This window comes from Sinohyriopsis cumingii, chromosome 7 (genome assembly GCF_028554795.1).
Source record: "Sinohyriopsis cumingii isolate HCF-2022 chromosome 7, ASM2855479v2, whole genome shotgun sequence".
NCBI lineage: Eukaryota > Metazoa > Mollusca > Bivalvia > Unionida > Unionidae > Sinohyriopsis > Sinohyriopsis cumingii.
Window position 1 is genome coordinate 93,151,935 of NC_142967.1, and position 137,934 is coordinate 93,289,868.

The window sequence follows — 137,934 nt, forward strand, 5'->3', positions numbered from 1 at the left end:
ATGAAATAAATAAAACACATTTACTTTCAGTCCCTTTTAAACACTGTGGACAAAGCGATTCTCGTTACATGGTAATATTCATTGATAATGCTAGAGCTGAAATTAAAGAAACATGGAGACAAAGTTTTCAAAATCTTTATTAACAAAGTTTGGGACAAACTTGGAGCAAGTTAATAAATCGGGAGACATCGAAACTTCACCAAATCCAAATATGTTTGAAGTATATTTTATTAGTCTAACTCATTAAATACCACTATTCTATTCGATTTCAATAAATAACTGTCTTTATGCAGTATCCATTGTAATATTTACATAAGTTTTCATTGCAAAAATATTTAGTCCACTTAACTATCGTGAAGCATTTAAGAGGGATTTTTGGAAGTTCACTATAAACTGCGAGATCTGATATATATATATATATATATATATATATATATATATATATATATATATATATATATATATATATATATATATATTAAATTTAACTTATTGATTAATAGCCTTCGTTGAACACTCTCAACGTCAGTCAGTATCGTGATGTTAGCCCGTACCTATCTCATGTTAACCCGTTTTCAAGCATCTTATCCCAAAGAGAAACCATTTAATCTTTATGCTGAGGCGTTTGATGCCAGGCAAGCATAAATATGATTATATATAATGTCTTGAACCCATCTCGCAAGCTATGGTTTGTAGGGGATATCATCCAACAAAGTGTATATTATTAAAACACGTTATGTCCACACTGTACACCAAAACGTATATATCCCAAAAATTGGAAATGTGTGTGTGTGTGTGTGTGTGTGTGTAATTTGGATTTTTAACGTAGCTTTAACAATTTTTCAGTCATTTTGCTACGATGTCTACAGTGTGGCAGTTTATAGTGATGTCCAGCACTGGGGCATCATGCCACAGGCATGTAGCACGATGTCCCACCCAGTCACATTATCCTGACACCAGGCCGACCAGTCCTAACACTAACTTCTTAATGCTGAGCGCCAAGCGAAGCAGCTGTTTGTACCATTTTTGTAAGTCTTTGGTATGACTCGGCCGGGGATCGAACCCACGACCTCCAGCACCCGAGGCGGACGCACTAACCACCGGGCCGCCGGAGCGGTAAAAATTGGAAATAATAGAAACATCTAAATATTGCGTGAAGTCATTGACATGTCCGTTCAAAATATGTTTAATAAATTTCATATGCCTACCAAACAATTTTTTTTGTAGAATGCTTATAAAAGTTCCGCTCTAAAATGTCTAAGTCGCAAAGATTTCAAAATTTGAAAAGATATAATTTTTTCTAATATAGCCTGAAAATCTAATCATGTTATCTAAATATAAATATAAATATGTCTACCAAGTTCTTTATCTAGCTCAAGTTATTTTGATTTTTATGCTAATAGTGTGTCAAAATAAGCCTGTAATATTTGAAAAATGTACGTATTAAAAGAAACACTATACAATTTCATTTGCCTGCCTAAAACGGATTGTTTTAACGGCGCTATGGAGCTCTCGGAATCATTATTGGGTGGGATGGGGTATGGATGGGTGGATAAAGACAAAATCAAAGATATTTATTGTTAGACTAACAACTTCTCTGTATGTTTGTGCTGTTTTGACAGGTTCTTTGATGAAATTAAAAGTTCTACATAACTGATGTGTATTGTTTAATATATCAGAATACAACTATTAAAGATTTAAATCTTTAATATTTTTTAATCATTTTACAACAAACACAGGTAAAATTAACAAAAAGCAGCTTTATTTCTCAGGAAAATATGTATAAAAAGAAACTATAGCTTATTACTTTAAAGTTTAAAAAAAATGAATAAACCAACAATACATATCACTTGATCACATCAATGCTGGATTGAAATATATGCTCATATTTATGTAAAATAAAATGCTGAATCTTGATGATTAATGCATGCTATGTCTTATAGAGGTGATGGAAGGGCAGGGGTGGGCTGGGCCGGGCTGGACCGGGGTGGGCCTAGTATAAGTCCATCCCTACTTCATACGATAGAAAACACAACAAATGTACAATCTCTATTAGTAAATCATACCATTACAAAGCAAATGGGATGAAAAAAAGTTAAAACTTTAATTATGTCTGCACATATTATACAGTAATTGACACAAGTTATTTAACTTCACTTTTCTGCAAAAGTTGACATCGTCTATTTTCATTGAAAATACATACGAGTTACAAAGGAGAGATTAGATTTTCATTGTAATTCATCATCTCTCCGAGAAAGCAAGAAATAAAGTTGCTTTCCTTGTATATATTTTTGTATATATCACTGAAAAATGTGAGCAGAACAACCATAACATTTCACAAAGTAAGATTTATTGTTTTGTTAAACTTAGATTCCAGGTGTTTTGCCTCCCATGGGCTTCCACCAGGGGTTCTATCCCACAGACTTCTTGTCTACTTGCAAACACTTCTCCAGACATCATTCCCAGAACCCCAGACATCATTCCCAGAGCCCCAGACATCATTCCTAGAGCTGTTCCTGCTTATTCTTTGTTGAAGAACAAAAGTTATATTAAATATCCAATGTAAGGTCGTAACACAAAACACAAGTCATATAATAGCATTGGAAGGAAATGATATTGGCCTCCATTTTGGATGACAATATGTTATTATGAGAAATATTCCAATTCAAGTACATCTAATATTACACATCTCTGTATTTTTCTTCTTAAAAATATTAACAAATGGGTTAATTTACACTACTTGAATTGCTGTTTTCATATCACTCACACGCTCCAACATTTTGTTTTACTGTCCTTTATCTAAAAGCTATTTACTAAAGTCTAAGTGAAATTTAAAAAACATTTAGACCACGTAAGTTTGAAGGTTAAATTTATGGCTGACTCAGAAAAGCAAGAAATACATTTTGGTATTGCTGACATTGGTAGTAAATACATTTGGAGCAAACAACAGTGTGTGTGTGTGTGTGTGTGTGTGTGAGAGAGAGAGAGAGAGAGAGAGAGAGAGGATATTCTCCAGGTTTCGTGAAAGGAATAAACACCAAGCTAGTGACAAATATAATGTCAGAAATGGAGAGTAAATATAAAATACCAGTGATTTAGGTTAGGATATCTTTAAATAAAGGTTGATTTGATGTACATGAATTTTAAAGTGACATAACAATATTATAATGATAGCTGTGTATAAAGTTATTATAGCACCATAAGCAAAGATTTGAGTGATGTAACTTGGCTTAATGAGAAAGGGACACTAGTTATCCAATTGGAAATTTTCTACCACACAAATGTCTGGCTGCTATAATTCTTTGATGGATCAAATAATGCAATAATTTGGTAATGGGAGAAAAAAAGTTGACTACAAAATTGAAAGAAAGAAGTCGCAACGTGTGTGTGTGTGTGTGTGTCTGTGCATTTGTAAATGCGTGTCCAAGATGATGTTCATTTAGATGAGTTGATGCATAGACAAGCTTGTGTACTTTATTTAACTGAGTAAAACTTGTCGAATGACATGAAGAGTTTAACTAACAAAATGTTGATTTGAGATGATATTTCTATTTGATGAGATTTCTATTAGATGATATTTCTTCTATGTTGCTGATGGTTTTATATATGGACTAGCAACAATGGGTTCCTGCGTCAGATAAGTCAACTCAGACATTTCATCTTTCTGTTGTTGTTTCTTCTTCTTCTTTTTCCTTCTTTTCTTCTCTTCCATCACTGAATTTGATTGTGCAAAGAGGCTGATTCCAGGCAAGACTTTCTTAGATGTAACGCTATATGATAGAAAAATAAAAGATAAGACATTGTACAGTCTATCAATAGAAATGATAATGATATATGTTTAAAATAAATGATCTGTATTCTTATAAAATAAGTTCAGATTTAGTTTTGCTTTCACGTACATGCACACCCACAATCATAGTGAAAACTAGTTTAAATTGTTTCTTGTCAAATATGCGCATTACCAAATTTTGCTCTTTTTTGGGGGTTGGTGCCATTTCTCAGTGCAAGATTGATTATAAATGACAGCAAGTAGAACTGGTGGAAAATCTTGGGAAAACCCCGAGAAGAATCACTTACACACTGGAAGCTACTGGCAAGCTTTTCCACATGCTCACATTAGCCGAGCCCGAGACTGTAACCAAAGGACACAGAGGTGAGATGGCAGTCGTCTGTGGAGGTAATTATTTTTATTTCCTTAGTTATATATTTATTTTGTTGGTTTGGAGGGGGGAATAAAACAAATCTTAATAATGTAAAGCTTACCTGTCACTACTGCCTTACTCACCTAATGAGTAGCGACATTTAATCCATGCGTGCAAAATAAATACCACCGAAGTAAATACTAAATGAAAATTCACAACTGTCACTCCGGAGGAATTACTTGCCTTAACATTGGGTATGGGAATGGAAAAGGAATGTGAAGAGAAAAGCCAATAGATGACATGGCGCAATAAAGTTCCATAATCTAATAGGAGATCGAATTTTGCAATCAAATAATGCAAGGACTTCAATTATAATCACTTAGTCAATAGTGAATTTTTTTAAAAATAATCTGCAGACAAACAAACTTGGGCACAAAAACGATGGCAATTTTCCAAGAGAGCATGACAAATAAAATTATTCTGCATGAGTTGATGACTTGGTAGTCAAACTAATTCTGAGTTCTCTTTTTCCAGATTTCTAGAATGTTCTGTATAATTGGATGTTGGAATTATAAGCTCAGAGGAGGGGACTTTGCGTCCTTTAAGATAAACAAAGGAAATAGTGTCAATGTATTACAGCTAATAAACTATAAATTAAACTCATTTAAGGTATTGTCAGTATAAATGTGCCTACACAATTTGTAAGAAATCCGACTATCCATTAAACAATGCTGAAAAATAAAAGTCAGGAATACAGGGCAATCAGGGTACATAACTCATGCAAATAATGTTGTGGAACACTGAAAAGTGAAATCATTCAACGTCTCATCATTATAAAGTCACCGACCAATGTACACATACCTGACTCGTGCATACATCCTGAAGGGTGAACCTTGAAAAGAATGCATACCACGCCAGTGTCCACTGACAGCTGAACACATTTTTGATGTGAACTCCATGAAACTATATTATAACGTGCCACCTGATAAAATGTTTGACTTTTTTGTGGGAATGTGGCTTTTACGTTTCAAAACTTTAACCATATGTTGTAAGGATATTAACTATGGAAATTTTACCTTTTATTTATGTTTTACAGAATTGTAGAATCTGTATGTTTTTTATGTAGTTTTGTTCTAGGTCATCTTTACATTTGGAAGGATTGATTTTTGGTGCAATTCCTCATTTTATGTTTCAACTTTATAGTTTGTTGGCACCATATAGTCACTATTGCGCTGAGGTTGCGTAAATACACAAAACTGCCTACGTGTTTTGTTCTGAGTCAGCTGAAAGAATGATGTTGATAGGACGTAGGGATTCGGCAAGGCCATCAGGCCGAGAAATATTCATAAGCCATATCAGATGAGTTCTTTCACCTGACTCAGTATAAAATACGATGCAGTTTTGCATGCACTGTATGCCCCTTTTCTACGCTTTCCAAACGTTTTTAGCTTTACTATATGTCGATTCACTGTGTCTTAAAGGATGTTAAAGAAGTACCTTTAGTTCAAATCTGGGTGTGTAATGTGATGTTTAAATATGAACTGAACAGCTGCAGCAAGTTCCAGATTAAACTAGTATATAAAATACTATTACTACATACATACTAAATTTGGTTGTAATCGAACACTCCTTGATTAATTATGCTATGGAGAAAGAAAGAATGGAGGATGGATAATCAAGGGATATAACTTCTGCAGATGTTGTTGCAGAACATTGGAAATAAATCTTCCTCAGGTCCGCTTCAGTATAAACTTTATAATAAAGTATTGTACTAAACTTGATTGGAATCCAATGAACCTAAGTTAAGTTATGCTATGGAAACAAAAGTGAACAGTACGGGAAACCAGTTGGCATAAATCCTGTAAATTACGTCATGGAACTCAAGCATTAAACTCAGTAATACATTTTTTAAAAAAATCAAGTAAGCATTTGTAAGGTTCTGCTATGGAATATAAGGTCATGATCATGGGCTATCATGGATTACGACTCTAGTAAATTGTTTCGAAATGCTGGAAATCAGTTGTCCAAAGCCTCAGCAATATTAAGCAGAACAAAACATTTGGTTGAAATACAATAAGCAGTGGTAATATTGTGATGTGGAAGACATAGTAGGACGGGCAATCAGGAGGCATTACTCCTGCAAATAATTCCGTGGAATGCTGGAATTCAAACTCTTTCAAGGTCTCATTACTGTAAAGATGCATACAGTATTGGTACAAATCCAATAAACATCACTGAAATTATTCTGCGGAAGCCAATATCAGATGGACGATAAACAAGGGGACATAAATCTGGTAAATGATGTAATGAAACTTTGGGAATAGGACTCGTTTGAGGTCTCATCACAGTGAAGTTGCGTGTCAAAATTGTTTAAAGTCCACCAGTCCTTGGGAAGGTAAACCTGCATACATGAAAGTTGGGGAGGGGAAATAGCAAACAGGGACGATAACTCCTTCAAATGGTGACAGAGAAAACTGAAAATAAAACTCTTCCGAGGTCTCTTCAATTCGGAGTCAACTAAATAATTTGCTCAAATGCCCAACAATTCATGGAACAATTATCTTGAAAAAACCAAACTGATTTTGGATAAACAGATGAACAAATGGACAATATTATTACTAAAAGCATCTACCGACTTCTTCGAGCTGAGAGAAGTCGATAGACCATGCAAGAGGTTTTTTTAAAGCGACGGTTGGAGAATACATTTGTGTTCTTTTCTATCTTTTCTCTCAGACAGAGATAACATAAGGATGTCAGATATTGACGCTAAGAAATATAAGGATAGTATTTGGCACCTTACATATAAAAATTAAATCTTTAATAATGCAATATATCTCATTTTCTGAAAGAAGTTTATTCATCGATTTTCATCAGATTCTTCATAGACTCACATTACTAATTCAACTCCCATAAAATTTAATAGAAACACAAAATTCATGAGAGGACACCATCATAACCATGGTGGAAGTGACCAAAGCTGAACAATAATGTTTCAAAACATCCAGGTAAGAAATATCACATTGGTGACCATAATTACTATATAAATGATAAACTGTCTAAAATTTATTTATTTGGTTGCACAGATTTAACCAAAGTGGAAAACAGTCAGATCTGCACACTATACCGCTCTCATCCTTTCATGCTAATATATGATCTATCCGAATGTGCTTATTAGACATCTGATGTACACACAAGGTATTCATTCTGCTCATTATCCATAAATACAACAAACATTTAACATCGACAGTATACTGTTGTGCATCCATATGTGGAACCACTCAATGGCTATTGCTCTCTATAGGACTCATTCAGCTTCCGTAAAAACCCATGGAAAGACCATTATATCAAATATTTAATAAATTTAAATTTATGAATATTCATAATCAAACTTATATTTCACAGTATAGACTGATCCTTCTGTGAAATAAGTATTTGTTTGACACTATATGTGTTTGAAACAGGTGTTTTCAATTCCGCACCTAATGAATCAGGTACTAATTCCAGTATGGAGTGATCCAATGTCGAGTCTGAAAAAAAACTGAACTTCCACCATGGATAAATTATTGTGTTTATATTTATCAGTTACAAATTAGATTATCTAGCAACTGATTCCCTTTACTAAAATTGTACTTTTCATTATCAGCCAATTATTGCCATCCAAACACACACACACACACAGATATATATATATATATATATATATATATATATATATATATATATATATATATATATATATATATATATATATATATATTGTATTAAGTTCACCCATTATTAGACTGGTTCTCATTTTTTAATATAATTAGTAACGTGAGAGCTGAAAACATCTATACCAAGGTGACACTTTCATTGTTAAACCATGATGATATTTTTTGCAAAAGTGCATGTTTGCAACCTTTAGATTAAGCAAAGAAAATACTCACTTCTTGGGTAGATATGGTGGAGGTGTGGGTGACCCTTGGTCATCATCACTTCTCCGAGCCTCCAATCTATGTGGAAGAGTTCTGGGGCTGACTGACAGTTCTAATGGGAAGCCAGAAGAAAATGGAGTCTATTAACAAGCATCTAAAACACACCTACAGGCAAAGTTAACAATCATTAACATAGAAATACAAACACATCCTCCATTACATTTTTGGGAGCTGAATACATTTGAAAAATCGTTATTGATAGCAAGAGGTTTGGAGCCTATGCTATATTATTCGTATAGAAAGATCATATCATTATAAATTTTGATAAACTGAACTATTGCTGATTATGTGTTTTATGGCAAAGCAACAGGCGTAGGTTATTTGGTGCCATGGTAGGATTCGAACCAGCAACCTTTTGATCAATAGGCTTACTCGTGAGCGACCAGGACTCATTATAGTTTTAACCTTCTTTCTGTCGTAGTCATTGTTGTTGTTGTTATAGGGTTTAATGCTATTTTTAGCACAATATAGGCTATTTATGGCAGCCAGTATAAATGGTGAAGGAAGAGCCCAGGAAAACCACTGAAAGAATCTACTGGCAAGCTTTCTCATGTACCAACATTGGCGGAGCCCGAGGCTCAAACTCATGCAGAGGTGAGATGGCAGTGATCCATAGCGGTGAGCACTTTAGACCACTCGGCCACTTGGCACCTCAAACTTCGTTGTTAAGGATATGAAAGATTTAAAATATAATAAAAATCATTTATCAAATCTATTGTTCCTGACTTTTGCTAAATTTAAAATTTAATTGTTTCAGAATGTCATTAAAAAAAGTAATGCAACACTTTCTGTTGACGTTCTTTAACTCAGTGACATGTACTCATTTCGAGTATATTCACCTTTGTTTTCTATCCAGAAAATAAATCACAAATACGTCATGGCAAATTTTAAAGTTTAAAATATACATAATTTAAAAAAATAAAACCTCCGTTTTAAATACATGAAACTACTAAACAACAAGAAATAATCTGACATATCTGATTATATTTCATTGCTTAACAAAGGTTATATGCCTTCTCTTTCAGAACTGACTGCACTCAATTTCTTTTAGTATTGGATGCATCTTCTAAATCAGTGTACATTAACATTTCCCTTTTCAGTTATTTTTCTTCTCTTATTGATTTATTTTAGCCTTCCAACTTACTCTTGCTTTGAATGCATAATATTCAACAGTTCAAACATATTTCATTAACTTTGTGGAAGTGTAAATAGTAGGATCAATGTCAAATTATCCTCCATACTTTTTATGTGGTGTTGAGTCTCACGTCAAGGGACAAAACTTATACTATCTTCAAAAGCCTGGTTAAGAGGCAGATGAATGATTTAGAGTGCAGCGCACTCAGGGAGTGAGTTGGTGTGAGGAAAGCCGTCAGTCACTAAACGTACCTTCTAATGAAGAGAGAGGCGCCAAGGGGGACATTTCTCTTGATTTCTTTTCAGTCCAAGGTGTACGAGGCCCTGAAGTGGTAGTTGTATCTGAGTCAAGGGCTTGAACCGGAGACAGATGTAATGATGTTAATGGGTTCCCTGTTGTTAACGCCCTCTTTTGCGTATCGTCGTTTACCTGGGAAAATAACATATGAACTATTATTAACATAAGCGTCAAATGAAAGATTTACCTAAATACAAATGTTCTTTTTTATCAATTGTTAAGTTTGCTTGGAGCATAATTTTTCAACTGGAAAGACAGAAAATGACAAAATAAAATTGTAATTTGGTTTTAAAAAGGAAACGCAAACACGGACATGTAGACTGAGTTCAGTTTTAATGATTATGCATACAAAATACACTTTAAGAAAGTTTTATATTCTAAATTGAATATAATGTTAACAATAATTATATTCAGTATAACAGACAATAATATATAGTTCATAGGACGCAGTTTTGTGGGTCTCATGTATGAACACTATACTTCGTAAACCATGCAATATAACCATGTAATTTTGGAATTAAAAAACAAGCTTAGACAGAAACCTTTGTGTGTTCTTCAAGTGGGCCACTAAGTGCCGATTAAGTAAATCACTAAGCATGTTATTGACAGGAGTGGCAAACTGATTTCTTGATCAATAATGAAGTACACTTCTGAGTACCTATACACCTCAGTAACTACTTCAAAGAATATCGATTAGTGTGAAGATGGTCGAACACCATTACAAAAGATGTTGACAAAAGATAAGAATAATAACAGGCTAAAAGTACCTAAGTAACTGTCTATCCCATAATAAAAAGATTAAGTACTGCATTCACTACAGAAACCTAAAACTTTATCTTAAGCTTGGATCGATAGAATAATCACCTTTGACCAGAAACTACAGTAAAATCTGTAGACAGATAAGGCAACCACAAAGTCTAAAAGATATCTTTTAAATCTAACAGACAGATCTGTCATCGGGAAACATACAGAAAATGTCAGATAATCAGTGTAAGGATTTATAACAGAAGTATGAAAACTACTTATATATATATATATATATATATATATATATATATATATATATATATATATATATATATATATATATATATATATATATATATATATATATATATATTATACGGAACCCTTATCTTGATTAGTTTGATAAAAAAGAGAATAAAATAATCTATAAAATCAAAAGAGAATTCACTGTATCAGACGATAGCAAGTGGTAATACGAAGCTGTAGTGTAAAAGAGATTCACTTAGCATCAGTGCTTAGACATAAAAAGAATATACATTACTATAAGATCAATGACAACCCAACCGGTTATTTATTCATCAAGAATATAGAGTAGTATGAGATCAATGACAATCCACCAGGTAAAATATTCAACAAGAATATACAGTACTATGAGATCAATGACAACTCAACAGGTTATATATTCAACAAGAACATTGAGTACTATCAGATCTATGGCAACCCAACAGGTAATATATTAAACAAGACTATATAGTGCTATGAGACCAATGACAATCCAACAGGTTATATAATCAACAAGAATATAGAGAATTATGAGATCAAAGACAACCGAAGCGGTTATATATTAAACAAGAATATAGAGTACTATGAGACCTATGACAACCCAACAGGTTATATATTCAAAAAGAATATACAGTACCATGAGACCAATGACAACTCAGCAGGTTACATAATCAACAAGAATATAGCGAAATATGAGATTAAAGAAAACCCAACAGGTTATATATTCAACAAGAAAATAGAGTACTATGAGATAAATGAAAACTCAGCAGGTTATATAATCAAAAAGAATATAGACAAGAATGAGATCAAAGACAACCCATCAGGTTATATATTCAACAAGAATATACACTACTATCAGATCAATGACAACCCTACAGGTCATATATTCAACAAGAATATTGAGTACTACGAGACCAATGACAATCCAACATGTTATAAATTCAAAACAATATAGAGAACTATGATACCAATGACAACCCAACAGATTATACATTCAACAAGAATATAGAGTACTATGAGATCAATGAGAACTCAGCAGGTTATATATTTTAAAAAAAATAGAGAACTACGAGATCAATGACAACCAATGAGATTATATATTCAACAAGAATATAGAGTACTATGAGATCAATGACAACTCAGCAGGTTATATATTTTAAAAAAATATATAGAACTACGAGATCAATGACAACCCATGAGATTATATATTCAACAAGAATATAGAGTACTATGAGATCAATGACAACTCAACAGGTTATATATCCAACAAAAATTTACAGTATTAAGAGACCATTGACAACAAAACAGGTCATATATAATGTCAACACTACGAGATCAATGACAACCCATCAGATTATATAATCAACAAGACTATACAGTGCTATGTGATCAATGACAACTCAACAGGTTATATAATCAACAAGAATATACAGTATTATGAGATCAATGACAACATAACACGTTATATATTCAACAAGAATATACATTACTATGAGATCAATGACAATCCAACAGGTTACATATTCAACAACAATATACAGTACTATGAGATCAATGACAATCCAACAGGCTATATATTCAACAAGAATATATAGTACAATCAGACCAATGACAAACCATCAGGTTATAGATTCAACAAGAATATACAGTGCTATGAGACCAATGACAACCCAACAGGTTATACATTCACCAAGATTATAAAGTAATATGAAATCTATGACAACCCAATAGGTTATATATTCATGAAGAATATACAGTACTATGAGATCAATGACAACTCAACAGATTATATATTCATCAAGAATATAAAGTACTAGGAGAACAATGACAACCCTACAGGTTATAGATTCAACAAGAATATACAGTACTATGAGACCAATGACCACCCAACAGGCTATATATTCATGAAGAATATACAGTACTATGAAATCAATGACAACAGGTTAAATATTCATGAAGAATATAGAGTACTATGAGACCAATGACAAGACAACAGGTTATAGATTCAACAAGAATATACAGTACTATGAGATCAACAACAACTCAACAGGTTATATCTTCATGAAGAATAGACAGTACTATGAGATCAATGACAACCCAAGAGGTCATATATTCAACAAGAATATACAGTACTACAAGATCAATGACAACCCGACAGGTCATATATTCAACAAGAATACAGAGTACTATCAGACCAATGACAACCAAAAAAGATATACATTCAACAAGAATATACAGTACTATCAGACCAATGACAACCCAACAGTTTATATATTCATGAAGAATATACAGTACTATGAGATCAATCACAACCCAAGAGGTTATATATATTCAACAAGAAAATACAGTACTATGAGATCAATGACAACCCAATAGGTCATATATTCAACAAGAATATAGAGTACTATCAGACCAATGACAACCCAACAGGTTAAATATTCAACAAGAATAGAAAGCACGAGGAGACCAATGACAAACAAACATGATTGAACAAGAATATACAGTAATATGAGACCAATGACAACCCAACAGGTGATATATTCAACAAAAATATAAAGTACTATGAGACTAATGACAACCCAACAGGTTCTATATTCAACAGGAATATACAGTAATATGAGACCAATGACAACGAAATAGGTTATATATATTCAAAAACAATATAGAGTAAAATGAGATCAATGGCAACCCAACAGGTTATATATTCAACAATAATACACAAAAATATCAGATCAAAGAAATCCCAACAGGTTATATATTCAACAAGAATTTACAGTAATATGAGACCTATGACAACACAACAGGTTATATATAATAACATCAACAGGTTATATATTCAACAAAATATACAGCATTAGCAGACCAATGACAACCAAGCAGGTTATATATTCAACTAGAATATAGAGAACTGTGAGATCAATGTCATCCGACCAGGTAATATATTCAACAAGAATATAGAGTACTATGAGATCAATGACAACTCGAATGGTTATATAATCAACGAGAATATAGAGAATTATTAGATCAATGACAACCGAACAGGTTATAAATTCAACAAGAATATACACTACTATGAGATCAAGGACAATCCAACTGGTTATATATTCAACAAGAATACAGAGTACCATGAGATCAATGACAACTCAACAGGTTTCATAATCAACAAGACTATTCAGTACTATGAGATCAGTGACAAATCAACAGGTTATATAATCAATAAGACTATACATTACCATGAGATCAATGACAACTCGAATGGTTATATAATCAACAAGAATATAGAGAACTATTAGATCAATGACAGCCCAACAGGTTATATATTCAACAAGAAATTACAGTACTATGAGATCAAGGACAATCCAACTGGTTATATATTCAACAAGAATACAGAGTGCTGTGAGATCAATGACAACTCAACATGTTATATAATCAACAAGACTATACAGTACTATGAGATCAATGACAACTCAACAGGTTATATATAATGAACAAGAGTATACTGTAAGATGAGATCAATGACAATCCAACATGTCATATATTCAACAAGAATATACATTACTATGAGATCAAGGACAACTCAACAGGTTATATATTCAACAAGAATATCGAGTACTATGAGATCAATGACAACTCAACAGGTTATATAATCAACAAGAATATACAATACTATGAGACCAATGAGAACCCAACAGGTTATATATTCATGAAGAATATACAGTATTCTAAGATCAATTATAATCGAACGGATTATATATTCAGCAAGAATAAACAGTATTATGAGACCAATGACAAACAAACAGGTTATTTATAATGACAACACAACAGGTCATATATTCAACAATAATATAAAGTGCTATGAGACGTATGACGAATCAACAGGTTATATATTCAACAAGAATTTACAGTCGTGTGAGACCAATGACAACCAAACAGATTATATATAATGACAACACAACAAGTTATATATTCAACCAATATACGGTATTATGAGACCAATGACAAACCGACAGGTGATGCATTCAACAAGAATGTAGAGTACTATGAGACCTACGACAACTCAACAGGTTGTATATTCTACAAGAATTTACAGTATTATGAGACCATTGACAACCAAACAGGTTATATATAATGACAACACAACATGTTATATATTCAACAAAATATACAGTATTATGAGACCAATAATAACACAACAGGATATATTCAACAACAATACACAGTATTGTGAGATCAATGACAACCCAACAGGTTATATATTAAACAAGAATATACAGTACTATGAGATCAATGAGAACTCAACCGGTTATATCATCAACAAGAATGTAGAGTACTATGAGATCAATGACAATCCAACAGGGTATATATTAAACAAGAATATAGAGTACTATGAGATCAATGACAAACCAACAGGTCATATATTCAACAAGAATATAGAGTACTATGAGATCAATGACAACTCAACAGGTTAAGTATTCAACAAGAATATGCAATAATATGAGACCAATGACAACCCAACAGGTTATATATTCAACAAGAATATACAATATTATGAGATCAATGAGAATCCAACAAGTTATATATTCAACATGAATATACAGTACTATGAGATCAATGCCAACTCAACATGTTATATAATCAACAACAATATAGAGAACTATCAGATCAATGACATCCCAACTGGTTATATATTCAACAAGAATATAGAGTACTATTAAATCAATGACAACCCAACAGGTTATATATTCAACCACAATATAGAGAACTGTGAGATCAATGACATCCCAACAAGTTACATATTGAACAAAAATATAGAGTACTATGAGATCAATGACTACTCGATTGGTTATATATTCAACAAGAATATAGAGAACTATGAGATGAATGACAACCCAACAGGTTTTATATTCAACAAATAATGTTGAGTACTATCAGATCAATGACAAACTCAGCAGGTTATATAATCAACAAGACTATACAGTACTAGGAGATCAATGACAACTCAACAGGTTTTATAATCAACAAGATTATACAGTACTATGAGACCAATGACAATCCAAGATGTTATATATTCAACAAGAATATACAATACTATGAGAAGAAGGACAACCCAACAGGTTATATATTCATCAAGAATTTACAGTATTATGAGACCACTGATAACCAAACTGGTTATATATAATGACAACACAACAGGTTATACATTCAACAAAATATACAGTATTATAAGACCAATGACAACACAACAGGTTATATATTCAACATGAATATACAGTATTGTGAGATGAATGACAAACCAACAGGTTATATATTGGACAAAAATATAGACAACTATGAAACCAATGACATCCCAACAGGTCATATATTCGACAAGAATATAGAGTACAATGAGATTACTGACAACTCAATAGGTTATATAATCAACAAGAATATAGAGTACTATGAGATCAATGACAATCCCAACAGGGGATATATTCAACAAGAATATACATAACTATGAGATCAATGACAACTCGGTTAGTTATATAATCAACAAGAATATAGAGAACAATGAGATCAATGACAACCCAACAGGTTATATATTCAGCAAGAATATACAGTACTATGAGATCAAAGACAATTCAACCGGTTACTTATTCAACAAGAATATAAAATACTATGAGACCAATGACACCCCAACAGGTTATATATTCAACAAGAATATACAATACCATGAGATCAATGACAATCCAACAAGTTATATCTACAAAATGAATATTGAGTACTATGAGATCAATGACAACTCAACATGTTATATAAACAACAAGAATAGACAGAACTATGAGATCAATGACATCCTAACAGGTTATATATTCAATAAAAATATAGAGTACTTTGAGATCAATGACAACTCGGTTGGTTATATAATCAACAAGAATATTGAGAACTGTGAGATCAATGACAACCCAACAGGTTATATATTCAGCAAGAATGTACAGTACTATGAGATCAAAGACAATCTAACAGGTTATATATTCAACAAGAATACAAAGTACTATGAGATTAATGACAATTCAACAGGTTTTATAATCAAAAAGACTATGCAGTAATATGAGATTAATGACAATTCAACAGGTTTTATAATCAACAAGTCTATACAGTACTATGAGATCAATGACAATCCAAAATGTTATATATTCAACAAGAATATACACTACTATGAGATCAAGGACAACTCAACAGGTTATGTATTGAACAAGAATATAGAGAACTATGAGATCAATGACAACTCAACAGGTTATATATTCAACAAGAATTGACAGTATTATGAGACCATTTACAACGAAAAAGGTTATATATAATGACAACACAAGAGGTTATATATTCAACAAAATATACAGTATTATGAGACCAATGACAACACAACAGGTTATATATTCGACAAGAATATAGAGAACGGTGAGATCAACGACATCCCAACAGGTTATATATTCAACAAGAATATACAGTACTATGAGATCAATGATAATCCAACAGGGGATATAAGCAACAAGAATATAGAGTACTATGAGATCAATGACAACTCAACAGGTTATTTATTCAACAAGAATATACAATACCATGAGGCCAATGACAACCCAACAGGTTACATATTGAATAAAAATGTAGAGAACTATGAGATCAATGACAACCTAACATGTTATATATTCAACAAGAATATACAGTACTATGAGACCAATGACAACCCAACAGGTTACATTTTCAACAATAATACACAATACTATGATATCACTGACAATCCAACAAGTTATATATGCAACAAGAATTTACAGTACTATCAGATCAATGACAACTCAAGATGTTATATAATCAACAAGAATATACAATACCATGAGGCCAATGACAACCCAACAGGTTACATATTGAATAAAAATGTAGAGAACTATGAGATCAATGACAACCTAACAGGTTATATATTCAACAAGAATATACAGTACTATGAGACCAATGACAACCCAACAGGTTACATTTTCAACAATAATACACAATACTATGATATCACTGACAATCCAACAAGTTATATATGCAACAAGAATTTACAGTACTATGAGATCAATGACAACTCAAGATGTTATATAATCAACAAGAATATAGAGTACTATTAGATCAATGACAACTCAACAGCTTATATATTCAACCAGAATATAGAGAACAGTGTGATCAATGACATCCCAACAGGTTATATATTGAACAAAAATATAGAGTACTATGAGATCAATGAAAACTCGATTGGTTTTATAATCAACAAGAATATAGAGTACTATGAAATCAATGACACCCCAACAGGTTATATATTCAACAAGAATATACAGTACTATGAAATCAAAGACAATCCAACAGGCTATATATTCAACAAGAATACAAAGTACTATCAGATCAATGACAACTCAATAGGTTATATAAACAACAAGACTATACAGTACTATGAGATAAATGACAACTCAACAGGTTTTATAGTCAACAAGACTATACAGTACTATAAACTCAATGACAATCCAACATGTTATATAATCAACAAGAATATACATTACTATGAGATCAAGGACAACTCAGCAGGTTATATATTCAACAAGAATTTACAGTATTATGAGACCATTGATAATCAAACAGGTTATATATAATGACAACCTAACAGGTTATATATTCAACAAAATATACAGTATTATGAGACCAATGACAACACAACAGGTTATATTTTCAACAAGAATATGCAGTATTATGAGATCAACGGCAACCCACCAGGTTATATATTGGACAAGAATATAGACAACTGTGAAATCAATGACAACCCAAAAGGTTATATATTCAACAAGAATATAGAGTACTATGAAATTAATAACAACCCAGCAGAATATATATTCATCAAGAATATGAAGTGCTATGAGATCAATGACAATCCAACAGGGTATATATTCAACAAGAATGTAGAGTATTATGAGATCAATGGCAACCCTACAGGTTATACACTGAATAAGAATATAGAGTTCTATTAGATCAATGAGAACCCAACAGGTTATATATTCGACAAGAAGATAGAGTACAATGAGATCACTGACAACTCAACAGGTTATATAATCAACAAGAATATAGGGTACCATGAGATCAATGACAATCCCAACAGGGGATATATTCAACAAGAATATACAGTAGTATGAGATCAATGACAACTTCATTGGTTATATAATCAACAAGAATATAGAGAACTATGAGATCAATGACAACCCAACAGGTTATATATTCAGCAAGAATATACAGTACTATGAGATCAAAGACAACTCAACCGGTTATTTATTCAACAAGAATATAAAATACTATGAGACCAATGACATGCCAACAGGTTATATATTCAAAAAGAATATACAATACCATGAGATCAATGACAATCCAACAAGTTATATTTTCAACATGAATATAGAGTAGTATGAGATCAATGACAACTCAACATGTTATATAAACAACAAGAATATACAGAACTATGAGATCAATGACTTCCTAACAGGTTATATATTCAACAAAAATATAGAGTACTTTGAGATCGATGACAACTCGGTTGGTTATATAATCAAGAAGAATATAGAGAACTGTGAGATCAATGACTACCCAACAGGTTATATATTCAGCAAGAATATAGAGTACTATGAGATGAATAACAACCCAGCAGAATATATATTCATCAAGAATATGAAGTACTATGAGATCAATGGCAATCCAACAGGGTATACATTCAACAAGAATATAGAGTACTATGAGATCAATGGCAACCCTACAGCTTATACACTGAATAATAATATAGAGTTCTATTAGATAAATGAGAACCCAACAGGATCTATATTCAACAAGAATATAGTGTACTATGAGATCAATGACAACTGAACAGGTTATATTATCAACAAGAATATAGAGTACTATGTGATCAATAACAACTCAACAGGTTATATTATCAACAAGAATATAGAGTACTGTGAGATTAATGACAATCCAACAGGGTATATATTCAACAAGAATATAGAGTACTATGAGATCAATGACAACCCAACAGGTTATGTATTCAACAACAATATAGAGTACTATGAGATCAATGGCAACCCTACAGGTTATATACTGAATAAGAATATAGAGTTCTATTAGATCAATGAGAACCCAACAGGTTATATATTCAACAAGAATATAGTATACTATGAGATCAATGACAATCCAATAGGTTATATATTCATCAAGAATATAAAGTACTATGAGATCAATGACAATTCGATTGGTTATATATTCATGAAGAATATACAGTACTATGAGATCAATGACAACCCAACAGGTTATATATTCAGCAAGAATATACAGTACTATGAGATCAAAGACAATCCAACAGGTTATATATTCAAGAAGAATACAGAGTACTATGAGATCAATGACAACCCATCAGGTTATATAATCAACAAGACTATACAGTACTATGAGATCAATGACAACTCAACAGGTTTTATAATGAACAAGACTATAAAGTACTATGAGATCAATGACAATCCAACATGTTATATATTCAACAAGAATATACAGTACTATGAGATCAAGGACAACTCAACAGGTTATATATTTGACAAGAATATAGAGAACTTTGAGATCAATGACAACCCATCAGATTATATATTCAACAAGAATATAGAGAACTATGAGATCAATGACAACCCAACACATTATATAATCAACAAGAATATACAGTACTATGCGATAAATGACAACTCAGCAAGTTATATATTGATGAAGAATAAACAGTACTATGAGATCAATGAGAAGTCAACACATTATATATTCATCAAGAATATACAGTACTATGAGATCAATTATAATCGAACACATAAAATATTCAAAAATAATATAGAGTACTATGAGATCAAAGACAACTCAACAGGTTATATATTCATGAAGAATATACAGTAGTATGAGATCAATGACAATCCAACAGGTTATATATTGAACAAGAATATACAGTACTATGAGATCAAAGACAACCTGACAGGTCATATATTCAACAAGAATATGGAATACTATCAGATGAATGACAACCCAGCAGGTTATATATTCAACAAGAATATAAAGTATGTGGAGACCAATGACAAACCATCAGGTTATAGATTCAACAAGAATATAGAGTACTATGAGACCTATGACAACCCAACACGTTATATGGTATAACGGTACCAATTGCGCAAGTCCAGGTGGGCGGAGCTTAAGGTGTATGGAACATTGTATTCAGAATTAAAGAACAACACTAGCTGTGATTGGTGCATTATGTAAGAGTTGTACTTTCTGTTTGGCTTAAAAAATTGTTGAGCCTCTTGGCAACATGTGAGTTTGTGTTAATTTCTATCTAGATCATATTTTGTATTTTTTATGATTTTTTTAAAATATGGTACACATGGCTGAAAATGTGCTTGTTGTGACTAGGTAACTCTTACCCCTGTCTAGTTGCAATAGAGTTATCTCTCTTAAATGCAGTGGAGTACCTGGTTATGTCATTGTCAAATTGACAATCTAGCATTGTTCTATATGACAGTGTGTGACATGCATGCCCAAGTAGGACAGAAAGTATATCTATTTCACAAAACATTAGCATTGAGGTATATGGAAAAACAATTGGTACCGTGATACCTAAAGGAAAGAATAGCCTCACAGTGTATCCATAGAAACGCATACATGTGAGCGGCATTTATGAACTATACTAGTTTCATGTAGGAAAACAAATGTGTACTGAACAGTTTTGGTCAAATATTGAAAGTTCTTTAAGAATAAAATGTATGAAATCTTCAGAAAATAGCACAAGTTGGCTTTGGATGGGGACTTTTGATAACTATAGCTATGATAGATATAGGCTTGTGTTACCTGATGCCTCTATGTATGTGCTGTTAACTCTTAGATTGGAATGCACGCAACAAAATAAGTTATGTAAACATAATATAATTGATTTTGGCCAAATATTGGCTATTTTACCTGCAAAAGATGAAAAATCATGTGTACAAAAACAGCTATCTTGTTCTTGTAAGGCATGCCATAAACCAGGATAGAGAACACTCTAAGTACACTTGTAGATAGAGTGTTCTCTATCCTGGTTTATGGCATGCCTTACAAGAACAAGATAGCTGTTACACTTGTAGATAGATCACTTGTACCATGTGGGATGTTCTGGCATGAGTAATTTTTGGGTAATTTATTAAGGATATGGTATTTCTTCCCACTTTAATTTGAATTGTCCTGCTCTAATTGTCCTTTTTTTTACACTTTCCTGCTTTGAAATTGTTCATGTAGTTAGTTCAGTTCTCTTGCATTCCCTTTTGTTGAAGTAGCAGTGAATACCAACAGACAAGAACAGTTTCCTAAAGTCAGCATTTCCCATTGGCACTTGTATAAGCCCAATTATAATCTACTATTGACTTTCAATTAATCCTATTTCTTTGTGTCAAGCTGCTCTTGTGGAATTTCCATGTTTGGTCCAACATTACAGAATGATAACCATTTTAGTCACACAGTGCATATTCATTCCATTCAAATCCACACTGTTCTTGAAACTTTGCATCCCATCGCAAGAATCCAAATTGGCATGAAATGATATCTGCATGGTTATGGAAGGCTGCACTCTGCATGCTGGCATTGTAGAAAATATGAACTATGTGATATGAAAGAGCTGCGTCATCTTAGAAATTAAAATTACATGACTCTTGAGGTCTCCACTAAATATAGGAGTCTAAATGTTAGGTTCTCACTTTATCTGTAATGTATTTTGAGATAATTTAATTGCAATGAAGTTAATACAGGTTGTTGATGAACTCATCTATATTACATGGATACTGTATTAGAGGTTACCACACCTTATGTATATCATTCAGTTATCTCCCTTACACCAGTCATAACATTTCAAGGAAATAAAATCTCACATTTTCAGTGACTGGTTATGAAAATAAAGAGAAGATTTGTGAAGTATTATATTAGCCCTCTATCTTGATGCAAATGTAAGTAGAAGCAATTTAATAATTTCTCACAGTAAAGTTTACAAGTTTAAAAACTGATAAGGTATGTTCTGTTTGGATCTGAGATAAGTTTCTCTCTATCTTATGCCAGTTATTATTAAATTCTTATGTAGAAGAAATATACTTTATATGTATCTATATTATCTAAATTATTCACCCTTTCATATTAGATGGAAATGAACACAACTTCACTTGAAATTTGGGTACCTGTAAGGGATGTTATAGCACAGTTGCCTTTGGGCTGTTCTTGGACCTGTTGGGCCCTGCCCCATATATTTGTCCAAGGTAAGGTCATCAAACTTTCACTTCTCATTTTTCGCATTGCTGACTTTGCCTCCTTTAATTCCTTTATCATAAGTTACCTCTCCCTTTTAGATAAACACTTTCCTCCTGTTTTTAACTCCATTTGATGTGCTATACTTAGTGTTTATATTTGGCATTTTTCTGTATTTTATTCCCCTAAGTTCACCCCCCCCAATCCAACATAACCACTTATAAGCTGTGATTTACTATATTTGGTGACTGATTGGCTTATTGAAACAATTTTATTCACATTACAAAGCAGGAAAGCTTACTATTTGTGTTACAAAGAGGATGGGTAGGTGGACCTTTGTGTGAGGACTGGTGGTTAGTGACCTCTTGTATCTGCAGATAGTGTAAAGTAGTCAAAGCTTATACTTTAGAATAAGATTGGGTCATGTCCACCTGTCTCTGATGTTAAGTTCTGCACCTACCAAACAAATATAAATTCCTTTCTTTTAGGTGAATTGTACATTTTGAAATAGGACAGGTACATACTATTTGGTACATTGACCTTTGACCTAGTTATTACATAATATGACATAATGTGATTTATCCCATATCACCTATGTGAAGTCCAATAAGTGCTGATAGGAATAAGATACAAGTCATAGTTGAAAGAATTCGTTTTATTACAAAAGATGATTTTGATGGTGAAGCAAAAGTATGAAAACAATAGTTCAAACAGCTCAATGACATTTCTATACACATTCATATAAGACATAGGTTAGTACCTCATCAAATTGTTTTTCACAAGTGAGACTAAGTATATTTGTTACTTATACAGTCCCGAACTATTTCACAGATTATTGGAAAAATTAAGGTTTGCTATAGGTATAACGGTACCAATTGCGCAAGTCCAGGTGGGCGGAGCTTAAGGTGTATGGAACATTGTATTCAGAATTAAAGAACAACACTAGCTGTGATTGGTGCATTATGTAAGAGTTGTACTTTCTGTTTGGCTTAAAAAATTGTTGAGCCTCTTGGCAACATGTGAGTTTGTGTTAATTTCTATCTAGATCATATTTTGTATTTTTTATGATTTTTTTAAAATATGGTACACATGGCTGAAAATGTGCTTGTTGTGACTAGGTAACTCTTACCCCTGTCTAGTTGCAATAGAGTTATCTCTCTTAAATGCAATGGAGTACCTGGTTATGTCATTGTCAAATTGACAATCTAGCATTGTTCTATATGACAGTGTGTGACATACATGCCCAAGTAGGACAGAAAGTATATTTATTTCACAAAACATTAGCATTGAGGTATATGGAAAAACAATTGGTACCGTGATACCATATATTCAACAAGAATATAGAGTACTATGAGATCAATGACAATTCAACAGGTTATATATTCAACAAGAATTTACAGTATTTTGAGACCAATGACAACCAAACAGGCTACATATAATGACAACACAACAGGTTATATATTCAACAAGAATATACAGTATTGTGAGATCAATGACAACCCAACAGGTTATATATTCGACAAGAATATAGAGAACTGTGAGATCGATGACATCCCAACAGGTTATATATTCAACAAGAATATAGAGTACTATGAGATCTATGACAACTCAACAGGTTATATAATCAACAAGAATATAGAGAACTATGAGAACAATGACAACCCAACAGGTTTTATATTCAACAAGAATATAGAGTACTATGAGATCAATGACAATCCAATAGGTTATATATTCATCAAGAATATAAGGTACTATGAGATCAATGACAACTCGATTGGTTATATATTCATCAAGAATATACAGTACTATGAGATCAATGACAACCCGACTGGTTATATATTCATCAAGAATATCAGAGCAATGGAAAACCAACAGGGTATATATTCAACAAGAATATAAAGTACGAGGAGACCCATGACAACCCAAAAGGGGATATATTCGACAAGAATATACAGTACTATGAGACCAATGACAACCCAATAGGTTATTTATTCAAAAAGAATATAGAGTACTATGAGATCAATGATAACCCCACAGGTTATAGAGTCAACAAGAAGATAGAGAACTATGAGATCAAAGACAACCCAAAAGGTTATATATTCAACAAGAATATAGAGTACTATGAGATCAATGACAATTCAAAAGGTAATATAATCAACAAGAATATAGAGTATACAGTAATATGAGATCAATGACAACCCAATAGGCTTTATTCAACAATAATATAGAGTACTATGAGACCTGTTATAACCCAACAGGTTTTATATTCAGCAAGAATATAGAGTACTATGAGACCTATGACAACCCAACAGGTTTTATATTCTACAAGAATATACAGTAATATGAGATCAATGACAACCCAACAGATTATATATTCAACAATAATATAGAGTACTATGAGACCTATGATAACCCAACAGGTTTTATATTCAGCAAGAATATAGAGTACTATGAGACCTATGACAACCCAACAGGTCATATATTCATAAGGAGTTTAGTCAATAAGAGGGTATTTGAATTGTTAAATGATACAAGTGCATTTTTTTAGATTTATTCAATATAGAGAAGATGTTTAAGCAATCACCAAGTGACCATAATCATGACATTCTTAACACCTTTTCTGGTAATAGAGTGTCCACTGATATGAGTGTGTGTGTATATATAATGCTAGCTAGTGATGTGCTGATGTACAGCTTAACCATACTCATGCATAAATACATGCTGTGACATGGCACACAAGATAAAGCAATAAAAATTATTTTCTATGATATCACAGCTACTATGATGAGTTGATAAAAACCATCACTTCTTAATATCTGTTTCAGAATTTATTATCTTTGTTCAACCGTAGAAATCAGAATTTGCTGGTTGACAGTTAGAGACTTTGAATAAATTTGGAATGACTGTCAGTGGTACAGGCATGGATACATGTTATCCACTCACCTAATTTCTATACTCATTCATTTATACAATTCATAACTTTCCTGCTGAGGGCAACTTATCATAATATACAATGTAAAGCCATTAATATAAAACATTGATGTCGGACAAACATAATTATTCCCACTTCCAATATTCCTCCAGTCTCCAAGTTGTAGAATAGGCCCAATGCATCATTGCTTCAAGTTGTTAGAGGCAATGGTGTGGAGACAACAGTTTGCTGTCCCATGTCCTTAGAGGAGAAAATCTGGTAGTTGAAAAGAGGAGCTGTCGATTGTAACAATGCCACTCTGATGCAACACACAACTTCAGCCTCAACTGTAGCTAGACAGGTGATTAGAAGAACACTGTCTGATCAATCAGTTATTCATGCCATGCTCCAAGGGCTATGCTATTGACAGATTCAGTTTCACTAGTCTCCATATATTTAATGGCCAGCACTGTGACTAACAAGCAAGAGTCAGTCAAGTAAGATTTCTTCTTAGCTTGAGTATGTCATTCTGTGTAGCCTTGGCTTATGAAATTCAAGAAATCAGCATCAAAATATGTCTCTTTAAAAGACTTGGAGGTGAGTGGTTAGCACACAGGACTAAAGAACATTATTTACCTATGGCAAAGTTAACAAAACCAGCCATTATAATTAGTGTGAGACCTGGTCTCAGAAATAAGGAACAGTTCACCCAAAGATTTGAAAGAAAGTTGTCTGAGTCATGGAAATTGGACAATATTTCTGAGTATTTTGATAGCTAAAGCACTTCAAGGCTTGGTGTGAAGAAGTTGATCAGCATACTACTTGAAGAGTGTAGCAGAAAAGATTACCAGAGCCATTTGCTCCAATCCCTTAAGATATCCACCAAGGTATTTCCACACAAATCTCAACTCTGCTAACTTGAAAGCTTTCACACACTTGCCGTTCAATTCCAGAGCACAAGTTTTTAATTATTTTTTTGTGTTTGTTTAATAGAGAGTCTTTAAATTATTCCATTCTTGAACTTATGACAACAAAACATTTAAAATTATTAGTAACCTCATTGTCCACAAAGTGTTTGATTTCAAGGTCTGTGTGGAGTTTAGATTTTTTGCGCCATTTGGGTTTGAGTTTGACTAAGTAATCAGTAGTGTCTATCGCTGGTACCATGCCATACCTGGATACACAACCTTCATCACAAGATCTGTAATCCTTTTGAATAAATCGTTCAACATGGCATTGAATCATTTCATCGATGGAGTGAATATCTTTATATCTTTAGATGGTAGGGGTCCATATAGATGAGCCATACTGACTAGTGTTGATAGTTGATTGGACCAAAGATATATATATATATATATATATATATATATATATATATATATATATATATATATATATATATACACACACACACACAAACACAACAGATATTGTTCAATCTAGAGATTTTGATGGTTGCAGTGTAACAGAGATGCTCAAAAATCTCAGGATGTCTCACAAGTGAAACAAAGCAATATTTGCCATAAGGGCAAGATGATTTCCACAAAAACTTACAATGTCATGTTCATCTGAGCTATTACTAGTATGTTGATCAATGGCAGACCCTTATCGTTGTTACTTAGATCTCATATACTACATGGCAGAAATGTGGGAAGTTAATAATCTGTTGCTGTTGGTTCTTTCATCCCTTATTTTTTTTGTGGTGTTTCACCTTTCAGAGTATGGCCTCATGAAAATGGCTGCAAGAGGACTGCAAAAATTGCCGCTTGTGTATCCATACACAAGACATTGACGCTACTCAATAAATCTCTCCAAACACTCCAATCAATCAATCTGATCTTGACCATCATACTGAAATTAGCACATTAGGGCGTAAAGATATCAGTGGGAAAGGAACAAATATATATATATATATATATATATATATATATATATATATATATATATATATCCAAAAATGATAGTTTGGCAGGAGATATAAATTTATAAAAATGTGTGCATTTGTTTGGATTTTCTAAGAATAATCTAACAGCAACCCACATCATTGTTACTTAGATCTCATATACTAAATGGCAGAAATGTGGGAAATTAATAATTTCCTTAAATATATAGCTGAAGGCTCCGTACTGTGACATCACGATTTTTGACCATTAGACCCTTACATGACTTTGGACTAATCTATTATTTATTTTAAAACATAGATCGGGCCCTTTGTCTGTGATTATGGTATTGGTATGGATGTAGACCAAGAAGTAGGTCTCTGCTTTTTTCTTCTTCTGTCAGAAAAAAGACCTACTTGTTGGTCTAGATATGAGTGATGATTAAAACAATGATGATTTTAAAGACAATTATTTAAACCACCACAATAGTCGTGACCATTCCCATCATCATTTTCACTGCTGCAGTAATTATCATCATTTTTGTCATCATGATCGTTCATCATCATCTGCCACAGTGGCCGATTTAGAGGAAAAACAAAGTGTTGGGATAAAGAAAGGGAGGTAATCAATGAGGGCATGTTAGGGAAATGGCGGTAGGATGGTGGAGTGGGTAGGAAGGCTTAGAATCAAAATGCCGATGAAAGGAACTGAAATGATAAAATGCCAAGGGTTTTTGAAAACACTGGGGGAGGTAAAGGTTACTATTAGTGGATATATTATAATACAAACTAAATTAAGTATTCATGAAATAATGTGAGTAAAAAAGTTTCAATTGAGCATATCCTGTATCAATTTCTCAAAAATAATAAAACTATTCAAGCAAAAATTGCCTATTTCAGCCTTTACTATCAAAAAGCTTATATTATGTTATGTGTCTGAGTAAGGATATTGAAAAATCCCGGAACACAAACAAAACAGCTTCACTAATATGGACACTCTTAGGCCTGAAACAGGTGGCCTTATTAATGAAGTAAACAACAGACAGTTATTTCATCTCTTGCTAAATAAAGTATAAATTACATTCAATCTCTAAAAACATTAATTAATAAATAACTTAAAGAGGTAATATCTAAAAACTTATAAATAACATAACGTAGGAAACACACCCTAAACACCTTGACTAGTAATACCATAATAACCTTGAAAATCTCTCTTCATACATGATTTCTATTAAGAACCTCTATAAACAGCATAGAACATCACACCCTCCTTTTAGAACATTTTAAAGAAAAAAAAAAAAAATCGAAAGAAAAATAACAAAAAATTGCAAGAAACATCAGGCAAATGCAACAAGAAACCAGCGATGTAAAGCAAGCAGGACCGTTCCCGAGCTCTCATTCCCACTAATGACAGCCAACCATTCAACTGTAGGGACCTTTATGGACCCACAGATTGAGGTCAAACTATCAGGGTTCCTTGAATCCATAAAAGCCTGGGGGAGGTGGCACCATCCCATTCCCCAGGAACAACTAGCAGGCTGTGGTGCAGTCAGAAAAAAGTGGCACATGCACAATTGTGCACACGCCACTATAATTAAACTCAACAACAAAAAAAAAAGTATTAAAACAGCTTTACTGGGACCAACACACATGGCCAGTCTAAAGGTTAACAAGAGGTACAGTGAGGTCACCTGAAGCACGTTTCACTAGAGCATGATCGCAGTTGTTAGCATACTTGCAGTAAACACTAACTTGTCCTTGAAACATAATATATCATTTGATTTAGTGTTGCTTATAATAATATATAGGTGGATAAAGGTTGCATTCAGATGGACTCTGAGAAGAAGGCAGCAAGGAGGTAGAAAATTTAACTTGCAGCAAGAAATATACTGGACTGAAAAAGACAGTGTCATCAAATGGAGAGAGAAAGAGAGAGAGAGAGAATTAGCAGTGGTAATATACATTGATAGGAATTTTTCTCACCTGTGGAGGACTTTCGTCAAAGTATGACACTTTTTTACTGTTAGGACTGAGAAGCTCCTTGAATTTGTCCTGTTTGTGTTTCTTTTTCTTTTTCCCTTGCTCTGCCCCTGGGGCTAAAAGTCTCTCATCTATTTCAAGTATTGGCACAGCGCCTTGTCCATGAAATTTATTGTTTTTGTGAAGATTAATATTTACAAGATGAAACAGACCTCTATTTCCTGTACTCTTGGGGGTTTGCTTGCCAGAGTCACGTGGAATAGGACTCTGTGAGGTACCTGACCCTGATACTGTTGAGGCAATGTTATCTGATTTTAATAAACGTTTATCTCGTCTTTCCTTCGAAGAAAACAAAGAGGAGAATAATCCCCCACTGCTGGTATTATCTTTGCTAGGAACAGGCGTGTTGTTTTGCTTTTGAACTTCCTGCTTTCTTAATGCTTCTTCAAGAAGTCTTTGTATATCTGAAAGTTACAGAATCCATACTTTGAACACATGGGCAACATGGAAACAAGGCAAGAACCCCATTTCCAGCAGGTGATACCATTTGGTTTACAGGGTTTTATTATTCAGCTTGCCTTACAATTCTCAAATTCATTTATCTCAAGATTTTCAAAATGAATCTTGGAAGATCTTGTGGAAAAATGTTAACATGTTATTAGCAATAAATAGTTAGATCTAAGACAAAACTTGCAGGTTAGATGGACTTTTTTTCACTAACAAAGTCAAATGTCTAAATGGATAACAAACGAGCTGATCATCTTCCCATTATGAATATAGTGACTAGGTCAGGATGGCAAGCTACATATTTATAATGAATTCCATGCAGTATGAGGGATGGGCCTAAATAGTCTCATTCTGTCTGTGAGAATTAGATCTGTATATTCTACAGTAAGATGCATTTGATTAGCTAAACTCCCGTAATGATTTTGTGTTATAATTAAGGATTTCATTTTTCTGCCATACATAGTTCAATTCCAATTCATTTAACATAAGGATTGTGAATTAGAATTTCGATATATCTGGGTCTAGAGACAAAGTAATCTACTGTTCTGTACAACATATCTGTGCATGGTTGAACCCCAGTGAGATATTCAGAGAAATAATGAGAAAATCTATGCAGAGAGAAGAGTTTTAAAAACAAACCTAATTTTGAAATCTTGCACAATGGAAATACAACAGTAGCCTTTATTGTGACCTAAACGTAATAATGCATCATTTCTACAGGTTATATAGATGGGACAGTCACTTTTATATTTCTTTTGAATATTAATAACTTGTATTGATCATATGTCATATATCCAGTCCAGAGAATCAATCAAGTCAATTATACTAACAACATTAGAGTGACTTTATGTGTTATATAGTCTTTGAAAAGTGCACAGTATTATCCCTCAAAGCTCTTGTTTGATAAAAGGTTTTCCACAAGAACAGATACAATTTTGCAATGATAAAGTACATAGTCATTTTACGGTAATGTATTGTTGCAGTCGGATGAATGATGCATATGCATCTTGGCATTATATGTTAAATATTTTTATTGTTTGGGAAGGGATCTGAAAATTAGTAATTATACACATTCTTGTTAATGATAGAAAATAGCTTTTCCATTAATCATAAATACATTTAAAATATATTCATTTTCAGCTAGTTTGAAATTTTCCTTATTACTTCTAAAATTAAATGATGTTTGATAAGTTATCCTTAACAAATGCACTGGCAAAGAAAGTACAAAGGGAAATGACACAGGTGATGCTTTTAGAGAAACTTTTAAAGAGCAAAATCTTGAAAAGACAGTTCGATAAGGGAAAATAATTATACAACAGAAGAGTGAAGGGTCTGCTGTTATAGGAAAACAATGAATACATTTTTGCTTACTCAGACAAAAATGCATCTGTAGTGGAATAGTTTAAGAGAATATTAAAAACTTGAATAATGAAGTATTTGTCTCAGTTTGAAACAAGCAAAAGAATAGTGATATTTTATCAAATAAAATCATAAGAACAAATATTAATGAATATGATGAACAACAAATTAAACAATTTCAGATCAAGGCGAGGTAATGCATAAAGTACTTGTACTGATGAGCAGCCAATTAAGGACAACTACAATTACATTTTATGACTACAAGTATATCACAAGGGACATAATCATCTATGCAGCAGCCAGTGAAACTGTAAAAGTTTAAATGAAAATTTGATTCAACTAAAATGCCACCTATCTGGTACAATCTGTTAGCATCACTCACTATGCAATCGGGTGATCTTACGGTCAGCAGAGAATAAATTAGTCTGCTGATGAAGTCGTTGGTATGAGGATTAAAGCTCCAGGTTAGCTTTCTATATTTATTGTGTATGTGATTTAAAAGTTAAAACATTATCAAATATAACTAAAATGCATTTAAATGGTGTTTTTTTATGGTGTCTAAGAATGTGGAGAAAGTTTCCTGATTTTGCAAAACTCTGTAACTGAATGAATTTCAGTAAACATGGAAAGTTTACACAGCAAAAATCATTCTCTGATTTTCCAGCTGAAGAAATTTTGGCTACAGCATACTTCTTGGATAAGTAACAAAAACACACAGAGATTAGTAATGCAACGGTTAATAATTGTTAAACTGTTATGCTATGACAAATTGCATGGTAGTGGTCATATGGATAATGACAGATTGCATGGTAGTGGTCATGTGAATAATGACAAATTGCATGGTAGTGGTCATATGGATAATGACAGATTGCATGGTAGTGATCATGTCGATAATGACAGATTGCATGGTAGTGATCATGTGGATAATGACAGATTGCATGGTAGTGGTCATATGGATAATGACAGATTGCATGGTAGTGATCATGTCGATAATGACAGATTGCATGGTAGTGATCATGTGGATAATGACAGATTGCATGGTAGTGATCATGTGGATAATGACAGATTGCATGGTAGTGGTCATACGGATAATGACAGATTGCATGGTAGTGGTCATGTGAATAATGACAGATTGCATGGTAGTGATCATGTGGATAATGACAGATTGCATGGTAGAAAGTTCTGTATATGCCCTTAAATTAAGAAGTACGTATAATGACAGATTGCATGGTAGTTGTCATAAATTAGCTAATGTTCAGCAAAGTATCTATATACAAAACAACAGAAAAAGAAAATGTTTTAATCACAAAATATGTATGTATTTTCTTTCCAATACTCAGGTATTCAAATCAATTAGCTAAAATCAGTTATGTTATAGGTATTATTAAATGCATCAAAAGTAACTTCATAACATGATAATATATGAAGTAATCAGCTGTGGAAAGACTATGTCTACACTCAATCAGATGGAGACAAAATACATGCACTTTTTAAATTACCGTATATACTCACTTATAAATGGAGTCCATCTGCAAGCTGTACAGACACAGATCTTAAGGAGTCAGCAGATCTAGATTTATGCAGTTTGTTAGGATTATTCAGTAGAACAAACAACATAGACCCTGATTTTCATCATGCCATGGCAGATCAAGGTCTTTGTTGTTTGCAGTTTGACTCAACTTATAAGCAAGTATATACGGTATATACGGTACATTGTTATCAACAGTCCAGCATTTCTGGGTACTCAAACATGAAAATGTGGATAGTGGGTACTCAAACATGAAAATGTGGATAGTGGGTACTCAAACATGAAAATGTAAATAGTGGGTACTCAAACATGAAAATGTGGATAGTGGGTACTCGAACACAAAATTGTGGATAGTGGGTACTCAAACATGAAAATGTGGATAGTGGGTACTCAAACATGAAAATGTGGATAGTGGGTACTCAAACATGAAAATGTGGATAGTGGGTACTCAAACATTCAAATGTGGATAGTGGGTATTCAGACGTGAAAGTGTGGTTCCTATAGATCATGAGGATATATTAGATGAGTGGATAGAATTACTGGTTGATGTGTAACAAGGAATGAATACCTTATTTCAGATTGATGAATGTAGGAATTTTAAATGACATAAAAAAAGAAAGCAACTAGATATATCAAAGTAGCTTTTAGTCAAAGTCTGAAATATTTGTTTGGGTGAGTACATGTATATGAATGTACAACTCTGTGTGAGACTCTTAGGCTATGACAGGACCTGTACTTCAGTGATAAAATGTCGATGGAGAAAATGTTCAAGGAAAACAAGGTAGTATCCATTATAACGGAATGAAGATAGTTTTGTTCCAAACAAGTTTTTAAAACAACTTATAACTGAATAATCTTTAAATGAAACCCGAACATCTCTGTGTCTAATTTGTCATGTATTTATGATGTCAGTGCTGTCAATCAAAACACACATAGTGACATGTCAATGCTATCAATCAAAACACACACAGTGAGATGTCAATGCTGTCAATCAAAACACACACAGTGAGATGTCAATGCTGTCAATCAAAACACACACAGTGAGATGTCAATGCTGTCAATCAAAACACACACAGTGAGATGTCAATGCTGTCAATCAAAACACACACAGTGACATGTCAATGCTGTCAATCAAAACACACACAGTGAGACTTTATTCACATGTTTGCTGCGTGTTTTATGATTATATAATTTGACTACATGTCTCTCTTGATAACTTTTGTTTTGTTCAAAAGACAATTTTAAAACTTTTAGATTTTTTTTTGATGATGTAATTTTTTTTTGCTTTAATAAACCCTTAACCTTAAGCCAATGCAACTCTTCAGAGGTAATGCCATTTAGTTTATCCGTTAAAAGTCCACAATATGTTTTAATTATTGAGATGCCAGATAATTTGTCCTACAGTTATTTACTTGTGTCATCAATACTTCATGTCATTGTAGCAGTTTTCTGTCAATGAATCAGTAACCAACATTAACACTGTTATACTATTGTGATAATTATTTATCTGTTTGTTTGTAGCACAATTGCGTATGTCAACACTTGGACAGCTCACACATTGTAAATCCACCGTGGACTAGTTTAAGCAGTATAATCTATTTTTGTATTTTTTTCAGACCTACCAGCACTAAATCATAATCAATAAGACCACTCCAGTGTCCTAGTGATTAAAGTGTCCACTGCAGATGCAGGAGGTCATGGGTTCAATCCCTGGTTGAGTCATACCAAAGACATAAAAATGGTGCCTACAACTGCCTCGCTAAGTGCTCAGCATTAAGAGGTTAGTGTTAGGACTCTTCAGCCTGGTGTCAGGGTAATGTGACTGGGTGGGACATCATGCTACATGTCTTTAGCATGATGCCCCATTGCTAGACATCACTATAAACTGCCACAATGCAGACATCGTAGCAATATGACTGAAAAATTGTTAAAGCTATGTTAAAAATCCAAATCACATGCACTCACACAAATACACATTCCTAATCAATAACATCCTCCTGGAAAATTATAGATCTTTATGTCAAATGAAAAATCTATTTTCATCTGTACATTTTTAGCTGAATTCCTGAGATTTTATATTTGTTGATCAAATAAAGTGTTATTCATCAATTGGAAAATATTTTTCAAATTAATTTCTCGTTTTAGTCTGAAATTGTGTACTGAGTTCCATGAAAGATTTAAAAATAATTATTAACGAAATAAGATAACTGCATATTTTTCAGTTATAAACAATCTTCTGTGAAGAGCTTTGAATTTATATTATGAATTGTTCTTCACATATGAGGTATCAAAAAAATTAAATTTTGCACCTTTTTTAATCATTTATTAACTTCTGTAATATAAAGAGAAATCAATTTCATCTGCAATGATTTGTTCTTGACCTGTTGAGTTGTCTATGGAATAGCCATGCAAGTGTAATGCAATCTAAAAATGAACTTTTGAAATGCAACTGTGCGATAGACTGAACCAATTTCCTTCTATCATGCTTTTCACTGTCTTTACCATCCAGTTTTTTTTAATGGGAAGTATTGAGATATCCCGCACACATAAAAATTGGTGGCATTAGGTATATCATGAATGACCTTGACCTTTCATACTTAACATCATTTCTTACTGTACCATCTTTTTTCAGTTGGTACTCCTGATTTTTTTTTGGCATATCTATATGGCATAATGCTAATTCCACCTTTCATTCAAGCCATATTTTTCAGGAATATACGATAGCCTATAAATAAAATTCCAGTTATACACATGATATCTTTAAACTTCTATCAAGTACTACATCAGAAACACAATAATAATGTACAGGGTCTGTGTTCATTGTTGAGATCAATGGCCACGCACAAAACAATTATCCATTGTACAATGGTACCTATCACCTTTACTTGTCATTAGGATCACCAAACTGAAATATAATTAAAATGTCAGAATGTCTTTGGTTTTTTTTATTTTAGTGATATTAACATGTCTGATGTAGTTTTCCTCACCCGAACATCAAGTGCATGTTACACTTCATCTCCCTCTTTGTAACATTTTATTCAGATTTATGGATATATCAAACTCATTTTCAAATTGTTAAATAAGCTCTATTTCTACCAGACATCTATCAAACAAATGATAATATATATCTAAATTGTATTTTGATGATCTTTTTCATTGTCACTTTGTGTATATAACAGATTTAACAGCAAAAAAGAGACATCTACTTCATTTATTTTTCATTCATTCTTATTTTTAATCCATTAAGGCAGATATACAAGTTTCTTCTGGTTGGTTATTACATATTTTAATGTGTAATGCTAAAGTATAAAAATTTCAATGTCTTTTTTTCTACATATGATCATTGGGGATAATGTGACATTATGATTATTGAGATAAGAATGCAATAACTGTAAACACTATCATGCAATATTTGAGAAACAATTGCAATAACTTTACTGACATAAAGATTGCATAACATTAAGTTTACTACAGTTGATTTGTAGTTCTTCACTTCAGCAGTAACTTGTACTATGAAAAATAAAGTATTTTGATATTTGTTATAGACTTGGCTGCTTTATTAACTGCATACAAGAGGTGCTACAAGAAAATCTGCTCTCGGACATTGACCAACATTGTAGAACTATAACAGCTTGAGCGGAGCTAAGTTGATGTGTAAGCTGATCAGGGTTGACAAAAGGTGCAAAGATCAAAGCCAGACACACATTAATGAGAGCCGTACAAGAACATCACTTGCAAAGCAAAACAAAAGTATAAAATCTAAATCGTCTGTCAAACTGCCCCTGATTAACCATTATACCATAAAGTGAGCAGACAGAAAAATAATATCAGTCAACAGTCGACACTACTGTCCCTAGACTCTGGCTAGATATAAAATATTAGTTTAACCCTACAACTTGATATACTGCAAACACAGTTTCAGATTTTTTAAAAGGAAATTACTCCTTCCATATACTCTGACATTAAGGCTGACTGCGAAGAACTGAATACGTCAAAAGCAGTAAAATGTCTCAGTCATATGGGACTGAAGTACATGGTATACAAAGAAACTTCCAGGCAAGAAATGCCAGAGCTGGGTACTGGCAACAGTATTTTTCCCATGTCAGCAGTTGATTTCTTGGTTGATTCTGCCCTCATTTCTACATCCAACATTTCCGTAATAGACTTTGTTTGCCACACTTTAACAATGAGAACTTGAACCAATCTGATTTGGAAATATTTCAGTACCACAGCTGTAACATTTTGTCTTCTACATTTAATGAAGTTTTGGAAGTATAAATAGAGTGAATGCTGGAATTAGGATTAATTTTTTAATATATTCAATTGCCACATGAAAACATGATGTGCAGTCACATACAATATCATTTTGATACCTCCATTTAAATTTACCCGCACACACTCTGCCACACTCACTTGGATAAAAAGCGTTATTTGCCTATAGTTGAAATTACACTGTCTTTCTATTCTAATAGGTTCTGCTTTCATTCAGTGTTCATTTTATTGTTAAATTGCTGCCTTGTCCATATGTTGTAGCCGTATGTAATTCCCCTATGTCAAGCATGGCGTCACTGCCATAATGTCTTATAACTCCCACTGGCAAATGCATTTTATATGTATATTGATTTTATTTGTAAACTGTCCTAAAAATAAAAAGTTAAAGACAAAGAAACAGATGACAGTAAGAGCTGGTTTCAATCTGGTCGAAATAATGATGTCAACCAAGAGAGTTAAAGAGCTAAACAATGTCAGAGCCAAAACAGGTTTCTATTAACATAAGCCATAACACTTGAGGAATTTTTTATTATACCTGTGTATTTGGATTGTTTGGCATATACTAGTGGTGTTGCACCATCTACATCCTGCACATCAGGGTTAGCACCAAGCTTAAGGAGGGATCGGACACAATCTGTGTGACCCATAGCGGCAGCCCAGTGGAGGGGCGTCCTGGAAATAGAAAGGGCCACAGTGAATCTAATATATTTGTAAAGACAATCAATTCCATGAGGCGACGGAATGTTCAGCTTTATTATACACTGGTTTCCCTAACTTTGAGCTAATAAAGCAATAATTGTTGTTAAATTCTAAGAAACATTAAAAACTTTTAAAATTATACAATAAAGTGAAATAGTGAAAAAAACAGTTGCACACATTTGATTGAATAATGACATTAACCATTATGTGAAAGGGAATCAAGATCATCAGCATAATCATTCTAAAAGAAGACAGACCAAATATGTAATTTTTTCCAATGAGACAGACTTTGATTACGTTCATATATGCTGAATCAAGGATAAAGTTTAATACATATCTGGGTAAGTACAAAAACCAACCTTGACATTAGTTAATAAAAAAGCTTTCATATTTTAGTATGCAAGCCTTCTCAACGTGTTATATATACGGCATTAAAAGTTGAAGTACTTAAGGACTTAAAGAACACAAAATTCCCAATCTCATAAAAGATTCTAAAAATGGCATACAGAATTCAGATGGACAAACATACATTGCAAAAAGCTATTTAAAGCATGAGTGACATCATACTAAAGATTATATTAACCACCCTCTTGTCACAATGTATGTATCTATTCATTATTTTTTATCAGTGTAGATTTTGTCAAAAGCACATAACTGTTGTTGCTATATATATATATATATATATATATATATATATATATATATATATATATATATATATATATACCGCTCCCTCGATAACTCGCTTATAACGCGGTGTCCGTCTTGGCTCCCGATTTTTTCCAGAGAAAATGTATTTAAAATATCTTTAAAATATGCTGAACATGAAAAAATAACGATAAGAACTGATAAATTAAACCTTGATACATTGCTCGTTTTATCATCGAAAATGGTGATTAATGCCCGTAAAAATATAATCTATATTTTGAAATTTGCAAGTTCTAAAGAAGAATTAATTTCAGAGATCTCGAAAACGCTTAATTACGCGTATTTGGACGCCAATTTTTGATCTGGGACGCAGAAAATCACTGAGGCGGGAGTCCTCCGTACGCATGTAATAGGTGCGCGGGAAAATTCAAAGATTTGCCAGCTTTGTGGGAAAATGTGTTGATCAGTTAACTGTGCTGATATTTTACAAAGACAGAATTCAGTGACTGAAAGACTCTTTGATGTACTGTTGCCATTTTATGAGAGTAAAAAAAAAAAAAACATTATGCAACAGCTAGGCGGCTAGTTCAAAGGCTTTGACTGGCAGCCGAGTGAGAAAATGTACTGATATTTAGTGATTGAATTCAGAGGCAGAAAGACCAAGTTTTAAAATCCTAGCGAGACGTCTGTTTAAAGATATCATATATTATGTAAGTTTTTATGATAAATAGTTGTCAGTATACTGTAAATAAACAGTCTGGTGAAATAGCGATCAATGAAAACTTCTGGTAAATGCTAACAGGTGGCAACAGAGAATGAAATAAACACCAATTAAACGTTTTCCTGTGTGAAAGTCACGTTCTAATTCTTTAACTCCGTTTCAGTGTAAACATTATAATCACAACATATTCTGTTCATTGAAAACATGAAAAAGAGTCAATCGACCGTCACATCGAAACCCGTGAGTACTTCTGTGAGAACCTAATTACATGCCGGCTTTGTTTTGATCAACAACTTAGGGAAGTGTTCGTTGCATTAAAAAAATCTATTACAAGAGACCCGGGTGCTGGATTAAGGGTCTTGGAGCTGCCTTTGACGTAAAGCAAAACATTAACAGACAGCGACGATGATAGTGACTGAATGTTTCAGTGAAACTGATGTCATAAATGCCGAGGCTGTTTGGGAGAAATTCGTACAGACTCATGGTCCTGAGATGGGCGTTTCTGTTGATGATATGGAGGAGTGGATTTGTGCTGACAATGATTGCCCCACAGCCGAATACATGTCAGATGAAACTATAATTAATTCTATAACGAACAAATTTGCAGCAGAAGACGATTCTAACTGGAGTAACACAAGTGTTGAAAGTGATGCAGACGCAGATGTTGCACCCCACCCCACCCCTCTGCACAGGAAGCAATCAAATATTTTGATATTGCCATAAGGTGGCTGGAGACCCAAAATGTTGACTACGTAAAGCTCATGCAGTTGAGAAATCTGAGGGATTTTGCTCGGCGGCAGAGAAACCAAGGAGTAACACACACAAAAATATTAACTGATTTTTTCAAAAAGTGAATTGATATTTGTCAAGCGTGGCACAAACGGCAAGTATTAACTTGTTCTAATTTACGTTGTTTTAAATTTGTAGACCAATTAAATATGTTAGTACTGATTAACCCTTGTTTTTTTTTGTTTTCCATTTTACTTCTATCGCATTCAAATCTATCTATCTATCTATCGTTAGATCGACACTTTTTTGAAAAGAGTCGATCTTTTGTATATAAAAAACGTCTAATTTGGATCAAACAATAAAACTAGAATGTATCCAATTCAACATAAAAATTAGTGACGTAGTACACAATGTGTGAAGTGGTACACATGTTTAGCGAACGGAAACCACGTGGAATAATGTTTTCGATGATCGCCTCAATATACTGTAATTTATCCTGAAATTAATGTTGTCCTATGAGGAAATAATAAAGTACACCGTTATGAAGAGATATTTATTCACAGTTAATCTCAGAACGATTATAAAGTGAGTATTCAACAGTATAATCTGTCTACACCCCCACGCCCGCTATTTTCCCGCTTTGTCGTCAATCACTTTATTGGTTTTGGGCTTATTTTATAGGTCCCTCGATAACTCGCGCCTCACTTATAGTGCGGTCGATGTTTCTGGACCCCGATATGCGCGAGTTATCGAGGGAGTGGTATATATATATATATATATATATATATATATATATATATATATATATATATATATATATATATATATATATATAACTGATTTACTCATATACATTTAAGACAAACAGTCATTCATCTTCACTTACCTATCATCGATATCCTCAGCATCAATGACAGTGCTGTCCAGTTTGGACATTTCTAACAGGATGTCTGCATGCCCAGCAGCAGCAGCAAAATGAACGGCTGTCTTACCCATGTTATCCTTACCATTTAAGATTTCCCGTCTCATCTTGTGAGTTAAGAACAGAGAACAACATCCTTTGCTGCCATTCTGTGAAAGATAGGTACATTTTCCAGAATAATAATAATAACAATGAGGACTTTGTATAGCGCCTAATCTTTAGAAGCTCTAAGTGCTTCACAACATTAGACAACACCTATAAGATAAAAAAACGTATATAATGACATGATTACAAAAACAAACACCATGAATTTAGAAAACATGAAAAAACATGATATTTATCGAGCGGTAAAGATTTTCCAAAAAACAAGGACATTTCATATACATTTTCGTTGCAAAACATTAATTAACCAGCAATTTTGTCAAATTAAAGTCTATTTATTATCGGGTGGATAATTGAACAGGGTGAATGAAACTGGGGTGAGTAGCTTCACAACTTATTTACTATCCTTTGTTGATGTTGGAGTAAGGGAATACTTCAATAGTTTTTGTTTTTTCCAAGTATGATATATGCAACAGTAAAATCAGAACTTAATGTTGCATCGTAAATTGTGTTGGGTTTTATATTTCAGTGGATATTTGTCTACTAGTTATGAAGCTAAAATAGTAAAGTATTCAGCAACGTATATATGATTTTACTTTTGATTATGTTTTCACTTTTGACACATACAAGTTTATTTGCTACCAGGTAGACGATTGCAAGCCAAGAGAAAATGGAACAATCTGACTAAACAATTTCTTCAATGTTCATTTTTGATGGTGAACCTACTGACATCCCAAACAGCTTCTTTAAAAGCACGCAGCTCTGAGAGTAGAAGCAGATGCTGCATCGTAAACAGTTTTAATATTGGTTTTCTGGTGTTGTTATTTCAATTGATATTGGTTATAACCTGAAGAATTACAGCATTTCGGGGGCTGGTCGTAAGAAACTGCTATGCTTGGAAAATTTTGCTGTGTTTAAACGGATTGTTCATTGCTAAATCCAACGTCTTTTACAACTGGTGTCGAAACCGTTACTTTACTTTTAAACCAAAAGAACAAATGACAAAGACAGTAATAAAATCATCTATCAAACACTAGATTATGCTGTTTGAATTTCCTTTATTTGTTTCAGGTAGTATCATATCCATATCTTGTGATTTTGTTCGGCATTCAAATATTCTGTTTTTGCTGTTCTAAGTTTATTTGAACATGCACCAAGTTACCTACCAAGTTTAACTTTACGTGGATCTTTTACTTGTGATGAAATTACATATTTAGGTCCTTTGCTAAAATTAAATTCATTTTCCTTGAAAAGTTACTTAACCTAGATAATTTAATGCTCTGCAAAGGTGTTGGCACATACACAAAACTGCATAAGTGTTTTGTTCTGAGTTGGCACAAAGATGTTTGATATGGTGTTTGATATGACTAGGTACAAAACACTAATGCAGCTTTGTATTTAGTACATGCCCCCAATTTTACGCCTTTGAAAATTTTAACATAACAGTATGAACGAAATTGAAAACGAACCGAAATTTATAAAATTTTTGATTCAGTCAGTCTAAAAGTATCTACATGCAGACATTAAATAAGACAACTAAACAGTTCGAATCTTGGTGTGTGATACGTAAACACTGATTGACAACTGTATTGAATACCACATCAAGCAGCTTAAATTGGTGTGTGATACGTAAACACTGATTGACAACTGTATTGAATACCACATCAAGCAGCTTAAATTGGTGTGTGATACGTAAACACTGATTGACAACTGTATTGAATACCACATCAAACAGCTTAAATTGGTGTGTGATACGTAAACACTGATTGACAACTGTACTGAATACCACATCAAACAGATTAAATTAAATGTGTATGTATTAAAAACCTTTATAACACAAAGTCCCTTAGATGAGATAGTCTTCAAATTACGAAAACAAAATAACAGTTCCTGACTCTTGTCTTGCAACTCAATTTAATAAATTAAATTCGTTCACTCAAATTAAACAAGTTAATTTTGAAAATTCATTTATACTGAACAAAATCTTATAATAAACCAAAATCAATTATTACCTATTGACCATTAATACTTATGTTGATCGTTTGAACAATGAATACAATCTGTAAATCTGCATCTTTTATAAAACATAGTAGGGTGTCTTTTGATGATTGATATCAACAGATCAACTATCTGTACTAGAACACAACTATCTTTTTCCGCATCATTATCACATCCAATCATGTAAACAAATACACATTATCTCCTGTTAACGAAATTGTTGCGTTCATGTTTATCGCGTGAAATATTTTTTTTTATCTTGTCTCTAAACTGCCGAGTTTCTGAGTTTATCCCAATATTGCTTTGTGTCATTATTTCGGTTGTGCAAAAAAAAGATTCAGATTTTTTCACGTTCCTTCAGTATGCAATCAACAAATGCATGTGGTTTAGGAACTCAATGGTATATTGTTTTCTAAAAGTATAAGTGGTCCATGTATATATATATATATATATATATATATATATATATATATATATATATATATATATATATATATATATATGAGCAGTAAGCAAATATTGTCGTATTCTTATTTGAAATTGTAATACACAAAATATGAGCGGTCTCGTGAATTCTGGAGTAGTATAGAAAGAGAGACAGTCTTTGAACTAGAATTTTTCAATGTATCCATTTATTTTTTTATTGCAGAAAAATGATTTTACATATTTTCCTTGTATCTTTTAGACATCAAGGACTTTCTGTTTGTATACTACTGAAATGAAAAGAAAAACATATAAAACTGTAGATAAGCAGTAGAACTAGGGAGAGATATAGAGAGAGTTAATACCTGAGCTGCCCAATGTAAAGCCGTCTTGCCGTCTACGTCCTGTTTCAGCACGTTGGCTCCGCACTCTAGAAGCCGACGCACGTGCGTCGGACGGTTATGAAACGCAGCCCAGTGTAATGCTGTCATTTTCTGAAAGAAATGATTATATATTTATATCATTTGAATGAGAATCCTAGCAACATAAGACATCGTTTTTATCTGTTGAAATTCGAATAAATGTAAATATTGAGTAGGGTATAAGATTATTGCCTCCAATCACATGGAGTACCTGGCTATATTCGATATTCTCTGTCTGTCTGTTTGTCTCTGTCTCTCTCATAAAATGCAGACATAATTTTTTTCGTAAATATGCTTATTTTAGTATTCTACACGATGGTTCATCGCCTTCTTCTTTCTTCATTTTCTTTACCCTGTTATTTATGAATGTTCTAAAAGTTAATTTGGATTATTTGTAACATTCATTGAAAATCTTACAATCTATAAGACCCATCTAATATAAAAAGAAAGTTCAAAAGCATTGCCTTGCATTTGTCGTAGGCATTAATAAATCAGCTATAAGACGTGGCAATGACGAAAAATGACAGACTAATTTATGTATTTGACAAAAGGGTAAGTAACCCAGTGAATCGTCTTCATAATACAATCCAAAATTTTACCTTGGACGTCATGCTTTGTGTTAACCAAACGGATGTTTTTCTTTGTTTACTGAAAGTTGCCAGTGAGGCTGCGTTTATTCTTGTAGCTCCTTAACTTCCCTAAAACTAGTTTATACAACAATGAAGTAGTCTTGCTTTAATATTTTGAGACACACGCGTCAAAGTTTGGGAACATTCCTTCCTAAGATTGTCTAAACGTTTGTTCTGTGTAAACTACTGATACTACAAATGATGACATCAGAGTAAGCCGAACCTTTTCACCTAACGGAAACATGATTATAATCTGCATTTTAATGTTGTGGAATAAAGTTTTGTGAACGTTTAAATGTTTAGTTTATTTGGCGTTTATGACACATCAACACGTTGAAGATTATATCATGGTGAGGCAAGTAAAGTAAAATACATTGTCTACGAACACAAGAAAATAGTCGATCTGGTCTGATCAGATGGTGGGAATCGAACCCCCACCCTTCCAGTTACGAGCTCAGCACCTTAAATCACTTAGCTATAGCGCTCTTTTCTGAATGCGAATAAACTGATGCCTTTTCTGTATATGACAATATTAATCCTTGGGGAAAATAGACAATTTGTTCAGTAGCTGGCTCAGAAATTTACATACGAGTAACCACTTGAGTGGGTACAACTTCCTGGAAATTAAGAGTAGGTATTTCGATGCATGTTTTTTTTTTTCTTCACATAAGTGTCTCTAAAGAAAAGCATCAATAATTGAAGCTATCTTAATTAATGGTTTCATTTAGGTCGGAACAGAGTATTCATTTTTAAATAAAAATTCGCACCTATGCAAACGTAGAATCTGTAAACTATAATTCATGTTGATTGACCTCCAAACATTAAACACCAGTTTCTGGGATAAGAAACTATGTAATTTCTTAAGTGTGTGCTGAATGGGATATAACCAAACTGATCTTACCTCATTGTCAGTTTGATTAACCTGGTCTACCGTCAAATTCTGAAGCAAAGTTTCCAGTGAACTGAAAAAAATGAAACGTCATATTTCTAAACTATTTTACAACTGTGTACTTAATTTACACATTCGAAAATACTTCTTCTGTCATCAATAGTATTGATAGGAAGACGACGTGATAAATGTCGAGTCTTAATTTTTTAGCGGCTACTTAATTTCGCGGTCTTCCAATGGCAAGCCTTTTCGCGGTTAGTGAATTCAGAGGATCTGCAACTATTAATAGCTTTACAGCTAAAAAATAAATGCTGCTGTCTAATTGAGGATTTGCTGACAGTTTGCCCTGCGAATTTCTCTAAAGTCAATAATACGCTCTAGCTGACCTCAGCATGCGGTTAAAAAGTGGCACAAAAGTATGAGGAGCCGTAGCGGACAAAAGCTGGTCCAGTGAGTAAGTTGCAGTTGAAATTTCAATGTCGCATGTCGAGAAATCCAATATCACATGTTGGATCAAAGTGCGTATCCTTTAAGTTCCATTTTCTAGATCGAGATTTTACATTTTGTATGTTGAATTATACAGTGGTGGTTTAAAGTTCTATTTCCTATGTCGACGTTTTACAGTGTGTATTCTGAAATACACAGCGGTGGTTGAAATTTCAATATCATATGTTGAGAATCCCTAATTCACACGTTGTATGCAACTGCTTGTGGTAAAAGTTCCATTTCATATGGCGAGTATTTAGACTTCATCTGTTGAATTTCACAGCAAAGAGAAGCAGCCTCTTTGTTTAAAAATAACACGGTCCGTTCACGAGAGTGACCTCTAGCGAAGAAATTCATAGTAATTCTCGACCTGTGAATGGTAACTTTCAAACTGCAAATGCATGAAATGTAATGGCGCCTCATAATTGAATACACGAACGATATATCTTAATACTCGATATTATTTTGAATTGTTAAAGTAGATATTGTGTAATGTTACTTTTAACACCAACACATAATTTCACCATATAAAAATAACAATTCTGACAAGCACAACCAAATGTCCAACCACTGCTGTGTAATTCAACAGATACAGTCTAAAATCTCGACCTAGAAAATGGAACTGTAAGGACAAGAAATTTTGATGCAACGTGTGAAATTGGAATTCTGAACATATAACATTAAAATTTCAACGTCAACGTTCTGTTTGTACCAGCTTATGTCCGCTACGGTGCCTCATACAAAAGCAAGTCGCGGCAGTCATATCAGAAAAAATGAAACCTTTGTATATGATTAAGCAGTTTTAATACTTGTCAGAAAACGTTTGTGTACAGTATGTTTTTGTTCAAGTAGTTCTTCACTAATATTATAATCTGGACATTGATAATAATGACAATTGGAAAATGAATAAACAATTATCGACAAAACTAAACATATGACTAAAAGGTATAGGATAGTTATTTTAAAATGTGTTCCTTCCTGAAATAATTATTAAACTTGAATTAAAGCATATTTGGAAGCACAACAAACACAGAAGCCATATATATGTCACTTTCAAAAACGAAAAAGTCTATTTTCACAAATTATCGGACTGTATCACAGGGCTTTCATATATATAATAAAAACATTCTTTCAAGGACATTCAAGGGTAAAAGGCAAAATAAATATTTCTTTATATAGCGATATTATTTATCCAAACAAATCCTCAGGAACCACCATGTTCTTCCACATATTTTCCCTCGATTGTAGAATGAGATCTTTAAATGAAATAATGTAATCAAGGCTAAGTAAAAGAACGAGGGAATATTGTACCCTGCCCTTTATTCCACTTGTATCTCGTGCTTTTACTAGTCAAGAGCACAACCGTGATCAGGATATCAGACTATTTCAAGATGATGGTCAGGGTCTAGTCTATCATTTTTACTCCAGAGACAAGTCTGCTTTGTAAACAACGAGAGCGGATATTTGGGACTAAAATAAGTGTATTATATCAGCATCAGATACATGTCATTAACTTGTAAAATTATTACAAGAATGTTCACATGGGACTGCATCATCGTTACCGAAGGTTCCGGGTTGTTAACCCTAGCTACACATTGGCGGATCGATCGGATATTTCAGAGCTCTGTCGTAGCGACATTTGAACAAGTAAATTTTGTTTGGATGCGGTGGCTTTCACAAACCCGAAGCATCGAGTATGTGAACGATCCGCCAAGGTGTAGGTAGGGTTAACATATCAGAGCATTGGCTTGCGAAGTGTGTGTGTGTGTGTGTGTGTGTGTGTGTGTGATTTGGATTTTTAAAGAAGCTTTAACAACTTTTCAGTCATATCGCTACGATGTCTGCAGTGTGGCAGTTTATAGTGATGTCTAGCACTGGGGCATCACACCTCAGACACGTAGCATCATGTCCCACCCAGTCACATTATCTGACACTAGGCCGACCAATTCTAATGCGAACCTCTTAATGCTGAACGCCTACCAAGACAGCTGTTAGTACCATTTTTATAAGTCTTTGGTATCACTCGACCGGGGGTCGAACCCGCGACCTCCCGCATCCGAAGTGTACACTCTATGCACCAGGTCACCGGAGCGATGGGCTTGCGAATATGATGGGACTGGTAAGAATGTCTGTTATGAACAGATGACCCTGAAAAAATACCTCTTTACAAGACAGTCATACAAAAACATTCATTTGGGATTTCCCTTATAGACCTCTTTACAAGACAATCATAAAAAAAACATTCATTTGGGATGTCCCTTACAGACATCTTTACAAGACATTCATAAAAAAAAACATTCATTTGGGATGTCCCTTACAGACATCTTTACAAGACAATCATAAAAAAAACACTCATTTGGGATGTCCCTTACAGACATCTTTACAAGACAATCATAAAAAACACTTATTTGGGATGTCCCTTACAGACATCTTTACAAGACAATCATAAAAAACATTCATTTGGGATGTCCCTTACAGACATCTTTACAAGACAATCATAAAAAAAACACTCATTTGGGATGTCCCTTATAGACCTCTTTACAAGACAATCATAAAAAACATTCATTTGGGATGTCCCTTACAGACATCTTTACAAGACAATCATAAAAAAAAAACACTTATTTGGGATGTTCCTTATAAGCAGGTGAATGTAAAGAAGCGATTTCGCTGAATAAATATTGAAAGTCAGACGTGTTACCTGGGATTCTCGTTATACGTGGCGGCTTGAAGTGGCGTTCTTCCGAACTTGTCGCAAATACTCTGGCGGGCACCATGACGAAGCAGGTAGACAACTCCTTCATTCCAACCCTGTGCACATAAATAATAATAATAATAATAATAAGAAGAAGAAGAAGAAGAAGAAGAAGAAGTAGTAGTAGTTTTACTGTTATTAATAAATGTGTCAGGTTATTATTATTTTGAGCTTTTTATCTTTCATTGAACGAACGGTTGTATTTGTAAGTTTATTTGTTTAGCTCAAAGTTATATTCTAATTATCGTCTCTGATCTGCACTTCTATGGTCTTATAGTCTTTGGACGAAATACGACATTTCGGATACCTCACACGCGGGTATCAGTAAGTTTAAACGCTACTCTCTTATCTCATGTTCAAATATAGTAGTAGATGTGTTTTTGTCAATAAAAATATAGAAATATCTCACTGTCATGTTATTCTCGTTGTCATTGTATCCCTTTCATTTCTATGTTGATCTCTCCCCCTCCCCCCTTATATATATATATATATATATATATATATATATATATATATAGAGAGAGAGAGAGAGAGAGAGAGAGAGAGAGAGAGAGAGAGAGAGAGGGAGGGAGAGAGAGAGGAAAGAAAGGGATACAATGACAACGAGAATAGTAGGACGGTTTTATATACATATATGTAAGAAAGACACGTGCTCCAGGTCTATAGACCTAATCCCTGCTTCGAATAATTCTAAATTAGTACCTGGAATACCTAGTTACACTATAAGGAAAATCAGGCGTCCCCAGCATAATATCACACGTTAATGTGAATTATGTGTCGGGAAGAAATATTTGTACATAAGTTAACCATCGATTTCAGTCTCTATCGCAGTATTAGATCATTCAATTTTCTACTCTCTAAGAAGTTTTTGTACTTTAATTAAACACCTCCAAAGAGGATCAGACCAATTTGGACTGCTTCAAACGCGTGAGCGTGTGCGACGTAAAGCTATACTCGAACATCTGAATTGCACGTAGCGATTGAATAGACACAGATTCGTATCCATTTATTTTGTTAGGCAATCATGCCAAAGTGTTATGAGTAGCTATCATGAAAACCAAAATTAGTCTCAAAAAGATATATGGGAGGTGGGTTCGGTTGCTAGGTAATGACATATTAATGCATTAAATCGTGTCTAATCGAGTAAAGCAATCAGCCTTCTTCAAAGACATCACGGTAGGCGACCCGGGCTGATCCGTCGCCATGATTCGAGCCCGTACCTTCCAGTTCGGGAGTTCGACACGTCAACCAGTGAGCAACTGTTTTTTGTCCTATAATGAGGTCTTCTCGATACATCTGAAATCACGAATCAATCTTACGAGAGCTGAGTAGCCATCTACAAGACCATATATGTATTTTTTATTTTTATAAATCAAGCTGCTGGGTGTGGTGTGTTGAAAAGAAGAACTTGCAGGGACGTGGGGCAAATGTTTGTATCCTTATCCAGAATTAACATATTTTAAACTGATTTGCTGAAACTCGGTGTCTTGACAAAAATTTCAAAAACACTTGCGATGGTCAGCTTGTAATAGAAAGCCTGTAAATGTTGCAAACCTCGCTACTAAAGTTGTTGTACTGTAATCGGAACTCTTTATTGAAGATATGAATATAATAAGAATATTTAAGAGATGATATTAATATTATTATCTGTAAAACTGTCTGGCAATAAAAAGTAATCTCATTTTTCAAGTATTACACTGCTTTCGAAAAGGGCATTTTAGATACGTTTTATCCCGTAACCCAGTTCCAAGTTTTGTTCATATTTTGTTTTATATCCTGCTTGTTTTTCTAAGGGGTGTTTGTTCTTGTTTGTGTAAAATCGTAGGTGGGGTGGGGTGGGAAAAGCTGTCGGTGTTGGTGTAGTTGAATACTATAGATGATATTACATGTAACCTAAAGTCATGAAAGATTCAACTCTAACGGCAGATGAAAACTTCAGGTGATAGATCAATGCAAGTAAACTTTACTTGGGACAAAAGTATAATATGGCATATTATACAGCTGAAAACATTACATATTTTGTTTTCCTCATACTTCGTTATTTTGGGGATTTAATATCGCTTTATTCTTAATCTTTATCGTTTTTCTGTTATATCATACCTGATAGGCGGCAAGCGACATGTATGTCCGTCCTTCTCTGTCCTGAGTGTTAATATTTGCCCCCATTTTGACCAATTGTTTGACCGTCTGCAAATGCTCTGACTGGACAGCATGGCTTAAAGGTGTGCAACCTGGAGTGGAGCGGAATATGATTAATACAACGTACGAGAGAGAGAGAGAGAGAGAGAGAGAGAGAGAGAGAGAGAGAGAGAGAGATGTTTAGCTGCTAAAGAAACATTGGTTTTAAAACAAGTATCCACATATACGCTCATGTGACGTTTTGTGACACTTGATTACAATCTGAATGACACTTGCCATCATCCATCACGGAAGAAGACGGCAGACTTTGATAAACTTTAAATATGAAGCATAGCTGCCTGCATATAGGGGCAAGTGGGATGGGGTCACTTGTCCCCCCCCCCGCTTCTAAACATGCTTTGACCTATATCTGTAAAAACGTAATAGCTGACCACTACATGTGTGACCTACCCCCACCAAAAAAATTATGCGAAGCGCTCTTGATGTTAATTACATCCGTAGATTTGAATAAAACTATACATAGTCAGTACAAATTACAGTATTTTACTGATGAATTAAAGTTAATAATGGACGGCCCTTTTACAGAAGGTACAGAAACATAATTACACAGACAATTTCTAAAAAAAAAATATTTTAAAAATAATTCAGTGACTGTAATACCACAAGGATACTGATTTGATAAATGGAATATTTACATAGTTTTCACGTAAGTGGGATATATTGTTGTCATTTTTATAACACATAAAACCATAAAAGACGAGCGTGGATTTCATGCTGACCAATCATTTCAAATCCAGAAATGTGACATACTGTTGCTGGATTCAGATATTTTTTAATTTACCAAACCAATTCTCTCTGACTATACATGACGCATTAGTAACCAACAAAATTAGGAAAGTACGACATTGGATCTTTTTTTCCGCTGCTAAAATATTGCCATTTACATCTTGTTACTGTTTTGTTGTTTAATTTACTTTGTATTCACATTCTGCAATACAAATTGTTGTCGTGAATGTATTTCAAGCACGGTGGCCAATGCATTTCAATCCGTTTATAAATTGTTTCAGTCATTCCCAATATCTCTGCGAATTATTCATGCTATGTAAGAAATAGCAATTATTGTTAGAAGCTTCCTTAAAGGTAAATCACAATGAATAATAATAAAAATTGGTCTGGATCATGTTATAAGGCTGTTTATACTGACAAAACAAATGTGGTGCTCCTCCGCTCAATTTCTCTTTCAACCTCTTTTACCGTATGTCATTGTATATGACTAATACTATTCTACATTTTGATTTGTTAATCTTTACAATTCATGAAAACATGGACGTTTACCGTCCTCGTCCAGTTGTTCCAGGACAGTTGGATCAAGCTGGATAGCTTTGACGAGGAGAGGAATGTCTCCAACCGCCGCCGCTCGGTGAGCCGAGACACAGTCCACATCGTTATCAGAATCGACCTCTGCAAGTATAAACTAGAGTTAATTTCATGGCGTGGCATGGCAAACCCTCGCGCTAATTTTCTTTTTACTTATTCCCTTTCCGCGACTCTGACCAATCCCAACTTCCTAAGACCGTGACACAAAGGTCATTAGGTCCGTTACTTAAATTATGTCCTCCACTAATATCTGCTTGTGTCAATTTTGGTCAAAATAAGTTCATAAATGTCACTGAAGTTGTAATGTATTTGCTTTTGACCCCACCCAATCCCCCAGGTGACCCCAGGGTAGGGCGGCTAAAACAAACCTACACACATAAACGTACAGTCACTTGTCATTTGAAATTTGACCATTGTTTTATTCTTACGCATGTTTATTGGGCATGCACACAATGGTATATAGAAACATAGACTTTGCTTTGGTGCCCTTTCGGGGAAAGTCAGGGCCCTGTTTTGAAAGTTTGGAAAACACTACCACCCCCACCCCAAAACTCCACCCCACACACTTGACCTGATCAGGTCCTGGGAGGGGGTACAAAATTATACGCCTCCCGCAGATATGGAAAACTAATCTACCAAGTTCCGCCAAGCGGTTTAAGTGGTAAAGGACCTACGAAATGACGGCTTGATATATGGAGAACAGAATAATGTCCAGACACTAAAGCGTCTTGTTCTTGATCGTGATAAAAAGATCCTCTTAAAATGTATGTATGTATGTATGTATCCATATATATATATATATATATATATATATATATATATATATATATATATATATATATATATATATATATATATGGAGAGAGAAGGGGGGGGGGGGGCTCTTGCCAGACGGTAAATGCTGAAATAACCATCGAAGGCTTCAATATTTTGCAGATTGTACACACTAGTTCTTCATCTAAACATTATCGTTGTTATTAAAGCTTTATTTCTATTCACTTATAAGGTGATATAAATTCTTATTACCAAGTATTATTCAGTTCAGGGTAAGTTTTTTTTAATATATTTTAAAAGATACAAATAGACTGCCTGGAATATTAATATTGCTTGTGTTATTAGAGTCCTGCGAGGATTACCATCAGTTCAATATGTTATCAGATTTGCGATAAAGAATGCTAATATTACCATTAGTTCAATATTTAATCAGAGATTTCCAATGTGATAATGAGTCTTTCATATCAACTGACAAGAGATAGTAGTGTTAGGAATCGGTTCTAATTTCATGGTCAAAAGGTTTATTTGAACAGATCGATGACTGCTAAATTATTTATTAATTTGTCCACATTGAGAGTTTTAGTGGCCCTTTGGATATTTTGGATCTAATGGATATCATTTCAAAATAGGTCAAGATTTAAATGATAGAAAACATCTGGCAAAAGAAAACGTTTTAAGGGACTCTCCAACTTCACTTTCCTTCAAAAAGAAAACTAATCCATTAAGATAACATTCGTTCTCTAAATTCTCAGAAAAATCATTGCCTTGGCATATCAAAACTGGAATTTGACCATATCTTGTACGTGTGTATGTGTGTATGTGTGTGTGTGTGTGTGTGCGGGAGGTTCGAACCCCGACCGAGTCATACAAAATACATACAAATGGTACTAACAGCTGTCTCGCTTGGCGCTCGGCATTAAGAGGTTAGTGTTAGGACTGGTCGGCCTGGTGTCAGGATAATGTGACTGGGTGGGACATCATGCTACATGTCTGCGGCATGATGCCCCAGTGCTAGACATCTTTATAAACTGTCACACTGCAGACAAGCTAGCGAAATGACTGAAAAATTGTGAAAGCTACGTTAAAAATCTAAATCACACACACACACACACACACAAATTCAAGAGAAACGTATAGTATATTTTATATATACATCCATATCTGTCGTTCTTTCCGTGTGTCCCGCTTGTCAAACAAGGGACGCGGGTTGGAAACTCGAGGCGGCATTTAAGTTACTCTTTGTATTTTTTATTTTCAAACTTTCTTTTAAACTCGCTCATACCATTTTCTATTTTCCATCTTAGGACGTGCAATTGACCTAGTGGTGAATCAAAATCGCAAATAATCATAAATGTGCTATCAAAGTACAAAAATATAGAATGTTCCAAACGAACTCCAGTAGTTTTGAATGTTTTGATGTACCACAATGATGCAATTTAGAATGTCCATGAATGCATTTACAATAATCGAAAATAGTGTAAGTCTAATAATCAATGAGAACTTCAGTAATTCCAATAAAAAGTTAAAATAATTCCTCTCGAGTTATATCAGACGGAACTGGAATGACGTATTTATTTATTATACACATTTTCATTGGCCCATTACATGGCAGAATATGAAGATTTGCAAAGGAAAAACCTATTCTAACTGTAAACAAGACTGACCTTGAACGTTTGCTACATAAACTTGTTGTTTACAACTTACAATCATTGACAAAAGTTATCTATATAAACATGCTGTTTACAACTTACAACCATAGACAAAAGTTAAGCACAAAATATAAATTAGATATACAGGACAAATTAAAAGAAAGGGGATTCCTACTTAGAATTCAACAAAAAACAAAGCCACCAAAGCTAATGAGTGAGTGTTATTGGCCGAGCCATATACCTGATTACAACAGCCACAACGCACTAGTGTGTACCAATAATTCGTCTCGCACTGCAAATGTGTTTTTTTTTGTTGTTGTTGTGATTAAGTCAGATTCTCTAGTTTGCATTTTCCAGGTGGTAGACATTTGGACTCAGCAAAATGTAAATAGTTCGTGACTCAGTGATATTTTCTATATACTGCTCACCAGTGTAAATAAACATTGAGCCATCTGATATGTGTTGGACTATAACTAGTCCGATATGTGTTGGACTATAATTAGTCCGATGTGTTGAACTATAACTAGTCCTATATGCGTTGAACTGTAACTAGCCCAACAGACCCAAGAGAAATTAACATTTTCATGCTGAAACCTGAACTTAACTCCGAAATTCTGTGAATATTTAATTACTGAGTATATTCTACTTTAACTTGATGATATCGGTATAGCAGTCATGATTTATAATAGTCCACATCTGAATAAGCATTTTAATCTTCCACAAAAAAAGGTTTTATGAATTCTATGCAGGATTGATGGACGTCAGATTACTGGCTGTGTATTCTCAAGTCAGCTGAAACTCAGACTCTCAAATCAGAGATGCCACTATAACTTAGTATACGTCTTTGAAATTCAGCTTACAATATTTCAAACAGTATTCACTGTGATACAAGACATCAAAGACTTTTGGATCTTTCAAAGAACATCTCGAGTACACGGGGTTGTGTCCATCTTTCTTATCGCATCTCAGCTCTCATTATGACCTCAACACACATGAAAAATGTTTTTGTTTTTTTTGGAAAGGTAAAATAAAGACAAATATAACTCGTACAATTTCAATAAATATTTCAAATTCTTTGGAGATACTTACCTTTGAGTAGTCGGCGTACAATGAAACGGAAACGTACAATGTCAACTGAGTGCCAACATATTTGATAATTCTGTTCTAAAATATCATGCCAATGATTGAGATTGCTTATTCGTTGGTCACTTGCGCTTACTGAACAACATATCGTGGCATATTTTCAGTAATATCCATGGTACAATGTTCTGCGTATGACAACTACCACATTAAAAGTTCGGCACGCATGGACGGATCCAAGGAGAAGGAAGAGGCGATAAACGCCTCTTTAAAATTAGCGCGAAAAGACCGGAATGATAATTAGATTTCTTTACCCCTTGCTTACTTGTTTACACTTCCACCCCAACCCCCCATTAATAGAAGACATAAAGTAGAATCGCCGCTCAGATGAAGCAAAATTGAAGGTTTATTTTAAACAGTCTGTGTGTGTTTTAATTCCTTGAGTGACAGAACGTACTGGTGACGAATAACAATCTTGGAAGACCCCAAAGAAAATTATTAAGAAAAACACACAGCTCTCAGAATTCTTGGGAAAAAATACAAATAAGGCATCGACTCAAACTGCTTGGCGTATTTTGTTGATTTTTGTTTTGTTTTTCTTTTAGCCTAGAAACTTATGATAATATGATGAATTAAAGAATTTAAAAGATATAAGTTCGTTTATGCGGTATATGTCAATAACGGTGTATCCAGTCTCGTATGGAGAATATATTTATGCTTAAAGATGATCACAAGATGGCTCGTATTTATATATAAGTCTTACTGAGCAGTATTATGAACAAATAAAAAACCCATCGTCTATTCTTTCCTGAGCAACATTGTAAATAGTCAACAATGTTCGGAGAAAAAGCATCAGAGACTTCATTTTATGGGCATGCGCCCTCAATAAATTCTAAGTTTAACTGCTTGTAGGGCTCAGTAATTTTACAGTAAAAAAGAATGTCGAGCAAGAAAATATGTCAAGATTAAATGTCAAATCGAAGCGTCTATTCCACATATTTAAAGACGTGTAGATCATATTTTTGTTAAACAGTCAAATTCGATTACACTTTGAGTCTCGACAGACTGAATATAAACAATGTCTTAGAAATAAGTTTGAGAAATGCCTAGTTTGAGTCAACGACATTTAATTTGATCATAAGCATTTTGCCGTGTCTTAAACACAATTACGGTATCCAGGGTGTTCGAATCAAGTGTTTTTAAACACAAGTGATCAGGATGTTCTGTCAACTGTGTTCAAACACAAGCTAATGTTCCAGGGTGTTCGAGTCAACTGTGTTAAAACATGCATACATACATACATACATACATACATACATACATACATACATACATACATACATACATACATACATGCATGCATGCATGCATGCATGCATACATGCATACATACGTACATACTGTCATGAATATTTGATTTAATTTATATTTGATTTAATTTAATTGTTTGTAAATTTTAAAATCGTTTTATTTTAATAACATGTCAAAGTAATGCAATTTTGTTTATTAGGAATTTTATGTTTTCCAGAAAATTCAGTTTGACCTTACTCTTTTCGTGAACTTTTGATTATAAGCACACTGTTTCTATTTTTGACCTAGTTCCTGTCCTTGATAGAGAATCAAGTAAAAAACTTCTTTTTAAAAAATTCATTTTTGGTGTGTACATGGTGGTGGCGAAATCGAGGCTGTACTGTGCTACTTGTAGATACCTTCTAAATCATTCTAGAATGTAGTCACGTGACCCTCATCAGGGAATCTTTTGCGTCACAAGTTACATTAGAACCTTAGTTTATTGAAATTTTTCTCAGTTGGGATTTTACGATGGAACGTGTTTGTCTGTGACCAGTTTGGAGTTATATTTTAATTGTTATTCATATTATTTGGATTCTAAAAGATTACTTCTTTTTCCTGGAAATATTTCAGTGCTCACATTTAATTCTTGGACGAAGACATTTCTTTAAATTTTATTTGGAAACAACACCGGAATGTTATTGTTTGTGAATCCACAAAGATCTGTAGATACAACAGCACAATACTGACTACAGTATACGTCATCGTCTTCCATGTTGACTTTTCCGTCGGGACTCGAACTTGAATTCATTAGAACATTTCATTACTAGAGCTTCTAAAACTTAATTCGTGGATTATTCTTGGATTAGTTTTGGATTTGATTCTTATAACCGTAAGTTCTTATTTTTTCATTTTTACAGTGTTTTTCCAAGGAAATAAAATTACTTGTTAAATATTTCAAAACTTGTTGTTTTCACTCTTTCTTTCGTTACTGTTTATTAGAGCCTAAACACGTAACATAAGAATACATACATACATACATACATACATACGTACGTACGTACGTACGTACATACATGCATACATACATACATGCATATACACACATACATAAGAACAATAAGAAACAAACATTACCATATTGATGCAAAATTCAATACATATTACTAAATCCATATTAAGGTATTTTTTTTAATTCGGAATCGGATTATATACCCCAATTAACAGCAGTTAACAACTGCTATGAAACAAAGAGTGCTGGACAGAAAATCATCCCTTCTGTGCACACATTTTTTTTTTTATTTGTGAGAAACAAAGGAATTAACATTATTATAAACATAAGTGAATATTCATGATTTCTTTGTTGTGAAAGATCTCGTTCTGATGGTTGATAGTACTCATGCCATATTTTCTCAATCCATAACCTCTGTGTGTGTGTGTGTGTGTGTGTGTGTGTGTGTGTGTGTGTGTGTTCCTTAGCATATGCGCCTAATTAGCAGCGGATATTATCTTGTCCAATTAGAGCAGTTTGGGTTGTCGCTATAGAGCAAGTTAACACGGAGGTGGAAGCAAACAATGCTGTCAGCTATGTGTTGAAAATTATGTTGACTTTAAGCTGTGTAAAAATATGGTTCTTAAATGACTTGGCTCCAAACCACAATTATCATATCAATTTTCAATGTCGCTGTGTGTGGGTATAAAGTAAATATAAATACAAAATCACATTAAGGAACCTCGAGAACTGCTTCCTCAATAAAGGTCTGTTTGGAAAAGTATGAATGACAAAAAATAGAAACTGGATAAGTTTGAGAACTATCAATGCTTATCATACAGTGAAAAAATTAATCCAGCAACAAATCAAATAATACTCATCAATTCAACAGTTCTTCCATTTTTTTAAAATCTATCTAATTAGCTTCCTCCATTTCCCCCAGACATATTCAAGTTGCCTGCCTGTTTGATCGCCTGTCGGTAAGCCTGTGTGTCCATAAAATCTCTTTATATTGCTATTTAATATCGCACAATGACGCAGTCCCGCATAGTCAAAATTAAAAGTATCGCACAGTGAAAACTTAAGTCCAGCGGAGTGAAAACTATAAGTCCCGATCTTCGGGAATGTTTCGACAGTGTATGGTTCAATCGATTTGTAATTCAGTTTTTAATGCTTCTCAAGTTTGACTAGACCCGAGGGATTTTTAATATTTCAGTAGACTTAACTCTATGGCTGTATTTTAACTGAACAAATCATGTGTCTTGTACTTTGAAGGCATCAGATAGGCAGGGTCAGAACTTTTGCGCGTCTATGGCGGATCAAAATCATCGTTCTTTTTTATATTAAAGAGATAATAGCCGTATGTTTCAGCCGATCGAATAAATATTTCCCTTCATATACTGTCTTTCTCTAGTTAACAATAAGCTTTGGGCATTACTGGAAAGAAAAAAGTATGGTGTTCAAAAGAACCAAAACGTGAAAAAATATTACAATATTTAAATTTGGTTGCAGCAAAATACTCGTGTTTCCTCCCCACCAACCTACCCTCGCGCTGTTCTGCCTATCTCTTAAGTTGAACAGGCACATAATAAGTATATTTAGTTGTAAGAATTAATTATATCTGATACCAATTAATTGTTCTCATTGTTGGATTGACCGATATTGTCACATATTCGGGATTGACCGATATTATCACATATTCGGGCATCATATATTGCTTCATTATAATACAATTTTAATTTGTTGGAAACTGGTAATTACTTTTCCTTTGGGATCAATTTATTTATGTGCTTTGCTGCAACAGTAATAAAATCTCTCTCGATTAATAAATGGATTTCCTCCCCCCCCCCACCAGTGTATGATGTAAACATCTGCTCAACGAAAAAAGGACCGAAAATGAGTAATTTATAAGTTGTAATGGCGAGTCTGATTAGTAGCAGAATATAACTTTATCTATTCTATCCATATGAATAAACCACCGCGTACCCCCCAAATAAAGTCAGTACTTGTGGTTTAATGACCTCTCTCCAAATAACCAGGATTGTTTTTGTGAAAATTCTTATGCTAAGAAAAAGAGAGGTTTGAATTAGATTTTTAGATTTCTCTGAAAATGACAAATTAGGAAAAACAAGTATATTATCAGTTGTGCTCCAATTTGTAATAAGGCTGTGCTTTTATAATTATCAAATACATGTCGGATTTAAATTATGAACGTTAAGACTGATGGCCTGTGAAAGAATACAATGATCTTATATACTTTTAGATACATAAGCGATAAACAAATCCAGACGTCATACTCAGGTTCCTAGATTTACCGTAACAAACGGAATTACCAGAACAAAAGGAATTACAGTAACAAATGGAATTACCGGAACAAAGGGAATTAACGGAACGAAATTGAAATTACTTGAAGAGTTATAGGTAGCAGTCGAGGAAAATGGTAGCAGTAATATCTATGTGGGATCAATTTTACTCTCTCTCTCTCTCTTTCTCTCTCTCTCGGACACACATACACACACACACACACACACACAAGCTCTCAAAAGATAGTATTATCCATGTGGAAGAAATTTTACGTTTCTCTCTCTCTGTCTCTCTTTGTTTGTCTGTCTATCTCTCAAAAAATAGTATTAACGATGTGGAAGAAATTTTACTTTCTCTCTGTCTCTCTTTGTCTGTCTCTGTGTGTGTGTATATATATATATATATATATATATATATATATATATATTCAGGATTAACCAGCTGTGTACCATAATGGGTTGGGTGGATATGAATACTGCATGTGAAATCTCCATATGTTATCATTGATGTTTGTTTTAAGATATCAGTGTTACATGTTTAGCTCATTGGACCCTGGACAGTGCAAGAGCATGTAGTTGTGGCAAATTAGTTGTTTTGTGGTTACATGAATGTTAACGTATCGCTTCTCCCTATTTTCGATAGTGCGCCACTTCATAGGTACGTTCTCAGACTTCCTGCAAGTCAAATTATACTGAATTACTAGTTGGTTAATCCCATATTTATTATGCCTGTAGGAAATCTCTGTCAATAAGTTTTAGCTATTACCATGTTGATCATTATATTACACTTGGTTTGTCAAGGTTTGATATTTTACATTCAGCACCGTTTCTTGCACAAATTACATGTCTTTGTTATCTCATTTAATACCAAATGTGTATCTCCATCACGTGGATGCTTGATGGGAACATCACGACATATATTAAACATGGACTTTTAGGATGTTCGTGTTTCGCGGTAAACTTTCCAACGATCGAGTAAAGTTTTTATGGACGCCATTTTTGTTCGTTTGTGACCCGTGACCAATGGTTCGATATTAGAGTCATATCAATTTACACTCAAATGAAGTCACAGTGAACTTGTTGCAGAAAGTAATATCTGAAATATACTGACTTTATATGAAAACTGTTAAATTCATTAGTAATGCAATTTGTTTTGTGCATAGCTGTAACCTCCCCAGCAACAGCAATTCTTTTAGTATTATTATATCCTGTCATTGGTTTGCCCAGGGCCGGCGCCAGACTATCTGGCGCCCTAGGCAAGGTTAGATTCTGCCCCCCCCCCCCCGAAAATATCAATTTCCAAATTTATAAACAATAAACAAATATTAAAAATGCGCCTCCTGAAATCAGCGCCCTAGGCGGCTGCCTAGTTTGCCTATATGGTAGCGCCGGCCCTGGGTTTGCCACAGCTTATTCATTAGAGAACTGTTGTTTTGCTACTGTAAACTATATAGACAAACTTGGATATAGAGGTTTTGTCTCATAGTTTTGTACAGAGTAAGATGTAAGATGTGAGAATGTTTTACATACTGAAATATATTGAACCATATTCATATATGGTTGATATCGCAAGATTTGCGCTACACTTCGGTTTGCCAGTTTGTCACATCGGATTCATTGGCGGATTCGGTCTGCCAGTTCTGATTGGTTCACTACTTTTACGTGGTTAAAAACCGAAGCTTATTTATTGGAGTGGAAAACAGTCCTTGTCAGATAACTGCAGAGCGCGGTCAAATTCAAAACCAGAAGTAACACATGTGAAGTCCAACACCCCTTTTAGGTATTGACATAAATAAATTGCAAAATAATAATAATAATAATAATAATAGCATAGGACTGACAAAGTAATAATAATATTCTGAATTATTTGGACATTATTAAGTGAAAAGCTAGTAAATTACGGAATATTTTGAACATTTGAACGTCCATGTTTTTAACAGTATGCAGAGGCAAGCATTTTGGAAAATTACGTAGGAAATGTTTGAGTCAGTAAATTATTCTTTCAAATTTTCGTGCAATTATCTCCCACCACATTGGTAACCTAAGTTAAACGAATACAAAGCAAATCTCCAACTCTGGTCTGTTAGGGTCACTCTATGATTTCCAAGCATATTTAATTTATTTAACACTGAAACAGACTATAATATGCTGAGACAAATTTATTGAAATAATCCAGGAACAAGACATCAAAAATTAACGTGAGTATGTAATTGTTACAATACTGGAGTGCAAGCAACGGGTGCTTCCATGCAGGAGTATATTTGTCTTATTCCAATGAATATTTTGTACTGTGTGTATTACTACCAATCGCCGTATATCAGAAATTTTCACGGTGGATATAAGTGCAAAAAGGACTTAACTTCTGCTAATAGGAGAGAGAGAGAGAGAGAGAGAGAGAGAGAGAGAGTCCAGTGAAAACCCGCATAACCATAACATTCTTCGTTACAACACGAATTCAGAGGGTAACACAGACATCGCATGGCTCAGTCGGTTTTACAACAAATTCATTAATTTCTTAAACACTGCAATGTTTTAGTGCCAGAAAAGAATAGAATTGTATTTAATGATTTGACAAAATGTGCTGTATTTTTTTGAAGAAACAAATGGGGTATCATTTCAGATGTGTCAGCAGTCAATCACTGCACTTCGATCTTGAAAAAGCAGATAATTGTAAGTCTAATTATAACTGAGCTATCAACAGTAAAGCTATCAAATCTTCTTTGTAGAACAATTTTCGCATCAAAGATGGGTAGTTGATAGCCAAAGTCCGTTAATTATATTTTAAATCAAAATTCAACATTTTTCTTTCGTGATTTTTTTTCTTTCTCTTTCTCTCTGCTAGCAGGTCTGTACTGGAAAACGTACTATGCTTCATTTATTATCAATGCAATCTACACGTCCTTTTCTTCCCTGAAATGTTATTACCTTTCCACTTTATGTTAAAAATAAATATTAAATGCTACATAAAAAGAGTTAATACAAAAGTTAACTTCATTCGTGAAATAGAAATATAGATTGAAAATGTTAGTAGAAAAGTACGATGTCCTTTTCGCAAAACGGGACCCTTTTTTTAACCCTTTATATTAAAAAAATATATTAAATGCTATGTAAAATGAGACACTTCACAAAATATTTTCATTTACGAAAGATAAATATCGACTGAAACTTAGGAGAAACAACCTACGTCCTTTTTCGACCTTTATACCCATCAATTCAAGTTACGTCATAACATAAATTGTATTGGGAATACGATTTTTATATTATTATTTCGTATCAAAATCATGTAACTCAAAGTTTATTTTGCTTCTTATAATTATTCAAGCATCTTCAAGTCATTATTTCCGCATGAACAGTGCTATATGCACTGTACGTCCCATAAATACGTCTAGAGGCGCTTGATACTATAATTTTCCCATCACAAGTTTCATTCACAGCTTTGTTTTTACGCAATTACGAAACAGATTACCTCTGTCTGCGTGAGTTCGAGTCTCGAATTCGGCTAATGTGGGTATGTGAGAAAGCTTGCCACTAGCTTCTCGTGGGTCGGTGGTTCTTTCCGGGTTTTTTTCCGGGTTCTTCCTCCACCAGTAATACTGGCCGCCATGTATAGCCTATCGTGTGCTGAAAAATGGCGTTAAACCCTACAACAACAACTAAACAGATTTGCTCATCGGAACGAAAGTTGCATCATGGGTATATTAGATTAGTGGAATTAATAAGCAAAGGGGCACAAGAACCGTTCTCGAACAGGTCTATACTGAAACAAGAAAATAACACAAGAAAAACGTGCAGTGCCACTTTACGGTGAATTCCAGAAGATAAACTGCCTTAGCAAGAAAGTGAAAGGGATGCTGTCAGGCTGCGAATTAAAATCATATTAGATCTGGAAAAAAAAGTAATGCTCATTTTTCTGCAATTATTATTATTATTATTATTCGCCAGTCATAATCTTAAACATAAACTGAAAATATTTTGTTTGCGCTCTATCCTTGCAGTGGAATAAATAGCAATGTGAACTACCGGAGATAAGATTATTTCATTTAAACGTTCCGTATATGAATGCCTCATCAAAAAATGTACTATAGTAAAACGAACCCGCGTAGCACGCGCTACAACTGAACAAATTGGCATACATTGTAGTAGGAAATAATCGCATTCATGAAAATGTACTAAACCTGAGAAAAAACGGTGAATACTCAACGTACATAAAAAGCGATACGGTCATCTAATCATAAAAAAATTGTTTAAAAAAGATGGTTGCTACTAATCTGGGACAGCTGGCGAACTTCAGGACAGCGATAATTTTGTATAGGAAATTATCAGAAGATAATGAAAATTGTTTCTTTGAAAGAGATTTTGAGATGAATACACCGAACGGTATACTGATACTAAGACATCTAAAAATGATTGTATGGTAAATTAATTATTGAGCATATATGCCTTGTGCCTTGTAGTAGATACAAATTATTAACAAAACTGAGAAACTCAATCAAATGGTCAGGCCAATTTCAATGAAATATGAATGTTTTCAACATGAAAATGAAGGGTTTTATTTTCAAAGAGGTGGGCACGGTTAAAAATAAAGAAAATTGTGTTTCTTTTTTTCTCTCCCTCTTTTCCACTGAAAGATATCAGTATGTACAGTTATATTCAAAATACAAATTACAGAATGTCCAGTCTACCTACCACAATGCTATTTGTATAATTATGATTTCTCTATACTCCTATCTCGTCTTAAATATGAAATATAGAAAGGAAGCCTTTTGTACCATGGATCCGTTCGCTTTACTGCTTCAAAACATGGTTGGTTTATGGGATTCAAAACCATTTATCCGCACAAGACAGGCTATTCGTGGCGGCCAGTATGTTTGGTGAAGGAAGAACCCGGGAAGAAACACCTACCCATGGGAAACTGCTGGCAAGTTTCTCATTGGCTGCTTTCTCACATATACACGATGGATGGGCTGAAATTGGAACTCACGGGGAGAGAGGTGAGGTGTGTGAGTATTCTTTAAATGCAAACGCCAAAAACCACTTGGCCACCCAGAGACTCTTTCAAATATGAACGAAGACCCTTCTTATAACAGAAATCTACCATTATTGACGTATAATGAACATACATTGTAGGGAACACATGAGGTTGGGGTATAAATGAATTCACATAGAAATACTGGAACATGTGCAAGACATTAAACTGGTTGGGACTTTTCTTAAAGCTGTCGATCCAGTATTGTTTGAACAATCTGTATGCCCCCTCTCGTGTTTCTCTCAGGTTAATACCATTGAATTACACAGTTAAACTTCAACAATATATAACGGCGCGTCGAATAATACAAGTATATCATTTTTGTAGGTTCACAAGCAAGCACCTACATTCAGTTTACAATCTCCATTATCCAAACTACTGTTGAGGTCAGGAACATGTACTGATGTGACGCAATTTATTGGTGTATGCATGAGAAGTAATTGTTATCGTGCTTTTATTACGATGTTGTTTTACCATACAAGAACGTACGAATATTTCGATGTGAATGAATGCGTGACCGAAACAATTTAATAGCCGTTATCTGATGATAGGCTGAGTGTAGTGTGAAATGAGAGGGCTAAGGAGAATATTGTACTGTCCTTGTGTTTTCACGGGAAGCTTTCTGGGGGACAGAACTTCGGTTCAGTTGAGTCTCAGATCTCTAAGATGGGAGAAGGAAGTAAGACTAGCAATCGGAATTGACAAGTCTAGTCAGTGGAGAGAGTAAAGGAGGAGGAGGAAAAGGTGTCGAGGAAGAGAAAGTGGAGAAGGAGGCAGAGTATATAGAAATCGAGGAGGGGAAGGTATTGGAGAGAAGAATACACAGATGAGTAGAATACAAGGACAGGTGGAAAGCTATCACACAATATTAATCAAAAAATGTAATAGGCTATCACAAAATCGAGCGGAAGGAGAGTACTTGGGAAATCTGAAGCACTTGCCTATTGAATTATTGACTATTGAATTATTATCAACTTGTTATTCGTTGAATTTCACTTTTTTGTATATTCAGTCATTTAACCGTCGGCATTGCTGACTGGGGACTCGGAGATTGACATCTATTTTTGACTAATTTAACTTCCAAGCAAACTCGAGCCTGTGTGTGACTTCTCTAATAATCTAAATAAAGAATTGGGAGCATCCCACCCCAACCATATCACTCCTGCCACAGTGGCGGCATAACAACCCGTCAAACCACACACACCTATTGTTTATTGGTTTGGTCCCTCTCAGATTAACATCATAGAGGAGACCCCCTAGTGTCTAAAATTAAAGGGTTTTAATGTGTTATTGTCTTTTTCCCCAATATGTCTTTTATTGTATGATTTTTAAAAATTAAATTTTGCTTAGATTTTGTTCTAGGGTTTATACACCGCCCTAATAGTGTAACTGCTGTTTGACCCTGGCTGGTCTAAGAGTTATTTACATAAGTGATCCGTGCCAGGGATCAGTATTCCAGTGATTGCTATGTGTTTTGTGCTATATTGTTCAGGTCTTTGATATCTAAATATACTGTAATAACTGAGTCGACTATAAACTGCTGAGGTAGTTTAATATTGTTACCCCAACTAGCGCGTACATGTATGTGATTAATGGCTTTGATAGACCACCCAAACAATTACTGTATACAAAGATAAGTCTAAAAGTTAACATGTCTCATTCTGACGAGGAATAAAAAGTTTCTGACGTAAAAGACAGAAAATAAGTCTATGAAAGAGACAAAACAGAGAAATTATGCGTTTTAAGACATTCTATTAAAACAACTCATACTGTAAAAATGAAAGCCTGATCTCTTCTTAGTTGTCCATTCTCTCTGGATATTTTTACAGTCCTAAGGAACCGATCATTTAATGTGTGTGTGTGTGTGTGTGTGTGTTTTTTTTTTCTGTAGGTGGTGGGTGGGTGAATCCTGTCTTCGAATAGCTTAAACATATATTAATATTTATGGAATAAAGAACCTTACTATATCTATATATATATATATATATATATATATATATATATATATATATATTAGTTGAAATGCAATTATCTTCAGCTAAAGGAAAATAAAATATCCTGGCTTCAATGAAAATCGTAGCCACCAACCACTCACACCACCCTAAAAAAATTAGAACGGTCGATTCCTATGTACCTTTTGTTATCTCACTGTCAAAAAATGTAGAATTATGTTGTCATTAGTTAAGGGGAAGATTGATCAATAAATGTCTAATTTTGTCTTAACCCTTTGTCCTTTACTTATTATACATTGTCACGGCGGAGTGCTGTACACATTTAAATAGATGTCTGATAAATGTATTTCAACAAAGAATATACATTAAAAGTTAAAACAAAGGTACTCTGATAAACGAATAAATCTAGACACGAAGCATCAATCGAAACCAGGTACATTTAAAAATTAAGGCAACAGAGATTTTCAATATTTCACCTCTTTTACATTGAAATATTGGTAACTTCAAAAAGATAAGATCTCTGCAATGCAAAGTTAACGCTCTTTTATTCCTATATACATACATCTGGCCAGTAATAATGAACATATCTGAATATACGGAGTGTCAAATACAAAAGGATATCACATTACAAACTCGAGTTACTGAATACAATTTTAGAACTAGTTCATTCTGTGGAAAGAGTAAACATTTACCTGGAAAATCCATTAGTGAATAAATCAAACTGAATAGTTAGAACTTCGACCTTATATTTCGTGTCGCCATCTTCACTGTTTTAAACCCACGATAAGCTGGATTCTGGTAACATCAGTCTGAAGCCGATCTAGCAGGTAGAACAGATCATACACAGGTGGCCTGATCGATAGATACCGTATACATCTGATTATCTGTACCTCTAATCCGCCTAAATTCACCTTAAGCCAACTGCGAACACATCATGCTAGAGCTTGATACATCATTACACTGACATATAAAGCAAGACATTATGGCAGCCAAATGCTGTCATAAAGGTTTGAGTTGTCTGGCTTATATTATATTTGAGTTATTTAGTAAGCTATTTAACCTGAATCCGAACAAATGACTGGTTTGGTAAAGCAAAGTAGGGCTGATATTAGGTTTAATATACAAACATGAGAGCAGTCAGCGTCGCTCTGTGAAGTTCACCGCCAATCAATACGCTCGGAGTCGGAGTGAAAAGCGATGTAAAATTTCGTCTCTAAACTGCGATGAGCATGTGTATAATTAGAAACTCGCGTTAAACCCATGTTCAAATTAAGCTAGTAGTGAATGAAGGTTTACAGTACGTTTGATACAAAAACAAGGGACCATGGTTTGATGAAATAGAGTTGAACTGATCGCCAAGACACCACCTGAAAATCGCTGGAAGTTTTTTTTTTTTTGGGGAGGGAGGGGGCTACAGGGAAAACACCCAACCACTTACATCAAGGAAGAAACTTTACGGTAATCGAGTAGCCTACTCCCACCTGGTCAAATGTGACGAAGGGCTTTGACCTTGCAAGTTCCAATTCGGAGTAATTTGTTTTCTATTGTATAATACATCATACCAGTCATGCTACATACCTGGTTATTTTTGCGGAGGGTTAATATTTTTATTACATTCGTGAACCTTTTGCGAATATATGTAATCATGAAAATGGCATAACATCTTAAAACTGTGGAGTCACTGAGTTGGGAATAATAACTAACAGTAGTGCGAAAGTCAAACACTACAAACGATCGAAGGATTAGAAACGAGAAATGTTTGCATTGAGAAATAACTTCCACTGAAAGTAAGCGATGGTAAAGCATTCAATTTATATACGATATAAACTAGTAACCTATGGTCAAATACTCTCAATTTATGTATAACATCTGCCAGTAGCCTATGGTCAAAAACTCTCAATTTATGTATAACATTTGCCAGTAGCCTATGGTCAAAAACTCTCAATTTATGTATAACATTTGCCAGTAGCCTATGGTCAAAAACTCTCAATTTATGTATAACATTTGCCAATAGCCTATGGTCAAATACTCTCAGTTTATGTATAACATTTGCCAGTAGCCTATGGTCAAAAACTCTCAATTTATGTATAACATTTGCCAGTAGCCTATGGTCAAAAACTCTCAATTTATGTATAACATTTGCCAGTAGCCTATGGTCAAAAACTCTCAATTTATGTATAACATTTGCCAGTAGCCTATGGTCAAATACTCTCAATTTATGTGTAACATTTGCCAGTAGCCTATGGTCAAAAACGCTCAATTTATGTATAACATTTGCCAATAGCCTATGGTCAAATACTCTCAATTTATGTATAACATTTGCCAGTAGCCTATGGTCAAATACTCTCAATTTATGTATAACATTTGCCAGTAGCCTATGGTCAAAAACTCTCAATTTATGTATAACATTTGCCAATAGCCTATGGTCAAATACTCTCAGTTTATGTATAACATTTGCCAGTAGCCTATGGTCAAAAACTCTCAATTTATGTATAACATTTGCCAGTAGCCTATGGTCAAAAACTCTCAATTTATGTATAACATTTGCCAGTAGCCTATGGTCAAAAACTCTCAATTTATGTATAACATTTGCCAGTAGCCTATGGTCAAAAACTCTCAATTTATGTATAACATTTGCCAGTAGCCTATGGTCAAAAACTCTCAATTTATGCATAACATTTGTCAATAGCCTATGGTCAAATACTCTCAATTTATGCATAACATTTGTCAATAGCCTATGGTCAAATACTCTCAATTTATGTGTAACATTTGCCAATAGCCTATGGTCAAAAAACTCTCAATTTATGTACAACATTTGCCAATAGCCTATGGTCAAATACTCTCAATTTATGTGTAACATTTGTCAATAGCCTATGGTCAAATACTCTCAATTTATGTGTAACATTAGCCAATAGCCTATGGTCAAAAACTCTCAATTTATGTACAACATTTGCCGGTAGCGTATGGTCAAATATTCTCAATTTTTATACAACATTTGCCAGCAGCCTATGGTCAAACACTCTCAATTTGTATACAACATTTGCCAGCATCCTATGGTCAAATACTCTCAGTTTGTTTACAACATTTGCAATTAGCATATGGTCAAATACTGTCAATTTGTATACAACATTTGCTAGTAGCCTAGGGTAAAATTCTCTAAACTTGTATACTACTTATGCTACACATTGTTTCCATAGCAACATACAAATCGTTGAATACATGTCAGAAATTTCATACATAGGAATCTCGTATTCACAATGTATACACGAACTAATAGATTTTTACTCCTGAACTGCAAGCGGGGATCAAGGATTTTTCAAACACAAGGTTACCAGGTTGAGAGACCAGGAGCCGGTATGTGCCTGTGTGTGTGTGTGTGTGTGTGTGTGTGTGTGTGTAAATGAAAATCAATAATAGCAAGTAATACTGATGACATACATGTGTGGAAATGTGTTCTATTTCCAAACGTTTAAATTGATACAATACGTGTTGTTATGTATATTTGATTTAATTTAATTGTTTGTTTGATTTTTTTATAAAAATTTTTATGATCCATTACATGTTTGTAATGTAATTTTATTTACTGGATTTGACATTGTCCAGAAATTTAATTTATTAGTAAACAACTAATGATAGAAACTTTGTATATAATGCTGACCTAGTTACTGACCTTGATTCAGAACCAGTAAGAGTTGTAGTTAACAACTTTGTATATTTTTGTCGTCTTTCTAAGAGTAAGATTCAAAAAGTGAAATTGAGGCCATACTTGGAGTACATGACAAATAAAATGTAGCAATTAGGTTTTTCCAGAGGATTGACCCACATCCGGGCATCTGTTTTACGTTGTAGCTTGATTAATTATTAATGTTTTGAGAAAGAATAGTCACTAGTGCCTTAACAATTGAGAAGTGAAAGTGTTTTATGTTGTGACCAGTTTTGGGGCTAATTATTTTATTTTTCTTCAAATTATTTTGATTACAAGAGATTATTTTCCCCTGGAAATACTTGTGTTCTAAAATAATTCTTAGACAAAGACAGTTATCAAAATTTATACATAATTTAAATTGGAATATTATTTTATGTGATTCAAAAAAGAACTGTTGACACATCAGTATGACGCTAACCATAGTATTCGTCATTACCTTCCATTTTGGATTTAATCGGGATTCGACCTCAGTTTCATTAGGACTTTTATTACTAGGACTTCTGTGTTTTTAATTCTTTGTTTATTCTTGGGTTATTTTTGGATTTGATTCGTAGAAGTTCTTTTTCTCATGTTTACCTTGTGTTTTCTTCTTCTAGGGAAATACAATATTTACTAAGTTTTATGCAGGTTGTTTTTTCTCACTTTTTTGCTCCTTACGTTTTGTAAGAGCTTAAACACGTAACAAAGAAAATTTTGCTGCTCGTCCTTAGGATAGATGATTTTTTCCTAAGATATTTCAGAAAACTTTGTTTTTGAAATTAAATTTCCCATATTTTTGTAATTTGTTTTCAATCCCAAATATTACTTTATGTTTTAGAAATCTTTAGTGAAATTAGCAAGCTTGTTTACAATATCTTCAAAGCAGAGAATATTTTCAATTCTACTCAGGAATCAATTTCAGAAAAAGAAAGATGAAAGACAAATGCATTTTGAGAAAGAAAAACAAGTTATGCTAATGGCAATGCAAATGCAAATGCAAAGAGAAAAGGAAGAAAGGGAATTTAAATTAGGTTAAGAGAATTAAAGCTGGCAAAGTAAAAACAATCCCCTACTTTTGATGTTTTAAGAAATATCAAGTTAGTACCCCCTTTTCTGGAAAAAGAAATAGACAAATATTTTCCTATCTTTTGAGAAAATTGCTGAAAATTTGAATTGGCCAAGAGAGTACTGGATTCTATTATTTCAAAGTGTACTCACTGGTAAAGCTCGTGATATTTACATTTCACTGTCATTAGAGCAGAGCGCTGATTAAGATGTAGTTAAGGAATATATCTTGAAGGATTATGAGTTAGTCCCTGAGGCTTATTGACAAGGTTTTAGGAATTCTAGAAAATCAACTGACCAGACCCATGTCGAATTTGCATGGGGAAAAGCACGACAATTTGATAGCTGGTGCTCTTCTAGAAAGTTTAACAAAGTTTGTAAAAATATCACACAACTAGTATTACTTGAAGAGTTTAAGAACTGTGTCCATAGTGACATTAAGACTTATTTTGATGAAACTGGGAAATGCTGCTGACGAGTATTCTTTAGCTCATAAAGTTTCTTTTGTGAATAAGACTTCCACTCAGCAGTCTTCTGATAGAAAAGTATTTCAGCCTAATACAAGCACTTCTAAATCTCAAACTGGCACGACTTCTAACATCAAACTTCAGAGAAGAAAGGACACGTTTTTTCTGATTGCTACAAATTAAAAAATAAGCATAAAAAAATAAGCATCAGAATCAGGGCAGACCTATTCCAAATGCGCTTATTTCTAAGAGGTCAAGGTCACGGTCATGTATTGAAAGCAATATATTTGTTGGGTCTAATAAACCCCGGTCTGATTTTATTATGGAGAAGTATGAACCATTCATATCGAAGGGTTCTATATCACTCTTGGATTATTCGGCCAATCCTATCCCTATTAAACTTTTAAGGGACACAAGAGCTTCTCAAAGTCTTTTATTGTCTTGTACTTTGCTTTTTCTGAGACGTTTTCTTCTAATGAGAGTGTTCTTATTCAGGGAGTAGAATGCGGCTTTGATAATCTTCCTCTCCATTGTGTAAATTTGTCATCAGACTTAATCTCAGGACCTGTGACAGTCGGAACAGTGTCTGATTTACACGTTGAGGGCAATCATTTATTACTAGGCAACGACCTAGCAGGAGATAAGGTTGTGGTTAATCCACTTGTAACTGACAACTCTTGTTTGGATCAGAAAATCAGTCCTATTGAAAACGAATTCCCTGATTTATACCCAGCTTGTGCCGTTACTAGAGCTATGACAAAGAAAGCTCTTGAGAATGATGTAGATAAGGAAAGTATTCCTTTAGCTGACACATGGGGGACACCACATAAATGACCTAGCAAATATATGCAATAAGGACATAAAATTATTAAGGAACCTTAAAGGAACCACATGGGGATCCAATCAAGAAACGTTCTTAACACATTAACACTATACAGGGTATTACTAAGGTAAAAATTGGGCTATGGGTGTCAAATATATAATTCAGCTCCACATAGACACCTAAAAAAAATATACCAGATACAAAGAAAAGCGCTAGTCACCTCTACCGGTTCTCTGCCGTCTGTATCCCTAGCTGAACTCCAAAATACTAACTGGAGAACCGCCCCATACACCTAGGAAGACAGGGATTAACCTTAAGATATGCCGCTAGAGTAACTATCTACCCTAACACACACACACACACACACACACACACACACACACACACCGTATAGCCATCAATAAATGCATTCAGTAACAAACGAGTAACTACCGTCCCTGCCTGAAAACTTACACACCAATTGATTAGCCAGCTACCAATAGAAGATTACCTAGCCGAATTAACAACAAACTACGACACAACACCATGGACCATTAACAAACCATCATTTGACAAACAAAACACGGAATTTGGCAATAAAAAAAGATCAGGACCTCAAACTTTAAACAATTATCACGACTGAAACTATGACAAAATACCCTAACTCAATTAAAATATACACTGATGGGTCCAAAATACCAGATCCCCCCAGAACAGCAGCAGCAGTGGTAATACCCGAGCTAAACATTAAAACAGGCAAAAGGCTACCTAACCACTGCTCTATTTACACAGTAGTATTCTGGGCCATCCTAAAAACCCTCAGATGGATTAAGGATAACAACATACCTAAAGCAGTGGTTATAAGTGACTCTGAGCTTCATAACATCTGTACTAAATAATAATACTAAATCAAGAGAAAATTTCATCAGGCAAACCTATTTATTAATTAAAGAATTATATAACAAGAAACAACAAATCGAATTCATGTATATACCATCCCACATTGACGTTCAAGGAAATGAGTTAGCTGGCCAAATAGCGAAACAAAAACTAAATTAACCAATTCACATAGCCATTAATTACAGTGTCAGCGAACTCCAAAACATAACCAAAAACTTTATTGATAGCAAATGGCAGGAATGCTGGAACCAAAACACCAAAAGCAGGAAACTATACTATATTCTAAAAGATATCAACAGAATAAGAAACCACCTAAAATCAACAATAATGATCAAAAATCCATAACTAGGATCTATACCGGAAAAAAACAAATTGGCCAGCAGCTTTGGGCAATACATAGGACCCCAACCCCATAATCCAAGCTGCTACCACTGTCGGGTTCCAGAAGACCTAACAAATATATTCAACACCTGCCAAAAGGTAAAGAAATAAAGAACCAAACTAAAACTAGAGCAAAATAAGATTGGATCCGTGGAAACATACCCAACATTTTTAATGAATAACAACCCTAACCTGAATCTCACATATGTAAATATAGTTAACCTGATACATGAATCTGGGTTGCAAAACAAAATATAAAACTAACATTCCATATTTCAATTATTTACAACTAGGAGACAGGCTAACAAACTAAATGTAAGGACCAATAAGATCAGATGCCTTTGACATGTCTATGCGGCCCGAGTATTCGGCAAAGATATCTGTCTTATCCAAATAAATTGAGCCTGAAAATAAACATCACATAACTTGTATACAGGCTAAGAAACTTAAATTTAGGGGGAAAAAATAAGATCAGATGTCTTTGACACGTCTTAGCAACCCGAGTATTCGGCAAAGATATCTATCTTAACCAAACGGACTTAGCCTGAAAATAAAATAACACCAAACAAATCTAACCACATAAAATAACACCTGACAAATAAAGCAAATAGGAACAGAAATAGAAAGGGGAAAAAAATAAAAAGGAGAAATTGTTGTTTATCACCCTTTTCTTTGGAGAAAGGGAGAGAAATAAAAAATTCGTTTTATTTTTTTTAAAAAAGCAAAAACAAAATAAAAACATTTTTTTCTCCACTTATAGTTAATTCTCTCTTATATATTCAATCTAACCACTCATTTTCCCCTTTCTCTAAGCTATACCTTACAAACTAGCATGCACGTGACACCATTAATACATCTGAGAATTTAACACTCTATCCGAAGGAGACAGCAATGTCTATACAACGAGAAATTCTAGGCCCCCAAAATTAGAGCATATAAGGTGGTCCAACACCCAAGACCATCAGGGCCCGCCGCACAAAGTGGCAAATCTATAAACAACTTTAGGAAAGAAAGACCTCAGAATTAGCATCTATAAGATGGTCTAAAACACCAAAGAACACCAGGCACAGCAGCACAAGTCTGCAAATAAAACAACGATAATTTAAGACCCTAAAAACCGAATCCTTCATATAAGGTAGTTTCAAAAGTCCAAGACCATCAGGACCAGCCACACAAGGTGGCAAGCTTTACTAAAAACTGTCACCCTAGATACCTCTCCTAAGCTAAATTCTTAACTCAAAACAGCACAGAGCTTTTTCAGAATTATGTAGGACGACAATTTAGACCCGATACCCAGAAGTCTAGGAGCACCGACCTGTGACCTTGGAAGCGCCTTTCCACCCTTGCCACGGCCGGACAAAAAAAAAACAAACAGCGTGCAGTGCACACCCTTAATACCACTGAAAATTCAGTGCCAAACATGTGAGTGTGTGATGGGTCCATTCCCACTCATACATACCGAAATGCAGCTAAGTAGTGACGACTGAATAGGTTGAGTGTGTGCTGGGTCTATTCCCACTCGCCTTCAAGCCCTCCAGTTAGGACTTCTTGTAAGATCCTCTGCCTGACGGCTTCAATTAAAAAATGCTCCCTGAGCACATAAATGCCTGGAGGAAGTGGCTCCAATTCTTTCTAATATGAGCAATTAAATAGCCCACCGTGTAGGCATACAGCAGAGGTACATGCTCGAAAGAGCGCAAACCTCTTTATCCCAGCATAGATAGATAGATTGTTCGCGCCATTCAACATTGAATAAACAAAGATGGCAATGGATTTGTTCAACAATTGAAATACACTGGATGGTGGATGCCGCCTATGTGGTGGAAAGGCTAGAAAGACTTTATTACAAGTCAAATGACCAGTCTGAAACTAGCCTGTGATCTGGTACAAGGCCTGATAGAGAAGGAAGCAGGAAGGTTAAAAGGCTTCATTAAACCAAAATATATGACAATGGGAACCTTGAAGGAGGCACTTGATAATGTCATCAAAGTCAGGTGCTTTTTAGAAGATATATTGAATTTGACAGAGTGGTCATTTGTAAAGTGGGGGCTAGACCAACTAAAGAAAGGAGAGGAAATGATGAGAAATGTACTGGAAGAACAGATGAAAAAGATTAAAGATAACTGAGCTAAAGAGAGAAAGGAAAAAGAAAACAGAAAAAGAAGAGTTTCAAAAAAAAATGAATTAAAACTGGATGGAGATGCAGGAGAAACTTAGATCTATGGGACATCCTGACTGGATGCCAGACAAGGAAAAGAAGAAGAAGAAAGGATTTATTGAGAAAGTGAGGAAATGGTGGAAGAACTGGAGAAGAAGAAGAAGAAGAAGAGGAGGAGGAACTCAAAGGCCCTTTTCAGGACCACTTATTTGCTTTCTTGCCTACATTTTTTTAATCGGTTGTATAAATGTTTGTGTTTGTGTGTTGTATGTGTTATAAAATATGTCTATGTCCCACCAAAAGTTCAAGGTTTTTTTCCTGTTCTTTGGCCCCGATTGGTCAGCCCCTTGCTACATTGTTACCAATCTTTAGTACCGTGACGTCACCTTACCTGTTCCATTTCTATTGTCTGTATATAACCCCAGCCTTTTGTCCCGATGTGTTTTTGACTGAGATTTCCAATGTCGGTATAAATATTGTCCGAATAGTGTCCCAGGTGGTTTTGTAATGTATTTTCCCATTGTCGGTATAGTATCCCGCTTCACTACTAATGTGCTAATATATGTTCAGAACTTTACAAATGCCCTTTTGTGGGAAAAGCTGATTTGTAATGTTAGCTAGTGGATGAAGCTAATTTGTAATGTCACCTAGTGGGACAAACTGATTTGTACATACCAGCTAGTAGGACAAGCTGATTTTTACATGCCAGCTAGTGGGACATGCAGATTTGTATATGCCATCTAGAAGGGCAAGTTGATCTGTACATGCGAGCTAGTGGGATAATCTGATGTGTCCATGCCAGCTAGTGGGACAAGCTGATTTGTATATGCCAGCTAGTGGGATAAGCTGATTTGTACATGACAGCTAATGGAACAAGCGGATTTGTACATGCCAGCTAGTGGCACAAGCTGACTTGTAAATGCCTGTTAGTGGGACAAGCTGATTTGTACATGCCAGCTAGTGGAACAAGCTGATTTGTACATGCCAGCTAGTGGCACAAGCTGATTTGTACATGCCAGCTTGTGTGATAAGCTGATTTGTACATGACAGCTAGTGGGATAAGCTGATTTGTACATGCCAGCTAATGGGACAAGCTGATTTGTACATGCCAGTTAGTGGCACAAGCTAGTTTGTACATGCCAGTTAGTGGGACAAGCTGATTTGTACATGCCAGCTAGTGGGATAAGCTGATTTGTACATGCCAGTTAGTGGCACAAGTTAATTTGTACATGCAAGCTAGTGAGACAAGCTGATTTGTGCATGCCAGCTAGTGACGCAAGCTGTTAATTGAATCCATAAAATTCCAACTTTTCTAGACTTTTGCGTATATTCTTTTAATTTTCACTTGCTCATAGTCTACCACCATCCGTTGTATTATTAAATATTTACAAAACATCCAATTAAAACTTTTTATACATAAATGTTATGAACTGTTTAAATTAAAGAAGAAGAAACAATGTTTTTTATTTGTATACATATATTTATGAATCAAAATTAGACATGAAGTGTTCATCGTGTGGTTGAGCAATTCCTTTTCTATTGTCATTTACAAAAGCTCATCCATTTGGGTCAAACTTTTTCTTTTCTTGTCATGCTGACTAACGCTGACTAACCTTCTCGTGGCATTTATATGAAACACTGCCTGCTGAAGAAAGAAAATATGAAAGAACCAACATCTTTTACCATTAGTATCGATTTCTGTGTCTTCTGTCAATAATAATACATTATAAATATTACTGACTGAATTAGTAACTGATTGTTCTTTGATTAATTTCATGTATCCATTTTTGCTGTGTTTGTAAACTATTCAATAAACATATGGATTAAAAAAAAAAGAATACGTATTTTACTATGTAATCTTAATAATCATATAAAGTTTTGATACATGGTTATAAATTCGTTTCCTTGTAACACACAATTGACTATAGACCAAAAAATCCAACAAAGGATTTGTTCTTTTTTTATATATAGAAGCTGACGTGCAGAACGTATGATACCGCAGCAAACTCGGAACTCAGTATGTCCGTTAGGCCTTTATTTACTGTAAAACACATAAATATATGATATTTCCAGGGAAAATATGTAAATACACATTCTGGAAAGAACGGTGACTGCATATTTCTTGAATCAGTAAAAGATAACTGACACGTTTATATCAAACAGGTACACTTCATTAGAAAGCAATTATTTCGGCATATTTCTTCATGAATTGCGTGTTCGAAATCTGTCGGAAATGATATATGGGGCTATATTAAAGAAAACACATAGCACCGCGTCGATGCTTGATCTCGAATGTCAAATTTTATAAATGTAAGATATATATAATATATATATATATATATATATATATATATATATATATATATATATATATATATATATATATATATATATATATATATATATGAGTTTGTTTAATTAATCAACTTAAATTGGTCCTTGAATGGCTAAAAACGCCATCGTGAAGACGGTGTCCGATTTACTAGTAAACATAAAAAAATCCTAGAGAAAGATATGGTAGAAAGCGACACGTGCTGCTGGAAACGATATTATAAAATAATGGTGATTTATTGGCAAAACGGCAATTTGGAGTCTTTCTGGGCAGGTCATATATGTTTGTGAAATTGAATTATCATTTTTCCTTAGATGTACAGACGAAAAATGTAAACCTTTGTGTTCTTTTTAGCTGCAAGCTCGGTTTTAAGCTGTCTAAATGTGTGATTTGTCATGACGATCTCAGTGGTGAAAACTGTGTGTTTTCCGAAAATCTACAAACCTTGTGAATTTCTTGTCCACGCTTTACCTACAAATGTTAATGGTCAATTTTCACAGCGTCTTAAACTAAGAAAACTCGTATTTATCTTGCAGTAATGAACGTTGAAGGTATCGATCAAGCACGAAAATGTTCTTGCTCAAATTTGAATATAGTAGCATAAGTAGTATATGGGGCCACCCTAGCGACAATGGGAATTAGCATTACAAAACCCCTTGGGCCACTCTAGCGACAAGGGAAATTTAACATGGAGAAAAACCCTGGGTCACTCTAGTGACAAGGGGACTTGAACATGGAAATTGAACATGGGAATGTCACCTGGGGATCAGTGGGAATTAAACATTGGTAACGTCATAGGTTTATAGGGTCAAAACCTTTTATAGGGTGAAATGTATTTGTAGGGACAAAGGGTTGATAGGGACAAACATAGACATACAGAAACAAACAAATACACATTGAAACACACAGAAAAGAGGACAGAAATATTCTAAAGAAAGACTCACAGATAGAATAGAGACTCGATAAAGAAAAGTCTGTTGTATGGGTTCAAAACATTTATTCAAGTACATATATACATGGGCTCTCTGGCCTGTGCTTTGGTCTAAGCACCATCCATTAAATACATAAACATTTGAACATAAATGAAACATATTTACAAGTTGTTTAGTTATTGATTCTAGTAAACTAATGTTTAAAATTAACGTTCACTCCTTTCTAAAATCACTTCATATGCAACGATTTTACATTAAATGTTCGTTTATAAGAAAAAGTCAAAACAAAACAAGTAACAAACAATCAAATAAGAGAAAGTTCGTGTTTGTCTCTCTATCCGTTACACACGTTGTTTAATATCTGGTCAGCTACCACTTGTGTCCCAGCATAGATGTTTCCGATCTCGTATTCCCTGTCAGTCGTAAATCTGCTGTTACGTCCATCGTGCTAGGTACACTTATCGGTAAGCAGATCAAGAGCAGTGATCGTCTTCTTCCCATGGAGGTGCAACATATGCCATATGAATAGTCACTTTTCCATCGGTGATGTCAAATTTTTCTCTCACCGACCGCACGTCTTCAATAGCCCTCAAAAGTTTGGAAGAAGTTATTTCTGCAGGTGTGCTAAATCCGAGACATACAGGCGAGTTCAAACTGTCGTGATACATAGATAGGCTCAAACGACCTTCATCTTTGACTTGGCAATGACATTTGAATTCCTCTAACAGTGAGTCAAGTAGATCCGTAATGAAACCTGATACTTCCTCGGCTGGAACGTCAGACGCGAAGTCTTTAAATTTCATCGTGTAGGTGTAAGTTGTCGTTCTAAATTTTCTCGAGGTCGCTGTCTGGGTCATTTGGATGCTAAAATACTCCTTTAGGTCTATTGAATCCTTTCCTTCTTGAACGCACTTTGCTGTGACGGTATGGTGGTGAAAGAGGTCAATGATGTTTGTTCCTTCTCTTTTTTCTTCTGCGTAGAGTTATTCATCTTTCTCGTCGCTTGTCCTCGCAATGAAGTGTCGTTCTTGGAAGTCGTCCCTTTTTATACTGGGTGATATCAGCATGTCCATAAGGTAAAGTTTTGTGGTCTGGAAGTTTCACTGGTTGCACGTAGTTTGTCATGGCATTAGTACATAACAACTAAGATGTGGTATTGCATTGGTGATGTGATCGTGAGGCATAGAATCACACCCGAGTTTCTCGTTGGACTTGAGTTTTACGCTCTATACTTGCTGTTTGAAAGGATTCATTTTTGTCGATTGGTCTTGATAGTGACAATGAACTATTGGTCTTGGACGTTGTCCCTTTTTATATGCTGACCAATATCGATGTGACCGTACGGCAAAGTGATTGGGAAGTCTCACTCGCTTCTGGTACACGATTTGATAGATTTTTTCCAGGGGTCGACTGACGATGTGGTGAGTGGGTAAACGTACAATCTTGTTCGGTTGGTGAGTGGTCACTTTAAAGTTTCCATCCTCTCCCGATTGCAAGGCTTCTTTCAATACCCCAAAGTTGACCACTCGACTGGTACGATAATTCAGAGTCAGTCCTTTCACTTTGCACTCCGTGTGCACTTCTCCTTGTTTGTCCCGGTATTGGTAGCCGTAATTTTTAGGACCTCCACTCGCGAAACTTAGAATCTTGTCGTCGGGATGTTCGTCTGTCCAGGCTCCTAAACGGTTTTCTTCGATGTTAGGGTGTTGCTGACCCGGTCGATCGATGTAGATGCAACTGTCCGTGTCAAAGTACAGGACGCGTTCCCCTAACAGTTCTAAAGCTTCGTACAATTTTAAGCGAGCATGAGCTGTCACGTAAGCCGCAATGATGACATTTCCAAAAGGGTCGTCTTGTACAAAGTCCAGATCTTCTTCGTAATTGACCAAGATCAAATTCTCTCGAACGACGTCCACGTGTTTCATGTATTTGGTTTTGTCGTGAATCATCTGGAAGTAGCGGGAAGGTTCTGTCAAATATTCCGTCTTGGGTAAACACGGTCGTTGTGCCATTTTACCCCACAAGCAATTTAACATCACTTTGGCAAACGATCGCCTGCCTTCGTTTTTCTCGATGTGGTCTAAAGAGATGCCTTCTTGTTCATAGTATTTCTCTTTGAATTGTATTTGGTCTTTGGGAGTGTGACACCAGGAAGGATAGCCGCTGGCTTCTTGTTTCAGTTTCAAAAAGGCATCCACGTAGTCAGCGAAAATGCCTTTCTGACTGGGATCACCCTTGTGGTATTGTTGTGTCTTGGGAAAGTGACAAATTTCGTACACTTCTAACAGTTGGTATCCCATGTCCAGAGCTTTGAACAATTCTACGCTGACCCAGGTTCCCGTCAAGGCCCGTTCTTCCTGGGTGTGCTGACAAGGTTGGTCTTGGTTGCACGTTTCGGCACAAGTACGGCACAATGGAAACATCAGTTTGCCTTGACAATGGTGAGGTAAGACGGGATGGTATAGGTTCGTGGGAGGCAAAACTTTACACTTGATCAAGCCTTCGTATTGTCGAATGTTTTTCAGGTCGATGTGTTCCGTTAACAATTGCGGGTGCCCTACAGGAAAGCGACAATATTTGCACACGTAGGGATACAGCGAACACACGTCCAAGTATTTGATTTCTTCTCCTTTCTCTTCGTCGGCTTGGTACAGCAAACAGGTGGCATTGGTCCTTCCTCCGTACAAACTATCCCTCGGGTTCAGCGGGTCCATGAACTGGTAACTTTCCACGAGGCGTTTAAACTCGGGATCGGTTTTCAAGCGGTGATCGTATTCGTGTTCCCACATTTCCACCACTTGGTATCCTTCCTGTTCCAACTTTAGGCGTCGCTGACAAGTGTCCTGGTACAAGTCTTCCATGGTTCGTTGTAAAAACTGATTTTTAGTGCTACGATCAGGGTAACAGACGGGACATCCGTGAAATAAGCAACCGTTAAACTCGTACATGATCCTGGGGTTTTCTAAGTCCCAGCCATCTACCAAATATGTTCCGATGGTCTTTTCACCCCCTCCGTTGCGGGCATGCTGAATCCATTTGTTTTCCTTGTCGCACAAGTAATGTAACCAGCGTAGGGCTTTGACCGAGTATTGACGTTTGACAAAGTTGGTCGTTTGAGGGCTGATGACAGCCACGGTGTTTTCAGGCATGAATCGTTGTCGATACACTAAGGAACACGCTTTGGCAATGGTGCAAGCTTCTTTCAAAGGATCGACCCCTCCGTGTTCCATGAACAGTTCTCGAAATTTTCCACAGCAACGCCGTAAAATGTCCACGTCGGAACGACAATACTTTAGCATTTCTTCCTGAAAGTCGAAAGGGTCCGAGGCGTGAGCCTGGTACCAAGCGTAGAAAGCTTCTCGTTGTTCGGTACGCATGTTGTCGGGGTCGTAATAGTGAGCCTCAGGTAAATGGGGTAGAACGGCGTGTTGATTGGCTTCCGTATTGAAAAAGTGTGGAAAGTACCCTTTAGCCATTTCTGTCATTCCAAACGTTTTAGGCATTCGACTCAAAGGCATGGCCAAATAGCTCATCGAATCTTTAAACTGTACTTGTCCCACTTGCATGAAAATGATTTTGGCTCCGTTCAAAGTCACTTTAGGACGTTCGGTGCCATGTTCCGTATAGTATCTGAGAAGAAACTGTCCATCGTATCCGGAGAAATTGTGAGCCATCACCGTGGCATGACGATGACAATCTCCGTAACGTTCGATGTCCTCTTGGCTCCACGTCTTGTCGATGGGGTCTAAGACCCATCGAGCGAAATCGGCTAGCGTGTTCGGTCCCCGAAAGATTTTTTCACGTCCTCCAGGAATCTTGCTGCAGTGAGGGCAATGACTGAAGATAGGTTCTTGAATGCACTTCTCGCACGCTCGATGAGCCACGCAGAAATTAGGAATGTGAATGCCAGTCTCTTGCATGCATTCGAAATCGAAAAAGATGAAATTGCTTTTCTTCTTGTGACCATCCTCTTTCTCTGGTTGGGGTTGGTATTTTTGCACGTAGCATTGGTGTTTCAAGTCCACGATGTGATGACAAATGTGACATTTCTTTTTTCCTGAACATACGTGTGCCTTGGTACTATTGGTACGTATGCCCTGTCCACACGTAGGGCACAATCTCAGGAGTTGACAAGCACATTTCTGCTGTGAACCTTGCGTCTTCAGATGTTGTTGGTAACAGGCAGGGCTGAAAAACGTGCGCAGACAAGCAGGACAATGCAATGGTTTTTGCCCTTCGCTCAGACAGGGTGGAGAGGCCAAACATCCTCGGCATTTCGATCCACAATGTTTGTGTTGCTCTCGATTATTATAACCACGGTCACATTTCTCACAGTAATATCTGTATCCCAGGAATCCGGGGATGGCGGTAATGGTATCGAAATGTTCATCGTGATAATAGACATGAATGTATTTTCCGTCCTTAAAGTCTTGGCCTCGAAACAACAGAGGTCCGCGCACTTCTTGAGGGTGCACTTTCAAGGTGTATCGTGGAGCTAGGGCATCTTGCAATTTTTGCATCTCAGGAATGCCACAGGGTGTGTCTTTGGACAGTCCGGCTTGTTGTAACAGGAGTTCTGCTTCATTTCGTTGTTTGGCTCGATCGGATCGTTGAATAGTTTTCCAGGTTCTTTTCCATTCTACCGTGTCGTTCTTGTTGGCATAGGTTCGTCCCACCACGATGGCACGGGCTAAACACATCTGGTCTTGAGGGTTGTTAATTCGGACGAGACTTGTTTTGGTGTTGCGAAGGTCGTCCACCAATAAGACCTTTTTGCGTCCAGTCCCTTGAGGAGGAGAGACGTGGGCCATTTTCAGTGTGGCTTTACCATCGGTGATGTCAAACTGATCATTAGATTGTTGTACGTGTTGAATCTTGTCCATGACTTTGGAAGGGGTTAGTTCTGCGGGTCTGCTAAACTCGATCCAAACAAGGGATTTCAAGCTGTCGTGATCTATGGATAGTGTCAAGAAATCGTCTTCTTTGGGTTGACATTGTTGCTTTAGTGTGGTGAGCAAAGAATCCCACATCTCGGTGATAAACCCTTCTGCTTTCTCCAATGGTACGTCGGACTTGAAATCTTTAAACTTCACCGTGTAGGTGTAAGTCGTGGTTCTAAATTTTCTAGAGGGTCGCTTTTCCGTCTCTCGAATGTGATAGTACTTTTCAGGGTTAACTGGTGGACTTTGGTTTGGAGTGGGCTCTCTATGTCTGGTCGCAGACGTGGAAGGTGTTGGTTCAGGTTTGCTCATGTCTTCGTTTTGAGCGAACACTTCTTTTCGTGTGTGAGGCGATACGTCACTTCGCTGCCTCTTACGTTCTTCTTCTCTCTCACTGAAATCGTGCGATCGTTTCATCTCGATTGCTGATTCAGAAATGATTTAACCAAGTTCATTCTCTCCATATATACCCTCTCTACCTCTTGTTGTCACAATGACTTGGTATATTTCACAAGGGCAAGTGAAAGCCAAGCATATAGGAGCCCAACGACAGCGGTGCGTCTTAAACACCTCATGCATCTTGATGACCCTTCGATTCAAACCCTACCACGAAAGAAAAAAGTTGCAAGAAAAAAACCCAGACAGTTGGTGTCTTCAAGAGAGCTAGAGACGCCGGCACTGTGTCGCTGGGACACGTACGTACTCCAGAAAACTACGCCACTCGACAACGTTGTCTCCTTCTCTCAGTCACTTCTACTTTGTCGCTGAATACATTCTACCAACTCTGTTTTAACACACGTTTCTTCATCTGATATTTTTAAAAAATATACTAAACGCATTTTTAAAAGAACTACCCTTTTTCGACAGCAGTGACGGCGTCTCCTGCTGCTGTTACCACTGTTGCTGCACAAAGATGATCTTTCCTTAAGATCAAAATATGAGACAGAGCAAGTAAGTTGTGAAGTTGAGCGGAGGTGTCTAAACAACAACTGTCAAGCCCCTATGTTCCATTTCTGTTTGTGATAATAACTTGTGATACTTCACATTTTCTAAAGTGGAAATCTTTACAAACCGTACAAAAGTTATACGACTTTGGCTTCTGACAGTTGTACAGACTCTTCACTTTATAAGTGTCACGAGAAAATAGTGTATCCAAGTTTTACCATTTTCCAAAACACCCACACACTTGCAACGTGACCAGAATCTGTACTTCTTTATTTGTGGATATCCAACAGACCCGTCCCAGCATATATAGCTGGTTAAGAACTGTAGGAATATCACCTCATTTTTTTTCAGAAATATCAAAGCTTTTATGTGTATCTTCCCTGTTCCACCCTTTATTAGTGCTTAGGTATATTCCCTAAACAACACAAACAATTTGGAACAAAATTAAATTTTGAATTAAGGTTTCTCTCTGTTTATACATTTTTTTTTCAAGTTGTTGGTACATGGCATATGACATCCAAATACTTTCTCAAACTGAGAAGCATTTCTACACATGTCATTGCCTTTGTTAAATTCGGTTTTGTTGGTTAGTCATCGTTAATCTTTAATTCTATTTTTATGATGTATTTCTTTTTGCTAGAAGATTTAATTTATTTATGTTGTTTAGTCTGCTGCTGCAAAAAAGAAAATGCATGTATCTATAGCAAAGTGTTTAAGTTTGTTCAGTTTTTTATTTCAAGCTCTACAAAAGGTACCAAGTTTGTCTTGCAAGGGGATTGAAACTTTAAGTTACGCGGACGTGAAGGAAAACATACCTTTGTTACTACAATTTGCTGTCTTTGTGTTCGTTCTAATCATGCTTGCCTTATATCTTTTTGTTTTAGGATCATATTTCTTCTGATGTAAATACATACATCAATGGATAGACAGCTTGGGTTATCATCCTTGAGGTTCACTGTACTTTTAGTTTCTTTACTTCATACAAACCCCAAAATCACTAGCTTGAAGGGAAAAAAATAACAAAAAACTGACACCTGGTACTGTAACACATCTGTCTCTGTTGATGTGAGTGTGCTTGACAAAATGTTTGAGTAAGATTAAAAATGTTTGTCAGTTTCAAAACTCGAACCAGTACTCTGGCCGTTTAATATTTTCATGTGGCAAGAAGAAATGGTACAATACGCAACAAAGGGATTGTACATTTACACTTCAATCTGTCTGCACTGCAATGGTAACAACGCTCTTGCGTTGACATTATTTTGCCACACTACCTAAGAAAAAACAATTCATCACTCATCATAAACGATTTCATTGGCTATACATATTTTCTTACCGCGTTCGCTTCGAATTGACTTCAGTAGCTTTTCGCACAGTAACAAGATCGGACGTGTTTTTTGCTTTTTTTTAATTCTGCGACTGGTCGCTACACTACTTGCTCTGAATTTACAACCAAACATTGTGTTACGCATTTTAAGTGACTTCATTGGACCAACCGATATTTTACACTTCTGTCTCTATTCATATGAGTGTGCTTGTCAAAATGTTTGAGTAAGATTAAAAATGTTTGTCAGTTTCAAAACGCGAACCAGTACTCTGGCCGTTTAGTATTTGATCTGGCAAGAAGAAATGGTACAATACGCAACAAAGGGTTTGTACGTTTACACTCTCCAATCTGTCTGCACTGCAATGGTAACAACACTCTTGCGTTGGCATTATTTTGCCACACTACCTAAGAAAAAAAAACAATGCATCACTCATCATAAACGATTTCATTGGCTATACTTATTTTCTTACCGCTTTCGCTTCGAATTGACTTCAGTACCGTTTCGCACAGTGACAAGATCGGACGTGTTTTTTTTTGTTTTTTTTATTCTGCAGCTGGTCGCTACTCTACTTGCCCTGAATTTACAACCAAACAATGTGTTGCACATTGTAAGTGACTTCATTGGTCAGTCGATATTTTCCACCGCCTTAGCTTCAAATTGGTTTCACTTGTTATTGGCACCGCGAAATAATCAGACGCGTTTTTCTGTACCTGACCATCAGTCACTTCACAAACAATAAAACTAACACACAAATGATCACGCCATGGGCGACTCATGGAAATTATGTTAGTCATGTTACGAAATATATCACGACTTGTTTGGATGTACTTTTCTGTGGTCACTCTTTAATCACATGCGTCTTCAGTTCACTCTTGTCATGTCTTTTAAAGGGTGTATTTTTTCTATGGATGTGATTGTTATGTTCTATATGTTCTTTTATGTTTTCAGTGATTTTACTTTATATCTGTATTTTAATTTAGATGTATAGACTATGTAGTCTGAAATAAAGAATTCTTATCTTATCTTATGTAAGTGGAATGAGTGTTTCTTTGAAACTTTCATAAGGCAAATATACCGTAAAAAAACAAACGTACGTGTCGTGATATTTTTAAAGTAGGAATACATGCTTTCTCTCTCTCTCTCTCTCTCTGTGGTTTTGATTTATACCCTAATGAAATATGTTCCCGTTTGAAGATACCTCTCTAAAATTGTGATCAGTGGTCACCATAATTACGCGAACTGTTCCGTTTGTCATCTTATTTTTTTCAAAAGTTTACACTCTAAAAAATTGTAGAACGATTTTTTTTCTTCCATCAGTAAATCTTTGGATAAAATAAAAGCTTGAGTTTGCACAATTCTGGTATCTTAACTTTATCCTATTTTGGAACTGAAACATGTCACGGAATTTTTTTTCTTCTAACATTAGATTTACAGTTTTTCAGAAAAAAAAGACAATCACACGGCTTTTTCAAGAATGAAGCAAGCGACATTGCACTGTATAACCCTGCCTATGGTTGACTCTGAATTCTAAAGTCAAAACATGGGTTCAGGAAAAAATGTAACAATGTTCGTCTTAGGAGGATAGGACGAACATTGTTACATTTTTTCCTGAACCCATGTTTTGACTTTAGAATTCAGAGTCAACCATAGGCAGGGTTATACAGTGCAATGTCGCTTGCTTCATTCTTGAAAAAGCCGTGTGATTGTCTTTTTTTTCTGAAAAACTGTAAATCTAATGTTAGAAGAAAAAAAATTCCGTGACATGTTTCAGTTCCAAAATAGGATAAAGTTAAGATACCAGAATTGTGCAAACTCAAGCTTTTATTTTATCCAAAGATTTACTGATGGAAGAAAAAAAATCGTTCTACAATTTTTTAGAGTGTAAACTTTTGAAAAAAATAAGATGACAAACGGAACAGTTCGCGTAATTATGGTGACCACTGATCACAATTTTGGAGAGGTATCTTCAAACGGGAACATATTTCATTAGGGTATAAATCAAAACCACAGAGAGAGAGAGAGAGAGAAAGCATGTATTCCTACTTTAAAAATATCACGACACGTACGTTTGTTTTTTTACGGTATATTTGCCTTATGAAAGTTTCAAAGAAACACTCATTCCACTTACATAAGATAAGATAAGAATTCTTTATTTCAGACTACATAGTCTATACATCTAAATTAAAATACAGATATAAAGTAAAATCACTGAAAACATAAAAGAACATATAGAACATAACAATCACATCCATAGAAAAAATACACCCTTTAAAAGACATGACAAGAGTGAACTGAAGACGCATGTGATTAAAGAGTGACCACAGAAAAGTACATCCAAACAAGTCGTGATATATTTCGTAACATGACTAACATAATTTCCATGAGTCGCCCATGGCGTGATCATTTGTGTGTTAGTTTTATTGTTTGTGAAGTGACTGATGGTCAGGTACAGAAAAACGCGTCTGATTATTTCGCGGTGCCAATAACAAGTGAAACCAATTTGAAGCTAAGGCGGTGGAAAATATCGACTGACCAATGAAGTCACTTACAATGTGCAACACATTGTTTGGTTGTAAATTCAGGGCAAGTAGAGTAGCGACCAGCTGCAGAATAAAAAAAAAAAACACGTCCGATCTTGTCACTGTGCGAAACGGTACTGAAGTCAATTCGAAGCGAAAGCGGTAAGAAAATAAGTATAGCCAATGAAATCGTTTATGATGAGTGATGCATTGTTTTTTTTCTTAGGTAGTGTGGCAAAATAATGCCAACGCAAGAGTGTTGTTACCATTGCAGTGCAGACAGATTGGAGAGTGTAAACGTACAAACCCTTTGTTGCGTATTGTACCATTTCTTCTTGCCAGATCAAATACTAAACGGCCAGAGTACTGGTTCGCGTTTTGAAACTGACAAACATTTTTAATCTTACTCAAACATTTTGACAAGCACACTCATATGAATAGAGACAGAAGTGTAAAATATCGGTTGGTCCAATGAAGTCACTTAAAATGCGTAACACAATGTTTGGTTGTAAATTCAGAGCAAGTAGTGTAGCGACCAGTCGCAGAATAAAAAAAAAGCAAAAAACACGTCCGATCTTGTCACTGTGCGAAAAGCTACTGAAGTCAATTCGAAGCGAACGCGGTAAGAAAATATGTATAGCCAATGAAATCGTTTATGATGAGTGATGAATTGTTTTTTCTTAGGTAGTGTAGCAAAATAATGTCAACGCAAGAGCGTTGTTACCATAGCAGTGCAGACAGATTGAAGTGTAAATGTACAATCCCTTTGTTGCGTATTGTACCATTTCTTCTTGCCACATGAAAATATTAAACGGCCAGAGTACTGGTTCGAGTTTTGAAACTGACAAACATTTTTAATCTTACTCAAACATTTTGTCAAGCACACTCACATCAACAGAGACAGATGTGTTACAGTACCAGGTGTCAGTTTTTTGTTATTTTTTTCCCTTCAAGCTAGTGATTTTGGGGTTTGTATGAAGTAAAGAAACTAAAAGTACAGTGAACCTCAAGGATGATAACCCAAGCTGTCTATCCATTGATGTATGTATTTACATCAGAAGAAATATGATCCTAAAACAAAAAGATATAAGGCAAGCATGATTAGAACGAACACAAAGACAGCAAATTGTAGTAACAAAGGTATGTTTTCCTTCACGTCCGCGTAACTTAAAGTTTCAATCCCCTTGCAAGACAAACTTGGTACCTTTTGTAGAGCTTGAAATAAAAAACTGAACAAACTTAAACACTTTGCTATAGATACATGCATTTTCTTTTTTGCAGCAGCAGACTAAACAACATAAATAAATTAAATCTTCTAGCAAAAAGAAATACATCATAAAAATAGAATTAAAGATTAACGATGACTAACCAACAAAACCGAATTTAACAAAGGCAATGACATGTGTAGAAATGCTTCTCAGTTTGAGAAAGTATTTGGATGTCATATGCCATGTACCAACAACTTGAAAAAAAAATGTATAAACAGAGAGAAACCTTAATTCAAAATTTAATTTTGTTCCAAATTGTTTGTGTTGTTTAGGGAATATACCTAAGCACTAATAAAGGGTGGAACAGGGAAGATACACATAAAAGCTTTGATATTTCTGAAAAAAAATGAGGTGATATTCCTACAGTTCTTAACCAGCTATATATGCTGGGACGGGTCTGTTGGATATCCACAAATAAAGAAGTACAGATTCTGGTCACGTTGCAAGTGTGTGGGTGTTTTGGAAAATGGTAAAACTTGGATACACTATTTTCTCGTGACACTTATAAAGTGAAGAGTCTGTACAACTGTCAGAAGCCAAAGTCGTATAACTTTTGTACGGTTTGTAAAGATTTCCACTTTAGAAAATGTGAAGTATCACAAGTTATTATCACAAACAGAAATGGAACATAGGGGCTTGACAGTTGTTGTTTAGACACCTCCGCTCAACTTCACAACTTACTTGCTCTGTCTCATATTTTGATCTTAAGGAAAGATCATCTTTGTGCAGCAACAGTGGTAACAGCAGCAGGAGACGCCGTCACTGCTGTCGAAAAAGGGTAGTTCTTTTAAAAATGCGTTTAGTATATTTTTTAAAAATATCAGATGAAGAAACGTGTGTTAAAACAGAGTTGGTAGAATGTATTCAGCGACAAAGTAGAAGTGACTGAGAGAAGGAGACAACGTTGTCGAGTGGCGTAGTTTTCTGGAGTACGTACGTGTCCCAACGACACAGTGCCGGCGTCTCTAGCTCTCTTGAAGACACCAACTGTCTGGGTTTTTTTCTTGCAACTTTTTTCTTTCGTGGTAGGGTTTGAATCGAAGGGTCATCAAGATGCATGAGGTGTTTAAGACGCACCGCTGTCGTTGGGCTCCTATATGCTTGGCTTTCACTTGCCCTTGTGAAATATACCAAGTCATTGTGACAACAAGAGGTAGAGAGGGTATATATGGAGAGAATGAACTTGGTTAAATCATTTCTGAATCAGCAATCGAGATGAAACGATCGCACGATTTCAGTGAGAGAGAAGAAGAACGTAAGAGGCAGCGAAGTGACGTATCGCCTCACACACGAAAAGAAGTGTTCGCTCAAAACGAAGACATGAGCAAACCTGAACCAACACCTTCCACGTCTGCGACCAGACATAGAGAGCCCACTCCAAACCAAAGTCCACCAGTTAACCCTGAAAAGTACTATCACATTCGAGAGACGGAAAAGCGACCCTCTAGAAAATTTAGAACCACGACTTACACCTACACGGTGAAGTTTAAAGATTTCAAGTCCGACGTACCATTGGAGAAAGCAGAAGGGTTTATCACCGAGATGTGGGATTCTTTGCTCACCACACTAAAGCAACAATGTCAACCCAAAGAAGACGATTTCTTGACACTATCCATAGATCACGACAGCTTGAAATCCCTTGTTTGGATCGAGTTTAGCAGACCCGCAGAACTAACCCCTTCCAAAGTCATGGACAAGATTCAACACGTACAACAATCTAATGATCAGTTTGACATCACCGATGGTAAAGCCACACTGAAAATGGCCCACGTCTCTCCTCCTCAAGGGACTGGACGCAAAAAGGTCTTATTGGTGGACGACCTTCGCAACACCAAAACAAGTCTCGTCCGAATTAACAACCCTCAAGACCAGATGTGTTTAGCCCGTGCCATCGTGGTGGGACGAACCTATGCCAACAAGAACGACACGGTAGAATGGAAAAGAACCTGGAAAACTATTCAACGATCCGATCGAGCCAAACAACGAAATGAAGCAGAACTCCTGTTACAACAAGCCGGACTGTCCAAAGACACACCCTGTGGCATTCCTGAGATGCAAAAATTGCAAGATGCCCTAGCTCCACGATACACCTTGAAAGTGCACCCTCAAGAAGTGCGCGGACCTCTGTTGTTTCGAGGCCAAGACTTTAAGGACGGAAAATACATTCATGTCTATTATCACGATGAACATTTCGATACCATTACCGCCATCCCCGGATTCCTGGGATACAGATATTACTGTGAGAAATGTGACCGTGGTTATAATAATCGAGAGCAACACAAACATTGTGGATCGAAATGCCGAGGATGTTTGGCCTCTCCACCCTGTCTGAGCGAAGGGCAAAAACCATTGCATTGTCCTGCTTGTCTGCGCACGTTTTTCAGCCCTGCCTGTTACCAACAACATCTGAAGACGCAAGGTTCACAGCAGAAATGTGCTTGTCAACTCCTGAGATTGTGCCCTACGTGTGGACAGGGCATACGTACCAATAGTACCAAGGCACACGTATGTTCAGGAAAAAAGAAATGTCACATTTGTCATCACATCGTGGACTTGAAACACCAATGCTACGTGCAAAAATACCAACCCCAACCAGAGAAAGAGGATGGTCACAAGAAGAAAAGCAATTTCATCTTTTTCGATTTCGAATGCATGCAAGAGACTGGCATTCACATTCCTAATTTCTGCGTGGCTCATCGAGCGTGCGAGAAGTGCATTCAAGAACCTATCTTCAGTCATTGCCCTCACTGCAGCAAGATTCCTGGAGGACGTGAAAAAATCTTTCGGGGACCGAACACGCTAGCCGATTTCGCTCGATGGGTCTTAGACCCCATCGACAAGACGTGGAGCCAAGAGGACATCGAACGTTACGGAGATTGTCATCGTCATGCCACGGTGATGGCTCACAATTTCTCCGGATACGATGGACAGTTTCTTCTCAGATACTATACGGAACATGGCACCGAACGTCCTAAAGTGACTTTGAACGGAGCCAAAATCATTTTCATGCAAGTGGGACAAGTACAGTTTAAAGATTCGATGAGCTATTTGGCCATGCCTTTGAGTCGAATGCCTAAAACGTTTGGAATGACAGAAATGGCTAAAGGGTACTTTCCACACTTTTTCAATACGGAAGCCAATCAACACGCCGTTCTACCCCATTTACCTGAGGCTCACTATTACGACCCCGACAACATGCGTACCGAACAACGAGAAGCTTTCTACGCTTGGTACCAGGCTCACGCCTCGGACCCTTTCGACTTTCAGGAAGAAATGCTAAAGTATTGTCGTTCCGACGTGGACATTTTACGGCGTTGCTGTGGAAAATTTCGAGAACTGTTCATGGAACACGGAGGGGTCGATCCTTTGAAAGAAGCTTGCACCATTGCCAAAGCGTGTTCCTTAGTGTATCGACAACGATTCATGCCTGAAAACACCGTGGCTGTCATCAGCCCTCAAACGACCAACTTTGTCAAACGTCAATACTAGGTCAAAGCCCTACGTTGGTTACATTACTTGTGCGACAAGGAAAACAAATGGATTCAGCATGCCCGCAACGGAGGGGGTGAAAAGACCATCGGAACATATTTGGTAGATGGCTGGGACTTAGAAAACCCCAGGATCATGTACGAGTTTAACGGTTGCTTATTTCACGGATGTCCCGTCTGTTACCCTGATCGTAGCACTAAAAATCAGTTTTTACAACGAACCATGGAAGACTTGTACCAGGACACTTGTCAGCGACGCCTAAAGTTGGAACAGGAAGGATACCAAGTGGTGGAAATGTGGGAACACGAATACGATCACCGCTTGAAAACCGATCCCGAGTTTAAACGCCTCGTGGAAAGTTACCAGTTCATGGACCCGCTGAACCCGAGGGATAGTTTGTACGGAGGAAGGACCAATGCCACCTGTTTGCTGTACCAAGCCGACGAAGAGAAAGGAGAAGAAATCAAATACTTGGACGTGTGTTCGCTGTATCCCTACGTGTGCAAATATTGTCGCTTTCCTGTAGGGCACCCGCAATTGTTAACGGAACACATCGACCTGAAAAACATTCGACAATACGAAGGCTTGATCAAGTGTAAAGTTTTGCCTCCCACGAACCTATACCATCCCGTCTTACCTCACCATTGTCAAGGCAAACTGATGTTTCCATTGTGCCGTACTTGTGCCGAAACGTGCAACCAAGACCAACCTTGTCAGCACACCCAGGAAGAACGGGCCTTGACGGGAACCTGGGTCAGCGTAGAATTGTTCAAAGCTCTGGACATGGGATACCAACTGTTAGAAGTGTACGAAATTTGTCACTTTCCCAAGACACAACAATACCACAAGGGTGATCCCAGTCAGAAAGGCATTTTCGCTGACTACGTGGATGCCTTTTTGAAACTGAAACAAGTAGCCAGCGGCTATCCTTCCTGGTGTCACACTCCCGAAGACCAAATACAATTCAAAGAGAAATACTATGAACAAGAAGGCATCTCTTTAGACCACATCGAGAAAAACGAAGGCAGGCGATCGTTTGCCAAAGTGATGTTAAATTGCTTGTGGGGTAAAATGGCACAACGACCGTGTTTACCCAAGACGGAATATTTGACAGAACCTTCCCGCTACTTCCAGATGATTCACGACAAAACCAAATACATGAAACACGTGGACGTCGTTCGAGAGAATTTGATCTTGGTCAATTACGAAGAAGATCTGGACTTTGTACAAGACGACCCTTTTGGAAATGTCATCATTGCGGCTTACGTGACAGCTCATGCTCGCTTAAAATTGTACGAAGCTTTAGAACTGTTAGGGGAACGCGTCCTGTACTTTGACACGGACAGTTGCATCTACATCGATCGACCGGGTCAGCAACACCCTAACATCGAAGAAAACCGTTTAGGAGCCTGGACAGACGAACATCCCGACGACAAGATTCTAAGTTTCGCGAGTGGAGGTCCTAAAAATTACGGCTACCAATACCGGGACAAACAAGGAGAAGTGCACACGGAGTGCAAAGTGAAAGGACTGACTCTGAATTATCGTACCAGTCGAGTGGTCAACTTTGGGGTATTGAAAGAAGCCTTGCAATCGGGAGAGGATGGAAACTTTAAAGTGACCACTCACCAACCGAACAAGATTGTACGTTTACCCACTCACCACATCGTCAGTCGACCCTTGGAAAAAATCTATCAAATCGTGTACCAGAAGCGAGTGAGACTTCCCAATCACTTTGCCGTACGGTCACATCGATATTGGTCAGCATATAAAAAGGGACAACGTCCAAGACCAATAGTTCATTGTCACTATCAAGACCAATCGACAAAAATGAATCCTTTCAAACAGCAAGTATAGAGCGTAAAACTCAAGTCCAACGAGAAACTCGGGTGTGATTCTATGCCTCACGATCACATCACTAATGCAATACCACATCTTAGTTGTTATGTACTAATGCCATGACAAACTACGTGCAACCAGTGAAACTTCCAGACCACAAAACTTTACCTTATGGACATGCTGATATCACCCAGTATAAAAAGGGACGACTTCCAAGAACGACACTTCATTGCGAGGACAAGCGACGAGAAAGATGAATAACTCTACGCAGAAGAAAAAAGAGAAGGAACAAACATCATTGACCTCTTTCACCACCATACCGTCACAGCAAAGTGCGTTCAAGAAGGAAAGGATTCAATAGACCTAAAGGAGTATTTTAGCATCCAAATGACCCAGACAGCGACCTCGAGAAAATTTAGAACGACAACTTACACCTACACGATGAAATTTAAAGACTTCGCGTCTGACGTTCCAGCCGAGGAAGTATCAGGTTTCATTACGGATCTACTTGACTCACTGTTAGAGGAATTCAAATGTCATTGCCAAGTCAAAGATGAAGGTCGTTTGAGCCTATCTATGTATCACGACAGTTTGAACTCGCCTGTATGTCTCGGATTTAGCACACCTGCAGAAATAACTTCTTCCAAACTTTTGAGGGCTATTGAAGACGTGCGGTCGGTGAGAGAAAAATTTGACATCACCGATGGAAAAGTGACTATTCATATGGCATATGTTGCACCTCCATGGGAAGAAGACGATCACTGCTCTTGATCTGCTTACCGATAAGTGTACCTAGCACGATGGACGTAACAGCAGATTTACGACTGACAGGGAATACGAGATCGGAAACATCTATGCTGGGACACAAGTGGTAGCTGACCAGATATTAAACAACGTGTGTAACGGATAGAGAGACAAACACGAACTTTCTCTTATTTGATTGTTTGTTACTTGTTTTGTTTTGACTTTTTCTTATAAACGAACATTTAATGTAAAATCGTTGCATATGAAGTGATTTTAGAAAGGAGTGAACGTTAATTTTAAACATTAGTTTACTAGAGTCAGTAACTAAACAACTTGTAAATATGTTTCATTTATGTTCAAATGTTTATGTATTTAATGGATGGTGCTTAGACCAAAGCACAGGCCAGAGAGCCCATGTATATATATACTTGAATAAATGTTTTGAACCCATACAACAGACTTTTCTTTATCGAGTCTCTATTCTATCTGTGAGTCTTTCTTTAGAATATTTCTGTCCTCTTTTCTGTGTGTTTCAATGTGTATTTGTTTGTTTCTGTATGTCTATGTTTGTCCCTATCAACCCTTTGTCCCTACAAATACATTTCACCCTATAAAAGGTTTTGACCCTATAAACCTATGACGTTACCAATGTTTAATTCCCACTGATCCCCAGGTGACATTCCCATGTTCAATTTCCATGTTCAAGTCCCCTTGTCACTAGAGTGACCCAGGGTTTTTCTCCATGTTAAATTTCCCTTGTCGCTAGAGTGGCCCAAGGGGTTTTGTAATGCTAATTCCCATTGTCGCTAGGGTGGCCCCATATACTACTAGCATATGCATTTTCAAATAGTTAGAAATAGATATGAAATACGCTGAAATCATTGCTTTTTTTTAACGATGCTACTTGTTTGGTATAAACGAGGAAAAATTTAGTCTCCGTTCTTTCCGTAGTAAGTTAAAAGTATTGTACCGAGTTCCGACGTGTGGCTCTTCCTAATCGATGTGTAGTGTTTTGTATATTTTATTTAATTTATATTTGATCCAATTTAATTGTTTGTTTGATTGTTTTAACTTTTTTGATTCCATTGCATGTTATTATTATGTAATTGTATTTACTGGATTTGACATTTTCCAGAACTTAGTTTGACCTGACTGTTTTTTCGTAAACAATAATAATGGAAACTTTGTATCTAATGCTGACCAAGTTCCTGACCTTGATTCAGAAATCAATGAGTTGAAGTAAACATATTTTTCATATTCTTTCCCAGAGTAAAAATCATTATGTTTTAGTCGAGGTCATACTGGGGGTACGTGATGGTAGGGATGTAAAAAGCTTCCATTTGGTTCTAGAAACATGATCATGTGACCCTATTACGGGAATCTGTTTTGCATCTTAAATTAGTGTAAAAATATTTTCTATAGAGAATTTAGTCAGTTGGGTTATAACCCATTCACACTTAAGTTTGTGCTGAAATTCTATTTTATGGAATTATTAATTCTTTTCCCTGGAAATATTTAAGTGCTCATACAGAATTCTTGGACAAAGAAGTTTATTGAAAATTTATTCGAAATTCAAAACTGGAATATTATTTTCTGTGGTTCAACAAGGAACTGTTGACACATCAGGACAACACTGACTATTTCATATGTCATTGTCCTCCATCTTTAATTTTTTATTAGGACTACAACTCAGATTCATCCAGGACATTTTATTACTAGGACTTCTATTTTGTAATTTTTGGATTATTCTTTGATTATTTTTGGATTTGATTCGTGGAACCGAAGTTCTTTTTCTCAGATTTACCTTGTTTTTCTAGGGAAATAAAGTATTTATCAAATTGTACAAAGCTTGTTGTCTTCACTCTTTTTTTGTTACTGTTTTAAATAGCCTAAAACGTAACAATAGGGATTGCTGATTGTTTTTATCATTCTTGTCCGCATTATCTACATTTTCTTCATCGTCGTGGCTTCTGATTTAGAATACATAGTAAGTTTCCATTCCAATATCTTTCAAGCTACATTACCATGTCAAATTTGGTATTCTACTAGAATTATTTAAAATGAAAAGAAATTTAAAAAAATTTTGTTCCAATAATTATTTTAAAAAAACTACGCATAGGATATAGGTCGAGCGATGTCACATTCTGACAGGTCAATTTATACTTTTAAGCAGTGAAATAAATCCTTCTGTGCTTAAATTGCATCAAGATTCGCATCAGATAACGGTTTATTTCGTGTATCAACTTTTATTTCTGGCTCTATGCGTTGTTTATTATTGTATGAGAGAGAGAGAGAGAGAGAGAGACTAACCTACTTTTTGGAAACAATTTTACCATCCCTTTATTATTCGCATAATCCCTATAAAATGAAAGGAAATGTAAAACTAGGTCGCCATTTTTAAAAATAGTATTTTACAGCGTTGTAGGTGTCTATGATAAGCTGAGATAAGATTACCCTTTCTATGGGTTTCTAAGTATAAAGGTGCATACATTTAAATTTTTAGAAATCGTATAGGGAGTTTTGGGGTGGGGCTAGAAATTTTAATTCTCCTAAAGTATACAATTCTCGCTGGCAGCCAGTTATAATTTTGTTTCATGCGGTCAAATTTTCATTTACATTCTGAAAACCAATGTTATATTGCATTATTGTCGAGTGAACGCAGTTATTCTGTCATCCTGCATTCTTTTTCATCTTGGCTGAAAACGTACCGTGTGTCACAAATTACAACGTTACAATTCATGTCTATGACTGTACACGTAGTTAAAAATTCGACTTTCGCAAACGTGGAGTAAACAATAATTGCGACTCTCTCTCTCTCTGGATGGATGGATGGATGGATGGATGGTCTAAAAGTACATGAATTTTGTTCAAGTCATAACTTGTTACAACTAATTTTTACCAGTGGGATTCACGTGTTCTGTCCGATGATTTCCCCAAATTCAAGTCACTAGTGTTTTGTCTTACTGTATATACTCGCTTATAAGGCGAGTCCAACTGCAAAGCGCACAAGCAAATATCTACAGATGCATACTGCGCCGGTAGATCTGGTTCTGTGTAGTTTGTTTCGAGTAATCGACACAGATCAAAATCAGCAGGTGTATTATGCTATGGGAGATAATGATCTTTGTTGTTTGCAATTTGACTCGTATTAAAGGCGAGTGGAAACTAATCCTGCCGATACCCAAGTCAAGATCTTTGGGAAAGTTGTGTGTTTGTGTTTAATAAATACTACAATACAATGGATGCAATTTTGTCTCCAAATTAAAGATGTTCCAGCTTTTTGAAACCAAACTCCAGATTTATCACGAATTTCTGACACTCACAAGCATAGGTCGTAGTTCTGAAAAGAGTAAACATGGACTGAATTGCCAATATCTTTTTATGTGTGTATGTCTTTGTCTTCATAAAAAAATAATAGCATGTTTGTATGTGTATTGTGTGTCTTTGAACACTTCCTACCATTACCCTGCTTATATATGCTTGTATGTTTGTGTTTGTTTCATCGCCCTTCTTTTACAGCCTATCCGTTTCGTTAGATAGCAGGTGTGAAATTTCGGTCACTATACATTGCGTTTTTGGATAGTATATATGAGGAGACCGCTCCGGTGGCCTAGTTTTTTTAGAGCGTCCGCATCTGATGCGGGAGGTCGTGGGTTTGATCCCCGGTCGAGTCATACCAAAGACTTACAAAAATGGTACTAACAGCTGCCACGCTTGGCGCTCAGCATTAAGAGGTTACTGTTAGGACTGGTTGGTCTGGTGTCAGGATAATGTGACTGGGTAGGACATCATGCTACATGTCTGCGGCATGATGCACCAGTGCTAGACATCACTATAAACTGTCACACTGCAGACATCGTAATCGAATTCCCGTTTGAGTGAAACAATTTTAACAATGTGACAATGTAACCCCCTATGAAATCAACCCACTTCTAACAATGTTACATTGTAGCATCAGTGTTAAATTCCCGTCAGAGGTCATAGGGTTCCAACTGAGGTCGACGGTTTCTAACAATGTATACAATGTGCTCTCGATGACATAGATGTAACGAAAGGTATGAGAGCAGGCTGATGCATAGTGATACACTGCCACAAGCTAAACTTTCAAAATGGCGGTCTAATGTTAAATTTCCTTTATACCCTATAAGCTTTTGACCCTGTATAACATTGGCTGTCTAAACACTATACTACTTACGGGCACATGATGTTAAACCTATTGATTAATACTAATCTTTCCATTCATGGCTTAGTGCCCTTTTGTTTTTACTCTGTATCGCCACCCTTTACTACTATCGTACATGATTAAAATCTTTTTTATTGCATGTAATTGGCATGCTATGCATTCACATTTTGCACGAGATATATATATATATATATGCATGCATTGATGCATGTGTGTGTATGTATGTTATCACGAGTATATAACTATTCATGTATTGTATTATATGTAATATGTGTGTAGGCTATTATTATATGGGACTTAAAAAATTTTTTTAGTGTCTGCTTAAATTATTGTTTTAAAAATGTTTGTTATGTATCATTGTATAGTAAATGTATCTGTGCGTTACGTGTGATGTGTATGCATTTTCATATCTAAAATACTTTTGGTGTCCCGGGTGGCCGTGTGGTCAAAGGCGCTCGCCTATTCATATATCTCACACGTCTCACCCCTGTCCGTGTGAGTTCGAATTTCGGTTTCACAAACATGGGAAAATGAGAATGTTTGCCAGTTGCTTAGGTCAGCGGGTCTTCCCCCACCACATCTACTAGCCGCTGTATATAGCCTATCATGTGCTGCAAAATGAATTAAACCAAACCCAACCCCACAAAACCAAACTTTGAATACTTAAGTTGTTTTATCTGTATCTGTTGTTCATATCTCTTCATAGGTTTGATAGCTGTTAAAGTCTTAAGCGCTAGTACAGGCATTGGTGAAAAATCGGATTTATCTCAGTTTTTTATGTTGCATAAGAGAAAATGAGAGAGAGAGAGAGAGAGAGAGAGAGAGAGAGAGAGAGAGAGAGAGAGCAGAGGAGGTGAACAGACCTTCTGCTAGAACGTCATTTTTGAAAAATTAAACCTCATATGAAAAAAATAAAGAATATAAGGTCAATAACGCCAAACCGAAGCCTCTAACTTACCTAGAGTTTCTCTAATTGGGTTATTTTTTTTTTGTTACTTTACCTTTGAAATTCGTGTTATTCTAAATTTGTATGTGCGTTCATTTCTCCGCCGGACGTTTCATTGAGGTCACACCTCAATAATGGAATCTTACACTAGTAGACTAGCTAGAGAAAGATTAGAAGCAATTAGAAGATATCTTCCTGTTCGTGATGCTCTCAAACAAAAACTGCATGAACGACAAGAAGCACACGTTGAATATGCAGAAGATAAAAAAGATTTTTTTAAACCTGTTACAAAAGTTAATGAAAGAGTTGCAGGAGCTACTGAAAGGCTTCTTCCAACATTAAAACAAACTGCTGAGCAAACTGAAAAGATAGCAGAAAGAACCAAACAGACAAAAAAGATTTTAAAAGATCTTCAGCTATAGCTGCCGCTCAACCTCCACCTACCCAACTTGAAGAAGAACTTGAAGGCACTGTTGGTGAAGAACCAAAACCAAGAACAAGAAAAGAAAAAGTTGAAGTGCTTGATAAATTTACTAAAGATAATAATAGGGTAATAAAAAATCATCAAAAAGCTGCAGATTTAGATGCATTTGCTGCTGAGAGTTATAGTTATAGAGAAAGATTTTTAAACCTGAATATGTTAATAAGCCGGTTTCAAGAGACACTTGGTACAATTAGATATTTCGAATAAGCAAAGGAGGTTAGCAAGTTAGGACAAGTACTTATGATTATATTGCATACATAAGTGAAATAAATAAATATTTAGCGATAGGGCAACAACTTAGAAGAAAGGTTTTAAGGCTATCGAGAATGCAAGAGCAGAACAAGTTTATGATATTGCTGAAAAATATGAAAATATATGTAAATATGTAAGAACGAAATATGCTGAATCTAGGACAAAATATGATAGGGTTAGAGATGTATATCTCATCTTTTGTAATCAAGATTCTCTCAGAGCTGATGATCCTGATTTTCAAAATTTAAAGAAGAAGTAAGAAAAAGAGAACAACATAAAAATAATTACAAATTGCGACTGAAGCTCAACCACAATCTCCTCGACCACGACAACTTCCTCAACTTCCTCAACAACAACAAAAACAACAACAACAAAAACAATTACAACCTCAGTCTCCTAGACCTAAACAAGAACAACCTGTAGATGATTTTGAATCTTTTGTCATAAATAGATTTACACCTGATCGTTTAGAAACTATCAGGAATGCAGATCATTCTGAGTTAATAGATATGGCTGCGACTTACGATGAAAGATAATAAATATTTAAACCCCGAACGAATTACTACAACACAATGTCGTTAATACAAGTCCGTCAAAAAACAACGATGATATCGTTAAGTTCAACTAATTCAGAATTTAGTGTTAACTTTCCAACTGCGATTCCAGAGAAAGAAACAGCGCTTGCACAATTACGAGTATATCATAGTTGGTTGGTAAAAATAGTAGATCAAAATCATTCAGTGGATTACCAGCAAATAATTCGCTTGTTTTTGCAAATAAGAATAAAGATAATGGAACTCCTGATTGGCAAGTTGTAGGGATTCCAACAGGTAATTATCAAAGTGAACAAATCAATGATGAATTGTTTTGCAGGAAAAAATATATAATGAAGAGAACCCAAAATAGCTATAAAAGTTCACGAACCAACATTATCAGCTGCGATAGAAATAAATTCGCAAGAGTACGTCGTTGATATTTATTCTTCATCAATCCGACGTGTTTTAGGATGGCCAGAAATTCCGCTAGAATATCAAAACATATCAGAACCAATACGAGATGATTTTTCTACTAACGAATTTTTTTATAACAACTCCGAAATATCGAAATGAGTATCGATGGAAGAGGGTGTATTATTCAGTTGATTATGTTAGAAAATTTCTCTGAAACCACCAGAAAAAATAATTATTTCTGGGGCCGGTAATTATATTTCAATTCCTGCTATTCCTGGATTTACAAAATTATTTACTGTTAAAGATTATATTAAAATACCAAAAAGAAAGTTTTTAATTTATGTGCTGATAGAGTTAAAAATGAACATCAAACTACGTTAACAAATCTATGAACTTTATTTTCCAGTATCACACATTATTACAATAACGACGTCAAACAACAAATCATTAAAACGATGCAACATCTAAATCAAACTATATCAGATCTTGCACACGTCAATTCAGTTATGATTGAATCTGTAATTTTGGAAAAGGACATACGTATCAAAGAGTACGTCTTAAACAGCTGTTTCTTAATTATTATAAAATAACCGAGGAAAGTCTATTAAACTTTGTAATACCAGAATTTAATACCGACCAACTAATAATATCACCCAACGATCTTATCAATGAAAACTTTCCAAACATTGTTGAGTCATAAATATCAGTAACACTAACATTAAATTCACAGTCAGTACGAAACCTAGGTGTCACTCTGGATAGTACTCTCACGTTGTACCAACATGTCATGAACATATGCAAGGCTGCGTATTTTGAGCTGAGACGGATCAGATCCATTCGCAAATATCTTTCAGTTGATGTCACTAAAACACTTGTATGTTCATTAGTACTTTCAAGACTGGACTATTGTAACTCAGTTTTGTCTGGTTCATCTCAATTTCTACTTCAGAAACTTCAAAAAGTTCAACACACAGCTGCTCGGATCATACTTACAGTACCACGATCAGAGCACACCTCCCCGCTGCTCTGTACCCTACACTGGCTATCCATTCGATCCAGAATCAAACACAATTTGTTCTCTGTGCTACATTTCACTGACTGACTCCAGTCCAGTAAACCTATCTGACCTCACCTATGTGTACACACCAGCAAGATACTTACGCTCCTCTTCTGACAATCGTATACTCATTATTCCCACTATGAAAACGAAGTCATATGGACAAAGTACTTTTGCATTTGGATGAGTTATTATCCGCAATTAAAATTAGCCTTCTGATTATCGATTCGATATTGATAAAAGAACCACTGACAAACGAAGACGAGCTCTGGTTGATCCGACGAAAACTTTGATTAAAAGCATTCGTAATGCTAAAAGAGAATTTCGTGAAGTTGGCGCAACTCAAGTGTGGTCAACGTTTAAAAAAAATACACAACAACGATGGTGTCGATGCTACAATGAACGACCAACGAGCTGCGACGATTATTAATTATCTCGACAGCCGAAGATATTTTTTCAGAGTAAAGTTTATTAAGGAAGTAGATGATAGTTGGATTATCCGTGACAAACGTGTCCCTGTCTTTCATAATGAAAAAATCGCCGTATTAAGTAAAAATTCCAAACCAGGAATGTTGACTTGTATTGACGAACTGTATTATGAAAGAGAGCATCCTGCAAGCGCGGTTATTTAAGGAATTTATCCGATAAATGATAAAACCAGCGTTAATAATCTAAAACCCGCTGAAATTTTCAAAAATAAATTGTGTAGCCGAACGAGTAACGGAACATTTTACAAACGCGATACGTAGAAGTAAACTAACGGATCAGCGACGTGAAAAAATAAACGAATGGGCTAAATCAGTCAAGGATAAAGGAGCTACAATAAATGATGTTGCTGAATTACGAAAGAAAATTAAATTCCCAATATCATAAGAACAATAACATGAGAGATTTTATACGAATCAAAGTATAAATCGAGAGGAGCTTCGATTGAAATTATTGACCATAATGCGCATGCGTGGACTAATGACGTAACAATATTTCCACGAAATCGAATTGTTAAATTTTATCACGGAGATATATTTAATTTTATTAACGAAATTACTAAGAATGATCCTGTATCCGTTTGGCTGTTTCAGAGTTCCGAAAATGGAAACTATGATCAAATTCTTCGGCCTAATGGAGATATTTATCGCACAGAATCTCACCATGAAGAAATGAAAAATCTTGCGCTGAAATATACCCATGACGATGCTGAACAACTAATGAGTAATTGTTTTACGGTTCCGTAAGTTGCTGCTCATTTTGCTAGAGAGACAAATTCGTGGAAACCAACACGATTGGATTTCTTGAAAAAATACAATGCAGCTGTGTCGAATACGGACACGGTGGATTATGGAATATTAAATACGATTATAGGGATTTTATTTCAGTTATATGATTGCATGTTATCCCGGAAGTTTTCTTGGTATGGGAGAGTGTTCTAAGTATTTTGAGCAATTTTGGCATCCAAACACGAGATGACCAGAGTATCGATAAATGGAACATTACCAGATTTTGACCTGACTGGATTCTCTTGTATCGAGTCATTTAAGTTTGCTGAAAATCTTATCCGATTTGTTATGTCTGGTCTGGCAAACATTTTTCAGAAAACAAATGGGTACCAACAGTATTTTTACGATATATGCTCGATGTAAAAATACTGATATCGTTGATTGTAAGTGAAGCAATTATATCATATCGTCCGCAGAAAGAAGTTTGGTTTCCACAACAAAAGAAATATTATCATGATGAAAATCCTGATATGACTGCGTTTGAGAATAAAATAGCAAAAGATCTTGACAGCAAAATAATCGGTAAATTTATCCACGGAGGATCATATGATCATAAAAGACATTATACAAGATTAATTATAGATGATGCTGAACTAGATTTATAATTGCTGATACAACAAATAGAAACACATTTAGAAGTCGAAGTAATGCTAATTTATCAGACGGAACTAAATTAGGTACAATGTGAGTTATATTGATGGTGAGTCACCGCAGTTTACTCATTTAAGATCTTTCATGCTCACGTACGTTTCCATAAATCTGTTCTCGATGATAAATAGAGCTTCTGACCTTGCTCTCAGAGTCGCTATGGATTCATTTTATATCAATAAAAAAATTACAAAACTGCTAGAACAACTACATATCGGCACTTATCCATCATGGGGAGAATGGAGAATAAAACAAGAAAATATACTTAATTATTCTAAAATTACATCGAACACAATATAAATCCATATTATTTATTATATATGTATAACAATGTCATTGATTTCTCAGCGACACGAAAACACGAACCAATCAAACGTATTTCAGCATTACCGAATTCCATCAGAATGATAATAATAGGTTTATCTGAATCGGGTAAAACACAATTACTGCTTAATTTATAATGAGATGGCTCAAGTGGGATAAGTTATATTTAGTGGCACCATCCGCAGATGATCAGAGATGCTACGATGTTCTTATAAATTTTAATGCAAATGCAAAATTATTGGACGAGGACGGTAATGATATTATTGATTTTATCACCGATATTGATGAATCCCCATCTGGAGATGACCTCGATGGATTTATTAATAATTTAGTAATATACGATGATGTAATGCTGGACAAACAATCAAATCCAGTTAAAATATTTTCTCGAGGCAGACTTAAAAATACTGATGTAATTTATGTTACTCAGCTGTATACACAAATACCTAAAGTGATCAGAGATAACTGTAGTATTTTAGTTGTGTTTAATGGAGTCGATACACATACTCTGCGAAATATTCATCAGACTTGGTGTAGTGGGGATATGGACATGATTAGGTTCAAAAACTTCTTTTCAAAAGCACAATCTACTCCACACGGATTTATAACAATAAATTTACATGATCCTTTATCACGATATCGTATAGGTCTTGATACAATATTTGGTGGAGAGATTGATATAATAATGATTTAATTACTGATATATTTATAGCAACAGAGGAGGTGCGACTTCACTGAAGCGTCTGGTGGGTAAACGAACGCACAAATTTAGAAAAATACGAACCACAAAGATAAAATAACAAAAAAACTAACCCAATAAGAAAACCTCTCGGTAAGTTAGAGGCTTCGGTTTGGCGTTATTGACCTTATATTTTTTATTTTTTTCGTATGAGGTTTTATTTTTCAAAAATTACGCTCTATCAAAAGGTCTGTTTGCCTCCTTTGCTGCGGGGGGGGGGGGGGTATTCTACTAACTTTGGAAAATGCGGAGATAGTTTGAATATATGACTGATTGACTCTGAACCGGGCTTGGATTAATTTATTAAGAAAATCTACGGCTCTGGAAATATTTTGTAGAACCAGTCTAAACAGCCGCGAAATCTGTACTTATCCAGAAGGAAGTTCGACATGGACCAAACCGGATTTGAGCAAAATAATACTCAAAATTTTCATATAGAATCGGACGTTCCAGAATGCACAATAAAAGAGCCATGCTGGCTGGGTATAGACGAGGCAGGAAGAGGCCCAGTTCTAGGTACTCGACCTCGGGGTGGGATCACAGGGGCTCGTACCGTTGCTTACAGTTGACCTGTCTGTCATGCATGTACTATATAATAAATAGTCATTATATAGTATATGTATGACAGGTCAATTGTAAACAACGATACGAGCTCCTGTGGGTGGGATGGGGTGGTTGAGGAATGTTCAATCGGGTGAAGACAACGACACTGAAAATATGATTTAATATACTGCTGTCGGGATTTTATGCGTACGTAAGGTTTCCGTCACCAATATTGACGCAAAACGCATATCGATTTCGACATATAGAACAGAATAAAATACTGCAATGATTACCATTTGAAAAGATGCAATTGTCACCAGAACATTCTGTTCAAAATATTATTAATTTTGGACATAAAGATACCACAACTGTGTTTTCACGACTCTCGATCACAGGTGCTCGACGCGAGTTTGATGTTGAGAAGAAAAAAAAAATCTCAAGGAAAAAAAATCATACAGAGTGACAAAGCTACCTTAGATTACCCCCAATGACCCGTTCTGACATACGACCCTCTCTATCATAATATATAAGAGAGAAGGTATGGAACTTCCCAATACTTCATTCCACCCATGACCCTCGATTTCCTTCTGCTATTTCCGTCTTTAAAGGAACATGTCCACAATATATGGCTTGTTTACTCCTGAGATATTTTTCTATCCATCAAGCCATCATTGACTTTTCTACGTTGTACCAAACTGAAGTTACTGGCTCCGAAACGTTGCATTTTTGTGAAGTTTTACTGCTGAGACAAGTCCGTGCTCCTCTGATAATAAGTATAACCTTTTGAGCCAATCATATTTTGGCATTGACGTGTTGCCGCATAGTTTGACTATTTTGAAAATAGAGATGCATGTTTACGATGTATGTGCAGTGAAGAAAACGATGTCTAATTCTTGCGTGGAACAGGGTTCCTAAAGTTGAATTGAGTTAATGGTAAGTAAAAACTTACTTTTGCATCAACCACTGTTCTGAAATTTAAGAAGGGATGCATCGTAGAGTCGCAAACGTGGTACATGTAGCTCTGTTCACCGGTTTTCACATGTGCACGCACTTGTCCAGAAGACAAAATTGGCGAAAATGCCACGTTTCAGAGCCCTTAACTTCAGTTTGGTACAACATAGAAAAGTCAATGATGGCTTGATGAATAGAAAAATATCTAAAGAGTAAAACAAGCCATATGGTGTGGACATGTGCCTTTAAAGACGGAAATAGCAGAAGGAAATCGAGGGTCATAGGTGGAACGAAGTATTGGGAAGTTCTGTACCTTCTCTCTTATAAATATATATGATAGAGAGGGTCCTATGTCAGAATGGGTCATGGGGGAAATCTAAGGTGTTTTTGTCACTGTATGATTTTTTCCTTTAGCTTATTATTTTTTTTTCTCAACGTCAAGCTCGCGTCAAGCACCTGTGCTCTCAATATGTTGGTCTATTCTGCAAATAGCTTTGAAAAGATATAATATTTATGCATCGGGTTAAGGAAATGAAATGCGTTACTTTGGACTCTTTCTGTCAACATTTCAGTGGAGTTAATTACTCCACTGAAATGCTGACAGAAAGAGTCCAAATACTTTGTTCCACCCATGACCCTCAATTTCCTTCAGCTATTTCCGTCTTTAAAGGCACACGTCCACTCTATATGGCTTGTTTTACTCCTGAGATATTTTTCTATCCATCAAGCCATCATTGACTTTTCTATGTTGTACCATTCAGTGGAGTAATTAGGTCAGGTTTATAGCTGGTTTTACAAACTTCAACATAACTGCCACTAAATGGCAAGAGATAAATAAACATAACTGATTTTATAAAAAAAGAAAAAAAAAGGTTAAGCATTTTATAAAAAAATAAGCTATCTTGTGGAAGAGAAATAGCAATTAATAGGTTGTATTGTGTTTACAACATCCATTATGGCAGAAGAAAATTACTAAATAATTTAGAAACGGATAATACACTGCAGAATTTCCTGAGAATCCCGAAACTTGAAGTAAGATGCAGTATTGTTCATAGGTAAACATTTACACCTTTTAAATGCATTTATTTGTATGATTCTAAAACAAATATCAAGTAGGATTTTCTGGGTTACAAGATCAAGAAGGTCATGGAGTGGGTCTTCATGTTGACATATAGAAACTAAATTTTCATATGCATTTAGGGTAGAAATTGTGATATTTTTGTACACTTTATGAATATCACTTTCTTTAATTAAAGGGTAATTGTCTCAGTACAAATTGGGTTTTAGACCAAAAGTAACGTGATCTAATGTTACAGAAATGATGCATCGCTGTGTAGAATTACCCAACGCGCAGAATTTGCTGACATGGTTGTATATGTGAATAATATCTTAACTATCCTTTGAGTATAATTTGGTGTTATCACAGGGGCTTGTTCGGATCGTTGCTTACAATTTACCTATCAATTATTATTTTATATATATGTTATATTATAATCATAGAAGGGAGAGCCCTTGATGCCACCTATTAAAAATTGACACCTTAGTATTCACACACCAACCGTTTGTAATCCCCTACTGATTTTAAAAACAAAATGCTTCCAGAATATAATTTTTATCCTGATTTTCTGCTTTCTAGAAACATCTTAATAAGCTCAAAAAAATGAAATATACAATTATTTACATGTTTTGGGTGTATATATTGGTATACACCCCAATGTTGTAATTTGTAATTGTTACAATAATAATTAATAATAATAAGCAAGTCAGTATTGATTTAAGGGATTTTGATACAAATTATTTACTTTTTACTAAGTTCTGGCACAGTTCATGTATTGCTGTCACTCTGTCACACTTGATTTTAATTGATAGGACAGGTATGATAACTCGCTAATCAGACAGAACCTTAAAATATAATGTTGAGATTATGATTGTGAAAATCCTGAATGTGTATTTACATATTTTCTGTGGAAATATCATGTACTTATGTGTTTTAAAGTAATTAAAGGCCTAAAAAGCATACAAAATGAGGTAAAAGCTGTCCAGTTAAGTACAACCGATTGACTCCATTACACAAATGGAGCTATAAATAGAAGTAAGCAAGTAAATCCTATAAAAAAAAATCAATAAAATTAAATTTTATTTTGCTTTTTGATCATTATTCAAATATATACAGATCATAAGACAGTTATCTTCACGAGTGTTTGGTACAGATTATGCGTATTTTGGTGTATATCAGCTTTTGAGTGTATTTCGTTTTTTCTAATAACCCCTGATTGTCGCTAGTGGGTCCCAAACACTGTTGCTTGTTGTCATTTTGAATCATTCGAGAGTTTCTTAAGTAACATGGCTTGGTAGATGTATAACCCACCATTCAAAAGTAGTGTGTTACAGATGGTAGTCTGAATTAAATGTTGTCTTGCCTGCACAGCAAAAGATACAAGATTTTTATAAATTTTCCAATGGTAGTAACATTGTCATGGAAGGTTGTGTTAAATTATGGCAGTGGCATATGGTGTTTGTCCTTATCTGTCAATGGCATTTAGTGTTTGTCCTTTTCTGTCAGTGGCACATGGTGTTTGTCCTTTGAGTATGGCACATCATGTTTGTTCTTGGCTGTCAGTGGCACATGGTGTTTGTTCTTGGCTGTCAGTGACACATGGTGATTGTCATTGGCACATGTTTTTCCTTCTCTGATAGTAGCACATGGTGTTTGTCCTTGGCTGTCAGTGACACATCGTTTTGGCCTTTTGTGTGAGTGCATCCATCCAGTTCAGTTTACAGTTAGGTGCATTTATTCTTTTGTTTTATTTTTACTGATATTTATTTTTTATGCATATAGTTTACTTTGTACACAGTTTAGTTTAATATATTTTGTAGGACCTATGGTGTATGGAACGTGCTACAGTCCCATTTCCATGAAGGAAGACCTCAAAACCCTGGAATTTGCAGGTAATATTTGAAACACATTTATAAATGCCCCAAGCCAAAAAAGCCTACAACAAAAATGTAGACTTCAGATCCTTGAAAAGATATATAGGGTCCACCATAAAAGTGATAAAATAAAGAGAAAATATAACAGTTTCCATTGTCAGCAATATACAAAACATGTTGATCATTCTGATTACTCAGTATTTACTCCATTTTATCAAATTATCAATTATTGACCAATCATTCACAGTGTTGAAGAAAGACGAGATTTTATTTAATTTACATGGCTCGAGTTTTTGTTCCAAATATGCTATATTGATTAAAATAAAGTGTCTAATGAAGGATTGACCATCAGGCAGAAGTACATGTTTTGCCAGATGTACAGGTCCTGTGGCAAATACATCACTGCAGAGCTTATGAGTCTACATGATATCAAAGACCAATTAAACGGTGAATAAAAAGAAGTAAAGAAAATGGAGAATTCTACTTAGATTCTACATTTTCTATTTGGTCTTTATCTGTGCAGAATAGCCAAATTGTAGGGGCATTTTTGTACATGCACCATAAGGCAGAGTGTATTATGTTATGTCTTTTGGTCCACCCATCTGTCTGTTTTGAATTTTGTTTCTGAACAATAACTTGAATTGTCCACCATCTGCAGTTTAAAAAAATGGCTTGCAGTTTTTGGGGCAAGAAATTACCCTATCAATTGGGGTAAGGAAGTACCCTGTCAATTTTGGAGTCAAAGGGTTAATGATCAAGATAAATGTCTGAAAGAAGAAAAATTGTTTCCACGTGAGTTCTCTGTTATCTACAGCTATTTAACTTTGAGTTTGGCATCCACTTGGGACAAGCAAGAACCTTTCAATTTTAAGGTCAGTGGTCCACGTTAGTGGCTGAAAGAATAAACACGGTTTCCACACAATAATTTATGTTCTCTACCAAGTACAGTTATCAGACTTTGTAGGTGGCTAGCCTATTTATTTCAGAGTTTTGTGGTCAGAAGTCCAAGTCACTGTTACCAATGAATATGATTTCTTTATTATAAAATAAGTTCTACATCACATACATGGGCCAGCCATTATGGATGACATGCACTTGTTTTAAGGAAGCAGTTATTGATTTTATTAGTCAATGGTCAAAGTTACTGTGATGGAAAAAAGATGCTTTCTGCACACAATTTTAAGTTCTTGACCCTGTACCTTCCCCAAGTTTGTAGAGGGCTTGTAGTCATGGTATGGAAGAGAACTATTTATTTCATGTCAAGGTCATTGTGGCTGCAAGAAAATTTGTGTTGTACAGATTAACTTAAGTTTTAGAGTAAGTAGCAAATTTTGTGGATGGCTTGCACTTGAGGTAATAATGAAACCTATTGATTCTGAGGTTAAAGGTCAGAGGACATGATCATTATAAGACAGGTAGGAAAATATTTGTTTCTGCACATTAGTACTAGTTCAAGATTGCATGTCTTGACCAAAAGTAGAGGTTAATGAACCCATTAGTAGTGGTCAATATCTCTGGAGTCTAGTGCCTTCATAAAGGACTTTTAAACCTTGGGTAGGCATATAATTTCCTTTTTGTTTGTAACATTATTAAAACATTAGAAATTGCCTGTTGTATGGAGAAAAAAAAATTGTTGCAGAATGACAGTTTTGTTGCCTCACCCTGTGAATTGTAAAATGTGGGTATTTCTGTCCCAGTGACAGCAGTGGCAGTACAACAATGTTGAAGGGCTGTATTCAGCTGAAAATTTGATAAAACTTTTAAGTTCTTCAGCGTATAATCACTAAAGGGACTGTCATTGTAACACATTTCCTATTTTAAGTTGCGTATGGTCATGGCTTCCATTTCATTATTCATTATCAGAGCTGTATGTATAAAGTGGCATACTCTATGGCTTGCATGAGCAGTGTTAAAAGAGGGTGTACTCTGGTAGTCTCACAGTAAGGTGATTTACTCATGGCTTCTGTGGAGTGTTTTTCATGAGGGAGTACTGTGGTAATCTCACAGTAAGGTGGTATACTCTTGGTTCTTATGGATACTTATAATAAAGAAATACTGTATCATGTGTAAGACAGTATACTGCGTGTAAGGCAGTATACTGCGACTCCCATGGATAGCATTAATATGAGGGAGTATGGTGACAGAATAAGGTGGCATGCTCAGTGGCTTCCATAGGCAGTGTTATAATGAGAGTGTACTATGGCAGTCTCACATCAACTTGATTTGCTGATGGTTCCAATGGAAATCATTATGATGAGCTAGTCCTGCTTTTTTCTAATTTGTACTCATGTATGCTGTGGGAATACCTGTCTTCCCTGCATATTAGCAGCAATGTACATCATTATAATGCCACAGGTCAGGCATGGACTTTTGTGAAATACTTGTCATGTAAGACCACAGTAACAGACCAGTGGCTGAGAAAACGAAATGGGGATAGTGCATAATGGAGAAATATTGGTTAACCTGTGTGAGTTTGATTTTTAACGTAGCTTTAACAATTTTTCAGTCATATCGCTACAATGTCTGCAGTGTGGCAGTTTAGTGATATCTAGCACTGGGGCATCAAGCCACAGACATGTAGCATGATGTCCCATCCAGTCACATTATCCTGACACCAGGCCGAGGTAGCTGTTAGTACCATTCTTGTAAGTCTTTGGTATGAATTGGCTGAGGATCGAACCCACAATCTACTGCATCCAAGGTGGATGCTCTATTCACTAGGCCACTGGAGCAGTTTGTTAACCCGTAAACTGTATTGAAGTTTATCATATGTATTATTTATTGGGAGGAGTTTTACTTGGAATTTTGAAGAAAGTTGTTTTTGAATCGTTTTTATTTCTGCCTTCCATGTCACCATTTCTCCACCTGTACATTACAATGGTGATTTCTTGCTTTCAAAACAATTCTCTTTGTAATAATGCAGCTTATATTTTTCATTGCTCATTATTTCTAAGTACATAAGAGTCATTGTATTTAAACTGCATTTTAAGCATGAGCTGGTTGTTTTCTTGGGTTAACATTGATGTCTTGATGTTATTTTTTACTTTTTATAAAATAATAAATAGACAGCTAATATTTTCAGTTTAGTTTGTTCTTGAGATGAAATTTCAAGAAAGGCCTTTTGTTTTGGTGCTGAAGTTTTGTATTTATATTTATCCATCTGGATTTCCTGTAAGATTGCGTTTTTTATTTTTCTCCTTTAATACAAATAAAAATGTTCATAAAATTTCATCTGTTCTGAAACATTGTACTGAAAATTTTGAATAAACTTTCTGCTTTGATTGCAGCTTTGTAGCTTAAATATTATAAAAACAGTGATGTAAGCTGTTTACTCTTTTCAGATTCTAAGACCTTAACAGAAGAGAAGAGGGACTCCATCTTTGAAAAGTTGAATGATGCCAAACACTTGATAGGCTGGATGGTGGAGATTATCTCCCCTCACAACATCTCTACAAATATGCTTAGGAGGTACATTGTATTTTTAGGCTAGTTTGATCTGCCAGTATTGGGTAAAAATAATGTGCTTTATATAGAGCTTTCAATGCTGATGAAAATATTAATTCAGATCAAGTTCTCTCTTTCTAGTGAACATCAGATAACTTCTCTGTGACAGACTCAGAAATGATCATAGTGATACTTATATAATTTGGCAGCTTTTGGCAGAAAGGTTTTGACTAGATGTGCGGAAAAAAAACTTGTTATTCCTATTCCAGTAGGATGGATGGTCATATCAGCATGGGGTTTTCACTGAAAAGATTTCTAATGATGCCTAGTTTATCCTAAATGATATTGAGCTGATTTGACATCCAATGTAGACACAATAGTAGCCATCATGAAAATCTTGTTATTGCTTTTCCTCCTGAATGGGAGACTTCTTATTGTGTCTTGTTGGTCTTAAATAAACATTGTACTAACCTGACAGCCAATAAGGCTGCAAGAGTGAAACTCTTCAAGCTGGTCCTCATAAATAGAGCCATGTCAACAGCTGTAAACCACAGGAGAAAACTTTTCATCATGGAAATGAAGGTCGTAATGAATTCCTTTTGCTCATGGTGAGATAACCTGTGTTGGAAAGTGATTCTCACAATGTCTGATAATTCTGTAGTTACCTTGAAATATATTTGTAGATTCTTTGTTAAGGAGCCAAACTTAGCATACCTAGTGGTTCCTTCGTCCATCCGTCTTTCAGGGGATTTGTTCTCTTTGAGGCATCTGATGATGGATCTTTTTTCGCAACAAGGTGGAATCACAAACTGCACATCTACTTAACTTTCCCAGAGGCAGAAGTTTGGGCCATGGATCTTATGGCAGTCAGTCAGTTAGGATAGGATTTGGGGCGATGTCTTCCCTACATCTGTTTTATTCTGATTCCAAGATAATGAATGACCACAGTTGCCAAGTTGTTCTGGTAGCCCCCCTTTTAAATGTCATGGGTGAATGATCTGCTAGAAATAGCGATAGATGACCCCATGAAGACCCTGTCAAAATTAAATCTGCTCAATCAACCTTGCTCTGGGTATTTCACCCCTGCCTAGACATACTTCATCACAGCAGGTTCTTTTTAGATGAGCATTCCAGAGAAAGGAGTTTCAACCTTCAGTCTTGGAGACAATGTCATGGGCAAGAAGGCCCTCCACTTTGAAGCCTATGAAGGAAAAGATGGGTATTCAGGGACTAGTGCAAAAATAAAAACAACATTATCTCAAATACCTTAGTCTCTCAGATGGTCCACTTTTTTCTCTGTCTCTTCAAAGAGTCAAAAACAGCTCAGGTTGCTATCAAGGTATAATAATTTTTTATTTCTGACACATTCAGGCATCATGGTAGAGTTAATATAGGTCATGACTTCAGACTTGCTCAACAACCTAAATAGGCCTAAATCACTTTTTTACTTGGCTCAGCTGGGGAAATTCTAACCTTAGAAAGAGCTCTATGAAATAGCTATATTACATTACATGCTTTCTGATAGCATTAGCCTTTGTGCTCAGGGTGAGAGAGTTGCATGCCCTTTTGGTTGAGCCATACCATTTCTAGTTAAGAGCAGATGGTTCCATGGTGTTAACGATGCATCTGGGTTTCATGGCTAAGAACCAGTTAGTTTCTGGGGTAATCAAAACTCCTTGACATCAAGAGAGGCATCTAAGCAAGTCCAGGTCCATGCTATCAAAATTTATTTGAAATGCATGAAGAAGAACTGAGGATATAACCCCATAAGCCCTGGTATCATGGCAGAAGTGCAAAAAAATTTCTGCCCATGAGATGGGAGCAATCTTCACGAATCTGTCTTGTGAACACAATGTTTTGATCAGAGATTATTTTAGAAGCCATTAGCTGGCATGCAGGATCAAACTTCTCAAGTTTTTATCCAGATGGCCACCAAACCCATTTGAGGACAAGACAACCTCTGCATGGGTGTGGATTTAGCACTTTTGCTGGATTCGTCTAAGAATGTTTGCTCAGCAAGAGAAAGTCATCCATTATACTGATCTGTATTTTGTGGTATTGGGTACTGACATTAACCTGTGTCATTTGTGCTGTTTTGATATTAGGTGAGTGGTTTATCCTTTATTGTAGAATCATTAATTATTCTTCCCTAAGAGGATGCTATGTAGAGATTGGACGCTCATGTATTTCCTCATCCTCTTACCCATTCTCATAATATTAATGGAATTGGTGATCATGTTCACTGCATAAAGGAAAGTTTTTAGTAAATAAAATTCCTATAGAATACTTAACTGTTCACATTACTGTTGAACCCTCCGACACTGCCCTGCAAATGAGAGTATCCTCGTTTGATGTATTACTCATCTTAAAGTAGAACCATGCAAGAGGGGCAAAGAGGGAGGATGGGTAAACATTTCTTCCCTTTGTGTCTGTGGTACATGAACACGAAAGAAAGAAAAAATGTTTGTTCTGGAATTGCTGGATTCGAAAGGTATTGAAGCTTGTATTTCTAATGTTTGTGTGATTGGGTAAGTATTCTCAGAGTAACATAATTTACTAACAATTTGCTTTCTGGCATCAATCTTGTTAGCAGTTAAGGTTTTAGTTAAAGTTTGGTTTAAGTTTTTCAGCTCTTATTTTATCACAGGCTTGATGTGAAGTCTCTGGCTTTCTTTTTTTGAAGGTCATATCCCAAAGCATAATCTTTGTGTAGCACAGGGTGCTGCAAATGTTTTCTTTATATTTATTACCAAACCAGAGACAGCATGGTGCAAATTTCTTTTATATAGTATGTATATATTGCCTTATATATTATTTTCGTGAAAAAAATGTCACTCTTTTAGTTATGACAGAAGGAATGGTGTCAGTATTAGTAAAGTGCAATGTTCAAGTTACATCTTATACATCAGTGGCTGTAGGGTTGATCCAACTGTAGTAAAATATTACTATGTGCTTAAAGTTTGCACATTATATGCCAGAAATTCCATTCTCTCATGCTTAAAATAAGCAAAACAATGTATTCTGCAGATAACTCGATTTTGTTTTTTTTAATTCATTTATTTATTTATTTATTCTAATAGAGCCAAAGTTAACCTGAACATTCTTTCCCATGACTGCGCCATCCGTCTAATTCAGAAGGTCCTTGACAGAGGTGTTAATGTTAAAGAGGTTTGCTATCTTTTTATATCTTCACTTGCATGATAGCTAGTTTGTTCATGTGTAACACAAATTTTGTACAGGTGTCTGTCACTTTCCATTTGTTAACAGCTGGATGCACAGACAGTGTCATAACTTAATACCCCATATTAAAATAAGCATACAATAAAATTTAAAAAATGATTTTTTTTTTATGTCCTGTGTTAAGGCAACTTAAGGCTTTAAATTAAGAAATCATCCAAGTTAGGTTTTTAATTAAGACTGTAGAAGTCATCCAAGTTAGGTCAACTGTCCAGGAAGTAAATAAAGGTTTTGCTGTAATTATATATTGATTCATATCTTACAGTATTAGAAAAGTCAAATTTTGTATCACCCCTATGTACGAATGGCAAGTATCGTGTTTTTATCACCCCTATGTATGAATGGCAGGTATCCTGTTTTTATCACGCCTATGTATGAATGGAAAGTATCGTGTTTTTATCACGCCTATGTATGAATGGCAAGTATCCTGTTTTTATCACCCCTATGTATGAATGGCAAGTATCCTGTTTTTATCACCCCTATGTATGAATGGCAAGTATCATGTTTTTATCACCCCTATGTATGAATGGCAAGTATCATGTTTTTATCACCCCTATGTATGAATGGCAGGTATCATGTTTTTATCACCCCTATGTATGAATGGCAAGTATCATGTTTTTATCATCCCTATGTATGAATGGCAGGTATCATGTTTTTATCACCCCTGTGTATGAATGGCAAATACCATGTTTTTATCACACCTGTGTATGAATGGCAAGTACCATGTTTTTATCACCCCTATGTATGAATGGAAAGTATCATGTTTTTATCATCCCTATGTATGAATGGCAGGTATCATGTTTTTATCACCCCTGTGTATGAATGGCAAGTATCATGTTTTTATCACCCCTATGTATGAATGGCAAGTATCATGTTTTTATCACCCCTATGTATGAATGGAAAGTATCATGTTTTTATCACCCCTATGTATGAATGGAAAGTATCATGTTTTTATCACCCCTATGTATGAATGGCAAGTATCATGTTTTTATCACCCCTATGTATGAATGGCAGGTATCATGTTTTTATCACCCCTATGTATGAATGGCAAGTATCATGTTTTTATCACCCCTATGTATGAATGGCAGGTATCATGTTTTTATCACCCCTATGTATGAATGGCAAGTATCATGTTTTTATCACCCCTATGTATGAATGGCAAGTATCATGTTTTTATCACCCCTATGTATGAATGGCAGGTATCATGTTTTTATCACCCCTATGTATGAATGGCAAGTATCATGTTTTTATCACCCCTATGTATGAATGGCAAGTATCATGTTTTTATCACCCCTATGTATGAATGGCAAGTATCATGTTTTTATCACCCCTATGTATGAATGGCAGGTATCATGTTTCCATCAGCAAGAATACCAATGTAATGGTTTGGTGCTGTGGTAAAGGTTTTCAAAGTGAGAGTCTTCTACATCAGTTGTATTTTCAACTGAAACTTTGTTGAAATATTACTGTATGACAAAACTTTTGTCGAATATGCTAGGAATTTCAGTTGTACCAGTATCAACAGAAAGTTACATCACAGCAATGCTGTTGATGGGAGAGACATGTCATTCTATGTAATGCTTGTTTACTTTTAAGATATATGTGGATACAGTTGGAGACCCTGCAAAGTACCAGACCAAGTTGAAAGAACTATTTCCTGATATCGATATTACAGTAGCAGCTAAAGCAGATGCGAATTTCGAGATTGTTGGAGCAGCCAGTATCTGTGCTAAAGTAAGGTTTGATGCATTCACCCTCAGAATTTTATGGCTTACACAGAGGTGTTTACTGCTTTGATTTTAGTGTACTTTACAAGTAATGTTTCACAAAAATATGGGCTGTGTCTCATGGTATTGATTTTATAGGCTGGGTCTTTTTCAGCAGGGGGGCCCTGATTGGCCGAGTGGTCTAAAGCGCCCACTGTTCTGGATCACTGCCATCTCATCTCTGTCTGCATGGGTTCGAGTGTCAGGCTCGGCTAAGGTGGGTACATGAGAAAGCTTGCCAGTAGCTTCTTGTGAAACGGTGGTTCTTCCCAGGATTTTCCTGGATTCTTCCTCCACCAGTTATACTGGCCTCCATGTATTGCCTACCTTGTTCTGAAACTGGCATTAAACCCTAAAACAACTACACCTTTTTTAGCAAAGATACTGCATGGCCAAGTTCTATTCATTTATTGTTGGACTGTTCAGCACTATCACTGAAGTGCTTGATAGTGCTATACTGCACTAAGTTCAGGCATCTGTATGATTTTGAGTGAGGCTATGTTTATCTGACTTGTTTCTTTTTGTGATATGCTTTTGAAAAATAAAATAAGGCATTGAATTTATGATCACTTTGAATAACATTAGGTGAAAAATTGTGGCTTTGCTTCAGCCACTTCATGTAAATGATCAGTACTGCTCAGACAGAAGGGGAGGATGGGTGTCAGACAATTTATGTAAACTATTGGTACTGTTCAGGTGGAAAGGGGAGGATTGGTGTCAGCTGTTTAGAGGATCAGTGATGCTACAAATGGCCACGTGCATAATTTTATGAGTTTTGTAAACCTTTTCGTGTAATACCAGCTGTCATTGTTGGTATGGCAAACTAGGGACAGGTGGCAGAAATTAAAGATTGGACTTCAGGAAACTACTGATAAACATCTGTCACTGGGTCCGATGAAGGATACATACATGTAGGGTTTATACTGATTTCTCACAATTCGTGCCTAAAAATCTTCCATCTGCTTGAATTTTGCTTGTTAAATCTGCAAGCCCTACCTGTATTTGTTCAAGAAATCTCACCCAACCACTCCATATTTAGCTAATTTTGCCCTTTTTAGCTCTACTGGTTATAGACCAGAAGAGTTTATGCGATGACCTTTTGTGCCAGGTATCATGCGGCAGACATCACAATATCCAGTAATGTCACTGGAGCTTACATAGATTGTTTTTGTTTTTTATTTATTTTGTTATTTGATTTCAGAATGTGATTACAAAAGGAAGATAAGATTCAGTCAATGTACTTGTGTACTAATTTACGTAGATGATAGACTAAGGTTTGTATGACCTTGGGATTCATGCAGCCTTATGGAAGTGGTATGTTCAGGAAGAGTATGAGATGTTAGGAGTATGATCACTACTCCAGAGGAATTTATTACCGTATTGACATGTTCTTCACACTCAAGGCTTCTTATGATTTCGTGTTGGTCCTAAAAGACATACAGAATGGTCACCATGTTGGCTCTGTTGAAAATCTTGTTATTGCTTTTCTTCCAGAATGGGTGGCCTTATTGACACTGCCTGGGTTTGCATTAAAAGACTTCTTATGATATTTAGTTGGTCCTAACTGATTTGACATACAGTATAGCAGCTACTGCAGCCTTTTCAAAAATCTTATTGGTACTCCTACACAAAATTTTATTTCCATGTTTTCACTTGCAACCCCCCCCCGATTATGACTAAGTTAAAGTGATGCCAATCTTGCATTCAACATAGCCACAATGGTTGTTGAAAATCATGTTATTGGTTTCTTTCTTTCTGGATGTATTTTGTTGATTTGGTTTTTTTATTTCTTATGTCTTGTGTTCATAAAATATCTCTGTTCTGGTAATTGGTCAGTTGTTTGTATAATGCTTTACTTGCGACATTATAATTCATATAGAAAGGGCATCAAGTATAATCCTTGCCTGTCCAACAGTCTTTATGTATGTTTGATTGAATTTTGTGGCAGGGTATTTGTGTTGTATGGTTTATACAAAAATCTGTTCAGTCTTGCGCTAAATTGATAAAAAATTGTTGCATAAAAGCTTTATTTTATGTAAAAACTAATTCCTTGTTTATATCAGGTGGCAAGAGATAAAGCTGTCAAGAGATGGATTTTTAATGAGGGAATTGAAATGAAAGACAATGAGTATGGCTCAGGTTACCCTGGTGGTGAGTGGATATATACATTGTATCATTTAAAACAAAATAACAGCACAATTTTACTTAAAACGGGTCTTGCTAGGATTTTAGAACTAGGAGCCCATGACTCACATTTTGGTAAAAATAAGAGTCCCACCAGCAAAAATTGAAGTCCCTCTCAGAAGATGTGAACTTTGCATATTAGAAGAACTGAGTTTAATTTCCACATTCTTTATAACACTGACATATAGCTCCTGTTTGTCCATCAGTGTGTGACTGAATTTTGTCAGTCCAAGGAAAGGTCTTATTCCAAATACTAAGACAGGCATCACACACTTCCTTACACTTGGCTACTGTCCGATTCTAGCAACTTAAGCACTCTTTTGAATCTCGTTACAATCTTCATCAGTTTGCCGATGAACCCCCAAATACTTATCCAGATTTGCTAATGGCATGTGACTAAGTGTTAGCATGTCTTGATTTTGAGGTCACATGCATTTCTTTCTCAGCTACACACTGAAATGAACACAACAATGAAAGCTAAAGTGTTTATTTGATGTAGTCTTATAAATAACCACCTGTAGATTACGGGTTTTTTGCCTCTAAATTCAATCACTGTAAATATTATATTTTCCCACCCAAAGTCTTAGAAGTTGCCTGAATTGTGTATTTGCATAATTTTAGCCTTTTTTTGTAATTATTTCAACCTCTAAATAAAAATTTATATCACAGTTTGAGTGACTTTAACCTTGAAATTATGCTACAATAATGGCCATGAAACACCTTACATTACAACTGGGCCAACTACCACAAACCTTCATTGTTTTCATTGCCAGATACATCATTTTAAAATAGATATTCATTGCAATCTTACAGCTTTATCACCCTTTGCAAATTTGGCCATTGCTTGTGTCAAGAGAGACATGGATGAACATCCACAAATGAAATGTATTTTTAAAAATAACTAAATGACATACCTATGGGGGTGCACAGGGGCAAGATATGGGGAGGGAGACAAAGATTGAAACTGTCAGGAAACAAGCAACACTGCACATGTAAAACTTATCAACTACAATACATACTCAACTCCAGTTTAGGCTTCTCTGCAAAGCTTTGATTAAATCTGTTCTGAAATATGGCTTTATTACAAATGCAGGAATTTCTCTATTTTTAGTGTTTAAAATTTCAGCTATGGACTTAAGTTAACACATTTTATGAAAGTTTGGCCTGGTCATCCGCAGTTGTAGATCCTGTAAATTACTGTCTATACTTGTTTGAGACCAATTGCAAACCACTCAGACTCAGACCAAGATCTGCCTTTATATATTGTGCTGGCAGATCTGGGCCTTTGCAGTTTGTTAGGAGTAATCAGTAGAACAAACAACATAAACCCTGACCTTTGGCAAATTACATGATGGTAGATCCAGGTCTATATTGCGAACAGTTGGACTTAATTTATAAGCAAGTTTAGATGATAATGTGAGTAGCTGTATCAATGATGTTCCCATGCTTAGTTTGGACCTCTGGTGGCCTAAGTGGTTAGAGTGTCCATCTTGGATGCAAGAGGTCATGGGTTCGAACCCCGGCCAAGGCATACCAGAGACTTCTAAAAATGATACTAGCAGCTGCCTTGCTTGGCAGTAAGCATTAAGATAGTAGTGCTAGGACTGGTTGGCCTGGTGTGAGGATAATGTGACTGGGTGGGACATCTTGCTACATGTCTGCAGCATGATGCCCCAGTGATAGAGAACACTATAAACTGTCATACTGCAGACATCATAGTAATATGACTGCATATTTTTAAAAGCTACATTAAAATTCAAAATCACATACACATGCTTACTTTCTTAATATCCATTATTATTTGTCCAATGCTAATGTGCATATTTTAGGCTTTTTGTGATTTGACTATATTTTTGCATTCAAATTTAATTGATTGGTGGAAATCATACAAAAAAGGTTCATGAATGGTCAAAACTTGAATTTAATTGAAGTAATTGTGAAACATATTACAATGTATACTGGTATAATTTATGCTTGAACAGGTTGATATAAACCCTTATCATTACATTTGGCATGGATAGCTTATTTGAACACATCAGATGATGTTCCTGAAATTGTTAAAGACATTAGCAATTAAAACCACTCTTGTATGAAGATGATCTAAATGTCTTGAGGAGGTTTTGTGGCCTTTAAAATTGCCATATCTTAACCTTGAATTTACAACTTTTATCCACTCAAGCATGTTGGTTTACATGTATAGCCATAATTGGTCTTGACTATATATATATATATATATATATATATATATATATATATATATAGTGAAATTAATGGTCAACATCCTTGTTATATACCCACTGCTATAGCTAAGGGAGCATATTGTTTATCTGCTGTCCAGTTCCATTTTAGCCTTGCACAAAAACTATTAAACTTAGACCCATCAAATTTAGCATACATCTTGGTCATAACTAAATGACCTGATTAGATTTTCAAGGATTGTCCCACTGTTTGTAAAAGGTACCTGTCGTATATACTTGCATATAAGCCTAATAATTTAGGGAAAAAAAGGCCTTGACAGTTTTTAGGTCTTTTAGTTGACTACTATAATAGCAGTAAATCTTGGGACACAAAACAATATTTTTTCCGTGTCCTAAGACATAGGCATGTAAAAGAAATAACTTTCAGTGACCTGACAATTATTAAACTGTTATAAAGTACTATGATTGATTTTGTTATTATTTTGCATGTGCATATTTTCTGATTTCTCCAACACGAAGCTAAATAAAGGTAAATACAGACTTCATAATTCGAGGGCTGGTTGAGTTTACCAGGGAGACCAGGCTGAACTATAATATAATGTACAGTACTTACACAGTGCATAGTGTCGCTTAAATCCTTACTTATTCCCAAACATAGATGCAAATTTTGCTTTATTCATTGTTTCGACCAAAATTGCATTCTTCCAGATAACATTTCAGTTAGTCCTTAACAGCTGTTTCATTTATGTTAAATCATGCGCTCCCGAGTTACTCAATTTCAATGATATACAAACTGAGGTAATATTTTTAAAATGGTATGCACATTTATTTGTGCAAGGTACTTAACCATCATAATTTACATGTTCACGAAGAGTGGTAATAATAAAGGCTAAAATTTTCAACTAAGATCAACATCAATAAATTTTAGTTGTGTATTTTAGCTGAACAAACATAACTTTCCACACAATGGAAAGCTTGATGTTTTGGTGTCTCCTATGTTGATAGTCGGCAAATTTGTCTTTTAATCATTAAAACCCTGAAACTGGCTTGTGATAAGTGGGAATTTTGACTGGTAATTATACCAGTTTAACATTGATATAAACGGTATGAAAATGCCAGGTGTTCACTCGTGCAAGTTTCTTTCGTGGGAATGGAGCTATAGCATATGGAGTTACAGCATTCATAGTGATCATTCTTGGGATTGAAATTAATTGTGGACGATTTTATTGTTCTGGTTTATTTTTGTATTATTTGTAGAGGTAAAAAAAATTCATTCATTTACATGATTAAAGTTTAAACTTAACATTCTATTTAGTGAAGAAGCGAATTCTTTATACTAAAATAATTATTTCATCACAACAATAATTCACAGGTGATACAAAAGAACATGTAGGACTTTTCTTGTTTAGAAGAAATGAAAAGAAGACATGATTTAATAATCAGGAGTTCTCTGAACAAATCGGGAGGTAGGCATGGATCAACCCCAAAAATCGGGAGTTGTTTCTTCTTCCTCCCTGCATGAAAGTTGACAGGTATGGTATAAGGTCCCTTACATCAAAGCAAACTACAACTCAGCATTTACAGTATTAGCATAATTTTCGAAGCATTGTTTCCAAAACATTATTATTGTATTTTGGAAATATGAAAGTTGAGTGCAATGGTGCCCATGATTTGACTCCAAGGGATGTACTTAATTCAGCACTTAATCAATGTCCATGTGGTGGTGCCATTATTTAAATACGTTCTGTAGCCTAATTGTGAGCGTTGAATCGAACCGTATTGTTTGTTCGTTGTGTTGTCACACTGGGATTACATTTTAATGAGTTACAGGTATTTACAATTTCAAAGCAAAGTAAAAACTTAATTACCGGTGCACTGATATAAAATGTCCAATGCATAAGCAAACAATAATCGCGTTGAAAGGGAGAAGGAGTGTTACAGGAACTCGTGGCTGCTAAATTCTTGTCATCGTTCGATCAAATTATACACAAATCTAAGTTAGGAAGAAACAATAAGAAAACAGAAAATTAAATTTTCAAACAAGTTTATATCATTTCTTTTTAATAATCATGCATGCCAATCTCAAGATAAGTATACGTGTAATTTTTTAAAATACAAATTTGCCTAAATAAATGCATTTAGAACTTACCTCGTGCATCTTGAGATGCCTCGGAGTTGTAAGTCAGCTTATATGCTGGTCATGCACTTTTTAGTGTTTATACCTGTTCAGTTTGGGGATGGGCTTGTACGCGAGTATATACGGTAATTATTTGGTCAAGTCCTAACCTGAGAAGCTTGTTTGCAAGACAAAGCAAAAACCACTCATTGTAGACCTATTTAATATAGCTGATGTATTTGTATGTAAATGAACTAATTTGATTTTCTTGCCATTAAAGTAATTTAAGATAAAAAAAGAAGTCACATCATAGAACTGTTGGGACTTTAGAATTTTGGAAAACAACCTTGTTTGCAAAATCAAGGAAAAATTGTTTGAGTTAATCAAATGAAATATAGACATATTGGTATTCATGCTTATATTATATGCATATGTAAATGAACTGATTTGATTTTAATTACCTGATAAAATATTCAGGCAGTTAACAACCATTTTTGTTCCACTGTGGACACATTTTGAACCTTTTGCGCTTTTCTTACAAAAACCTTGTTAGCACAGTTAAGCCCAAACACTTTTGATAGACGAATGAATTTTAATAGGCATATTTGCTAAAAAGCTTTACGGGATAGATTCAATGGAGAGACCAACAACATTTTTTTTTAAAAGACCAAAATAAGCGTACCTAGGTACCCTAATTTCCTATTTTTAAAACCAGTGCAATAGGAAACATGCATATTTTGGGAGGCATTGGCCTTTCATATTTTCAGTCTGAAGATTGTTTGTGGGAGAAAAAATATTTGTTGGCACAATTAAGCAAAATTGACTTCAGCTGTACAAATTAAATTTAGAAGGCGTGTTTGTATATAATATGTCAATCACGGTTCACCTGACAAGATTTTGAAACCACTATTGCAAGTTTTTTCTCCTCAGTTTTTTAACTTTGTGGGGTCTGCAGTTGGGGCATGCACATTTAGTTTAAGATATATAGTTGTCTCTAAGGCTGATTTTATCACACTTCTGTTCTTTCAGTTTAAAAATGTTTATTGTATGTAATTTCTTTGATTTTATTTGATACATTTTTCTTTTGTTTCATTTTAGATCCAAACACTAAAAAGTTTTTGACAAACTACATGGATAAAGTGTTTGGGTTTCCAAGTTTTGTGCGATTTAGTTGGTCAACAGCTGACAAGTTGATTGAGGAGCACTGTGTAAATGTCTGTTGGTAAGAAACCTAAATGAGATTTCAAAATACTTTTTATATCTTCCTTTCCGAAGAATTTTTTGAAAGTTTGATGTAAAACATGTTAGCTTTAAATAGTTATGAACTTTCTGTTAATTATACAGTTGTAAAGTGCAGCATGGGAATGTTTTACTATTGAGAAGATGGACAAATTTGGTACCATATATACTCACATAAATCCAGTCGAACTGTAAATTGCACATACTCAGATCTGCTATCGCATAATGCATTGTCAGATCTGGGTGTATGCAGCATGTTAGGAGTAATCAGTTTAAACAAAACAGCATAGAACCGATCTGCTGGCACATTATGTGACAGCAAAACAGGCTCTGTGCCATTTGCAGCTGGACTTGATTTGTATGTGAGTATAAGAGTTAATTCAGCAGCAGCCCCCCCCCCCCCCCCCCGGTAAGAAACCTGCGACAGTTGTCTTGGCTTTCAGTGAATTTAAATGTTGATGCATATGTCCAATAAGCAGTACATTCAGCCTGAAAATAATTGGGTTCAGCATTTACCTGTATAAATGAATGTGATCTGTATGCTGTCTTCACTAAAATTAAGTTAAATTATTCTTGTCATCTGAGCACTTGATTTTTGCTGCTTTACATATGTATAATTAGCACAGATTTGACTGCTTTTTATGAAATTATAAATGTAAGTCTTTCTTCTGTATTTGTAGGGGTCCAAATAATGTAATAGATGTAAAAAGTAATTGTATAATAGACTTGGCATGAATTCGTTTTAATGGGTTAACATTATTCAACCAAAATTACATATTTTAGTGTCATTGGTTAAATTTGTGAAGATGCCTGCGGATGGAGAGGGCTTATACACATGTAGTCTTTGCAGATGAATGGCTTGTGAGTTGTGCTTAACAATCACAAGACCATGAAAATTAGTGTATGGAATGAACTTGAATTTATGGGACTAACAATCCCTTCCTTTTGTTACAAGATTTGTTTGTCATACCCCCCCCCCCTTCCAACCTGCCTATATTAAAAGAAAAAATGAAGTAGCTAATGTGACTGATAGTTGTCATATTTAAAATGCTCCCATGCCTTAAAAATCAATAAAAAGAACAGGAAGTTTTTTTATTCATTTCCACAAGATAGCACGGATGTTCATTAATATCAGTTTTCCAAAGCTTCCATGCCAGTTTTGAGTTAGGTTTTAAGGGAAGTATTTGGTAGTGATAAGTACATTAGCACAGCTGGTAAAACTTTGAAGTGGTGGTAGTGAATAACCAATTAAAGTATAGGACATGTCAGCCTTGCTGCAAATCTCTGGTTCTTTATTGCTGGCTGTTCTGTATTCCAGTGAGATTCACAATTTGTTTAGTCACATGGAATCTATAAAAAATTGAACACTAAAAATAAATATACTATTTAAAGTTTTAGAAATTACCTGTTGTAAATTATTGTCAAATATTTTTAATTTACCCGAAGTAGGCTGCGTGGAAAGAATTTTAATATTGGTCATGGTGGTAAAACAAGAAACCTTGAATTAGCTCATTTACTAACTCCAGTACTAAGGTAAATTCTTTTTTCACAGCAGAACTAAACTGTGGACACGAATTTTATAAAGGCAGATGCGTAATCTGAGTTCTTAATAAAACACGGACAACCCCTAGCGGTAAAAGACTACATTGGTCCTTTGTTCAGACGGATGTTTCCTGATTCCAAAATTGCAGAAAATATGCATGTGCAAGAACAAAATCATCTAATATTGTTAGTTGTTTAGCAGAAGATACTTCACTTAAAATTGCAGAAGCCATGAACATTGGGTCGTTCAGTATTGCAACAGACAGAAGTAGTGATTGTGACAAAAAGTTGGCAGAACTGTATCAGGTTTTCAGCTGATACTGCATTAGCGACGACTGGAATTCATAAAAGAATTGCATTCTATATTTTGAAAAATGTCTCCATCATTGTACATATCAGGTTGTCTCTTTCATATGAAGCACCATGCTGCAGGTGAAGCTGTTGATAAATTACGAGAACTCCTGAAGTATCAAGTTGGCACTCTACCTGACAATGTACTTCATGCAGACAGAGTTGATATTTTTATTTTATTTCTCAGCTAAAAAACCCACTAACTGGAAGATATAAATTTCTCTTCTTTGTCAGGTTATGAAAGGAATATTGGTTCTTTACCATTCTAATGTTGACTGTGAGAGATTGTTCAACATTCTTAACAAAAATAAAACTGAATTTAGATCCAGGCTCTGTAACCCAGCACTTAGTGCTCTACTGGTGTGCAAAACATTCACAGTCTCAGCTGGTACAAAGTGTTTTGAAATGCAGTATGAGATCTGTTGCTTTTTAAAGCTCAAAGTGTTATATACTAATACTGGATGCAGTAATAGATGTTAAAAGTCCAGAGGGATAAATAAATCATTTTGTACATATGATCATTGAATTTTTATCATGTTATATGTGGATTATTCTTTTTGTCCACTTGGATTACTTTTTCCTTGCCAGGGGTTGGCATGTATGTATATATGGATTACTTTTTCATTGTCAGGGGTTGGCATGTATGTATATATGGATAACTTTTTCCTTGCCAGGGGTTGGCATGTCTGTATATATGGATTACTTTTTCCTTGTCAGGGGTTAGCATGTATGTATATATGGATAACTTTTTCTACAGACAAGTTCATTCTTCAGATTTAGATTTAATACTTTTGAAAAATTTCTTTCAGGGAAGACGATGATGAGGAAGAAAATGAGTCTGTTAAGAACACACCATCAGTCATGTCATTTTTTGCCAAGAAGGATGATAGCCACTTAGAAAGGCACAAGTTCTTCAAAGAGAGATGTTTAATATCTGTTGATAAATTATAAGTGTTTTGTACATGTGAACATAATGAAAATAGAGACTTATTTGATTACAAGGAAAAGCATAAATAACGTCCACTTTATTAGCTGGAAATTGAAAGGGTGTGAAATTGTACTTAAAAATCTTTATAAAAGTCTTTTTCACATGTTTCTTTTGATATTCACAAATTCTGAAGTAAAAGTTATATGCACGCTGAAAGCATGTGTTGTTTGTTAGTTATTCTTGCTGTAGTTGTTCAAATGAATAGGCATACAAGTGTTAATTATTGAGAATTTACAACAGATAAAGGTACATGGAAACGCATTTGAGAAAATTTTAGCAGTATGAAATTTGTGCAGACACCGTTCATAGACCCTGTAACGTAATGAACCATGAGACGGTACGTAAAGGGTGTTAATACTCTGTTCATGCTATATAATAGACGTTGAATTCAGATACAATGATCTGTGACAAAATTATTGAATATTTTAAATCTCTGAAATTTTTTAATGGAATTTAATGCATTATGGATGAATTGCATCCCACGAGGGCACGAAAATAAACATGTGCCAATGCATTGTTCTCTGAAAAATGGTAAAATACTGTAAAAACCCCACTATTAACGCTATCCAATTTTGTGCACACCAATTTATTGCATAATAGCAGTGTTCCATTGTGTGTGTTTGTGTATGTATATATATGTGTATATCACCAACATTAAAAATAACATAGCATTTAAAGTGCTGGTATAAAGCAAATTGATATACCAATACTATTGGTGTATCAAATTGTGATCTGCCATTGGTACAATAATACGAACATAAAAACATTCTTTCAACTGCAGGCCTATAGATCAGTGATGAATTTCCACTCGTTAATCATTAATGACGTTGGAAAATAATGAAAAAAGTAGTAATAGTTCCTGTTTACTAAACGAATTTAACATCATACACAATTTCATCGCAATCCTTTCTTTTTTCCCTTCCTTTCTCCTGTATCATGCATAAGGAGCAACATCCACAGAAATATGGAGTGAGAGAAAAACAATTTGGATTGATTGAAAACCTTTAAACTGAACCTGCATCAAGTAACCTACAAGAATATGGTTCATCGTAACAGTATGTTTGCACTTTCTTTGGAATTATCTACAGTGTTCATAATATCAATGATACATAGTTGCAATAGCCTGTCAACACTAAGTTAAATTTGTTGGTTATGAGGCACACATACTGTAACGATTCTCGTACTTTATTATAGTTGTTTCTTAAACCTGTTACAATGTTCTAAAAATCGATTATTCTTAAATAAATATGAAAATGATCAAACGGTGACCCCGTCCCCCTCTTTTTCTCTGGACCATCATAACAAAATATTTCCAAAAATCCATGAAAATACGAGCATTGGGGATTTTCACTTGCATCATACAACGATGTCCTTGGACCTAGGAATGATGGTAACATAAAATCAAACCATCCAAAGGAAAAGGAGAGAGAATTTTATGGTCAGTAGTAATTTTAATTAAAGCAGAATAAAATCTCAGATCAACTTGAAATATATTAAAATGTTTTAATTGCCTCTTGTGGGTTCGTCATTTTGCTTAGTTTCTATTCCATTCTATTTCCATATGCCAGTACATGAATGTCTGTGTTCGGTGTGTACAAGAAGCTAAAGTGTTCATAGTGCTTTACTTTCTTCATGAAAACAATTGCGTTTAAATCATAGGTGTCTTATATTGATTTAATCAATGTGAATAAAAATAGAAACTTAAAAAAGGAAACAATCAAATGATCAATTTGCAAATGTGATGGTGAACAACAAGAAAAGGCATAGAACTACATTTTATAGCAGACACTCACAGGGATACGAGTTCATTCATTTGGTAACCACAAAGTTGCCCTGAGCATATCTCAACCCATTGGCCTATATGTGTATTTGTATGTGATATAAATAGAATACATGTATAGTATGTATGCTATATCAGTGATATACCACTTGTAAAAAAATTGTATTAAAAGGAAACATGGCAAGCCTTGTTTCCTTTTAATGAAACATTTACACATCTTGTGGTATATCATTGATGTAGGGAACATACTATATATATATGTAATATTTACCCCGAAAAAGTACCCACCTACCCTAATTTTTAAACCAGTACAATAGGAAATACACCTTTGTTTTTGTCTAAAATGAAGACTTCAAATCATATTTCACGCAACTGGTTTGCTAAATAGGTACTGACCATTGGGAAAAAGAATGATGTCAGGTGAAGATAAAAAAAAAAAAAAAAAAATTAGCCAGTTCCTGCTGAATGAATAATTATGACATACATAATAAAAATAATTGAAGGAATCATACCTAATTATCCATGGTTTTGAGAATGCTGGACTTAATTGAATGCAGTAATTTTAGGATTATTTGCCTAGCAAACGTTTGTGTGCCCGTAGACTTGATTGACAAAATTTGATCCAGTAGTTTTATCAAGAATTCAGTGAAGTGTGAGCTGTAGTACTATGCTGCATTTAGTGTATATACATGTTGTTTCATTAATAATAGTTCTTGTATTTTACACTCATGTTTTTCATTGGGATTAAGCAGGCAGCCCAACTAAAAGACGAAATAGTCTTCTGTTTCAATGGGCAATAACTCTTGCCCATTACCTTCCCTTGGCACTGCCAGGTGTTGGTAGTTTTTAGCTTTGACGATGTACAGAGGGCATGTTGTACAGTTCATCCTCTGACAATCTTGCGGTTTTTGTATTCCTGTAGGCCGATCCAGTGTTCCTTTGGGATTTATTGTGTGGACTTCTCTATCTATTGCAAGTTGTTTGCATTATTTTAGAATTTTTGAGTGATTTTGTCATCTTTTGGGACTTTGTCTTTTAAGAACATTCCATAATGCTATTGTTGACCTTATACAAGGTTATTATGAGTTAGAATTCCTTTGACTTTGTTTGCATACTCTGTAATTTACACTATTTTAAGCAAAAAATTCTTAATTACTGCTGGATTTTTATGCTTTATTCATTTTCCTGTTTTGATAGAATTTTGGTTTAAATATTAAGATTTGTGCATAAGTTCTTTACAGGTCCATAGGTTTCTGATACAACATTTTCACTTGTCTATTAGTTATTACAGTGTTTTAGCGACTTGGTAATTTCAATACATTACTAGTTTCCACTTTTTGTTTTGTTTGTGTGTCATTTCAGCAGAATGTTATTTAAACGCTATATGTGCAACTTCAGAGCATGTTAGTCTACCACAACTCTTGTTTTATTTATACTACGTATACACCATATATGAAATGCAGTGTCTGTGATACATAGAGGAAGTTTGGGCTACCGTTTTAGCTAGTTAGTCACATATTGATCTGCTAATCTATGCTTTGTTTTCTCTTAGTGTTTCATTTCAATAAAAATGTTTACTAATTGCATGAAAAGCATGTTCAAAGCAATAGTCCATTGCAGCATTGAAAGGAAGGAAATATGGAATAAATCAAGGAAGAAAACATACAGTTTGTTGATGGCAATATTACTCGTTGGGGAGTATTCCCCAATTTTAGGAAGCCCAGTGGGAGTAAGCCCCCCCCCCCACGTCCTAGAATGGCCTTCAGGCTTGTAAGTCAGGGTGTATAGGGTTCATGCCAGATCAGTTGGATCCAACTCTAAATACTGCTGTACCGTTACCAGCCATCCAACCAAATAGTCCACATGGGGATCTTAGTGAAAGATCCATCAGTCTCGCCATGCCCTTGGCATCTTATCATTACTATACTGGAGATTTCAATGAGAAATCTGGCCATTCAGCCAGGCCGTTAGAGTGGCCAGAACCAGTGACTGCCAGATTGTCTTGTATACTGCCAGCACCCGGGCTGACCAAACACCATTCGGACCAGCCAGTAGTGCTGGCTATGTCAAACTTTCAATTACTCACTGCCTACCCTCAAGAGCAAATGACATCAGCAGATATGACCATCCAGAGTCATTGATGCCGCCTGGCATGACTTGTGCAGAGCTACAAGCTGACCCAGATGAGGACTCGATGCGCCCTGAGAGTGATAAGACACCGGCAAATCCATTTTAGTTAGATCTTATCAGTTTTCAAGCCGCCATTGAGGAATTTATCAGTTGATGACCATTGTGGAATGCCTTCCATCCCCTACCACTATCAATAATTATGAAGTCATGGTGTCGGTTTATTTTGGAGAGGAAGAAGAGACACCATCTCTCTGGCTTGTTTCCCAATTGGCAAGATTAATGAGATTAACAACTGGCTTTTGGGCCAGATTGGTTACCCAAGCAACTCTAAGGCATTCTTCTCGGAAAGTCAGGTTCCAGCTTCTTCCTCCTCTCATTGGTATTAGATGCACTCCAAGGCCTTCAGAATGAACCTTTCAGCTCTCAAGAATTTGACAGCTGTCCACATGTCAGCTCCATTGTCCTACAACATTGTGGTGACATCATCTATGTTATGTTTGACCTCACTGGCAATCTTCTTGCTTACCTGAACAATCCAAATATAACCACACCTGGGATGCAACAGCTAGGATCACTTGGGTCCTTAACTGAACAGCTCACCATACTAGAGCCATTGCTTTGATGTCTTGCAATTCAGACCTAATTCGACCGGACACATGCCTGCGGTCAACACTGCTTAAACTGCACTTTTCTCTTGCAAGAATTGTGCTGAGCTTCAACAGAATATACCATCTCGCGATTTTATTTTTGGGCAACAACATTTTTGGCAGTTGAAAATTGGTCATAGAGTCGGGGGGTTTGGAGTGGAAAAATTCAAAAGCACCATGACATGAAGCCAGAAATATATAATGTTTTGGAATCTGTTGTTATATAAACAAATCCTTTGTTCAGATTGACAAACCATATCATAATCTGCTTATGCTGATGCATAGCTGCCAACCCTCACGATTTTGGTGTGAATTTCACAACTTCTTCAATGATTCACAGATTTATGCCATATGCAAAAAAAATCATGAATTCCCCAATTCTCGAATATTTTAAATCGTTAATAAAATAACTGATTTCCCATTAAGTGCAAGTTGTGATATTGGCAGTTGCCAAAATAGTCCGGTACTGCTGGTCACGATATTAGTGGAACTATAGCTGATGGGTACAGTTGGCCCATTAGCAAGCATTTTAATCTATATGTATAAGAGTTGTTTTACAAATGCTTTTGAGAGAAACTGGGGCCTAACTGGAATTTTGCTCCATGCTGCAAACACTGATTTGTATTACCATTTGGTACTATATCTTGAAAATGTCTTCACCAACAATGAAAAAGAAATGTTGTTGTGGGGTTTAATGCCATTTTTCAGCACACGATAGGCTATGTATGGCAGCCAGTATTAATGGTGGTGGAAGAACACGGGGAAAACCCCCGAAAGAACCACCAACCCACGAGAAGCTACTGGCAAGCATTCTCACATACCCACATTGGTCGATTCCTAGACTCGAACCAACACAGACAGAGGTGAGATGGCAGTGATCCATAATGGAGAGTGCTTTAGACCACTTGGCCACTCGCCCCCCCCCCCCCCCCCCCCCCCCGGAAATGTATTGCACAAAAAGTGAAGTTTAGTTTGAAATATACCAAAAACTGGCCTTGCATTCAGCCATCAAACACCGAGATATATCATGCTTTTTGCACACAGTGTGCCACAAATTTTAGCAGTGGGCATGGTGGCAGAGAAGATGTGAGGAAGCACGTTGGTATCAAAAAGCACTCAAGAGGTTGGGAAAATTAAGAACTCACAGCAGATTTCAGTTCTCGACGGAAGACCTACAAGCTACCAACACTGAAGCATAGTTTTGAGTTTTCTTGTTGAACACAGTCAACCTTTATCAGCTGGAGACCATGCTTAACATTTGTTCTGACAAATATTCCTGGACTCAAAGATCGCTTTAAGAATTCATGTCAAAATTCACTAATTTTTTTCCCTATTTTCACTAATTGCGAGTCTGGAGGGTTGGCAGCTATGCTGATGTCTGGCCTTAGTACTCTGTGCTGTAATATAACCCAAATTATCATTCTACCCAACTAGGTCCAATCAACCACCACTGAAGGTCGGAACGGGAACGACTACAATCAACCAAACAACGGCAATATTAAACAAATGTACCAGAAAAAATAGTTTCGTTGAAACTTCAAAGAAAGCTGGTTACCTTTGAAGCACCTATTGTTCTGTATTTATACTAAGCAAATGAAAATATACTGTCTCAGTCAGTGTTATACAATTATTTGATATTACAGCAATAACAAACGGGCATTTGTTTGGTCCTTCAAAGACAGCCTATAGCTGCGCTTTCAAGAATACATAAACCTTCATCAAAGCAAGCCACCACTGCGGTGGCCTAGTGGTTAGAGCATCTGAATCGGAAGTGGAAGGTCATGGGTTCGAACCCCTGGCCGAGTCATACCAAAGACTTACAAAAATTGTACTAACAGCTGCCTCGCTAGGCGCTAAGCATTGAGGTTAGTGTTAGAACTGGTCGGCCTGGTGTCAGA

General features: G+C 35.4%; 2 protein-coding genes and 1 long non-coding RNA gene across 4 annotated transcripts; 2 read left to right on the forward strand and 1 right to left on the reverse strand.

Moving 5' to 3' along the window:
- Positions 1 to 1,740: 1,740 nt before the first annotated feature.
- LOC149795725 (uncharacterized) lies at positions 1,741 to 68,300 on the reverse strand. The gene is made up of 12 exons (XM_089965626.1): positions 68,034 to 68,300; positions 52,235 to 52,360; positions 50,861 to 50,991; positions 48,707 to 48,816; positions 45,535 to 45,595; positions 43,948 to 44,076; positions 41,024 to 41,208; positions 37,876 to 38,012; positions 29,678 to 30,138; positions 9,503 to 9,680; positions 8,069 to 8,168; positions 1,741 to 3,770 (listed from the first exon to the last, which is right to left on the reverse strand). Exons 1-12 carry the CDS (start codon positions 68,044 to 68,046, stop codon positions 3,584 to 3,586), a joined length of 1,818 nt encoding a protein of 605 aa, XP_089821752.1. The 5' UTR covers positions 68,047 to 68,300; the 3' UTR covers positions 1,741 to 3,583.
- Positions 31,852 to 35,177, forward strand: LOC149795726 (uncharacterized). The gene is made up of 2 exons (XR_016422140.1): positions 31,852 to 32,004; positions 34,685 to 35,177. It is a non-coding gene; the product is annotated as an uncharacterized LOC149795726 (long non-coding RNA).
- A 40,012-nt stretch (positions 68,301 to 108,312) lies between the features above and the next one.
- On the forward strand, positions 108,313 to 131,635 carry LOC149795727 (ribonuclease H2 subunit A-like). Of its 2 annotated transcripts, none has more exons than XM_089965628.1 (8): positions 108,313 to 108,505; positions 112,361 to 112,432; positions 115,756 to 115,882; positions 118,939 to 119,026; positions 120,692 to 120,829; positions 122,925 to 123,012; positions 128,458 to 128,581; positions 131,301 to 131,635. In XM_089965628.1, exons 1-8 carry the CDS (start codon positions 108,379 to 108,381, stop codon positions 131,440 to 131,442), a joined length of 906 nt encoding a protein of 301 aa, XP_089821754.1. In that variant the 5' UTR covers positions 108,313 to 108,378; the 3' UTR covers positions 131,443 to 131,635. The 2 variants fall into 2 exon arrangements, with proteins under 2 accessions (XP_089821754.1, XP_089821755.1); XM_089965629.1 differs by lacking the exon at positions 108,313 to 108,505 and adding an exon at positions 108,658 to 108,739.
- Positions 131,636 to 137,934: the final 6,299 nt, after the last annotated feature.

Coding starts and splice junctions, on each gene's coding strand:
- LOC149795725 (XM_089965626.1), bottom strand. Junction 38,013..41,023: donor GCTGAGGATATCGATGATAG/GTAAGTGAAGAT, acceptor TTCTATTTCCAG/GACGCCCCTCCACTGGGCTG. Junction 3,771..8,068: donor CCACCATATCTACCCAAGAA/GTGAGTATTTTC, acceptor TCTATCATATAG/CGTTACATCTAAGAAAGTCT.
- LOC149795727 (XM_089965628.1), top strand. CDS start 108,379: ATGGACCAAACCGGATTTGAGCAAAATAATACTCAAAATTTTCATATA. Junction 115,883..118,938: donor TCTACAAATATGCTTAGGAG/GTACATTGTATT, acceptor TTATTCTAATAG/AGCCAAAGTTAACCTGAACA. Junction 128,582..131,300: donor CACTGTGTAAATGTCTGTTG/GTAAGAAACCTA, acceptor AATTTCTTTCAG/GGAAGACGATGATGAGGAAG.